Here is a 108,779-nt window from a genome sequence, read left to right as displayed (position 1 = left end):
GAATTGAACCCAGGTCTTCTGGAAGAGCAGCCAGTGCTCTTAACCACTGAGCCATCTCTCCAGCCCTGATAGAACCCATTTTTAGCATTATTGGAAGAATTTTTTTTAATTTGACAGCTGAATTGGAGTTGTGACTTTCACCCTTCTGGGTGACCTTTAACAAAATTCCTTTGAGGGCCTCATGTTTCTCACATCTGAAATATACCTGCCTCGAGAGCCCTGTAAGTTATCAAGAACAGCTGACACATTTGTTCATATGTGTGTTCCAGGAGTAATCTACTGTGGTTGGATTTAGGAACCAGGAACTGTTGGAGATTTGACTAGAGTGGTGTGGATGGAATCATGGGAACAAAGACTTTTGTAGTAGAGGTAGTGTTGTTGGTAGACAGCCCTGCTGACATTAGGGGTGGAGAGAGTCATTTAAAACAGAAAGACTGTAGATGCTGTGGGAAGGGTGGTGGGGAGCCCAGGAGAAAGGACAGCAGAAGGAGATTGGCCCTCAGGTGGAGGACTTCTCCTCAGATGGGATAGCAGCTGCAATGTGTGGCGGTGTGCTGAGGGAAGTCTCTGAGAAGGAGTGAGGTCTGTTCTGAGGCTTGAGCCAACTGGGTTACACAGACAGGTGAGTGGGCAAGTGTGAGAAACATCCATGGGGTCACACAAGCTGAGGACCAGGGGGCCCTGATTGGGGACTGTCAGACAACTGGACAGAGCATATCTTGAAGGAAGCAAACTAGTACATTAACTGTCCCCAGACAATGGTTCTCACCCTGACCAGTTGTAGTGGAGTACAGGATGTTAGCAACTGAACCTTGTCCTCCTGTCCTTGACTCCAGTCACGTGAATAGAGATGTAACTGAGGGGTTTAAGCACGTTGTCAAAACTTTGCATACTCTATAAATTAATAATCTTTTATAATTGCAACAATATTTATCTTGGAGATAAGAGGAAGTTTGAAAATGTTTCTTAGATCACTTAAGGCAAACATTTGAACTCTTAGTTGGCTCCTAACATGGAGTCTTCCTTTTAGACCTGCTGGGGTTAAGATATCAGTAGTTTGCCCTGTAATGATGCCTAGCTGAGACTTTTCAGCTGTCTTTTTACGCATTCTTTTTCGGCTTCAACAGCCTTTAACTTCAGTTCACTATTTCTGGCCCTTAGTTAAATCTCAGTGATTTGAAGTATTTGGCTGAATTTCATAGTTTGTTAAATTTGTTTCTAGATAGCCCAGAAAGCCCTTAAAAATCCAAGGTACATTTTTTTGTTGTCACTTTGGAATATAAGACGTGCAGATGGTGAAGGTATGTGAGTTCTCTCACAGTGCAGGGTCAGTCTCTACCCTTGAGCCACAGTGACAGTGTGCGTGTCCTTAACTGTACCCACTTCCAGAAGGCACAGTCCCCTACAGCTGGTGAAGGGTGATGTCATTTCTTTGAAAGAGCAAGAAACAAAGCAGTATAAATTTGCTTTGTGTTTCCTGTGCAGCCTGTTTGGGTAGAAGGAACTGTGACATCATCTGTGAGCCCCTTAGCCAAGACTGTTTTCAGGTATTTTCTCAAATAAAAGGGGCCGTCAGGATAAAATTAGAAACTTTTTATTACAGTTTTGTGGGGTGGGGTGGGGCTGGGGTGTATGTGTGTGAACGTCAGGGCGGCATGTGGGAGCTCTTTTTTTTTCATCATGTGGGTTCCAAGGATCAAACTCAAGGGTCAGGGTGACAGGAGTCACCTCTCCCTCCTGAGCCAGCTCACTGCTTTGTAAAATTCTAAATGAACAAGTTCATTTATGTTGTAAAACTTACACGAGGTGTTTAGTCTTTTGAAATTTTGAAAAAAAAAAAAGTCTTTATGAGGTTTGTTTTTCTCCTCAAAGCATTTCCACACCTCATAAACTTGCTGCCAAAGGAGTCTCGGATACATTTGTTCAGCTGTGTCTTCTGCTCGGGATGGTCCTTGGTAGTTGGCACCTGGCTTGGAAAAGTAGTAAGGCTGGTGAGTCAGCTCTTCACAGCACTGCTACTTAGGAAAGGAAGACTTCCCTCTTTCCAAGTTCGTCTGCCTCTTGTTCTCTTTGTTCTTGTTATTTGATCATTTTCTAAACTTTTGTTTTTGAAGATTTACTTTTATTCCTCTGTGTGCTAGGAACTGAGCTGGAGTCGCCTGGAAAAGTGCTCAGCACTCCTAACCAGGGAGGCAGCCTGTTGTGTTGTTTATGAAACAGGATCTTGCTAGATCCTCCTGTTCATCCCTCCACAGTGCTGGGGTCACAAGCCTGGGTCACCATACCCAGTCTCTTTCCTACCTTGGACATCAGATTTACTTGCTGAGATTTACCCTGCTGTCAATCTTCAGTGTGTGTGTGAAATACCAGGACCCATTAGGGGGATCTGGATGGCCCATAATGAAGAGATCAACCAGTCCTTCCTGCAGAAAGCAAACTGACTTGTCAAAAAGGCAACCACTTGAGGGCCCTGGGAATTGACAGTCTCAAAGTTTACAAGGGCAATCAAGAAGTTGAAAACAGTTTCTGAAAAGCTGCGTGCACTTGGGTAAGAACTCTTGGAATCTAGGACCTTTCTTCTTGTCTTGGGCTCCTCTCTCCCAAACTCTGAGCTGGTCATGAAAAGCAGCTGCTTTGCTGCAGAAATGGTATAGGCTCAGGGCTGGAAATGAAGGCAGGAGATGGGTGGTGGGCCAGCTGGAATCCACTACAGCCCTGCCAGAGAGAGTTGTAGCTAGTCTGGGGTGATGCGATCTTGGGTAGGGGTAAGCCACCAGGTGCAGGGGACAGACACAGCCTGACTGGGGGTGGGAGGCAGGAGATCTGGGCCAACGTGTGTGGACCTGATGGGTTGCTCCACTTGCACACAGAGCCCTCCACTACATGTGGAAACTGCAGGGACTGCAGGTTGAGCAAGAACAAACATGGCTGACTACTCAGCATAATTGACCCCGGGAAGTCAGACTAGAAATTCAAACAATGTAAAACTGAGCAGGAGGAGCAGCTATGCTTTCCTGTGACTGCCCAAGTTAAATTATTTAGTCAAGCTAGAAGAAATTACACACACACACACACACACACACACGAATCAGTAGTTGCTATAGTATAACCAAAATTGTCCAGTTTTCAACCAGAAATAATGAGAAATGTAAAGAAGAAAGTATGACCCACATTTAGCAAAAGGTCAGAAAAATTGTGGGTCAAAATGTTGGATTTGGCCCACGGAAACTTCAAAGTGTGATTGCAAGTACAGAAACCTCAGGAGTGTCCAAAGAATGCAGAGAGCAGTGCCGAGCTTTTGCTCATGGGTCTCGTCACATCGTAACAGTGCTGTTGGAAAAGGCTTGAAATGAGAGCTGTGCACACAGACGCAAATGGAGTGAACAGCAGCAAGTCCTATGCCCATCACCAGCTTTACCAACATCATCCCAAGCCCACCAGCTCTTGTTTCATCTCAGACTCCCATCTACTTTTTCTGTTTAAAGCATTTTTACAGCAGCACAACTTCAAACTACACCAAATAAGGAGGCAGTCTTGGAGTTCCTCTGTGTAGGATGACATGGACATCAAACAGTGGCTGCTTCTCCCAGTCCTGACCTCTCCAGGACTGTTCCCATTGAAACTCCAAATCTAGGGAGGCATGGGGCTTCCTGTGGTAGCACCTGTGGGTGTGGCCTGGGCCAGAAGCCTCTATACTCAGCATCTTCTTTGCTTTGATATGAGCTTCTAAAGCCAAGCGGTATCCATTGCTAACAGGAAGAAGCAGGGATGGGTGTACCTCTCAGCAAACTGGGATTGTGGAAACGGTCACACAGGCCACGTTTAAGTCTAGAAATGAGGAGACTCCACAGTCACTTATGTAACAATGTTGGATGCTGCAGAAGGTGACCAGGTGTTCTTTGGCTGGCCCTCAGCTTCTCTAGAGTTCCAGTCATGGTCCCAAATTCCCAACCCCTATCACTAGAATTTCATAATCTGATCCTATTTCCTGTTGCCCCACGTCTATTGTCCTAGGAGCAGAAGACTGGCTCAGGTATCAATATCTTGCTATGCCCTGAAAGATTTGTCCCGGCAAAGCTTGCCTCAAGACTACTGTCTCAAAACAGTCTAACTTGAAATTAAATGTCTCCTTTTGTGGTCGTAAATTTTTCATATTCAGCAAGCATCCAGTGCAGTTAGATGGACATTTTAGAATGGAGTGGCCAGGTAGAGTAATTGGGCATCAGATCCACCAATTACCATGTTGACCAGAGAAAGGGAGAGTAGATCCAGGGAGAAGAGAAAAAGGAAAGCCATACTTTGGTCTGGCAAGATGGCTCAATGATGCAGCCACACGGACTGGAGTTCACATCTCAGCATCCATGAAACAATCTGGTAGCCACTGCATGTTGTAATCCCAGCTTGAGTGGGTGGAAGTCAGAAGGATTGCTGGGACTGTTGGCGTCCATAACATAAGCCCTGGGTCTGGGAAACAACTCTGCTTCAAAGGAAAACATGAGGGGCGGTGGTGGCGCACGCCTGTAATCCCAAAGGAAAACATGAAGAGCCATAGAGGACGCCCAGCCTCCTCTGCTGGTCTCTGCCTGACAGGCTTTCTCAAACATACTTGCACATACACTAACAAGTGTGCACACACAGATGGATACTTAAAAGGGGGAGACAGTGGGGTGGCTCAGTGAGTGAAGGCACTTGTGCAAGCCTGGGTACCTAAGTTAAACTCCAGAACCCACGTAAAAGTGGGAGGAAAGAACTGACTTCACAGTACAGTCTGCCGACCTCCACGCATGTTCACACACAGTGAGAAATGACAAGGCCATATTTTGTCACAAATAAGTGAAAACTTAAAGTCTTTCTCTCACCTGGAACTCACTACTTAGCCCAGGCTAGCCTCAATCTTAGTGGCCAGACTCCTGTCTCAACCCCACCAAGCCTGGCTCACTAAAATACCATTCTGGATTAGAGAGATGGCTTAGCAGGTAAAGGTGCTTGCTGCCAAGCCTGGTGCCTGGGATTGATCTCTGTAACCCACACAGTGGAAGGAGAGAACTGTCTCCCACTAATTGTCCTCTGATGTCCACATGTGTGCTGTGTTGCATGCATGTGCCCACCCATACACATGCACATGCACACACAAACTGAATGTAAAACAAATTTTAATTAAAAAATACATGGCTCTTCGCAAACAGAACACTAAAGAAGACAGAACTTGCACAAACCTGTACTCAGGATTAAACATCGACTTCATTTATTCCCCACTGTGTTTTGGTGTGCCTTCTGAGTCACCCCTTATTGCCCTGCACTCATGGGGTTCAGGCTTCTGACAGCATCAAAGGTCTTCCTTTCCACACCAGATGCCACATTGCTTGGTTTCTGTGGCTGCCCCTTGGCCCCACGTTTAGATGTGTTCACTCTGTGTCCCACAGACATTCTTTCTCAGACTCCCTGGCTGACTGATTCTCACTCCAATCCCGGTTCCTGTGGGTGGTCTGGCTCCTGGGTTCTGTGGCATGGTCTCTAGTGGTCCTTCCAGCCTTCAGGCCGGGGCTGTCTGCTGTGGCATATGGCTGGTTGCTTCAGCATTCCATTTGCCTTTAGCTCTTTCAACACTTGTAAGTAGCTCCCTACAGTATCCCACCGCTGCTGGCTGTTCTTTTTCCCCTGGGTAGATTGAGATGGTTGCAGGCTCATGGGTTTTTGTTTTGTTGGAAGTAGTCTTACAAATTCAAGGTCTGATTGAATTACAGAGATTGTAAGTCAGGCTAGCTTTTAATTCAGTATGTAGCCCAGGCTGGCCTTGAATGTGCTGTCCTCTTCTCTAGCCTCTGGAGTGCTGGGAGGTGTGTGCCATTATACCTGACTTGAGGGTCCATTTTGTTTGTGATTTTTTTTTTTAAATGGATCTCATTATGTAGTTTGGCTAGCCTGGAACTTGCTATGTAGACCAGACTGGTCTTGAACTCAGATCAGCTTGCCTATGCCTCATCAGTGATGGACTAAGGTATGCACCATCATATCTCCATGGAGGCTTCATTTTTGATGAGAGAAATGTCAATTCTCTTTCTCCCTCCCCCCCTCTTGCTCTCGTGTGTGTGTGTGTGTGTGTGTGTGTGTGTGTGTGTGTGTGTGTGTGGTGGGGAGTTGCTAAGAATGAAGTTGGGGATCTTCTTCATTTACTCTCTGCCTTATTTTTTTGAGACAGGTTATCTCCCTGAACCTAGAGCTCATTGATTCAGCTAGGCTGGCTGACCAGGGATATCCCCATCCCCATCCCCACCAGTCAACACATGGGCTAAAGCCATGCTGAGAAATAGGAAAGCAACTAGCCACATATGGCTATTAGATGAAAACTTAAATTAGTTTGAGTGAGATCCAAATTTCAGAACTTAATAATTGATTAAAAAAAAAACACTCAGAGTTGCTGAGAAATAGGATGGCCTGGGGTGTTTGTTAAAATGCAGGTTCCTTGGTTATGCCCCTGCAATCACAAGATAAGAACCAGTTGGGGTAGGGCTTGGAGAGCATGAATGCAACAGGCATCTCAAAAGACTGCTGCTCCTGGGCAAGCAGAGACATGGGAAACACCTTTACATTTGTGCACAGCTGCCTGGACAGAGTCAGGGTGGGCAAGGCTGTGAGGTCCGCTTGAAACAGCTGGGGGTGCCTGTAACTCGTGGGGAGCTGATACACATTAGGACAGAACTCACTGTTTATGACTGAACACTTGCTGACTGGGACAACGTATGTCAATCTGGGCTGATCTTCAGCCCACCAAGAATGAGAAAAATAAGCACAGTGTGTTTCATAAGGTCAAAAATTCAAGCTAAGAGAGTCTGTCCTTCCTACAATTGGTGCTGAAAGCCTCCCTCATGAAATATGATGATGTCATATATAATAGTTGTTATATATGTTAATTTTTATTTGGCAAAAGAAAAAGCATAATATTGTTCATTACGTGAGTGGGGGGGTATTGCGTGTATGTATATGTACGTTAGTATTCTTGTGTGTGTGTGTGTGTGTGTGTGTGTGTGTGTGTGTATGCAGGTGAGTATTCAAGTATGTATATGTTTTTGTGTGTATGCCATGCAGGTGAGTGTGTAAGTGTGTGTGTGTGTGTGTGTGTGTGTTTGTATGTATGCAGGTGAGTATGTACATATGTGTATGTGTATGGTTTTGTGTATGCACATGCAAGTGAGTATGCACATGTGTGCATGTATGTATGGGGGTCAGAGGTTAACTTGGGGTGCTTTCTTCAGTTGCTCTCTACTTCTTGAGGCAGGGTCTCTTACTGAGCCTGGAGCTCACAAGGCTGGCTGGCAAACCCCAAGAATTCTCTGTTTCTGACTTGCCAGCGCTAGGTGTAACGGGTACATACTGTCATGCCCAGCTTTTTACCTGGGTCCTGGGGATCTGAGCTCCGGCACTCATACATGGTTTACTAACTGAACCATCTCCCCAGGGCCCCACACTCAGTTGCTGTTGTTGTTATCTGTTTGGGACAAGGTCTCTATGTAGGCCTGACTGTCCTTACAGAGCTCTACCTACCTCTGCCTCCCAAGTGCTGGGATCAAAGGTGTATCCCGGCCCAGTTTTTCTGCTTTCCTTTCTTTTTCTTTTTCTTTTTCTTTTCCTTTTTTTTTTTTTTTTTTTTTAAGAGGCTGCTCTTTCTGGGCTGGTAAATTCAAGAATCTAGGAGCCACTCCTACGGTTCATTCCATGTGGATTGTAGGTAGGTAAGGAAGTCATTTGAACATCACACCATTTAACAGTTAGATGTGTTACATGTCCAAACCTCAATCCATGCTGTGTCAGAGAACAGACAGAGGGGAATGAAACAGACATGATTACAAATGGAAGCCTGACCTTGGCTAATCCTAAACCTGCGTCTGGAGCACCATGGAAGCTCTTTGTTTACAGAACTATATGTTAAAACGCAGTTGGCAAAACAATCCGGGAAAGGCATTTCCATGGTTTGCCGAATTACTAGGAAATTCCAGGCATGCGCAGAACATCCCAACATCCTGCTCATGTTTGCGATGCTGGAGCCTCTGGCTTCAATCTCTAGCACCAGAAAAATAAACAGAATTAAAACAAACACACACACACAGGTGAAGCCCAAAAGTGTGGTGGGAGAAGGATCCTGGGGCGGGGGGTTGGAAGCCCCGGTTCTGACAGCTTTGGCGTCTTCCATTTGGGGTAAATCAGCCCCTCTGCACATTAGTTTTTTATTGGTTTTGGTGCCAGTCCCTTGTATATACCACCCTCTCTTAACACGCTGAGACCTGGACACCTCTACTTGAACTTTCAACCAACCAGTGCCTGCCTGTGCTTAAAAAGGAAAGCAGGGGCTGGAGAGATGGCTCAGCGGTTAAGAACACTTGCTGCTTTTACAGAGGACTAAGTTTGGGTCCCAGCACCCTATCAGGCTGCTCACTAGTGTCTGTAACTCCAGCCTCAGGGACCTGATACCTTCTTTTGGACTCCAGGGGTACCAGGCACACACAGGGGAAAGAAGGAAGAGAGAGAGGGAGGAGGGAGGAGGGAGGGAGGGAGGGAGGGAGGGAGGGAGAGAGAGAGAGAGAGAGAGAGAGAGAGAGAGAGAGAGAGAGAGAGAGGGAGAGGGAGAGAGAGAGAGACTTACTCCTTGCTGAGGGCCACATCTACTGGTACCTGCTATACCTTTGCGGAGGGCCCTATGTGCTGGTGCCTGCTGATAGGCACTATCTGTTAAACATTGATACATCTTTGTCCCACTTTACAGCAGAAAGCTGAAGCTCAATGAACTTAAAGAACTATCTTAGGGTCTCACAGAGAAGAAATAGTGGACAAGACAAAGCCAAGTTGGTCTGACTTGGAAAGCCTGTGAGTTCATAGGTCACTGTACTTAGTTAGGAAGCACTTGGGTGAGTGAATGGTCAAGTGAGTGGATGGGTAACTCCGGAAAAGAATCCATGAAGCTTCATATGGAGGGTGTTGAAAAAGTCTTAGTAAATGGATAACTACAGTATGTTCCTGTTTGGGAGATCTCTCTATGAATGAATTGACAATTCACCCCAAAAGACTAATTTAAAAATAATAATAATAGAATTCTAACATCCAATATAGTGTTTTTGGAAAATGGGAAGAATAAATACCTATAGACAATTCTCTGGATTCTTTTAAACAGATCAATACTCAGGAACAAAAAGTAGTCAGCAGCATACCATTTAAAAAGTTTTTAAAAAGATTTATTTTGTGTGTATGAGCATTTTGCCTGGTGTTCAAGTACTCCATGCATGCCTGGTACCTGTGGAGGCCAGAAGAGGGCGCTGGATCTCCTGGAGCTGGAGACCATTGTAAGCCACCTCCTGGGTGCTGGGAACTGAATTTGGGTCTTCTGCAATAGCAATGATAGCAGCTTGTTCTGCATGACAGTAAATAAAGTTGGCCTGTCACAGGAACAGGCAAACTAACAGCTGTTTCTTAGAGACGTAGCTGAGCCATCGTGGAGGAGGGAGAGCTCCAGATCCAACAGGCCTCTGGCTGCAGTCTGTGCTCAGTATTTGTGAGCCCTTATTGCTCAGGTGCACACCTTCTATCTTGCCTCCCTCCCTCCCTCCCTCCCTCCCTCCCTCCCTCCCTCCCTCCCTCCTTCCCTCCTTCCCTGTCTCCCTCCTTCTTCTGGGGTGGTACCCAGGACCTCGAGCAGCTAGGCCAGCATTCTACCATTGTTCTACATCCCTACCCAATGGTTTGTTTCTTCATCTCTAACATAAAGCTCCACTTTTAAGCAGTTAAGCAGTGGAGACCAGAGAAGAGGGAGCAGAGACTAACTAGACAGTGACAGACACTCAGTAAACCCCCTTTCCACACTTACTCCCAGAAGGGCATTTTGATGGAATTCATTTTCAATGGAGGGTGAGGTAATGGTTTACATTAATAGTGATCTGTACTATCAAATGTATAACTGAGTATCCCCAAACCTGCCATGCCACTTAAAAAAAAAAAAAAAAGTTACTCATCTGTCTTGTAGCCTCAGCATGGTGATCAAATTGGACTGAAACAGGGCACGAAGGACCCTTCCGCAGGTGCCGAGCTCTTCTGCTTAGGCCACAGTTTTATATCTAGGATGGCATTTGATTCTAATGGTGGGAGGTGGGAAGGTATGGGGGTCCCTACTTTGCAAGTGAAAAAGAAAAACACCAAGTTAAGGAAGTGATCTGAGAGGCCAGCAAGGGTCACCAAACTGTTCACATCAAAGGATCTCATTTCCTTGTCTCTGTCCCTGTCTATCTCTGCCCTGTCTGTCTGTCTGTATCTCTCTCTCTCTTTTTCCCTCTTTTCCTCCCTCTCTTCCCCTCCCTCCCTCTCTCCCTCCCCACCCTCTCTATCTCTCCCTGTCTCCTTCTGGAGGGCAGGAAGTTGTATTTGAAATTAGCGTTCACTCTGTAGTCCAAGATGGCCAGGAACTCCCGATGTGGCCCAGGCTTGGCTCCAACTTCCAGTGGTCCTCCTGCTCAGTCTTCTATTGCTGGGGTTGAGGGTGTGAGCTGCTACACCCACATCCTCTTTTGATTGTTAAAAATAGATTTGGGTGACCAGGAAGTGCCGGAGCTAATGTGCTTTGATGTTATCAGATGTTTGACAGGATCTCTCACAGTCTGTGGGCCAGATGACCAGTTTTTGGAAGTGCAATGCTTGTGAGGTAGAAGGAGTGGCCTGGCATGGACTGAAGAGGAGAGGCAGGATTGTGGAGACTGGCACACACAGGGAAGCTGAGATGGCACTTGAACAACCTGACATTGAGGTGAGGATGTGGTGGTCCTTGGAATTGCACCAGCAGCAGCAGCTCCAAGCCATGGAAAAAGAGAAGGGGCCAATGACAGAGAACTCCACTCCGGAAACTGCCCTTCCAACAGCTTCATGGGGAACTGTAGTTGTTTTCCCCTCCCCCTCTATCTCTCTTTAGGGGCTCACTACCCAGTTCCCAAACAAATACACAGAGACAGAGACTTCTTACTTATGGATGCTGAGCCTTAGCTTGGCTTATTTCTCACCAGCTTTTCTTAACTTAAATTATCCCATCTACCTTTTGTCTCTGGACTTTTACTTTTCTCTATTCTATATACTTTTCTTTCCTTCTTACTCCGTTGGCTGGGTGGCTGGCCCCTGGTGTCCTCCTCTCTTCTCCTATTTATTCTTTCTGTCTGGAAGCCCTGCCCATTTTTCTCTCCTGCCTAGTTATTGGCCGTTCAGCTCTTTATTAGCCCAATCAGGTATTTTAGACAGGTAGAGTAATACAGCTTCACAGAGTTAAACAAATGCAACATAAAGGAACGCAATGCGTCTTTGCATTGTTAAACAAGTATGCCACAACATAAACGAATGTAACACATCTTCAACTAATATTCCACAACAGGGAACTGACCATGTCAAAGGTGACTTACCTTGTGGAGATGTATGGCTGTCACACGTGGGGGTCACACTTAGTACTTTTGATAACAGAATTTGCAAAGAAAAAGAGTTTGAATAACAGATTAAAATGTAATAAGGACACATATGTAGCACACTTCAAAGTTAAGAATAGTGGATAGAGGATGCTGTCAGTGTGGCACAGCTGGTCTTCATTGGTGCAGCTTCAGCAGGGACCAGGTGGATGCAGCCTGGGGAGAAGATAGACAAGGTTGTCTCTGCATCATGTGATACTTGTTGACTAGTTGAAAGAACCCAGGATGTGGGCTGGGGATGTATCTCAGTGATAGAGCTCCTACCTAGCATGATCAAGCACCCATTTGTACACTGAGGAGAAAGTGGAGCACCATGCCTTTGTTAATACCCATGGGAGGCCTGCCCTTTTCTGAACGGAAACAGAGGAGGAGTGGATTCGGGAGTGGGGGGCTGGGGGCGGGGGAAGATAAGGGAAAGGGAATGGGAGGAGAGGAGTGCTGTGGGGTGGTCTGTATGTCAAATTACTCTGATTGGTCAATAAATAAAACACTGATTGGCCAGTGGCTAGGCAGGAAGTATAGGCAGGACTAACAGAGAGTAGAAAAGAAAGAACAGGAAGGCGGAAGGAGTCACTGCCACCGCCGCCATGACCAGCAGCATGTGAAGATGCCGGTAAGCCACGAGCCACGTGGCAAGGTATAGATTTATGGAAATGGATTAATTTAAGCTATAAGAACAGCTAGCAAGAAGCCTGCCACAGCCATACAGTTTATAAGCAATATAAGTCTCTGTGTTTACTTGGTTGGGTCTGAGCAGCTGTGGGACTGGCAGGTGACAAAGATTTGTCCTGACTGTGGGCAAGGCAGGAAAACTCTAGTTACAGAGGAGGGGAGGAAACTGTGGTCAGAATGTAAAATGAATTAAAAAACAAACAAATAATATTTATTAAATAATACAATTTATTGAAAAAAATGGAGGCTTAAAACCAAAGTCAGTCATGATCCCTTATGCACCTTGTGTTTTCCTGTCTTTATATACCTATGATATGGTTTAAAACTATGTGCAGTGAGAGATTAACTACACAAATGTGGCATGGTTCACACATAGTTCTACAACTTACTTTTTATAGTTTTGATCTCATTGACTTTTTCCTTCCACAATCATGCTTTTACAAAGTTTTAGACTACATTTATTTGTTTATTTTTATTTTTTAAAGTTTTATTGTATGTGTATGGGTGTTTTTGCTGTGTATGTCTGGGCACAACATGCACACAGTGCCCCTGGAGGTCAGAAGAGGGCATCAGATCCCCTGGAACTGAAGTTATTGGTGTTTTTGAGCCATCATGTGGTGTGGGTACTGGGAATCGAACCCAGGTCCTTTGGAAGACAGCCAGTGCTCTTAACTGCTGAGTCATCTTTTCATCCACTACAATCATACTTTTTATATTAATCAACTAGATTGATCTATGCGACTGTCAACATTCTACTATTTGAAATATAAAAGATATTGGAAATCTTTCAATATTAGTGTATAGGGAGCCTCTTAAGCATGTTAAAAAATGTTGCAGCACAATTTCATGAAGCCTGAGTCTGCATCTTGGTCAGAAGTTACCATCAGGAGCACCTGGCTTTGGATTTTCCGTAGATGGAGCTGGCCAGTATGCACACTTCGGCATCTGCCTATTTTTGTTAGATTGCTCTCATTTATTTTCCAATCCTGAAAGTCTCTTTATTTAGCTCCCCTGGTGCCGTATTGGTAGACCTTAAGGTTGTTTATAATCCTAGCTGTTAGAACAATGGGAAGGATGCACAGCCTTGTGAATGAGATGTACCTAAAAGTGGTTTATTCTTAGACGTTACACACACGGGGGTGGGCATGGGGGGGGGATAGGTCAGGCCAGTTGGATGCTGAGCTTCTACAGCCTTAATGTCCAGCTGCTCTTGTTTAGCCTAATGAGGTTTTAGAGTAGGATTCCATTTCCTTAAAACAGTGAGTGTCCTTCAAAAAGACTAAATAAAGATGTGGACTTCGGAGGTTCAGTGGTGTCTCTGATAGCTGTGTGACAATGGAGAGGTCACCCAACCTCTCTTATCCCCATCTCCAAGGAAACAGAGCTAGTTCCTACTGCACGGAACTGGAGTAAGGAGAAGGGACCTCTGGAGTAAGGAGAAGGGACCTCTGGAGTGAGGAGAAGGGACCTCTGGAGTGAGGAGAAGGGACCTCTGGAGTGAGCTTTCTGAACTGTAGGTCGGCGGCAGCCGAGGGGGCCCCAAAGAAGATGCAGACTAGGAAGGATTGCTGCGCAGCCAACTGGTCTCATCTTTTGGAGAGTAGTGTCTTGGGCACTTTTGCACTTGAAAGAGCGGGTTCTAGTGCTAGAAAACAAAAAGGAGGGAAGGTAGAAGAAAAAGAGTAGAGGCTGGGAGAAGAGTAGAGAAGAGGAAAGGGCTTCCAGGGCGCATGTATAGCTCACCATTCTTACTTTGAAGGCCAGAGACACTGATCAAAGCAAGAAAAAGCCAAGGAGAACAAGGTGAGGGCCGCCAAGGAGAGAAGTTCTGATCTCCTACGGCCTCCCTTCTTCTGCCCCATATGTCCCAGCCCTTGGTAGTGAGTTCAAGTCCGTGCTGCTACAGGGCCTGATGACACTCCCCCTCGCGCTCCTGCTCCGCCCAGGGGAGGCCGGGCGCCCCCCAGTACCGCGCTGCTCTGTCGTGCTCCCCTCCCAGCGCCGCCGAGCAAGCACTTGGCCCTGGCAGACGCCCCAAGATTGTTGTGAGGAGTCTAGCCAGTTGGTGAGCGCTGTAATCTGAACCAGCTGTGTCCAGACCGAGGCCCCATTTGCATTGTTTAACATACTTAGAAAATGAAGTGTTCATTTTTAACATTCCTCCTCCAATTGGTTTAATGCTGAATTACTGAAGGGGGTTAAGCGAAACCAGGTGCCGGCGGCGAGGGCTCTGCAGTGGCTCCCAGCACCCGGCACTGCCCCGGCCCTCCGCGCAGCCCGCTCGGCCCCTCCGGAACCAAGCCGCCCGGCTCCCGCCGCCGCAGAGCCTGCCTGCTCGCGTCGCCTCTCCACCCGCGCATCTTGGACATGCCAGCATTCAAAAGGTAGGTCCGGAGGCTGCAGGGACTGTCTTTCTCCAGGCTCGGGAAACCTAACTCCAGACCTGATGGGTGGAAAATGGCTATGGCTGAGATTCCGCCCGTGTCAGAGCACTGGAAAAGAGTTTAGCTAGTGATGCAATGACACTGTTAATTACAAAAAGCTGCGCCCGCTCAAGGTTCCATCTCGAAGCCTTCGTTTGGGAGTGGGGATTTTTCTAACAGTGTCAGGAGCCAGAATCTCGACAGAGGGCTGCAGACAACCTCTCTGTGTCATTCTTCTTTCTTTTTGGAAAGAGCAGCAACTTTTTGCGCACTTTACAAAACATCACACTGCATATTTTTTAAATTTGGGAAACCGCTGGCTACGGCACCAGCAATCGCTTTGCTGTGAAGGCTGCGAGAGAAGCAGAGGGAGTCTCAGAACACTCCTGGCTGCGTTTGCTCTATGTGTGCGATTCACAGAGGGCATGGGACCCAGAAGTTTGGAGCCAATGAACAGCGGACACTGCAGACAGAGACGAATGTAAGCAAATGTTTTGCTGTTCTTTGCGGAAATTGCAATTCCAGTCAAGTAATCCTTGAGCCTTGAGGAACTTTAAGGATGACATCTGTTCTGCCTTTCTCCAGCGTCTCTTGAAAACGTAGCTGCCCTGCACAGAACTACACACTTTTTCTGTGTGTGTTTGCATGTGGGAGGGGTGCATGCATGCTATTACAAACTGAGCTGTATTATGGTAAGCCATAGTAATATTGTCATTCTGCATCCCAGGTCAGCAATGTCTGTCAATGACAGACAGTTTGGAGAGTTGGAGGGTCTGTCTTCATTCACTTTCTTTTTTGGGAGGAGGGGCTCGCGGGGGAGGGGGATGGCAGACCCAGATTCAAAAGAAAAGCTTTGAGACACAGATTCCCCTCTCTGGTATTAATTATGCTTCATTTTTGGAGGTTTTTTTTTAGGGCTTTCATGACAAGGTACAGCTATTCTTGATGCGAGAGCAGCAGAGCTGGGTACTATTTCCTTCTGGAAAGCCTCTCCATTAGCCTGGAGCTTATTTGGCCCCCAGGACCCAACCATGGCTCTTCCAGGAGGCTGGACTTGGGGCTGGCTGGCCCTGGGCTGGCTCTAGCCAGAAGGAATGGGGAGTGGGGTAGGGGAGAAGCTGGTAGGATTAGCATGCCTTTTCCAGTCGCTCTTGAACTCCACTGCATACAGTCAAGCTGTTCCGTCTCCAACATAAACGAGACAGGATTTTATAACCACCTGAAAGGAAACTTGATGTGAAGAAACAGGAAAACATTGAAATTCATAATATACAGACTGGAAAATAAATTTGTTATTGTTCTCTCTCATTCCTTCCAGATATAAAGTCTGGCTCTTGCAAATATCAAAAAGCCCTGGATTTGGCTCTGTACTTTATAAGGTCAGAGCTGTCTCCAGTGTTGGAGAACCTGGCTCACATAGGCGATTAGAGGAAACGGAAAACTTGTCTCCCCAGGATTGGATCCGGGACTACATGAAGGAAGTGGGCTTGCATCTTCTAGTATATCAGGCTCAATTTTATCTGGGTGTCTCTTTAGTTCTCTACATACTTACTGCTGTTTCTCCTGAGCAATGTGACAGGGAGTCAATGAGCTGGTCATCTCCTAAGCACTCATTCTGAGAAGGCAGGGGGGCAATAGAGCCATGGTGTAGCATGGCAGTAACAAGCCTCAGACTCCAACCAGGTCAACCAGGTCCCCAAGTTCAAAGCCATGCTGAGAAACATTCAAGATCCTCTTCTCTAGGACACCTCCTCTGACTTTCCTCCTCTTCCCTCAGCCTGACTCTCAGCACCCATTGGGTTTTTCTGGCATTCTCATCAAAGCGAGACTTCAGCCAGCTCAGGTGGATGGCATCTGGGCCACAGCGCTGGAGCTCTTCTGCCCAGTATCTATGCTCAAGCAATAGTTGTCGGTAAATGCTAGCAAACTGAACAACACTAGTAACCGACTAGACCCCTGCATCTGCATACCTTTTGTATTGAGCTGCATACATTCACTTGGCTATGTGATGACTCCATGACTTTTTATCCTGCAAAACAGGTCTCATACCCTCCCCTGTGCCATGGTGCACATCTGTAACCCCAGCATCTGGGAGGTAGAGGCAGGAGAATCAGGAGTTCAGAGCCAGCTTTGGCTGCATAGCCAGTTGGAGGCTAGCCTGGGATACATATGAGACCCTGTCTTAGAAAGAAAAAAAAAAACACAGGGCTGCATAGCCAGCTGGAGGCTAGCCTGAGCTACATATGAGACCCTGTCTTAGAAAGAAAAAAAAATAGAGCCGGGCGGTGGTGGCATACACCTTTAATCCCAGCACTCAGGAGGCAGAGCCAGTCGGATCTCTGTGAGTTCAAGGCCAGCCTGGTCTACCAAGTGAGCTCCAGGAAAGGCGCAAAGCTACACAGAGAAACCCTGTCTCGAAAAACCGGAAAAAAAAAAAAAAAGAAAGAAAGAAAGAAAGAAACAGCTGGCTGTAGTGGCTTGTGGCTTGTAATCCCAGCATTCAAGAAGCTGAGAAACAACTGTCACAAATTGACAGCCTGGGCCATATTGTGAGTTGTGGGTCAGCCTGGGCTACAGAGCAAGACCTTGTTTCAAAAACAAAACAGCACCCCAAGCCACAAAACAAACAGAAGAAAGAAGGGGAGAAAATGAAAGAAACAATGCACCTATTCAACACTCATGGCCCTGGGAGCTACCATTTTGCTTTCTATTTCAGAGTCTAACAACTCTGGGTCCATGAAGCAAGTTGAATTCTACACTGTTTTGTGTGAGTCACTTATTCCACAGTGTGATGTCCTCATGGTTCATCCCTCTTGTTGCACCTTTTCTTCATTGTATTTTAATTATATTTATTTATTTATTTATTTATTTATTTATTGGGGCATATTGTTATGGTGCGTGTGTGGAGGTCAAAGGATAACTTTTAAGACTTGGTTCTCTCCTTCTGCTATTGTGGGTCCTGGTCATCAGGTCATCAGGTTTGACGACGAGATCCCTTGCCTGCTGAGCCACCATTTGGCTTTTTGCACTGTTTAATTTTTTTTTTTTTTAGATAGGATCTCATTATATTGCTCAGGCTAGCCTTGAACTCCTAGGCTTTAGTGACCTTCCCACTTTGGCCTTCTGGAGCAGCTAGGACTACAGGCACATAGTAATGTACCCAGCTTTCCATATTGTGTCATGTCCCACTTAGTTTAAGTCTGAATAATACTTGCTCATGCATGTGTGTGTGCGTGTGTGTGTGTGTGTGTGTGTGTGTGTGTGTGTGTGGTGTGTGTGTGCATGTGCTCATGCGCACATTTTGTTTAGTCATTCCTGTGTGGACATTTGCATTGTATCTACCTTTTGGTTATTGTACAAAATACTGCTGTGAACATGAGTGTACATGTGTCTGTCTGGTCCTGGACTCAATTTTCTGGGGAACACGCTCTGGGCCTGCTGGATCACCAGTTTTACATTCCCATCAGCAATGCACAAGAACTGTGATCTGTCCACATTCTCCTGGACTTGCTGTTTTCTGTTCTGTAATTTTTTTTAAGATTAAAAACATTGTTTTATGTGTATGAGTGCTTGATTGCTCTGGGTGCAAGTGAGAGACCCTGCTTCAGTATGTAAGGTAAAGAGTGCTTGAGGAGGGCACTGGTTGCCAGCCTCTGGCCTTCATCTGAACACACACACACGTGTGCATATGCACTTACACATATGCACCCACACATGTCAACATACATACACGCGCGCGTGCACATACACACACACACACAATATGAGCACAGTGCACAAATAGCCATCTTAATGGGTATGAGTGACATAGACTTTGAAGTTTTAAAGCATGCTGGTGACTACAGTTTTACCAGACAAAAGCTTGGCCACAGTAAAGAACCAAATTACCCACAGGCAAAGATGTTTACTGGCTTGTGGGTGGCCATGTTGGCTGTGCCAGGGTGTCATGGCATTTCCTGCTGTTTCCCACTGCCTTTCTTCTGGGGATTGCATGGGTTTCTCAGTCTTTTACTCCCTGGGGTGGCAGTTCTCATGAACTACATGCTAGGCTGGACTCTGGGTTCTTGGGCCCCTCAAACCTGGGTATTCACATGTGCGGACTGAGGGCTCCAAGTTCTAGTTCAGTGATTTCCTTTGAACACAAAGCACCTCACATTCTAGCTTTTGTGGTTTGAGGACACGGTGGCTCTTGGCTCTGTGGTCATGTCTACATAATGTTTAACCCAGGCAGATTCCATGCAGAATGATGAAAGGCCAAGACAACTGGTTGATGCCACAGCTGTGGGTCTCTGTTTTTTCTTCCTAAGTAGTGAACGCTTGTATTCAAGTACGTGACCTAACTCACTATCCTAACACATAAAGCAAGCATAAGAGGCTGGTTCTTGTGGTGTGATTAGGGGTCTGGAGGCCCCCTTGGGCTCTGCTGAGTGTGCCCTCTCCATTTGCAAGCACATGGTAAAGCCACCATCTAAATGCCTGGGTAGCAGGAGATCCAGGCTTCCTAGACATAAGCATCCCTTGGCACTCACTCTTAGTTTCTTGCCTCCCACAGGATACTCATGGTTGCCATCTTGGCACTCTGGCTTCCACACTCTGGGAATGCACAGGTAAGGTTTCAAGTTGTCCAGAAGCATGTCACCAAGCTAGGGTGAGGGAGTCCAGGCATGTGTTTTAGAATCCCAGGATTACAGGAATGAGAGGCACCTGCAGGTCACTCAATACCCTCCATAATATTCACAGATCATATCCCAGGCACTAGGAGGCTGAGGTTGGGTCAGGGTGATGTAGGCTCCAAGTGGCAAAGCCAGAATTGGATCTCAGTATCCTGGATCCAACACCAATAGTGTTTAAACGAGATCTTGTCACCTCATTTGTGCCCCTCAGGGAGACTCACTTGAACTTAAATGATAGTTCAATGTGGTGGGTTTTTTTTTAGGGTGCTCCTAGGATGCCCAAAAAGGGCCCCCAGGGGTAGGTCAGTGTGTGTCTCCACCCATACAACACCTAGTGAAAGAAATGGGGAGGAAGTGGAGTTTACCCAAACATCCCAATGTAAGTGTGCAGGATTGGGTAATTCAGCTGCCTGGAGTGAAGGGCATCCCTTCTGGAAGGAGTATGAAAGGGGCAATAAGGTTGGGTTCAAGGTGAGGGTCTGAGAGAAGTTGCAGCATCTCATTTGGAAAGCTACAGGGAAGGCTGGACCAGGCATGTTAGTCCTAAGCAATGTGGGAGGGTTCCTCTGGATCAGCAGTCGAAACCTGTGGGTCGAAACCTCTTTTGGAGGGGATGTTGAAAGATCTTTTCACAGGGGTCACCCAAGACCATGGGAAAACACAGATATTTACATTAAGATTCATAACAGTATCAAAATTACAGTTATGAAGGAGCAACAAAAATAATTTTTACGGTTGGGGGTCTCCACAACATGAGGAACTGTATGAAAGGGTCACAGCGTGAGGAAGGTTGAGAACCATTGGTCTAGATGGCTCAGAGTAGTCCTTCTGTGTGCCTTCTTGGAGAAGAAATAAAGACAGCCCCATCTCTGAGGAAGGCTGAGGGACTGCAGGCGGGGAAGGGCAGGGCACCTGCCCAGCATGAGCAAGGTTTGATCCTAACACTGAAAACTATGTTGGGGTGAGGCAAGGGGAAGAATTAAGACGTACATTCAAAGGCCATTAGGTACACTCAGGCCATTGGAGATAGGAAGGGCGTGAGAATAACACAGTGGCTAAACCAGTGGCTTGAGCCCCTTCTTCCCTGGCACTGAGTTGGAGAGCAGGGCTGGAACCTGGTCTCCTGGGTTCTGTGGTACAAACCCCAGGCTCTTCTGGGTCCTTTGCCCCAGGCTCTAAGATCTGGGACCTTCAGCTGTAGCACAGGCCAAGCTCAGCATCCCCACAAATCACCCTACAGCCCAGGGAAGCCTGACCTGGAGGCCGGAGGTGTGCCTAGAGACGGGAGTACCATAATCCTAGACCCTGACCTCATTCCTGCGTCAGCCTCCAGTCACCTGCAAGGGGTCCTCAAATTGTTCCCAGTTCAGCATTTTCAAAGTTCAAAGTCAGGGCTGGAAAGATGGCTCAACCCACAACCAAAAACACAAACGTTCACAACACTTGAGAAGCAGAGGCAGGAAGACCACAGGTTCAAGGCCAGCTTGGGCTACACAATGAAACTTTTGTCTTGAAAGTAAAACAAAAGTAAACAACAAAAAAAGTATGTATGGTTATAGCTCAAGTTACATATAAAATCACAACTCTCTGCGTTTGCCAAAATGCATCCTTTATGTCACTGTCCTGCTGAAATTGAAATAAAGAAATGCCCCAATCATCTTTGCTAAGAAAATGGGCCACATCTTTTTTGAATAGCTTTTGTTTTATGAATACAGCTGGATTCAGGGGGAGAATTTCATAGGGAACAAAGAGTTTATTTTGGGGGGGGTTCTATGAAGGAGAGGTGGACAGCACTGGAGAGTCTCCTTCCCTAGAAGTAGGGGCTGTTGCATGGTAGCTTCATACAAGGCCATTACTGCTCCTCATCACTTGGTCATGACAAAATCTACAAGTGCTAAAGTGGGGTTCACAAAGCACTGGTTTAGGGGGTTTGAAAAAACAACACTAAGCATGCAATGATTGTAAGAAAACATTTCCAAAGAGAGATCTACTCCACGTGTGGGTATTTCGTGTGCCTTGCCCCTTACTCCACTTCCCAAATGCTCTATGATGCCTTTGTAGTGACGAAGAATGCAAGTCAGTGACCTGGTCTGTGTCTTCTCTCCCTCTCTACAGCAACAGTGCACAAATGGCTTTGACCTGGACCGCCAGACAGGACAGTGTTTAGGTATGTGATACTGACAGTCTCTTGTTAAGTGGGGATATTTGGCGAGGGCCCAATTGCAATGATGTTTCTGTCACAGCTGTTTCAGTGTTGTCAATCTTTATTTGCCTTCTTCATGGAAGAACTCAGTGATGCAATGACTGAGCCAATGGCATCCTTGTTGCTCATGTGCTTTGTGCTAGACACTGTCCAGGGTCAAAGAACTGATCTCTATCTTCAACAAGCATTCCTGTCAGATCTGTTTCCCAGGGCTGCCTCCACATGGTTCCATAAGTGGCTTAAAAGGTGCACACTTCAGATCTCAGAGCCCTTTAGGTCAGAGGCCCAACATCTGTCTACCGTGTTAATATCAAAGTATTGGCAGGGCTGTGTTTCTCTGGAGCTCAAGGAGTGAGAGCATCTTTTTGCTTGTGAGAGAGATTGGTGGGATCCAGCCTCCTGAAGTTGTAGGTTTCAGGTCCTCCATCCTTGCTGGTTGTCTGTGAGACCCTTTCCAGACTCTGGAAACTGTGTTAATTCCTTGGTTGGCAGCCTGTTCCCCCACCCTCAGCAGTCAGGTGCCTTTCACACTTATGGATCCCTTCTTTGACTGTAGCATCTCTGACCAAGTCTCCTGACTTTTCTACTTTTATCCACTCACACAATCACACTGTGTATCCCATACATAATCTGGGATGAATGCTCCCATCTCAAAGTAACCTGAATTGAATCAGCCCTGTGATCTAATGGATTCCCAGGAAATACTTTGAAGAAGGGCATTCTCTCACATGCCACCTAGTGGGGAGAAACTTAGACACAGTGGATGTTGTGACAAGTCGGTGGGGTCGTGTCATCACTGAGCGGAGGTAACAGCAATGGACCCTGAAGAAGCAGAGACAGAGGGATGTCTTGTGCCCATATTCAGCAAGGAGCGGTAAAGGTCCAGTTTGAATTGGGCATTGAAGGATGAATAGAACCCCTGAGAAATCTCAATCCACAGTGGAAGGAACAGCACAGGCAAAGACCAGGCACGAAAAGGAGGTTCAGGCATGGCATGTTGTGGAAGGAGCATAGAGCATGTGGAGAGGATAAGGCGTGGCCCGCCACATTGGGGGAATAATTAGATTTTTAATTAGATTTGTTTTAGGTCAAATCATTTGTCTTTCCTGAGTCACATAAACTGAGAATAAGAGGGGAGATAGATGGCTTGTAAATCCAGACTTATGCTTGGATTTACACTATAAAGTACTTTGCTTCAAGGATGCCCCGCAGGACAAAGAGGGCAGTGGCCTTCTCATCTAGTTCATCACTTTAACTAGAGAATAGACCATTGCATTCTGAACCACAGCATTCTCAATTCCCAAGCTGGGAGTTGGCATAAATTTCTCAGATGACATGGTGGGCGAGCTGCCCGGATCCAGGCATCTCCCTGGACTCCAGTCCTGCACAGAGCAGGCTCCAAAGCTGGTGGCAGGGCCCAACACCCAAAGCCAGGTCTGCCGCCCACTGGAGCCAGAGTTGGGGCCTCCCTTTACTCCACCCTAACAAGCCTGGATTTTCTAGACAGACCACCACTCTCCTTCCAGCATGAGCTGATCTCCAGCAGGGCTAGACGAGGTCCTGTTTGCTGGCACTGTGTGAGCCGACTTGAAAGCAATGTTCTGCTTTCTCAGCAAGTACTAGGTCTGAGCCAAGCCTTGTCTTTTTGACTGCAAAAGTCTCTTTCTCTCTTGCCCAGCTATTACTTTGAATAAAAATAGGAATGGTTCTTGGGCCTGCTCTCATGTTTTCAGAGTATAGGAAATGCACGGAAGAGTACCTGGCATGTTTTTATATGCACGCTCTTGTCTATTTATTTTTACTGCTCCTTTCTTTATGTAAATCAAAGGCGTTTTTATTTACTATATTCCCATGTGTTAAAGAGCACAATTTCCTGTGCTTCAAATGTGTTCTTTAAAGAAAAATATGAATCAATAATAGTCCAGGTTTCTGTGGGTGGGGGAGGGCTTAAAGAGCTAATGCTTGGTAACACGAGTCACGAGTCACTTTGAGTCAGTTCAGCTGATCAGATTGTAATGAGTCAGGTGAAGTATTGGAGGGTCCCTCCCCTCAGTCTGCGCTGCTTCAGTATGCACATGCTCAGCATCGTGGAGGAGGCCACTGACACTTGTCCTTTCTGTGGCCTTTGCAGATATTGATGAATGCCGGACCATCCCTGAGGCTTGCCGTGGGGACATGATGTGTGTCAATCAGAATGGCGGGTATTTGTGCATCCCTCGAACCAACCCAGTGTATCGAGGGCCCTACTCGAATCCCTACTCTACATCCTACTCAGGCCCGTACCCAGCAGCTGCCCCACCAGTACCAGCTTCCAACTACCCCACAATTTCGAGGCCTCTTGTCTGTCGCTTTGGGTACCAGATGGATGAAGGCAACCAGTGTGTAGGTGAGTAGCCCAGTGCCTGTCCTCCCATACCACATACTTTCTCAAGAGTGCTGTCAGAATCTAATACGTCTTCCCAAATGGAGCTAGCTGTCATGAACTGTGCCCGTCAGACAATGGTCTGCTCTCTATAGATGGCATAATGTTCTCCAGATATATTTCTGGGTCCTCTTCTGACTCTGGAATTTAGTTTTGCCATTTACTTAACATTTCTCTAGAAAGCCAATTTGCTCTCTTTCTATCAGTTGACAATCCATCTATCCCTCCCTCCCTCCCTCCCTCCCTCCCTCCCTCCCTCCCTCCCTCCCTCCCTCCCTTTCTTTGACTGAGTACTGCTGCAGAGAAGCCCTGAGGGCCAACATAAGCTGATCTAGAAAAGAAAGTGGGTTTCTTAGATGAGAGCCAGTGTTCTTATGGCTAAAGCAGCCTTGCTGATGGGGACCCTGGGGAAAAGTAGACACCATATGTCATGAACCCCAAAGAAACTGGCAGCACCCTGGAGAGCTTCAGGTTCCATTGGCCAGTGTTGCCTTGGAGGACAGTTGCCTGGGGTCCTGCCCAGTCCTTTGGCAGTAGTTGGACTAAATCCTTGTAATTGTCTCCAGCTTTGGGAGGGTACAGTGAAGAGAGATTGGCAGTGAAGGCTGGAACTTTTTTGACTGTGTACCCCCTCTGCCAAATCCTTTTGGGCTTGGATCCCCATTACGGGCGTATTTATATATGACACATGCATCCTGTTATATTCATGTGGTTTGAGGAATATAAAGAACACATAAGAAATAGGAAATTTAAAAGACTGTAATAAAAATAAATATGAATTGAAATTCTAATATTTCCTTTCCATGGCCTTAAAAGTATGGGAGACCATCAGTCTATTTAATAAGATTTTGTGGGTTTCAGGGCTCTGGAGTATTGGTCTGTAACCAACAGCTAGAGAGACTGTGCTGATTATAATATATAAATACATTCATGTAAATGAGTGTGTATTTACATTTAAATATATGCAAACAGTATGTAAATATATGTCCTTCAGTGCTATGGGGAAAATTGGATACACCTGAGCTCACAGTTTGCATTGTTACTGCTCTCAAAGGACTTGGTGTGTACTTCAGGGCACATGTGTATGTGCTGATTGAGATTTACCTTAACTAGGAACACACTAGGGAAGAAAATGTGGAACCCAATCAAACCACATGCTTCACAGCTTTGGAGGAGGAGACAGCGTCACGCTTCCTTACGCCACATTGCAGAACAATAGGCCATTGTAACTGGAAAGGACTTTTTGGAAGTTCTTTAGCTACAACCTCTTAGTTTTGGAAAGGTGAATATGGACTCCAGCAAGTGAGGTCATTGCACAGTTAGGATGTGAGCCAAGAAATGGTCCAAAGAAGGGGTGTGTGTGTAAATACATATAAATATGGAGGGAGAGGGGGGCGATGCTCTCTCAGGAGACACCCGGAGGTCAGATGAGCTGAGTGACTAACCACATGTGCAGCGAGGAAGGGGGTGTGATAACAGTTTGAAGACATTGGAAAGGGGTCTCATCTGGTCCTGCTGAGGACGGGTCTTGGGCCATCTCACTAACCTCTTCTGTAGAACAGCTGGGAACTCACTACCTTAGGGCTCCTTGGGTACCCTCCTTCCTTCCACACACCTCCTTCCAGGGACTCAAGGTTCTTGGCACTGAGGACAAGGCTGGGAAGCCTATTCATCTTGTGATCCCTCTGACGTCATACTGCTTGTGGTTCTGAACCTGTTACATAGACATGTGGAGCCTTTAATAATGACCCTTTTGTAAGCGCAGTACAATCGGGAACCCTAGCAAGGACTGGCACCAGGCCCATCCATTTCCAAAATGTTAAGCATTATGCATTCATACGTCCTGAGTCCTGACTTCCCTTCCTTCCACCCCACCGTTTCCTGACTTACCAAGGCTGAGGCCCCTATGGGCATTGTGAGAGGTGGTGGCAGGGGCCAGAGCAGGGGAAGGGCTGGGAAGGGCAGCTCTCTAACTGATGCTCCAGGGAACTGGGACAGGAGGCAGGGGGCTGGGAGCAAGGTAGCAGGGAAGAGATGGGCAGGTGTGTGCAGGGAAGAAGGCCTTGGAAGGAGAGAACAGGCATTCCTGGAACAAAGGACTTCCTCTTGAGGAAGTGATGAGAATTCATTGAGAACTGGGGACATTTCTGAAGCTTTGGTGGAGCATAGAGAGAAGGATGCATTTCCTCCCCATCAAAACAAACCTAATGGCATCTCTAGCCATAACCACAGTTGTGACACCAAGCCCTGGTTCAGTGTTTGTGTCTCCGGGTCATGGGCCCTCAGCATGCTGCAAGTATAACTGGCATTTATGCTGTGCCTATAAGGAAGCCAAAGCACAGAGAAATTAAAAGACCTGTCTGTGGTCACACTGTGTGTCAGGTTGAGTCCTAGTCTGAACTGCTCAGGCTCTGGATTAGGAACCCGGTACTTGGGCTGCAAAGGTTTTTGAAGGGCTTTTAGACAACCAGTGTAGAAGTCAGTGTTGACAGCAAAGTTCTTGCTCACTGCCTTTGTACATGAATTTTTTTTTCTGCAAAATTTTGAACTGATCAAGAGTTGAGAGAGCACAGTGGATGATTTTCTACTTGTCACCTGAGGTTACTGGTCACCAGCACAGGCTCTTCTTAAGCTTCCACTTAGTTCTGTGATTTGAAGCAAATGCTGGATGCCAAATCAGTTTAATATTGCAGAATTATCTAAAAAAGGCAAAGATTCTTTATAAGAAGGCCACAAAACAACTCCAGATCCCCTCTTAAAAACTTAAAATGCATTATCAAACCTATGAATGTCAGCAAGAATTCATTTTTACCATGATATGTCTAGATGGCATTTAGCTTGATTGTCTCGTAAATGCCCCTTTTCCAGCACTGGAGGGATAGATTAGTGAGCGAAATGCTTGCCTCACAGGCATGAGAACCTGAGTTCAGATCCCCAGCACCTACGCAGAAGAGATAGGCACGACTGTACATGCCTCTAACCCCAGCAATGGGGAAGTGGAGTTGGGCAGATCCCTGGGGCTTGGTGGCCAGTGAGTCTAGCCTAATCAGCAAGTTCCAACTGTAATCAGAGACTCTCCAAACAAACAAACAAACAAACAAAAAATGTGAGGACCAACAAAATGCTTTAGCAGGTAAGGGTACTTGCTACTTGAATTGATTCCTGGGATCCACAATACCTCACCTACATGTCTGGTAAGGAGAGAACAGATGCCATCAAATTGTTTTCTGACCTCCACATAGGCATTGTGGCATAAACATGTGTGTGTACATGAACATGAAATAAAATATAATAAAATAAAATATAATAAAAAGGAAGGCTTACTTGATGTTGAACTTTACATGAACACACACACACACACACACACACACACACACACCTGCACACACATGCATCTCCCCACCCCCTGTAAATGCCTGTTCCCCGTTGCTTTCGTGGAGTCTGATCTGGACAGCTTTCCTAACTGCCTCAGTTGCTAGCTCTGTCCCTCTTCCTTGCCGCTTCCTTGTGGATGTAAAGGTGCTCGTCTGGAGTGGCTGTGCACAGCCCTTTCCTGCTTCCCCATCGGGGCTCTGGAAGCTGGAAATAGGTCTAGAGACTTGGCCCAGTTCTGGTGTGATATTTGGGATAAACCTCTTTTTAGGTGACACCTTTGGTCTTCTGCCCCTTCCATTCATTCTCTAGTTCCTTTCCTAAAGTGTGAGAGTCCTTTGAGCAAGATAATGGCTGTCTCTGTCCCCTGGAGCCCAACTTTGCAGCATGTCTGACTTACTGTCACAGAAACCATCTTCATTATATTCCACTTAGCCCGTGTCCTCTTTCTGTAGGCTGACAGAGCCCTGGGCCCCCAGTTCCCCCAGTATCTCTGAGCTTCCTTCTTGACCTCTCTGTTTTGGGTTCCACTTCAGTGATGACTAAACTCTGTTTATTCTGGAACAGTGTGGCCTCAGGTTTGAGTGTATGGTTAGAAGTCTAGATCACCTGGGGCACTTTTGTAGACAGGGGCATAGTGACCCAAGAATTATAGTCCCCAAGCCAAGAATGCTTTTGCACTGAGAAAAATTACAGCTTGGCTTGGGGTGACTAGCTCCACAAGGCTGCTGGGACTCATGGCTGGATGCAATGCAAACCCTTGGAAGACATGGTAATCTGATTCTCTAGATGGGTGCTGAGGGCAGTCAGACATAGCTAACTAGCAAGGAAGAAAGGTTGGTGGAGTTGAGGTCACTGACCTGGACCCAGACATAGTGCAGATCAAGCAATACACAAAGAGTTCTGAGCCAGCTAGGAGCCATCTGGGAAAAGTAGGGGCTGGCTATGTTGAATAAAAGCAAGGAGTGGGGCAGTTCAGTGAAGGGCTTCCTGGATTCAGACTGTCACTCTGGAGCCTTCTCCTCATGACATATTACCTCTGAGAACCAATCCCTTGGAATGCAGTTGCCACCAGTCTCTGAATGTTTATTCCTTATGGCCTTCAACATGTCATCTCTCTGGGTGACGTTCTACATAAGCCTGGCTTTGCTAACCAACTTGGCTCAGTAGCAAGCCAGGGACTCTACCAGTAACAGAGATTCATGATGTGTTCTGCAGTTGAGAAAGCTGTTTCTCCAGAGCTCTGCTGCTCCAGGGACTTCAGGGATCCTCCTGGCCATTCCTAAGACTACAACCAAGGCCTTTTATTCCTCAGTTGTCTGGCATCTCATTGTTATTAGTAATCAGGGTACCCACGTAAGTCAGAGAGCAACAAATAACAGATACTTCTGAAGATGCATGGAGTTGGCCTAAGACACTCTTGAGTTATTTTTCCTGACAGTTAGCCAGTATCTAGTCGACTGATTTAGTTCACAGAGTGCTTCATCCCTGCCAGACTCTCTGGTTTAGGCACAAAGGGGAACAGCCAGGGGTCTGTGGTCAAGGAAGGGAGGTCAGATACCATGCAAGCAGCTGAAAGACAAGGGAGCCTGGGAGTTGCTAATGTGGCACAAAAAGGCAGGGCCAGGAAGGCTGTGGAGTGGAGGGTCTGAATCTCTGAAGTCAGCCCAGGCCCTGGATTTCTTTCTGGTTGGTCCCTTCCTACTGCTGAAGCCTGGAGTTCTATGTCTTTGTCTATAAACTGTAAAATAGGTATGGCCAGGCCTGCTTGCCTGGGTCTTCTGCATGGAGTGTCACACACCAAATGTTAATTAGGAATGATTCATTGAGGAGGCTGCTGGGCTCCTGAAGGAGCAACTAGAGCAACGGTTCAGAGTCTGAAATGTACTGAAGGCCTAATTCTTTAGCAACCTTAAAAATGACCTAAAGCTGAGCTTGACCACGCCCTCTTTGCAGGCCTTCAAGGCTTCGAGGAGACTTTGCTCAGACTCTGCTTCAAGGTGCCAGAAATGCTTGGTTTGTTTAAGTTATGAGACAAAGCCACAGGAAGGCAGCCCAATGTGGCATTTGTTCCCAGCCCCAAGACAAGGCCAAGAGCACAGAGAAACCTCAGCCACAGGATGGCAGGTCTGTGGGCAGCACAGATGGAGGAGCGTCTGGAGGCCTTTTACTTTTCTTCTTTCCATTTTTTTTTCTCCAGGCCTCCTGCTTGGGCTGTCACTTGAAACCCAGGCCTCGAGCTCAGGAAATGTGAAGAGTGGAAGGTTCCCTAGCCGCTGAGGGGTTTAGGACCAACCAGGCTTGGGGAGGGAACAGCATCCCCCATAGAAGCAGGGGCTCTGCTGTTGGCTTTGGTCAGAAGTCCTTGAACTGCTCAGCAAGCTTGTGCACTGGCAGCCCTCCCCCAGGGTTCTACATCTGCTTCTGTCTTTTCCTCACATAGAGTATGGAGCTGGGTCACTCACTCACCCTCTCAAACCCTCCATTTTTCTAACTGTAAACAGGGACAACACTACCAACGTCCAAGGATTGTTTTGAGAAGTATATAGGATAACGCACAAGGATGGCCTAATCCGGAGGCTGGCTCTGGGCAGGGGCTTCACAAGTTAGTTACTGTCATGACTCCAAACCTCACCATTTCTGTTGCTATCTCCTACTCCTGTTATCGTGTCTCCATGATCCCTAGTTGTTTCTGCTCTGGTGAGTTCTTTCCTCTGGAATATAGCATGGATACTGCACGCTTTCGGAGGCTGAGGGCTGAGTTATCACTTCATTGGCAGCAGTTGGAGTTAGCTCTGTCTGTCATGGAGAGGAGCAATGTTGTTAATCTAGGACCACGTTTGAAGCCACAAAGCCCTTGCCCACCCATCTGTTCATGTAAGGAAAGACAGAAACATTCTTAAAATTGCAATAACTAAATTGCTTAACTTTATGAAAATGTATTACTTAAAAACACACCCCCCCCCAAATTATATTAAAGCCTAAATTGAGACAGCATGCTGCATTGTTAAAGGGACAGAAAAGATAGCTGTGTAAGAGCTGGGCTTTGGTCTAGATTTACTACTTACTGGCTGAGGATATTAAGAAAGTCAGTTGACCTCTGATCTAAGTGCTGCTAGCTGTAAAGAGGGTTAGTGTTATATTAAGCCTCTTAATCTGGGGCCAGTACATTTAAATCAAGGCCTCTAATTTTCTAGCCCCTGGCTAATGTGTAATTGAAAGCTAGCATTTCCGCCTAGTATGCCGGTAATTTGTCATGGGACTCTTAGTCGGACCCTTGACTGTGTAAAGCCAGGTGTTTACAGATCACAGCACAGCTGGAACAGTTACTTCGAGCTGCTTTTGAAATCTTATTCATGCTTGCCACTCCTCCAGAATTTACTGACGGACGTTAGATCTGTTGCTCAAGCTTGCTATTTAGTGCATTAATAAGAACGTGTGTATACACACAGCTGGGGAGATAGCTTGGTCAGTAAAACGCCTGCTACGCATGAGCATCAAGTTTGACCCCAGCATTCATGTGGAAAAGCTGGATGCGGCAACCTTTGGTTCTATCCCTAGCATGGGAGAGACAGATGGGGTCTCTGGAGCCTACTGAGCAGCCAGCCTAGATGCATTGGTGAGTGCCAGGCTCAGCATCTCCAAAGTAAGATGGAGAGTGAATGAGAAAGCCATAAGACATTGACCTTTGCTTCTAGATGCCTGTTCACATATATGCACACACAGACACACATACATGTACACACAGAGATACACACACTACCTAAATCAATAGTAAAAAGTATATAGAGAGCTCTATCACACATTTATCTTTAAAAATTTTTTGATATTGTCTTTTTAGTATAGAGGTTTCCTCTGTAATCCTATGGATTTTGTTTCATGTGGTTTAAAAGCATTGAGAAGGGGAATCCATCCATACAAGACAGGTCTGTGGTATGCATACACAGCTCCCTGAGTCATGTGATTTGTCAGGCCCCTTCTGGCTCCAGAATGTTCTATCATTCCAAATCTTCCCAACGGTGTGTGTGTGTGTGTGTGTGTGTGTGTGTGTGTGTGTGTGTGTGTGCGCGCGCACACATGGGTGCATGGGTGCATGCACTCTAGATTTTTCTGGTAACACTTTCTCACCTGGATTGTTTAGATAATGCAACTCTGGTCTACTTATGTGTTGCAAACAGTGACACCTTCTGCTGGATGGTACTAATCCAGAATTCATCAGAGAATGCGTCTCTTCCCTCTGTTGCCATAGCTCTAGCAGTCAGTACTGACCTATTGGGGGAGGCACAGTGCACTGACTAGCCTCCATGAGCTGGGTAAACTCCACTGCTGGGATGTGACCAGCCTCTGTTGTCTTTGTGCAGTAGGTCACTTCCTCTGTGCCCAGCATGGCAGTTTTCTTAATGACCTACATGCTTTTCTTGGCTCTTATCTTAGGTTCTTTGGTCTGGTCATGTTTCTTTTAATTGTGTTTCATTCTCAAATTATCCAGCTGTGTGTGAAAAGAAAGGGATTTTGCAAGAGGAGAGATGAAGGATGGACGCCAGAGCCGAACAGGCCCCCTTGGCTCTGCTGTAATGGTCCTGACCAGAGTGGCTGTGCTACCAGGTCTCCAGAGAGAACCTGCTGGACGACTGTGGGTCAAGATCACCTGCCATGGCCAGAGGAAGCACTAAGTATACAGTTTTGAAATTAGTAGGAGGGGCATGGTAGAGATGGCAGTCTCACTGTGTGGTCCTGGCTAGTATCAAGCTTCAGGATTCAAGCGGTTTTTCTAGCTCAGCCTCGGAGGTGGCCAGGGCTACAGTGCCCCCCAAGCACGTGCAAGTGGGATATGGTGACTGCACCTTCCTATTCATTGTCAAGGTTAGTCACAGATGTCTTTTCAAGCATTCTCTCCCTAAGAGTACATTGAGTCTATCACTGGTGAACTGTAGAACCGAATTATCCAAGTAGATTTGGAATGTAACAGCAGTTTCTGGGCATGCCCTGTGTGGCTCTCCTCTGCTCTGGGTGATATCTTCAGGGCATCTCTGTCTCTTGCTTGTACTCACTGTGCTGCAAGAAACTTCAATCTGGGAGCTGTTTGTGCCACAGAACAAATGAAATAAGAAGGGAAAACACCATATGAATGCAGGTCATTCATTTCATGTGTGAGGCCAGAAACATTAGGAAGCTTATCTCTATAGCCAACAACTGCCTCATGGAGGTGCCAGCCGAGAGCCCCCAATTATGATTTCTGCTTCTAGGAAAAGAAAAGACAGTCTTAATTTCTTGAAGGGCCTGGATCAAGTGGCTTGCTATGCCAGTAAACAATGGGAGACAGTGTGATGCCACAGAACAAGGCTGGATTTTAGATTCACCCAAACTAGGGTTTACATCCCGCCATTGCCCAATGGCCTGGCTCCTGATTTAAACACTTGCAGATAATATCTTGCCTGCAAGATAGGATAGGATACTAGTACTTATCTGTGGTCCGCTTGGTTGTTTAGCAGAGATGATGCTATGTGTCTGAGAGTCTGGTCTGTACCACCAAATGATACGCCCTCTCTGCTGCCTGCTTTGGAACCTATGGTTCTTTATACTGTAAGAGCAATACTTGCTTTGTGACTTAGCAGTGGATGGCCGGTCACACGTGCTTGGTCGCTTCTTAGCACAGGATCGGAGGTTCCGGGAGAGAGTAGCAAAGGGGAAGGGAAGGGAGGTGGGTTTCCCTTCAGTTTATGACTACATGCAGATACAGTAGTGAACTGCTTGAAATGGGGGTGTGTTCTGAGAAGTACTCTATTGGTGGTTTTGTCATTGCGTAAATGTCATAGCATCTACTTACTCAGCATCACCAGGCGATACAATCACATCGGATTTCAGATACATGCAGCCTGCCATTGACTCACTAAGCAAGCATGCTGATTCTTCTCTTCCATCTGTCTACTCAGTGTCCACCGAAGTAGTAGCTCTTGCACATTCTCTGGGACCCTCCTGACTAAGCTGCTGGTGCCAGAGCAACTTGAATACCCTTGTTCCCTTCTCTCTTGGAATGCCAGTCTATCTGGACACATGGGTTCCACAGTGTTCTGGCATGGAAGGCTATTTGTGAAGATTGTGGGCTGGGTACCATTTCTAACCAGCTTCCTTGGACCTCAAGCTGGAAGCAGGAAGGAAAGGGCTCCCTATAACAGGTATGTGCCTTGTTTACATCTTTCATATTGAGGGCATGATGTAGGGCTCAGGAAGTGGGTTGGATTCCTGGTGGGGGCATTCCTGGCATGCAGGTACTACACCAGCATCTGCTATGTGTCCACAGCCTATGGTAGAGTGATCTTTCAATAAGTTATAATCACAGGAATGAATGAATGAATGAATGAATGAATGAATGGAAGGAAAGTGTTGGTGCTGACAACCCAAGGAAGTGAGGCTTCCCTTCTCCTCTCTCTTGATCTCTCAGCCCTCACATAAATTCCACCCTCTGTGATTTCTCACACTGCACTGAGTGCCAAGAGAGACCATGCTAACCACAGGGCCACTGTGTACACCCTACACTCAGCATGGTATTGGCATATGGCTGCACTGGGAGCAGTGGACAGAATTAGGAAGCTGAGAGGATGATGGGAGCAGGTGCCAATGAAGAGCTGTGGGTTAGCTGGACTTGTGGAGTTCTACCTCTACTGGCCTTTTCTTAAGGACATTCTTGCAGGGGAGGTTCTAATGGGAGAGACCGGCTCCCACACATCCACCAGCACCTAGAGCCCCTCCTCATACAGTCCCCGAGAGCGTCTTTCAGTCGTATCTCATGTCAACACGCCCTGGGAACCTGCAGCTACTCTGAGGTTTCTGCTTTTCTTGGACACAGAGGAATATGTCTGGGAAAGGGTCTCGGGCCCATCTCCTCAGGGTCTGTCTAGGGAAGAACATTCACAGGATTCTTTCCCTCTGTGGCACTCCAGACAGAAGACAAGAAATCAAGGGCTGACCTTCCATTCCCTCCAGTTTGTTGGAGTGGGGCCAGAGGGGAGATGGGGACAGACTGAGCTGGTCCTGCCCCAGGCAGCCAGCATCTGGAGCAGGCTCTGGAGACGTCTGACGTGGTAGTGCTGGGGAGGCAATGGTGCCTGGGGGATTTTCAGGGCTGTCTGACTCTCCTTCAAATTAGAACATTTGCAGAAATGCAGCCAGACTTGATTTATGAGCTCTGCATATTTCACAGGTCTTTACACATCCCCCAGGAATCACTGAGGTCAGACAGAACAGACTTCACATCCGGAATCAGTATGAAATTGGCATCTTACATAGTTCCTGTGGGAGGGGGGATAATAATTTGAGAGAAGTTATATGAAACAATGCAAAGATGCAAAAAATTCCAGCCTCTGCTTCATTCCTATTGGGGACAAAGAGCAGCTATATGTTTTCCGTATCTGAGCCTAGTGAGGAGTGGCCATGTCCTCTGGGGCCGCCATTACCAGGATAAAGCATGATGGAACAGGGCTGCTAGGGTAACTGATGAGCTCAATGGGAACTCAGGAGTGACCATAGCATCTTCTACTTGTCCTCTGGCTCACACTCTGTACAGTGATAAATAGACAACCCTGGCTATTTAACATCTCGAGGCCCAGCAGGAACTTTCTGTCTTGCTCACCATTGTATTTTTAGTGCCTGATGAGAATTTGCTGAATGAGTGGATGAGCCACACACGATGAGAGGAGTGAGTAGGATTCAAATGAGAAAAAGGAACTGATAGCATCATAGGCAGAGATGCCTGCATGGGCCCAACTTGTTATTGCTGATGAATTCATTCATTCCTTGAGTTCTTGGCAGGAGTCAGGCAAGTTGGTGGGAACTGTGAGATCTGACATATAGTAATCACAGCTCAACACAATGGGCCTATAACAGAGGTACAGGACCCTGGGATGACCCTGGCTAGGGTAGTCACAGCTTTCTAGGGTCAGTGCTATACATCTACAGCTACTTCATTAGAGGGGTAACTACAGCCTTCCTCTCAGCATCAGACTCTACATCAGCCAGGTGCTAAAGGAGTGTCCTGTGTGAATTTCATGCTGAGACGGAATCCGCTGACCTTCAGGGGACCATTGGAGGTTTGAGCAGAAAGGTAATAAGCTGCGAATAGTATGAGCAAAAGTGTGGAGCAGAGGAAGTTCATGATATGTTCAGGACCACTAGTGGGAGCCAGCCTTGGCTGTGAGTTCACTGGCAACCTGCTTATTTATGTTACCCAGCATGCCACACGGGCACAGGCTGAGAGCAGTTTGACTTAGAATAAAAGACAAGGCTTTGGATCTTAGCTGGGACTAGACTGTCTGGTATTGAGAGCCATGCAGCTGACTTAGGCTTTATACATGGAAATTAAAAGTTACTTTTACATTGGTTTCAGATTTCTTTTTTGGAGACTTAGCCAATAAGGGTCTGGATCGAGTCATAGCAAGGCTACAAGCTTGCAAGATGGCATGCTCCAGTCTCCTCTCTTCTTGGTACTCTGCTTTCTCATACATGTGAGAGGAACTGGATAGTTGCTAAGGATTCCTCCAACTTCCCCAAAGCTAAGACTGGCTTTCGCTAGCGTTCTCCAACATCCCACAAACTCCTGTGCTATGTGTTATGTGCTGCGATGGCAGGTGAACAGTGGCTTGGAGTCTTAGTGACTAGTGACGGGCCACTTCATAACCTCACTGCTTCTATGTTCTCAGGCCCCTTATCGGAACTCTCCTTTAAGACAGAGCAGAGATGTGCCCTTTCAAGCCCCTCTAGGAAGGGGTGTCTGTGGGTGGCCATATACCCAGCCCTGGGGATGATGAACACATGCCATGGTTCTACATGAACTCTGGCACTGTCTGTGTAGAGTGTGAGGAGGGTCTGCAGCATCCAAGTAGAACACAGCCCCTTGGAAAAACCAGGGCCCCCAGAGATTGACCAGTACTTAAGAGTATAAGAGGTCCACAATGGTAGAGGTTTCTAGACTCCTGGACACCTTTCTTTGGATAGCTTAGTTTTTTGTTTGTTTGTTTTAGGATAGGGGCTCACTTATCAAGGCTGGCTTTGCATTTGCTATGTAGTCAAGGATGACCTTCAACGTGTACTTCTCCTGCCTCTACCTTCTGAATGGTAGAATTACATTGTGAGTGCCACCACAAGCAGTTATGTGTGCTAGGTGCTTATATATGCTAGGCAAACATTGTTATTATCTGAGCCACATCACCAGCCCAGGCTATCTCAATCATATTCAGCTTCTAAAACAGACAGAGTCCCATCCAGGCCTCAGAACATCTAGTCAAGTGCAGACGTTCAAGTCTGCCATGTCCTTGTGCACTGCTGTGTTTAAACCTTGAAGTCCCACTTTGCTCTCCAGCAGGGAGGAGGAGAGGAGCAGGTGCCTTCTCACCCTTCGGGACAAAGAGCAGGAGTTTCAGGAGAGCCATATGGGGACAGGAAGCTTGACTGTGGGTGAGGGCTTTCCTTTGATTCAAGCAGATTAGTACCAAGAGAAGTCTTAATTTGGGGTGTGTCAGCCCCATGCTCTAAGAGAAAACTGGAGCAATCCAGCCCAGATGTCACCACAGCAAGCTTCTTGGGAACTTTCTAGGCGAGCTAGCATTTTATGATTTGCTTGCAGAGAGTGCTTCTCATACTTCCTAAAGTGGCATCTTGAGAGCTCTTAGTGTGAGGCCCTCTAGTTTGATTTCTGAAGGACAAATGTAGCAGACTTTCTTGGACCATCAGCCCCCAAATCATTACATGGAGACTTGTTATTAGTTATGTATGGTTGGCCTTAGTTTAGGCTTGTTTCTAGCTAGTTCTTATAACTTATATTAATCTGTTTCTCTTCATCTACATTTTGCCTCAGGGCTTTTTACCTTTCTTTCATTCCATATGTCCTGCTTCTCCTGCTTCCTCTGTGTCTGACTGGCTGGCGGCTTCCTGGCTGGCCCTGGGCATCTCCCTCTTTTTCTCTCTTGAGCCTAGATTCTTCCTACTACTTATTCTCTCTGCCTGCCAGCCCCACCTATTTCTCCCCTGCCTAGCTATTGTCTGTTCAGCTTTTTATTAGACCAATCAGATACCTTAGGCAGACAAGGTGAAACAAATGCAACACATCTTTACATGGTTAAACAAATAGAGCATAAACAAATGTAACACATCTTTACATAGTTAAAAAATTATTCTGCAGCACAAACAAATGTAACACATTTTTACTTAGTTAAACAAATATTCTACTCCACAACAGAAAAAGTTGATTCTTCCAAGACTACAATTAGGTTTTAACCATAAAAATTATATCTTCATTGACAAAAGGGAGTTGAAAGCTGAGGCCATGGACAGGAAAATTGTTAAGGACAGGCTCAGCCAGCCCAGCCTTCCTTCTTCCTCCCCTTTGAGTTCCTTCAAGGGACCATGGGAAACGGATGTGATGAGGAGAGGGAGTCCAACTCCTGCAGAGACCACAGTGTGGCTGCACAGAGACTGAGTATCTGGCGAGAGCCGATTCTGTGGGTAGTCTTCATGAACTACTTCATGAACTTCATGAACACAGGAACTAGCATTGCTGTGTGATGCTATGTGTCCCCAGTTCACTTAAAAACCTTTGTGTTCTTCATTGTCAAGACAAATGCAATGTTGTGGAAAGAGATGGGGTCCAGAAACCATGATGTGTGGGCATGTCCTTGCTTGGCTATGGGCTGAGGATGTTCTGAGGTGAGTGTAGAGTCTCGTTTACTGGGAAGGAGGGAGAACCAGTGAGCAACGCAGACCCTCAGGTTGACGATACAGGGAGGTCTGCAATTGTTGTCTCTTGTCAACTTTCATATTCTAAGGAGTTTGGTCAGGATGTGGTAAGCCAAGGACAACCATCTCTTTAAGGTAGGTTCTTAAGATCAGTTCCTTCCCTGTGAGTCTAGATTCACAAAATTTTGAATTCTTTCCCAAACCACTATATGGACACATGAAGCACAACCCTCTTTGTAAGCCATAGAGCTCCATTTTACCCCTATATAAGCTCAGCAAATAGTTGTAAATTTAGTAAATTTGACTATTAATATTCTATCCCTCCAAAGATACAAAAACGTGGTGTAGGAAACCCTGGTTCCTCTGCAGATGAACAAGTCACCAACGAGTTAATAGGAAACAAAGTCATCAAGACCACAGGAGACAGTGTGGACTTGGTCTTGGCTCTCTTGAGCAGGGAAGGCTTGCCAGGGTCACATTCCAGGGCAGCCTTCTGACCGTGAAGCAGAGGATATGGGATTCCAAATCAAACTGCCTAGCCACACGCAAGCTAATAAGGTCTCATCAACAATGTTGTTGAGAGCAAATGAAGAGGGGAGGGTGAGGTAGACCGTCCTCCCTGAAGCCTGGGAGCAGCCTCTCTCTCTCTCTCTCTCTCTCTCTCTCTCTCTCTCTCTCTCTCTCTCTCTCTCTGTCTCTCTCTGTTTGTCTCTCTCTCTCTCTGTGTATAGCTTGTAGAATGTTTGTTTGCAAGTGTGTCCATAACAGAGTGCCACAGACTTGGTGTCTTAATGATCCAGGTGTATCACATCATGATTCTGGAGGGGAAGAGCAAGGCAAGGTGGCTGTGGGGCTGGACTTCTGAGGGCCACGGAGTGTAGTTCTGTGTGTGTCTCTCCTCCTGACTTGTAGTCAGCTATCTTCTCTCATGTCTGCTCTTCCTCTCCCTCTGTGCTTGTCTCTGTCCAGTTTTCTCTTCCTAGAAGAGCGCCAGTCGTAGTGGGTTGGGGCTTTGTTTACTTCAGTGTGTCTTCAAAGATCCCATCTCCAAACGCAGGCACTTTCTGAGGCACTGGAGGTCAGGACTTCAACACAGGAATTAGAGGAGGAGGATAACATGGCCTTTTCCTCTAGCAGGGACCCTTCTGAGGCCAGAGACCATTGAGAAGCCATTTTTTTCTTCTTGTCTTTAATAATCCCCTATGTGATCCCTTCTAGGAGGCCTTCTTTGGTCTTTACTACCCGTCTTCTGAGCCCCTCAGAACCTCCTCCTCTGAGTTCCCAAATACTTTGCTTGAACCTTTACTGGGACATCTCTCACCATTTCTTCTAGACCACAGTCACACCCACACTGGCCATGCTAAAGTCTCCATCTTGGTTGTCTTTGCATCTCTTGAGTCCCTCACCTCCTGTCTAGCACAGAAGGGGGTCATTTATATTTGTTGGCCTGTGGATGGGTCTGTGGTCCAAGAATGTTGAGTAATAAGTACTGAATAAACAGGAAGATGAGGATATTAGCAAAAGCCACAGCGACAAACCTTTGCTTCAATTCTTTGCCCTTGCTGACAAAACCGAGCTACTGAATTTGTCAAGAGCAGGAACTCTTGCCATTCTTCTCTCATGGCTTGACCATAGCAGGTCAACAAAAGAATCTGCAAACTGGGTGTTTAGCATTCTTGAAACCCCAGAGTTCTGGCTCTCTGGGCCAGTTTTGAAGAAAGTCATCAATCATTTCTTAAATAACGGCATTCTTCTGGCCCGACTCTGTGAAGACTCCTCCTTCCTCCCCCAACCCAGTGACCTTCTGGCCCCTTGGTTCTTGGCTGAATGTCTGGGTCTTCTGGAGAGAGCAAAAGCAGTTCCAGCAGCACTTGGGGTCCTTCCCACGGAGGCAGAGCCACACTCCCCAGAAAGCCTGATTCTGCACAAACAACTGGGTGTTCGCAGGAGGGCTTCAAAAAGTAGTATATGACTTAAAAGCACTTTGTTCCAGAATGGAGCATGGAGAAGGAAGAGTGTGGTGCTGTCTAAGGTAGGTCACCTGTGCCACTAAGAAAACATTCACCTGAGTTTGACTCGGAAGATCTTTTCTCACCCCCAGCCTTCCCTCAGACCCAAGCTTCTCTCCTGGCACACAGCAACACGGTGCCCAAGGTGTCTCTCCTTTTGGTTCCAGGGACTTCAGATACTGGAGTCCTTTGGCCATCCATACCTGCTAACTGTGTGCTGTTAGCACTCTTGGGATGTTCCCTGTGAGCCCTGAGTGACAGAAGGCAAGAGGAGAGCTTCCCACTGTTGTGTTCTTCAGGGATTTCTGGTAACTCAGCAGGTTTCTCAGGATTTACCTTTAAATGTTTACCCAGACACCACTGATGCTTTGGTTTGTTTGTTTGTTTGTTTGTTTTTGACTTTTGAGTCAGGGTCTCTCTAAGTAGCCCTAGCTGCCCTGGAACTCACTATGTAGACCAGGCTGGCCTTGAATTCACAGAGATCCACCTGCCTCTGCCTCCCAAGTGCTGGGACTGAAGGTGTGTGGCACCATGCCTGCCTGCTTTGGTTTGGACAAAGCAAACAGCACTAGACCTCATTGGTTCCTTGAGGCTGGAGTGAAATTGAATTAAACTCAGATTAGAACTTTAGAATAAATCATCTGGGGAACTCCAAAGGGGGGGCTTCAATGAGGACAGTAAAAACCTAACAAAGCCTTCTAGAGGATTACAGCCAGGCTGCTCTTTAAGGGGAAGATGAAAGGATAGGTCTCAGTGATTTCTGACCTCAGAAGGTCCCTGCTAGAGAAGGCTGTGTTCTATGCTGCCAGTGACAGAAACCTGACTCACCTGGCTTAAAAACCCAAACAACAAAAGAACACTTCATGTAAAACATGGCACGCCTAGTATAGTTTGTTTTATTTTATTTTCTGTCTTGACCACAGTTTCCCCTCCTCCAACCTCTCCTCTGCCTATCATGTGTTTTAATACTGAAAAAGCCTACGGATATGAATTCTAGACATGGCTGGATCTAAGGGCCTTGGCCTTTTCTTATCTCAGGTTCATATGCTTCTGCATTCTCAAAGAACGCTGCATCTGGCAGTCTGGAAACTTCCATGTTTATGAGTTAACCTGGAGAGATGGCCTCTGATACCCAGAGCATCAGCAAGAGGACATTGGCAGGCTCTGCTAGCTAGCTTGGTCTCTTGCTGTCCTGGAACTCATGCTGTGATCAGCTACTGTGGGGCTGTGACTAAGCAAGGCCTTGTCTAAGGCCATTGGGGACACATGTGTGTCTAAGATTATGCAAAGTGTCCTCAGAGTAAACTGGGGTGCCGTCACTACCTGGGAGCAGTTTGGATGTTAGATAGGCAGGAGCTGGGCCTGGGACCTGGGCCTCTATAGGATAAGAAGGGATACATTCACTGCCTGATTCAGTCATATGCACACATCCTTCTTCGACATTGAGACATGGTTACCAGTAAAGAGGGAGGGGGCCTGGAGTCACCTGTACTACTTACCTGTCTTAGGGAGAAAGACAGGGTACCCAAACTGCCCCTTAAAGGCAAGTGCCTCTCAGTTCATGGGAAATAATCAGAAATAAAAATCCTTGAATAAGAATCCTTCTTTATGTAAATTCCACGCTGTTACCATGTTTGGAGTCAATACACAGTGCCCTGCTCCATGTGGGTGTGGAGGCCAGAGATTGATGTTGGATATCTTGCTCAGTCAGTCTCCATCTTATTTACTAAGGCAGGGTCTCTCATGTGAACCCAGAGTTTGCCGATTTGGCTAGGCTAGCTAGCCAGTTTGCCCTGAAGGATCCTACATCTCTGCTTGGAGTGCTGGGATTATGGGGGCGGGCTGCCACACCCACCTGGCATTTGTATGGGCTCTGGGGATCTAGACTCCAGTCTTCATGCTTGGTCTTCTCCCACTGAACCATTTCTCCAGCCCCTGGCCTCATTTTAATGTGCTGGTAACCTCTGGCCATGAATTCTCATTCCATCCACTCATATACAAAGAGCCAAGTGCTCTTCCTTATCACCCGATCCTCTGTCTTAGTAAATCGTGGGAATGGCTTTGGTGTCTTGTTTATATGTCTTAGAATGGCCATATAACTCACCTTGTAGGTTTTTCTGTACTGACTAGAGGAGATGATGTGTGTGAATCATGCTGTACTGTATGGTGTTCATTAAGTGTGATGCTCGGCTTTCTCTAGCTGGACATATTCTATAGCAATGTCTATTAGGATAATTTCTATACTAGGAAAAAGAAAAATCTCTGGTCACTTACAAGTGAAATATGGCTTCTGAGGGCTTTTTGTCTGAAGAAGTATGTATCACTGACCTCTGAAAGAATGAATTCTTCAGCAATTGAATAATGTTTTGCTGAAAACGGCTCAGAATCAGGCCAGCTACTTGGGAACGAGGTATCAGAGAGAGTGGAATCTTCTCTGTAAATGGCTAAGTGGAGCAGCAACCACAGAGAGATGTCAGGCACAGCCTGTCCCGGTCTGACACTCAGCTCTGCTCCCCACTATCTGTGTGACCTTGGGCAAGTCTTGAGCTCCTGGGTCTCAGTTCTGTAAAGCAGGGGTAACCATTCCTGCCCCGCCAACCTCATAGGGTGGTTAGTTCCTCATAGGCAGAGGAATTCCTTGTTTAAAATCTGCAGAACTCAATGCTTGCAGAGCATCTGAACCAATTGCTCCTATAGAATGTTCATCAGAGTTTGTGATGGCTGATGTTTGCTCATCAATCTCCCAGGAAACTGAGCTGAGCTGTGGAAAAGATAGACCCTATTTGATTATTTGATATAGTCACAAATTATATGTAACTCACACAGAAGCTGGAAGGCTGTGTAGCATGCACACATGAGAAGTTAGCACTCAGGCTACTGTGTGCTTCCCACCACTGCACCCCCTGCCCCCTGCCGCCCATTCTGAGGTCTTCCAAGATTCTCCTCTGTGCTGCTGACTGTGGTTGTCAGTTTCCACTCCCACTGAGAGGCTAGACTGCACCACAGTCATTGACATTCCTGTGTCAAAAGTTCTTTGAGTCGCTTCTAGCTCTTTGTTATTGAAAGGAACGATGCTGTAGGCATTTTTCAGGGGAGGTGGTCAGCATACTATGAAGTTATAATGCACAGTACTTTGGACTTCACACAATAATGCTTTACTGTTTGCCAAAACAGCTATATCAGATCACACTCTAATCAGCAGTGCTAATCAGTATGTTTTGATCTAAAAGCTCACCAACACTTGACATTGGCAAAGTTCTTGATTTCTGCCAGTCTGGTAGTTTATTTTATAAATGGTGCTTAAAAATAACAATAGTCTCTTTGTTGCAAATGTATAGGAATACAACTTATTTCTGAGTGTTGATCTTATGTTCTTTTATCATGTCTAGTCCTTGGTAGGATCCTTTTGGTTATTCTGACAATCACATTATCCAAGGGTAATGGGAGGGTTTTTTTTTTTTTTAATCTTCTAATCCTTATGATTTTTCACTTATTTCTCATGGTTTATGTCCTGGTTGAGATTTTTAGCATAATGTAGAGTAGAAAGTGGCAGTGGGCATTGTGTGTCTCTGGGTAGTAAAAGGGTCACGTCAACTGCTTCGTTGTGAAGAGTAATACTTACTGAGCTGTCTTTCTCTTGTTTAAAAAGTTTATGATGAGGGGCTGGAGAGATGGCTCAGTAGTTAAGAGCACTGACTGCTCTTCCAGAGGACCCAGGTTCGACTCCCAGCACCCACATGGCAGCTCATACCTGTCTGTAACTCCAAGATCTGACACCCTCACACAGACAGACATGCATGAAAAACACCAATGCACATAAAATAAAAATAAATAAATAATTTTAAAAAATTCATGATGAGAGCCAGGGAGGTGGCTCCGGGGGACAGTACTTACCATACAGTCAGGAGGATGGGAGCTTGGGTCCCTAGCAGCACTATAAATGCAGGCATGATAGCCCATCTGTAATCAGGAGACTGAGACAGGCATCCCTAGGCAAGTTGCCTGGCTACACTAAGCTGAGTCAGCAAGCTCTGGGTTCAAGTGAGAGACTGCTTCAATATATAAGGGGAGAGTGTTTGAGGAAGACACCTGACACCAACCTCTGGCCTCCACACATACACACACCACACACACACACACACAAACACGCACACACACACACATGTGCCCCCATATACACGTAGGCATATATGCATATCACACACATACACTCATGCAAAAATCATAATGTATCTCAGTGATAGAGTACTTGCCTAGTAAAGGCAAGACCCCCTGGGTTCTATCCCCAGCATTGCAAATAACATTAATAATAATAATAATAATAATAATAATAATAATAAGATGATGATGATGATAATGAGTAGGTGTTGAACTTATCAAATGCTTTTAATGCAAATACTGTGATAATTATTTTAACATGAATTTTAATTGGTTTTTTAATAATAAAAAGCCTGGAACCAGATATTAGTGTAATTGCTGAAAGATCAGAGAGACAAAGGAAAAAGCTACAGCCACCTCTTACCTCTAGAACTCAGCCTGAAAGGCCTCTAATTTCTGTCTCCTCATGCCTTATAAACCTTTCTCTGCCCAGCCATCACTTCCTGGGATTAAAGGTGTGTGTGCTTCTCAAGCAAAGGTATGAGATCTCAAGTGTTGGGATTAAAGGTGTGTGCTACCACTGCCTGGCTCTGTTTCTCTCCTAGACTGAGTCAATCTCATGTAGTCCAGAGTGGCTTTGAACTCACAGAGATCCAGTACTAAGATTAAAGGTATGTGCCATCACTGCCTGGCCTCTATGTTTAATCTAGTGGCTTGTTTGGTTATCTGATCTTCAGGCAAAGTTTATTAGGGTACACAATATATCACACATTTCCCCTTTTTTGTTTAAAATAATAAAAGGTTATAACTAATATAAGAAAAATTATATACAATAAGTGTATACAATATATACAGTCAAGAATTACATTAACAATGTCTACTCCATTAACATTTGACAGATTTAGAGAAAATATTCCATTATTTATCCTATTTTGGCGAGTCCAAAATGTTGAACCTAATTCACTTTCTATCCTAACTTGTATTACTGACCTAAAACTATCTTTTGATGTCTTTCAAACTTATACACTTTACACATGTTTAGTTTCTTTTCTGAATTTGTTAACAAGAAAAACTATAACTATCTAATCTTCAACTCTATCAGAGAACCAAGAAGGAAATAATATTAACTGAGTAAGCAGGAAGTGTAAACAAGTGATTTCCAAAAAATGTGAGAAATGACAGAAACAGCTGGCTGCCTGGACAGTAACCTAAGGTTCCTTTGCAACACTGGGGCATCCGTTTTTCGGCCTACAGGCTTATCATGTCTGACAGACTTTTCTATGAAGCAGGATTTTCTGGAGGGCTGGCCTTACTTTGTCTTAGCAAGGTTTGGTAGTCCTTTCTTTTGTGTCCTGCTTGTCCATTTGGACAGCATACTGTCAGCAGTTGAGGCAAGGGTACTTTCTTGCCTAGTGGCTAATTTTTGCCACAAAGAAAGTAAACTTCATATAGAGTTTTTTTCAATGCCCATTATCTTCTCTGAAGTAGATTGGTTTTGCCAGGAGCAGACATATCTCATTGTCATAAAAATAAAAATAACTTACGTTATTAAAACATCTTAAATGACATATTCTGTAGATTTCTGAAGTGTTTGAAGATGACCTGTCTATCTAAAATATATCTGTTTGATCTTGTAAATATATCTAACCTGACTACAAGTTTGGCTGTAGTTTCCCAAGTTCTGGGATTAAAAAGGTGTGTGCCACCACTGCCTGTCCTCTACGTTTAATCTAGTGACTTGTTCTGTTCTCTGATCTTCAGGCAAAGTTTATTAGAGTACACAATATGTCACCACAATTATATGCTTTAAAATGTGTTTATGTGATTGCTTACATTGTAGCTTGTGTGTTGTATGCATAGTGTTATGTATGTTATATATATACATATGTTTTGATTTCCAGAGGTTGATGTCTGTTGTCTTCCACAGTCACTCTTCACAGCATTTTTTTTGAGACAGAGTCTTTCTCTGAATCTAGAGCTTTCCAGTCCATCTAGACTGGCAAGGTAGTGAGCTCTAATGATCTGGCTGTCTGCCACCCAGCACTGGGGTTGCAGGCATAAATGGCCACACCTGGCTCTCTTACATGGGTCTTCAAGTTTAGGCCTAAACATGAGGCACCAAAGACTTTACTGAGCGAGCTACCTCTCCAGTTCCTGGTAGGTTTTCTTCTCTCTCTCCCTTCTTCTTTCAAAGATTTATTTATTTTTATCTTATATACATTGGTGTTCTGCTTGCATGTATGTCTGTAGGAGGGTGTCAATCCCTCTGGAAATGGAGATACAGACAGTTGTGAGCTGCCATATTGGTGCTGGGAATTGAACCCGGGTCCTCTGGAAAAGCAGCCAGTGAGTGCTCTTAGCTGCTGAGCCACCTCTCCAGCCCCTGGTAGATTTTCTTATTATCCATTTTGCATATTCATTTATGAGATGACTGCTTTGGTCACAGCATAGCATAATTTGTTTAAAATATCTGTCTGATTTGTTTGGCTAGCATTTTGTTTAGGATTTTGGATAGCAATAGCTACAAATTAAAGTGGCCTCTCACATTCCTGTTTTGAATTATTCTGGCTGATTCTGGTATCATATCATCTTGATAGAGTGAGATGTTTTTTCTTTCTTATTCTCTGGAAAGTTAAACTGATCTATTCATGGACTGTTTCATGGAAACTTCATTAGAATTTGCATGTAAGATCATTGAGGTCTGGTATTTTTTTTGTGTGTGAATGGGAAGGTTTTCAGCTGCCAATATAAATTCTTTACAATTATGGGGCAATTTGACCATTTGGACTTTCTAGTCACTTTCTTTTTCCAGGCATGGTTTTACTATGTAATGTAGACTTGGCTCAGACTCACTATGTAATCCAGGCTGTTCGCGAATGGGCAGGACTCTGCCTCCAAATTGTGGGTGCCGGGATTCCAGACAGGCATCACTATATTTGACTCTTAATTCCTTCCTCAATACTTTTGCAAAGTTATGTTTTTCTAAAGATTACTCCATTTATATTTTTAGATTCATTTGAATGAACTTTCTCCTACATTCTCTGAATGATCTTTTTATTCTCTGCTGCATCCATAGTTTCTCTTTTATTTTCATTCCTAATCTATTTGTGCTAACTTAGTTTTCTCATAAAGGTTAATTTTTATTATTTTAAATTATGTGTATGAGCATGTGAGCCTGCTGAGGCCAGAGTCATCAGATGACCTGGAATTGGAGGTACAGGTGTTTGTGAGCTGCCGGTTGGTAGCATGAACCAAACTCCAGTCCTCCACAAGAGCAGCACATGCTCCTCACAGCTGAGCCACCTCTCCAGCCCTCTAACTTGTTTTTATGAGGTCAAATATTGACAAGTCATAGGGCAATTTTAAAGAACCAACCCTCAGCTTTGCTAATCTCATTTCTGTTCTTGTTCTCCTTCTTTTTTATTTTTTCTACTATTACCTTTCAAAAATATTGTTTTAAATTGTGTGTATGTGTGCGTCTATGTTTAGATAGGCACATACGTGACCAGTATGTGTGTGTCTGTGTTTGGATAGGTATGTACATGCCCCCACAGAAGAGATCATTGGTCTCCTGGAGCTGGAGTCACAGGCATCTGTTGGTGCTGGGAACTGAACCCAGGGCCTCCGCAAAAGCAGCACACATTCTCAACTGTTGACTCATCTGTCTGGCCCTTTGTTGTGATCTTTATCGTCCTCTTTTTAAATGTTGGATTTTTTCCCCTTTTATAATTCCTCAGACTTGATACATAACTCATTAATTTTAAATGTTAAAATTTTTCTTGATATCAGCACTCAAAACACACACACACACACACACACACACACACACACACACACACACACTCCCTGTCTGTTCCACAAGTTTGAATAAATAGTTATGTGTTATTTAACAATTATGTCTGAGAATGTGTTTAGGATTTTGTCTTTGTGTAGACATTTTAGAGTGTACATACACAAATCAAGATGGGATAATGTCTTAGTTACTTTTCTATTGCTGTGATAAGACATGACCAAGGCACGTTATAAAAAGAGTTTATTTGGGGCTTATAGTTTCAGAGGGCTAGAGACCATCATGGTGGGGAGCAAGCATGGCAGCAGGCAGGCAAGCAGGCATGGCACTGGAGCAACAAACAGCTTAAATCTTGGGACACAAGCATGAGGCAGAGAAAGCTAACTGGGGATGGTATGGGCTTTTGAAAGCTTAAAACCCATCTCCAGCGACACATCTCTGTAGCACAAATCTTAAAAGGTCTTATTAATAAAATCAAACCCAGAGCCAGGTATTGGGGTGAACGCTGAATGATCAGAGAGACAGAACAAGCCATAGCCACCTCACCTTGCCAATTCCTCAGCTGATCCTGTTTCCTCAGACTGGAAGTCTCTGAGTCCTCATCCAGAATGAATCTCAGCTGACTTGCTGCTAAAAAGCCTAAAAGCTTAACCAGGCTCTAGTTCCTGGTCCTCATGCCTTATATTCCTTTCTGCTTTCTGCCATCACTTCCTGGGATTAAAGGCATGAGTCACCAAGCCTGGCTGTTTCCAGTGTGGCTTTGAACTCACAGAGATCCAGACAGATCTCTGCCTTTGGAATGCTAGGATTAAAGGTGTGTATGCCACCATTTTCTGGCCTCTATGTCTATCTAGTGGCTGTTCTGTCCTCTGACCCCAGATAAGTTTATTAGGATGCACAATATATTGGGGGACACAACATATCACCACACACTTCTGCTGTGGGATATTCTGTATGTTAAATGTGTCGCTCTGATTGGTTAATAAATAAAACACTGATTGGCCAGTAGCCAGACAGGGAGTATAGGCAGGACAAGGAGAGAGGAGAATCCTGGGAGTTGGAAGGCTGAGGCAGAGAGATGCTGCCAGCCACCGCCATGACAAACAAGATGTAAGGTACCGGAAGGCCACGAGCCACGTGGCAACTTATAGACTAATAGACATGGGTTAATTTAAGATAAAATAATTAGATAGCAAGAAGCCTGCTATGGCCATACAGTTTGTAAGCAATATAAGTCTCTGTGTGTTTACTTGGTTGGGTCTGAACGGCTGCAGGACTGGCGGGTGAGAGAGATTTGTCCAGACCATGGCCCAGGCAGGAAAACTCTAGCTACACACATCCTTCAACAAGGCCACATCTTCTAATCCTTCCTAAACAGTTCCATAACTGGGGACACAAGTATTCAGATATATGAGCCTATGGGGGCCATTTCTCATCCAAGCCACCACAGATGGCCTCTTCCACATCTGGACTACATGGTATAGCCTTGTTCCCAGGCTACTGTAATGTATAAGCATTACTTTATATCCTCTCCATGAGAGGGGGTTGTGAGAAGCTGTAAGCATCTGTAGATCTAAAACTAGAAAGGTATTATAAAGACAGGGGGTGGTGAAGTGGAACCTGAGGAACTCTGGTCCTCACTGGATCCTGCAGAGTCTGGAGTGGGATGGTATTGAGTTGGTGTCATCACTACAGAGTGTGCTCTGTTCATAGTCTGAGGGAAAGCTGTGTTTAATTGCAAATAAATGATTAAAGAATTTAAAAAAAAGTGCAAGGTGATAGAATTTTTTTTTAAGCTCCGTTTCAATCTTTTGGGCCCACCATAGTATGGTGGTTTGTTGTTGACCGAAATGACATTTGTCATAGAGCACACAGCATTTTCATTCCATTAAAATTGAAGAATATTCTTGTTTTTATTGTGATTATATCTGAGAGTCTGTGATGTATGTAGTGGTGAGTTTGTCAAATGACACAGAGGTTGGGATTTATCTTTTCATGTCGACTTCCATTTAATTGCATTCTCATCAGGAAGCATGGTCTGCCTGATATTGGTTCTGTGAAGTTCATTTGGAATATGTTTGTTACTTTAGTGTTTATGGTGCCCAGTGCCATAGAACACAGAATTTGCTTGGTTGATATTGCAGAGATAGTGAATGATGAATGAATGGCTGTCTGTTGACCATTTATCCCAGGAGTTGTCTTCTCTTGAAGTCAGACCATCTAATTCTGTCAGCCAAATTGAATCATGGAATATCCTACACATTCCAACATGTGATGATTTGAAGAACTGTCCTCTGGCAGACACGGAGGGTTTTCTGCTTGCAAAATTGGAGACCTGAGACTCTACCACAGTCTTAAACTTCACAGATGTAGATAGTGATCTTCCCACATAAGTAATTAATGTATGACCTGCAGAGAGGCAATTTTTCCAGAATGGCAATAATTCTATTAATTCATTAAAGATGGCATGTCTTCCAGTGAATCTCTCTCTTTTCCTCTTTGTGTGTGTGTTATATGTATATCTTTACATGTATGTGTATATATATGTGTATATATATATATATATATATATATATATATATATATATATATGACTATGCATGATTGCATGTGATGAAGAAGCCAAAGTCAGACATCAGATGCCTCTCTCAGTTGCTCTCTACCTTATTTTTTGAGACAGGGTCTCTCATTAGACCTGGAGTTGATTGGGCCAGACTGCCTGGTCAGTAAGCCCTGGGGATCCTCTTGTCTCTGCCTGCCCTGTGTTGGGGTTACAGACACATATAACTATGATTACCTTTTACATGGATGCGTGGGATCTAAACTTGGGATCTCATGTTTACATAACAGGCATTTTATCAACTGAACCATCTACCCAGCCCATCAAGGGAATTTCTTACCTTATTGAATCCCCCAAACTTAAGCATGATGCTTTTATTAAAAAAAAAGAACATAGGAGATTGACATCAACCTAGTTAGTAGTGGACCAGTTAAATTCTTGAGTTATCTGCTAACCATCTCTGGCTTCTTTTATCATTTATAACAATGTGGTAATGTCAGAGACTTGCCTAAAAGGATGTAAGTGAATAAAAACCAGACTTAGTTCTGCTCATGAAGAGCAGTAGACAAAAGAATAAAAACTTGTGATCTGGTCAGCACTAGTCACTACAGTTGGCTGATGAAGTAAGGAAGAACGTGAAGCCTTGGCTCTGACCAGCACACTTCCCCTTTTGAGTCAATAACCACTCTGGCGTATTAAAGTGGGAAGAATAGCCGGGCGGTGGTGGCGCACGCCTTTAATCCCAGCACTAGGAGGCAGAGCCAGGCGGATCTCTGTGAGTTCGAGGCAGCTGGCTACAAGTGAGTTCAGGAAAGGCGCAAAGCTACACAGAGAAACCCTGTCTCAAAAAAAAAAAAAAAAAAAAAAAAAAAAAAAAAAAAAAAAAAAAAAAAAAAAAAAAAAAAGAAAATAAATCACCACTGCTCTGTCTTTTCAGCAGCCCCTTTTGATAAGCCTGTCAAACGGGTCCAGAGAGGGGTCCACAGGGAAATACCAGAACATTCTGATTTCAGAGCAAATCCTAGGAAACATGGCAGTGTTTATATGGTGTTCATACACCACATGTTTCTATATTGCAACAAACTTCCTATATTGTAATATGCTCACATAATTTAACCCTCTTTATGTACATTATATAACCATAATTGCAATGTTTGTAGAAGCAGTATTTGTGATGGAGGTATGCCAGGCCAACCAAAAAGCAGAGGACACCACACTATGATCTCTTTCTAAAGTGACATCAGGTGGATCTCCCCCATCAGGCTACCTCTTGTTTTAACTTTTGCCCTCTCTGGCAGGTGTGTAATACCTGCTTTGTGTGCTGAGGCAAGCCATGGACTTCTCCCTCAGTGTTGGTGTCCCTTCTTCTTGTGTCCTCCAGGGGGCCTCCTCTGCCTGTCTCAGCTTGGGTAGGCACCTGGCCCTCAGAAGATCCGATTTGTCTGCCGCTTAGGACACAAGAGTCAGGAGACCTGTTTTCTCAGAGGAGGTGGGTGTGTAGGAAGACTTCCCTGAAGGCCACTGTGGAGCCAGTTTGGGGGATTCGAGCCTGACTTTCAAGCCCTTTCTCTCTTCCATTTAGAAGATAGAGCCTCCTGCCGTTCCTCCTCCTCTCCCCCCTCCTCCGCTAGTGAAACTCCACAGTCTTCTTATCTAAAGACCAGTCCCTGACTGGGAAGACCAGTTCCCCGACTGGCACTGTGGTAAGGACTTGGATTATACTTACTTGGTCCTACCCAGTTACTATGGTCACTAATTCTTGTTATACTTGAGAAAATCTGTGTTTTAGGGGCTTATAAAAAGAATCTCTCAGAATCTGTTTTTACATCATGTCTCTAAAAAGTGGGGGCAGGGGATTTGAACCAGGTCCGGCCTAGCTCCCCTGTGACTACTGTTGCCCTTTGAACCTAGATATTAAGAGGCTGGGTTCACCCCAACACTCCATTATAATTCAGAGTTCTTTGCACCTACTTTCTTCCTGTTGCCCCTCTGCCTTCATGGTTTTCCTCTCCAGCCACTTCCCCCCTGGTTCTCAGGTCCCATGCAGTAACACTAAGTTGCAGAAAGATGGGGTCTGTTTGAGCACAGAGCTGGGATCCTCAGGGCACAGCATGGTCGCTGTGGTCTTCCTTCTGGGATTTAGCTGCAGATCACAGGTCACTTGTTTATCTCTCTGATTAGGAACAGTTTGTAAAATTTGGAATGAAGCCCAGTGAAGAAATAGGCTTTAATTATCAGCCATCAATGTTTGTATTTCAGTAAAACACATACAATACAAAATGTGCTGCCTTGTCCGTCTTCAGGGTTATAGCTCAGCCATGTTGTGAAACAGACCTCAGATCTCAGAACTTCATCTTTCAACTTGAAAACTCTGCACCTATTGAGCGACGGTCTCTTCCCCTGGAAACCATCATTCTACTCTCTGTCTCTATTTGACTCCTGGTGAGCATGTCACAGAAGAGTCAGCTAGTAGTTGTCCTTTGCAATTGGCCTATTTTTCTTAATAGAATGTCCTCAGGATTCCCCCAGGTCGTCACATGTAACTATGGTGTAGCTCTAGTAACCCCTGCCCCCCCCCCCAATGCCCTAAGACAAGGAGACTCAGCCTACTTATGTCCCATGAGGGTTTATCATCCTGAAGATGAGTGAGTGTGGGTGACAGTACCCAATCCTTGCTCCACTGATAATTTGCTCTGCTGGCTGGGGCATGTGCCTTTACTCATTTGTTACACTGAGCTAGCACAGCAGAACCTCAGAGAGCAGTTGAAAAGATGTGGTGACATGTTGTTGGTGAAGAACTCAGCATGTGCAAGTCCTTTACAAACGTGACTGTTCATTGTTATGGAGATGGTTATGTCCTGTCACGGGTTGTCAGCAACTGTATGTGTCAGGCACTGTACTGAGATGCAGAAAAGCCCTGGTCTTTGACTCAGGAACTCCTGTTCTGCAGGAGAGAACCCACCTATTTATTTATTTATTTATTTGTTTGTTTGTTTGTTTGTTTATTGTGGTAGCCATCTTAGTGGATATGAAGCAATTAGCTATGAAATGAACATTCTGTGCCCAGTCCTGTTCTTGGCATGGGGGCAGCCTCCAAAGGCAATGTTAAAACTGGTCTATTGGTGACACAAGATCCACATTTCTAAACACACGAACACTTTCATCAATATCACTTAGGGTGTCAGTTCAGAATACTGGCCACTGGAACTCTCTCCAGATGTCCTGAGATAGGAGCTCTATTCAGAAAAAGAACAAAACTGCAAGGAGACTCATACACATACCATTGGCAAGGTCAGCAGCTCTTCATGGGGCTACGTGTTGAATCTTGCTGGGGTTCCCACTTAATTGGCCAGGATAGGCCTCTGTCACGCGTTCTAATCCAGAGCCTCCCAGAGGTTCCCAACCTGCAGGTGAGGGGGAGAAGCTCGGGATTGGACACTGTTTCCTCCCAGCTGGGAGAATGGTTCCTAAGCGATGCCTGCAGCCTCTGTCATTGCAGCCTCCTGGTTTCCCTCACATGTCCACATACAAACCTGTCCCTGCTGGGGATGCCCTACACCCCCCCCACTCCCTTTGTTATCTAAATGGGGATTGTCTGACCCTGTGTGTTCTCAAAGATACGCCCATGTGTCCTTTGTCTTTGAATCCCTAGAACCTAGGACAGTGTTGACTCATGGCATATGCACGTGGCACAGATGCACAGTGGATGTTGGGCTCCGGGAACCATGCCCTTAGTGGCAGGGGGGAGGGCTGGTGAGGGGAGCTGGATGGCCAGCTGGTTGACTGCCCTGTGCAGCTCCTTCGATGTCCTGTGTCCTTACTAGAGAAACCCAGGCTGCTGCTGACCTCAGAGGGTGGGTATGAAGGGCGGCACCCATTCCATAGGCCAGGTAAATACTCAATCCTGAAAAGTGTTTACTCAGTTCCAGCATTTATTTTACTTTTCAGTGATATAATGCAGTTCGTATTAAACGCAAAGGGTGGTGAGAAGCAGGGCGAGGCTTCACCCCTGGGCTGAGTGGGTAGCTCTTGCTTCTAGGTTAGGGCTCATGGCCATTCCTCACCAAAAGCCAGTGTCTCCCAAGACTCTGGCTGTCTATGGCACCCTCAGTCTGCTTCTGTGATTCCTGCGCATCCTCACCTCTTCCTCCCATCCACTAAGGTTTTACCCCTCTTGGTGATAGGAAAGTTACTTTCTTTTTTAAAATTTTTATATTTATTTATTTGTTTTTTTTTTTTTTTTTTTGTGTGTGTGTGTGTGTGTGTGTGTGTGTGTGTGTGTGTGTGTGTGTGTTTGAGACAGGGTTTCTCAGTATAGCTTTGGAGCTTGTCCTGGATCTCACTTTGTAGACCAGGCTGGACTCGAACTCACAGAGATTTATCTGGCTCTGCCTCCCGAGTGCTGGGATTAAAGGTATGCACCACCACTGCCAGGCTGAAAGTTACTTTCTGATCCACTAGAAAGGGGAGCTCATTGGCTCCTTCCAGGGTAGAGCAGAAGCAGCAGGAGAGAACGTTAGAATGGGCAGGTCCCCGATGAAGTACTGAACTCTCCACTGACTGGCTTACTTCTTGAAGTGTGTTATATCAAAAGAGCTGTCTGTCACTTCCTCAACCCCGCCTTGCCCTAGGAAATGGGCTTACAGGAATGGATGTAGGTAAGATTCTCCTCCATCCCTCAGCATCCATATCTGTCCCCATCTCCCAGAGTTAAGACACTACACGTCACATGTTCTGCTCACACATTTCTTTTTAATTAAAACAATTGTGGATTTTGTATGTGCATTTCGATGTTTGTGCCACGCACATGTGAATGTATGTGTATGAAGGCTGGAGGATTATCTTGGGTGTCATTTTTAGTGCCATGTTCCTTTTCTTTGAGACAGGCTCTCTCATTGACTTGTAGCTGACCAATTAGGGATCCTCCAACCCGTCTGTCTCCCCAGCACTGGGATTCAAGCCTGTGCCCCATGACCAACACTTTTATGTAGGTTCTCGGGATCGAACTCAGGTCCTTGTGTTTCCAAGGCAAGCACTTTACCATTTGAGCCATGCCCCAGTCCCACTTACATACTTGTTTATGAGCTATGCCTGTCTTCTGTACTTGTACAAGCTCTAAGAGGGCAGGTGAGGTAACTCTGACCAGAGATAGGATGCTGAGATACAGAAGGTCAGCGATATGTACAGGCTTGTCCTGGTAAATTGGCAAGAGACTCAGAGTTTGATCCAGGGCCTTCTCACCTCAGGGATGGGAAGGGCACACCTGCAGATTTCCTTACCAGTGGAGCTCTGAGGGTGGCCCAGAAGGGAATGTTTGTTGCTGCTGCTGGACTGATTAATTCCTTGGGGTGGATTTGCACACCTGCGTATTCTCACACAAGTACCAGGCCTCATGAGGGTTTTGTTTTGGATGGAAAAATAGATTGGATTTCTACTTGTGTCCTAAATGGTCCTGCTGACATCTGCTTTCAGGGCAGGGTGGTTCATCATTTTCTTCCTCTGACACTTCTCAGAGTAAACTTTCTCTGGGATATCAAGCCTTCTGAGGAAGAAAGAGGAAGCTATATTCAGGCATTGCTATGAAAGTCCATGCCCTGCCTAATTAATATGTTGATGGAACAGGAAGTGAGATCTTGGGAAGTGATGTTGTTTGGATAAGGTCATGAGGGTGAAACTCTCTGTTGGGACTTACAAGGAGACAAAGAGCCTTGAGGGCTTCAACATGTGAGGACTTTCTCCAGACACTGAAAAATGGTTGTGCCATTAACTAAGAACAGCACTGGGAGGAGTGTGTGTGTGTGTGTGTGTGTGTGTGTGTGTGTGTGTGTGTGTGTAAAAGAAATTCACAGACTGTAACACTGAGAAAAAGAAGACAGGAGGACATTGGCCATAGTGGTGTATGATTTTAATCCCAGCACTCTGGAGGCAGAGGCAGGTGGATCTCTGTTCCAAGCCAGCCAGGGATACATACTGAGAACCTGTCTCAAAATGAAATGAAAAAAGAAAAATGAGGTGCAGGAATTGGCTCAGAGAGAATGAGGAAACAGTACATGTGGGGAGCCAGGAAAATTTCAGGATTCAAGATCCATGCATTTATGAGCTGTGATCTTGCAGATTTGGTGAAAAATAAGGCCATGTGTTGTAGGAAAGTCTTGACCTTTCTCCTACTTGGATCTCTGTGCTTTAGTTGTCACCTTGGGGGCAGTGTTTCTAAGAATTTAGTTAAGATTTGGGGAATTGATTTACTCATGGGAAACATAACACTACCAGTGAACTAATAGGAGGGAGGGCCTTTCAAGGCCGTTACCCTGTAGGTCAAAGCCTTGGTACACAGTACTACAGTAGGCATCCATCACTATAGGTCAAGATTGAATCATGGAGATGGATGTGTACTGGAGTAGTAATCTGTGTAGGTCAGGCTATACTAGGAATTTTATTTATTTATTTTTAAAGATTTATTTTATTTTTAATTATGTCTGTGTGTGTGTGTATGTTGTGTGGAAATGTACATGTGTGAGCATGTGAGTACTTGTGCCCATGATAGCCAGAAGATGTGAGTGAGTACGGTGCCCATGATAGCCAGAAGAAGACACTGGATCCCACAGAGCTGGGGTTACAGGTGATTGTGAGTTGCCAGATGTGGGTCCTGCATCCCATACTTAGGTCCTCTGCGAGAACACTATATTCACTTTTAACCTTTAAGCCATCTCTCCAGCCCTAAGGGGCTCTAAGAAGACTCCAAATCTTCAGTGCATCTATGGGGGAAAAGGTTGGTTACAAGAGCTCTTCGGATATCAGAATCCACAGATACTCATGTCTCTTGTTACAAAGTTGCCTAATATTTTCATATAATCTGCTCATCCACCAAAAACCCTAAACCATCTTTAGACTGCTTATGATACCCAATACAACAAATTGCTATTTGAGTAGAGACTATATTGTGTTGTTTGGGTGGAAAATGATGATAAGACAAAAAGCTGATTGGTGGCTGGATGTCACCCTAGCATGTGGAAAGAGCAGAAGAATTGAGCCTCTGAGGCCAGCCATGGCAATATAGTAAAACTCTGTTAAAGTGTGGGGTGGGGTAGGTGGGCAATAAAATTGGTGCACTTCCAATGTCCTTATGTCCTAAAGCAGCAGCTGGTAGAGTGTATGGCTGCAGAACCCAGGGGTACAGAGGACTGAGTGTGCTGTTGTAGCCAGCAGGCTTTATTGCCTGGGTACAGAACTCAGAATCACTCAGAGGAGTCTAGCACCTTCTTATGCAAAGTGAAGTCCCTGGGCCAGAAGCAGTGATGTCATCTGGGAGCTGTTATGTGTGCAGAATCTGAGATTCCATTCCCTTTTAAAAAGATCCACACTGATTTGTATAGACATGAAAGCTGAAAAGCATTGCTCCTGTACCGATTCCTCCACCCCACATTCACTTAGATCACTTCAGAATAATATAGCCCCAGACATTCTTATATAGTCAATGGTTTTTGCAGATAGTTAAGTTTGGAAAGTGCTGCCTGGTATACATCCCAAACTCTTCTCTGCTGATGGGCAAATGGGAAGAATTTAATAAATGAAAATCTAATTTGAGTGTTATGCTGTTTGCTTTGTAGTCACAATAGTGTCCTAAGCCTTAGAACCCCTAAAAACCATGTCCAGATTGCCAATCAAAGCCATGTCCAGATTGCCAATCAGCAGGCCTGCCCTCTTTGAGAACATCTTGACTCATGATGCTCACAAAGACCCGTGTGTTGTCTCTCCCCTGCTGCTGTGGCCACCCATACTCTGGCACGGGTTGAATGGACTTGGCCAATTCACTGCCCAGTTTGAAAGCAAGGCCAGACAGTTGCTGTTTCCCATGCATCCTGTGGATGAAAATAATTACCCACCAGCCAATATGATCCTCATTACTTACATACTTAGATCAGAGCTAAGGCCATCTGAGAATGCTCCTCTAAGCTCTCACTTTATGGAGAGATGAAAAGCAACCAGGGAGAGTCTGGGTCTCAGATTCCAGCTGGTTCCATGTGAGATGGAAGGAATCTTTTGTTGTTGTTTGGAAAATGGACTACATATTTGTTGCCTAATTAGTGGTACAATGCTTAATATCGAGCATTGAGAAAAGGGTCATAAACACAGAAGGATTTGACTCCTAATGATCGTGCAAGACCATCAGGCACATGGAGTGCAGATGTGCTAGGAATTTTGCAAGTGAGTTCTCAAATGCTGAGGTCTTTAATTAAGCAGGTGTTTGGGAAGTAGGTCCTGTGTGGCTTCCAGCCTTGGCTGGGTTGGGCTGCCTGAAAAATGGCAGTGACCCAGCCCAGCAGCAGGGTTGAAATAGCCTTCACACGGAGACGCAGGAATGTGGCAGTATTATTCTCTTTCTTATCAGACCCCATTAGCTTGGGCAAGGAAGGAACAAAAAATGGGCTGGAAAAACATGTTGTTTCACCGGCTAAAAATTCACTACCGCAGAAATGATTTCTGCCATGTCCACAAAGGAAGAGCGGAAGGAACCCTTGGAAAGGTGTGGACTTGAAGTACTCTTGGACAGCTTCTCCCACTGTTGCCCAGCAAGAATGTTTTACTTTGCCTGATGGTTTTTCTCACACTAGAACAGGCACGTTCAGCAGAGGCTCCCTACGTCAGCTTCACTTGGCCACAGAATTGGAGCTTGGGTGCAGAAAGGGAAAAGTCAGATCTTGCAGGGTTGAAGAATGGCTGTGGAATTCTGTAAGACTCGTCTCTTCATGTCTCAGTTGCCTGTCATCCTAGAAAGGTCCCCCAGATGCCGGAGTGTGGAGGTAGAAAGTGAGATGCTGTTGAAGGTCTCTGTCTGTCATTTCCCTCTCTTGCCATAATCTCCTACTGGGTAGTATGTGGGATGGGAGGGAGGGAGACCCTGGCCAGGTCCACACAGCTCACTGAGTCTCAGTGCTAAGGTCTTGGAGTCTCTGTTAAGTTCTGCAGGAGGCAGAAGCCGGACTTCCCCATCTTCCATGGTTGGTAGGGACAGCTTGTCACTGAGAAATGAACTGTAAAGTCAGAGCACCCACTCTGTGGCAGGCAGTGATGATGGGGTGGGTATGCTTGGTCATTTAATAATCTCCCAGCAGCCTTTGAGGCAGCTGCCTCAGCAGCTATTAGGTGTTGGTTATATCTGCACTCCTCAGTTATCAGTGCAGGAACCCTAATCCACCTTCATCAATGCTAGCTCCTCAAGTTCCTATTCTTTCCCATGCTAGCCTTTTCTGAAGGGGTCTATGGGTGGTTTTATTTCCCATCTTAAACTTTGGTGCCGAGAGAATGGCTCAGAAAATGTTCTCCCGGTGGCATGGGAGCCATGATTGTTCTGTTTTATAGTTTTAACTTTTAAGAGTTTCATGTATGTATATGTCCTTTCACCTCCACGTGTTATGGTGCCTATGTGGAGGTCCGAGAATATCTTATGTGAGTCCATACTCTCCTTCTACCACATGGGTCCTGGGACTCAAACCCAGGCTGTCAGGCTTGGGAGCACACGCCTTTACCTACTGAGTCATCTTGCCAGTCCTGTCATTTATAGTTTTAAATTTTAATTCAATGTTTCTTTTGATTTTCCTTTCCCACAGTGTTTTGCTATGTAGTGCTGGTTAGTGTAATACTCAGTTTGTAGCCCAGGCCGACTTTGAACTTTTGGCAATCCTCCTGCCTCGGCCTCCCAGGTACTGAGATTACAGATATGTGCCACTGTATTCAGCCTATGTAAAAGTTTTAAAAGTTTTATTTTTATTTATGCACATATGCCACATGTGTGGGGATGCCCACAGAGGCCAGAAGAGGGGATCAAATTCCTTAGAGCTAGAGTTCTGGGACCCAAACTCAGGTCTAGAAAGAGAGCAAGTACTCTTAACCACTGAGTCAGCTTTCCCGCCCTGAAAGCTGAAAACATTTTCTTTTAGTTAGAATTTATGACATGAAAATAGTCTAAATATTTCCCTGTTAACATTAAGGAGTAAATGTTGAAATGTAGATGTGTGTGTCTATAGGAACACTCCATACGGCAACAGCAGGCATACATTTGCATGCTATTTGTGCTGCAATGTGTCTATGACGGCACATTGTCTGTTGTGCTTATGTATAGGAATTATTAGCTAATTAACTGAGAATCAATACAAAGGTTGCTCTTGAAATCATTTTAGACAGGAAAAAAAGTGTTGTGTGGTGCTTTGTGAGAAGGGACATCAACTGGACACAGAACTGCAGTAGGATACCCACAAAGTCTTCAGAGAACTTGAAGAGTAGGGTGGCCTCCACTGCTCACCTTTGCTCCAGGGCCTAGTGCCTGTCGTAGTTTGTAGGAGGCAGCCCCTTCTCATAATGCCTCTTGAGAGAATATTTTGTTGTCTCCAGGAAGGTTGACAGTTGTGTAGTGATGGGAGAAGCCAGTACCTTCATTTGGTGCCTCTGTGAGACCTTGACTAGACTCAGAGAGTCTTCCTTCCTTCATTCTGCCGTGGCCCACCTGCCCATGTCAGCTCATCCTCTGGCTGAGAAGATGGGATGTAGCGAGTAGCATACCTCATGTAGACATTGTCCTGGGCCCAGGAACCCGCTCTGCCTGTGGGTTCCTCAAAAGGCATCAAAACACAGAATTGACTGGTTTGATGCCTTTTCTGAATGAACAGTTGTCTGCAACTAAAGACTACTCCCTGGGGGACTCATGAAGACGCAGTGACAGCCTAGCCAATGCCTCATGGGACAACAAAGCTGTGGAGCTCGATGCAGATGAGGATTTCTTTCTGGGCAGGAGCAACACTGGGCTTTTCCAGGTTCCAGAAAATGTCACAAGAGCTTTCCTCCAATTGCTAAGGGGCTGGTCACCTGGAAAGCAGTTAGACTTTGTCCCAGCTGGGGAGGAACCAGCCACAATTGCTGTGGTAGACTCCTCCAGGTGCTGGGCAGCTGACTGGCTGCAGCTTCTGGGAGGAAGCAGGGAGCCAGCAGATGATGCTTAGTCGTGTGACAGAGGGCTATGCTTGACGTCAGCTCCCCAAATGGCTCTCTCCCTCCCTTCCTCCTCCCCTCCCTCCTCCCCTTCCTCCTCCCCTCCTTCCCTCCTCTCTCTCTCTCTCTCTCTCTCTCTCTCTCTCTCTCTCTCTCTCTCTCTCTCTCTCTCTCTCACACACACACACACACACACACACACACACACACACAGGGCCCATAGAGCATAAAGAATGAATAAAGTGACTGTACTCACTCGGCATTTTTTTTTTTCTTTAAGGAGACCATTCCTAACTATCACACAGGAAAGGAAATAGACATGATTGCACACAAGGATAATGACACCTGCTCAGGTTGCCGTAACTTATGCTTTTCCACTGATGCAGAAAAGGACGCCCTGCCAAAGAATGTCCTTGGAGCCATTCTATGTATTTTTTCCTTCTGTTATTTAAGTCAGATGTATTTAATGTAAGCAATTCAGTTGTGAGCTGGAATCTGCAAGGCCTCATTCACCCCCTTGTGGAAACACAGAGCACACACTTCCAGTTTGGGCTCCTCTGGCAGGTGGGTAAGCTGACAGTGGTGTGCAGGGTGGTGGCTGCTTTTAAATCTCACATCCCCAAATCCCATCCGGTAGTTAACTGGCTGAGGAAGCCTGGCTGGGGCTTAAGGGCACTCTTAGTCTAGGGACCTACTAATTCACTAGGTTCTCAAAACAGACTTTATATTGACAATTCTGTATAAAAAATATAGCGAAAGCTAATTAAATTAAGTGAAAATGAAATTTAAAAATTCACTTTATCCGTTTATGTAGTGCATGTGTAGGTAGGTGGTCATGCCAGGGCATGCATGCAGAGCTCAGAGGACAAACTGTGTGAGTCAGTCTTGTCCATCCACCATTTGGGTTCCAGAAATTGAACTCAAGTTGTCAAGCTTGGTGGCAGGCACTTTTTTACTCACTGAACCATCTTGCTGGCCCTAAATTTCCAGTTATAGATACATACACAGAATCAGGGTATCACAGAGTAAAGTCTTTAGTTTGGTAAAGCAGCAGAACATTGAAAAGCATGTTCACATTTGTTTGGACATGGACAGTAGGCCCGTTTTGAGGTCCCCCACGTCCTTCTGCGATCAGTCTCCTGTGCTTGGGTTCTGTTGGATTGTTGTTTATGTTGCATGTCACACAAAGGCAGAGGCTTGGGGACTTGTCACCTCAGCTCCTTCCTTCCTTTCGATCACTCTCACTTCCCCATTCGCCTCACATCAGGACAAGAGCTGAGACTCCAAAGGCAGAGTTGTTCACAGGGTATAATCACCATTCATCATCAGTTCCTGCTGGGGAAATGTAAATATGTCCTGGCCAATGGTGGAATTATTTATTGTCATAAGCTTGGATGGGGATTGGGACAAGAGTGGACACTGGCCAAGCATTATTCCCTGACTCCCCTGGGAGACTGGGCTGTATGGGCAGAGCTTGGGTGGAAGGGAGGCAAAGGGCAGGGGCAGGAGTTTGCAGCAGAAAACTGGGCTGGAGCTTTGCATGTTGTCACAGTGTCAGGGTGGAATGGAGGTGCCACTACCTTAGACCCAGACTCTTGGAGGATATCCATGCTTAGAGCAGTGAAGGTTGGCTCCCCAGAGGAACCCAGACACCTTGTCACTTTGGAGTCTGGCAGGGATTCATCAATTTTCTTAGTGTTCAGTTGTTGTGGATAGTGGGTTGTGGAAGTATCATGGCTGTATCATTTAACCCAAAGATACCACTGCTTACGTGGCTGAATGTCACACTCAGCTGTGCTGGCTTCCTAAGCACAAAGCATGCCAAACCCAGTGCCATGCAAAGGCTTGTCTCAAAGAGCTGACACTTCTGGGTCCTGGAGCCCCTGACCTCCACTACACACATGCAAATATGTTTAGCTGTTATTGAACCCAGGACCTTAGGCATACCAGGCAGATACACTAACACAGAGCTGTGTCCTTGGCCCAAAGATGCCATTTGAGTGAATGGGGAGAAAGTCTACAGTCTGTAGCGTCAACAGGCAGATATGTGAAGTGGGACATGGAAAAGATACTGAACACTCAGTCTTCTTGGCCAGCCCCTCCTGCATCTACCTGGTTCCAGCTGCGTCCTCTGTCACCTCCTCACAGAGAAGACTTGAGTCAGGCAGGAGGGGGTGTGGCCTAAGCTTGTGACTTGGTGCTTACTGATCCCTCACCTCTGTTTGCCCAGCTGTAAATTGGGATCATGGAGTCCCATGAGGGTAAGTGTGGGGTCGGGCACACCACACAGTGAATTGCAACTTTTAACAATACTTCTGACTGCCTGATGGTTCATTCGGCAGATGTAGAGGGAATATGTCAATGAGCAAATCCTGCTGCAGTCATGACTACAGGAAGGGGTAGGCAGAAGAGGGCAGGATCGACACAGATGAGTCATTGTTGGCATAGCATACATTAAGAAAAGGTTGGCAATGACTGGTGAAGAGTACATATGGCCATGTTTCCTCCCCTTTGTGTATTTCTTTGAGCAAGGCCAGCTCTGCCCATTCTAATTCAAGGTCAGTGTGTCTCAAAAGTACCTATCAGGGAGGTGATTCTGTCTCTTGGTATAACCCAGTGATATTATCAACAATCTCCCAGCCCAGCAGCAGGTGGATACAGGGTTCTTAGATGTGTGTGACACTGTCTGGAATAATTTTTTGTGTTACAGATGTGGACGAGTGTGCAACAGACTCACACCAGTGCAACCCTACCCAGATCTGTATCAACACGGAAGGAGGGTACACCTGTTCCTGCACCGATGGTTACTGGCTTCTGGAAGGCCAGTGCCTAGGTAAGAGCTCCCTGTGGCTCCTAGGAACTCAGGGGGAGTTGATGGGTGTCAAGGATACAGTACAATGTGGGTGTACTAGGGAGGTCCAAGGAAGCTTTTCTTTGGGTATGTATAGAAAGCTATTAAATTATTTTACACGTGTTACCATCGATTAAAGTATGTTTTCACCATCACTAGCATTTAATATATTTTTTTTGAAATTACATTTTAAGGGCTTGGGCCTAAGTTTGATGAGATCTTCCTGCCTTTGGGAAGTTTACAGCTAAGCCAGGAAGTAGTAGAAATGAGAGTTATTCTACCCTGGTTAGAAATAGTACTAAGGCAAGGGAATACTTTTGCTTAGGTACAGAAATGTTCTAAATCTCAAAGGTAGATCAGGAATGTTCAGCATCATCTCAGCCTAGCACTGCTACCCTGCCACTCCACGGCCCACCCCACAGCTGTGTTCTTCCTTTTTACTCCAGAGGTGTCAATCATCATTGACTGGCAGTTTTATCCCTTGTAGTTGGCATTGGCTAGGACTATTTTTTCCTATTCTCTGGATTTACATTTAGACAAGTTGCCTCAAAGTTAGTTTCAAACAACATTATGGGGGGAAAAATGAAATGGAACAGAGCAAAAATCCAAATCCTTTCCTTCCAGGTCTCTTGATTGAGGCTGAATTTGGGTTTACTCTGTGCCCTGTATGAAGTGTCCTTGAGGCATGATAAACTGCCTGGTCTTGGCACTGCTCTCCTTTGCAGGGAGGCACAAAAGAGCTGATGTGTGAGGGCATCTGGGAATATGATAGTCCCTATGCATTTAAACCAACCTCTGCTCTAATGGAAAATGTGATGCTACTGGTCTGAATGTAAGCAGACCAGCAAGAGAGAGTTATTTGTACAGGAACTTCTTATGTAGGACTCCAGAGCTGGAAAGGATGTTAGATATTATGTCATCTAGCTTTTATAGAGTTGGAGACAAACTCAAAGAGGAGGAACATTTTGGATAAACTTAAAACAAATTGGGTCTAATATTGATGTCTCTGGCTCCCCCGGCCAGATATTTTCTTACCACAAAGGGCACTTAGAGAGATGTGAGGCATGGTACATGGGTCCATTATTGATACCTAGAGGGCAGATTTCTCCATCTGAGAAATGCCAAAAGATGTTGCTCCTCTGCTTGTGAAGGTTGTTCTCTTCCACAGAGCACCGTTGGAGGGATGCTCATTGGTGTAGAATGTGCTGATATGACATGGTCCAGTAGTAGTAACCTCTGACATAGGGGACCTTCCTTAATTTTGGCTGATCCCATTCCTTCTCTTGGCCAAATTCTTCTTTCAACATTCTACAGCCACCTACTGTCCCTTCTGTGCACTGTTGGAGACCTTGCCTTTTTTTTCAGAAAAACAAAGGATGGGGCTGCCTTTCTTCCTACATACTCCAAAGGAGAGGGTACCCTCTCTGCCTCTGATGCCTCTCCAGGCAGCATTGGTGATATTTCCAGCTGTGTCTTGGGAAGAGGTCAGGATTAGCAACTATACAAACCAAAAGGCTTTTCAAATAGGAGCTGCCCATCTCAGGGGAATGTTGTTGGGCCATGTTAGAAGCCAATGGGACTGAGATAAAACAAAATCACAAGGCAGGACACAGACTCCAGTGAGGGCTGAAAAATAGGCAATGGGTTGGGCTGGGGGATGGAAGAGTTCTTTCTAGCCATAGGTAGTAGAAACTGGGCACAAGGATCAAGGCACAAAGACTGCTACCTATACCTTTCTAAGAGCTGAGGTTCCATCGAGGGGACATTAGAATTTAGAGCACAGTCAGATCAGCTGGTCTCAGCTGAGCCTGTGTAAGGACACTGTCCTCCTGGAGAATGCAGGTTTCAATGGAGGAACCCTGCCTACTAGGAGTGAGTTGCTCAGCCCATCACTCTTTTAGCCTGGGATGTTATAAAGTGATTTCCCAATGACATCAAGCTCCTCATGGGCTGGCACATGTTACAGAGAGGTTATAAGGCACAGCTCTGCCAGAAGCATACACTCCCCACCACATCACTACTTTCCATGGCTCAGGAGTGTATTTTTCTGGACTTTTGTGTCCACTCCAGTGTAAGGCTAGGAACCAAGGTGAGCACAAGCATCCTTGCATTGTTGTGTTCATAGGTCTTACTGTAGCACTGCCCAGCTCATCCCGATGCCTGGGATCCTATTCCTGCCAGCTGGACATAGTCATTGTCAGTGGAGCTGGCAGATAGTTCACCAGAGCACTTCTTTTTACATGCTAACTTGTTCATATTCAGGGTACTGAAAAGATCATAGAGAATCATAGCATTGAACCTTAATATTGCATAAGTCTTCATTAAATCTGAGTTGGTTAAGTTCTGAGAAGACATCTAGTGCAATATCCCAATCAAAGCAGAAAAATTTTGTCACAAATTTCATGATAGGTTCAAATGGAAGGAAGGCTGTTTGGGGGAGGTAGAGAATTGTAGGGAAGCTGAGCACTGTGATCCAAAGGGCATCATAATTCCTGACTGCCCTTTCTAGTCCCATCCTAGAGGAGGAGGGCAATGGTACCATGCTGATGGTGGCCTCAGAGAGGAGCCCTGTCTTACCTTGCCTGCATCTGTTTCCAGACATTGATGAATGTCGCTATGGTTACTGCCAGCAGCTATGTGCAAATGTTCCTGGATCCTATTCCTGCACATGCAACCCTGGTTTCACCCTCAATGAAGATGGAAGATCTTGCCAAGGTATGTGACATGTGTGATAACTTGGACACAATATGAAACACTAGACACAGTCACTTTTGGAGCCTGACAGTTGATGTCTGCAGAACACTTGCCATTAATGTGTGTCCTCATTCCTAGTCACTTCTCACTCATCCCCATTGCTTATGGAAACCTGAAACTAGAGCTGGTGGTGTATATGAAACAGCTAAAAAAGTACTCCAAGGATTTCAGAGGGCAGAGCCATAGTCACCCATCAGAAGGACTCTCTGGGTTTGTGATCCTCCTATCATTCTGTGTCTGCTAGCAGGAGTGGCTTTCAGAGCTCTGACCCTGATGAATCACAAAACAAACACATAGGCACTCTGAGAATCTTTCCTGTGCCATTTCCCGATCTCTCTCAGGTATGTTTCCTCTGATCTATGTCAGGAACACCCATTGCTCAACACAGTCAAGGGTGAGTTACCTTCCCTGGCTCCTCAAAAGTCTCCACAAAAGCAGAATAAAAGCAAGGTGCTTTCTGGTTTTCACCTGATTGTTTCTGATAATGATCAGTAAGAAAAGCAAGCTATGTGTCCATTGTGGTTCCTATTGGAAGGCTTCTTCCGCTCAGGAAGTCAATGAAGGCCTTAAGACCCAAAGAATGAATGTAAGTCATGATCTGGCCTGGGATCCACCTCTGGCTCCAGCCTCCAGTCCCTAGCCGATCCGGATAGAGACACAGAATGAAGCCTTTGTTGGAGTCTACCACCAGGTTTTACAGGGCCCATTTCCTTGTCACACCATTTGAGTGAGTTCTGGCGTGCAGGCTCCTGGCCAGCTATTCAGAGGATATTGTGTCTCCATTAGTTTAACCATATCTAAATCACTGGATAAACAGGAAGGCATCAGCATTCAAGGGGTTGATCCTGGGTTCTTTGTGAGGCTCTCTCTCCTTTAAAGCTGGTCCTGCTAATTGTTCCAAGAAGCCCCTGACTGGGCTCCCTTTGCAAGAAGCAGTAATTTTGTATGGGTATGTGTTTGAGAGCAGAGCTGGGCCAAGAGGTTGAGGAAATAAATAAAACAGAGCCCTTCCTTCCCACTGGAACAGGGAGCAGGCGCCTGGCTCCCTTGCTGTTGAGATAAGCAGCTTAGGGCTGATGATGATTTCTTGGGGCCAAGGCTGGGGTTGGAGGTGCCAGCCCAGGTTTTCCCTCAGAGTCTGGCACAGTGTCTGTAGGCGGCACTTGAGCTTGGACATGGGCACTCTGCCACCAGGATATTGCATCAGCAGGGCCCATGGGTCACACAGGCTGTGACGGGTCCTGTCAAGCTTTTGCAATGGTAGTACCTCGTGTCTCCTCAAAGTGCCTGTGTCTGTTAACCTCACTGACCCCTGCAATAGTCTTATGAAGTAGACAGGAGAGTATTTGTGGCCATGATCCACAGATAAAGAAGTTGAACTTCACAGAGGTGAAGCCATTTAGTCAGAGTCAGATGGCTTGGTGGTGTCAGAGTTGAGAGAAAGGCCAAGGGCTCAGTGAGTCAGCTTGGGGCACCTTGTCCTCAGGATTCAGACTGCTGGCCACTAAGCCCCAGGGAGACTCCTATCTCTACCTCTCCAGCGCTGGGTTTATAGCTGTGCCAGCCTACCTTGGTGGGTATGCAACCATGCCTGACTTTTGATATGGGTGCTGGGGATCTGAACACAGATTGTCATGCATACACAACAAACCCTTTGCTGACTGAACTGTCTCCTCAGTCCTTGCCTTCAGGATTAAGTACTCGTTGGAAAAATCTAGCAGAGAGATGCTGCTAGGGCTCAAGGGATATAGCCCTTTCTGTCCTTTCAAAAGTAGCTTTGGGCTATGGAAACAGTATTGAACTCATTCATCACCACGTGGCAAGTGTCTGGCCAGAAACTAAGGATGCCAGCCCTAATGTGCAGCAACATTGGCCTATCTAAACTGGTATGTGGTTTAGTACACCAGGGACACTCTCCTGCCCAGCCCTGCCCCAGTCTGGATGGAGAGATGCCAGCCTCCCCTGAGTGCTGGGTGCATGGGCACCAGGGCAGACTGGTATCTCACCAGCTCCTTCCTATGGCTGTTAATTTGTTTGTTTTTCCTCTGAGGGCTCCAGAGTTGGCAGGAAGCAGGCACTTTGTGGGCATGGGATTAGCCTTCCCCTGTGCAAGGCCCCTCAGAAGCTGCTTACCACAAAGGCCTTTACTTCTGAGAACATTCAAAGCTCTTTTCAGAGCTTTAAAAAGGCTTAACTGGACTTTTGAGGTGGAGAAAATCTCTCTCAACTAGAAACATGGGCATATGAAGCTTGGGATGGTGTTCTTGCAAATGGTCAGCTGATGCCTGTGCCAGAGGATCTTCTCTGCCCCCTCCCCCCATGAGCTGTACAGAATGAATCCCATGGATTATGAAGGGAGTACTGACTTATATCGTAGTTCTAACCAGGCCCTTGCTGGAATGTGAATTGGGACATGTATCTCAATTTTTAGAAACATCAAAATAGCTCTGCCGATGTGTAATTGTGTGTAGGCACACAATTCTGTCAATACTGACATAAAACCATTACCACACTCAGGAGGAGGCATCCACTGTTACTCTTTGTGCCCTTTATAATGCCCCCCTTTACCTGTGTAACATGCAGAATGGAGGACAATGGTCTGAAAGCAGAATTGTTGCAAGAATAATCAGTGAGGCTATTCATTCATAATAAACATATTCTCAGCATTGCCATGATTATCTATCTAAAACTTCAAAGTCAGTGAGGGTGAGAGAGGAGAAAATTAGAGTTGGGAGAGTGGGTTCTGCATGGAAATTCTGTGGGTGAATCTGGGAGAGCAGCCTTCCTGGGAGGTGCAAGTATACACCCACATAGGTGCTGTGTGGGTTCCATTTATCTCCTTTGTGGCTTGCTACTCCAGAAGGGGCATGCATATGGAGCCTGTAGATCTTCAGGTTACATGTTGGAGACTGTCTTAGTTACTTTTCCTGTGGTTATGATAAAGCACCCTGATAGACTTAAGAGAGAAAGAGCTCATTTTGACTCACAGTTCAAGGTTACACTCTAGCATGCTGGGAAAGCTGTCACAGCAGCGACAGCTGGAGGCAGCTAGTCATGTGGCACCCACAGTTAAGAACAGAGTGATGAGAGCTAGTTCACACTCACTTTCTCCATTTATTCAGCCCAGGATCCAGTCCAGGGAATGGTGCTGCTCACTTCAGTTAATTTACTCAACATCATCCCTCATAGGCATGATCAGAGGTGACATAATCCCTCACAGATGTACCTGAAGGCTCAACTGGAGCCAGTAAATTGACAGTTAACACAGTCTCACAGAGTGTGAGGTCATGATCTGATAGGTCCTGGCTGGGGAATCCTTGGTACCTGGGAATCTGGGCTCTTGGTGATATTAGATTTTGCTGCTCATTCATGTTTCCTTGTTTGTGTTTTTTTTCTGTCATGATAATAGTGATGTGCTTTGGTTTTGTACAGATGTGAATGAATGTGAAACTGAGAACCCCTGTGTTCAAACCTGTGTCAACACCTATGGCTCTTTCATCTGTCGCTGTGACCCAGGATATGAACTTGAGGAAGATGGCATTCATTGCAGTGGTAATGAGCTTGGCATTGGAGCTGTCCACCTGTCCAGAGAGCCGGGGCTGGGGCAAGGGATTCATCCCAGGTGTTTCCTCTCATGTCCTGGTTGTGTATCTAGTTAGAGATATTTTCCAGTGTCATGGGAACATAACCACACAGAACAAAGATGAGTCACTTCCTGAGATGTGGAGTTCAGTCTTACCTTCCTGGTCATCTGATCTTTAATGCAAACTCAGGGCTTCTCTCTGGATCTGAGATAGAGTTGGGGAGAGGGAGAACTCACCCAGTTTTGCTTGTTGGTCTGAGAGTTATCTGTCCTTTCCCAGCACTGAACCAAAACCTGAAAATGGTATAGATAATATTTATAGAGGACAGTGATCTCGGAATAATCTCTTTTGCCACTAGATGAGGAGGACATTGAGTAAATAAATCATACCTATAAGTGCATATACTTTGTGTACTTTGGGAATGTCATCAAATAAGCACAGCCCAGCTCTAGGCCTGGCACACAGTGAGCACGCAGTAAACAGGTCTTGAATCAGTAAGTAGAAGCGTGACTATTGAGGGAGTGAGATCTTAGCCATGTGTTTCAAGAACATAGGTGTGGTTTAGTTGACTTTTTTTTTTAAACAAATTCCATCCAAGCCCCAATTGCTCTCATTCTCTGCTCAGTCTAGTTTCCTGAGTCTGTTGTAATTATCTTATTAACCTCCTCTTTTCCCCCCAAGAGTGTTAAATTCCTAGATAGTTAAAAAAAAAACAAAAAACTATTATGAAAGTAAGAACTTATTGAAACTAAGAAACACATTTTATTTATTTATATCTAGTCTGTGGCCTCTCATACAACATAGAGCTATGGGCTCACCTGTATGTCTCTGTCTCTCTGTCTCTGTCTCTTTGTTCTTTGTAAATGTTTTATTAAAGTAAAGCCATTCCACCAGTTTTAACCTCCTCTGCAGTTGTGAATTAGCTCTGTCCACATGAATGTTTGTTTCTTGTAATTTTCAAAATGAAAGGAGGTGGTACTTTAGGTGTAAAAATGACCCAGAAGAATGGAAAGATTCCCAGTCTTGGGTTTCACTGTAACAGGAACCTACCAAGGCTGTGAATGAGACTTGTTTACCAGCTTCCCTTGGGACTGGAATGTTCTAGGGACAGAGTTCTCAGAAACAAATGGCCACCTCTCTTCAGGGCCAGGGCCCTCGGAGCCACAGCAAACAGTTCCAGAGCCTCAGCCTGGTTAAATACCAGCCCCACTCAGAGGCATGAAAGGCCCCTTTCTTCCTAGATTTCAATTCCCCTCATGACATTCTTTAGGGATCTGGGCCAAAGAACTGAGAAGTGTGGAAAGCTTTGCATTGCGGGATGGGGTTAGTACTTTTCCCAGAATTACCTGCAATCCCATAGACATTTATTGATCATAGTCAGGGCACTGAGGTAGGGACTCTGGAGCCATGTGGGGCTGGGTTCAAAGCCTCAGTTAGTCCCTGCTTTCCTTGGCCAGGGTGCTGCCCCAAGTCTCAGCTTCCTCACTGATGGATAACTGTCTTCATGGCGTGGTCATAAGGACTAGACAAATTGGTGTTCCTCAATGGCGCGTGACCACATAATGAATCTTCTCTAAATTTTAAGGACTGGGCTTCATGAGGAGCTCAAATCCTTTCTAGTTTGGCAAGATTTTCTCACTTGACTCTAATTGACTTTCATTTCCCACGTGGTCACTGGATACCACCTTCTACTATTTTTACTGGGCGTCCTGGCTCCAGCAGGCCTTGTAGAAGGCTAGAAGTGGCCGGCCTAAGGAATGTGTTTTCTGCACTTTCCCTAGATACTGGGGCACTATCATCCTTATTTGGTTCTCAAAGATGGAGTAGCCCCTCTTTGCAGCACTAGACCCTCCCAAGTCTTGTCCTCACATCCTCTGGGGATTTACTAAGCCATGTTGATTCTAGAAGTGAGATGGAGTTTTTAACAAGAAAGAATGAAAATGGCCTAAGGCGTGCTCCCTGCCTAACACCTGGCTTCTATTTCAGTGAAGGGTGGAGCCACGGCCTTTTATGGGGAGGGGAGGACCACACAAAAACTTTCTGGGATTTTGGAATTGCAGATGCTAAGACAAACCAGAGTGTAGTGGGTTGGTGACCCTCCTTCACCCAGTAGAAGCAGGGCTGGGGTTTTCCTCCCATTCTTCACTGGAACTATGCTGATGTATTTCTCCCACACTGGCCCTCCCAGATCTGATGATATTAGGTCCTGAACAGGATGTTACCTCATCATGCTCACCGGAGTCATACTGAGAGGCCACATTCAGATCTATGATTTTATATGTAATCATTTGATCTATGAACTTGTCCAGTTTCCTAAGCCCTGTGAGCCCCATTTGTTTGTTTGTTTATTTATTCATTTATGTATTTATGTATTTAAACCCAGATGGTCACAGCACCTTCCAGGGTAGAGGCGGGGATTAAATACGATGAGACAGGTTGAGCCTTTAACATGGCTGTTGACACAAAGGAGTCCTTGGGAATTGATAGACATCACTACTAATACCAAGTAAAGGAATTAATGGAACTGCCAACTACACAGAAGCAAATGATGGCATTATGCTATGATAGACTGGGGCCAGAGTCCCTAGATTTCTCTGCAAAGCTGGTGGAGGGTTGGATAATACTGGAGTATGCTAACTCCAGTTAGGGGATCATATCATAAGTCCACTGACCCTTCACCCATGGCTGGGAGACAGCTCAGAAAGATGGGGAGAGGTTCCCTTCTTGGACACAGAAGGCATTGGCCATGTGACATGTGGATTCTCCAAAGACAAAGCAGCAGCCTCCTTCATGCCAACACTCTCTCTGGGTGATCTGAGCCACCAGTGGTCTGTGAGTTACAGAGTAATCCGAGGACATGTCACATGGGGAAACCAGTGAAAGCGATTTTCGGGAAACAACAACAAATGCAAGAAAAACATGTTTTCTTTGGCATGCCTGTCGAGTGAGGCGCAAATGGGGCCTGCATTGCCAAATTCTGTGTGTGAGGAAGAGTTGGCTTTTCTGGAACGCCTGGTCCTGTGTCAGTTGCCAAGGTCTATGCAGACTAATGGTAGCATCGCTGGGACAATGCTACTCCCAGTCATCTTCTGCAGGATGGTTCCAGGCTGGCTGAAGACTGCTGTATCTCTTGTCCCAGGGAACATCTGAGGCAGTCAGGCCACCAGAGACATTGTGCCTGCCTTGCTTCCTGCCACCCTAGTAGAGCTATCCATGTGTCAGTGGTTAACCTCACAGGGAGTAAGCTCACCATCAGCAAAGGTGATCAAGAAGTAAATTGGCAACCTCACAGCCTTGAAGTCATTGTCTCTCTTGGGAAAGAGTGGGTGTTGGAGATAGTCTGTGAAAATAAACACCAACTCTACCTTGTCGCTCTCAGATATGGATGAGTGCAGCTTCTCCGAGTTCCTCTGTCAACATGAGTGTGTGAACCAGCCAGGCTCATACTTCTGCTCGTGCCCTCTAGGCTACATCCTGTTGGATGACAACCGAAGCTGCCAGGGTAAGACTGTCCAGAGGGGCTGGATGAGGCTGCCTCTGATGGTCATCTACCTGTCTCCTTCTGTGGGTTCTTGTAACTTATGAAGATGTCAGGGTTGGGTGTGGTGGGGCCTGGCAGCTATGGGCAAGGCGTCTGAGTGGGTGGCTCCCTCCTCTCTCCTGTAACTAGTCCTTTGGTCAGGACCTGGTCTACTTACATGTCTACAGTGAACCCTGGAGTGGTAGATGGCGCTTTCTGAGAGCTGCTTTCTGTCCTTCCAGGCAGATAGAGCTCTACAACCCCAAGAATGATTATTTCAGGCCTAACCAAGGCTTCTTATAGCTAGGCCCCACTAATGCATCAGTGTTGGCTTTCTCATGTTTCCTTGAGACCAGCTTGCCCTGCTGGCCTTCTATGACTTCCTAGAGATTGAATTCTGGGGGACTGACTGCTAGGTCTCTCACAGGGTCCAGAGCCTGAATATGAAAAGGCCAAGTCTTCTCCAGATTGGTAGTCCTACACTATAACTACCAGGGTCTTGCAGAATGACTGCCTCATTATTGATTTTATCCCAACACCAAACTAGAATTATCCACAGTGGTACTGGGCATTAGAAATGTCATGTGAATTACTATAAACATGAGCCATCTAACTTAATTCATCTAGTAGCTACATTAAAAATAATAAAGACAAACAGATGAAGTTACTTTTAATGCTATATTTTATTTAAAGCAACTGATCCAAACATTTTGTAGTTTTAATATGTACTCAATAGAAAAGTCACTGATAAATACTATAAATTCTTTCTTTTTACTAAACCATAGAAATCAGGTGTCTATTTCCTGTTGCAAACATCTCAATTTTCACTCCCCACATTCTGAGTGCCCAATAACTGTGTGGAGCCAATGGCTGCTATATTGGATAGTAAGATGCAAGGGCCTCTCATCCTCAGTCTACTCCCAACCCCCCTTGGTCCAGGGCTAACACCATGCTTCTTCTCCACCTTGCATTTCAGATATCAATGAATGTGAGCATAGAAACCACACATGCACTCCACTGCAGACGTGCTACAATTTACAAGGGGGCTTCAAATGTATTGACCCCATCCGCTGTGAGGAGCCTTATCTGCTGATTGGTGATAAGTAAGTCAAGGCTAGTCCTTTGGAAGTGGAAGGGGTGGGGACCTGGCTTAGGAGACAGTATCTTGTAAAAGAGGTTACTCGAGCCAAGGAGTCAGGAGATCTGGCCTGCTTCTTACTTTATGCAGATGGGTCTATGCCTACGTACAGTGTTCTCTGTTGCTCCCCAATGCATGTCAGAACTATACAAAGATTATCTAGACAGCCAGTAGAGAGGCAGAATTCATGAATCTGATTCTGCTACCGATGAACATTCTAGATACCTAGGGTCTTTCAGAGATGAGCTTCTTAAATGCGGCACACAGGCCTCCCCTGAGGATCTTAGAGTGTGTGGGCTCAGATGCAAGAGTGTAACCTGGGAGAGGGCTGTGATTTTGCTCTTCTGGCAAGCCTCAGGAGAAATGAAGATTTCCAGTCCAGATTTCCAGTCCTGCTCTGTGAGTGGTAAGCTGCTGGAGAATTCTGGAGTTCTCAATACCCAAGGATAACTAGCTTGCCCTAGTCAAGTTTCTGAAGTCCTAAAGACAGATCAATTACTAAATCATCAAATGGCAAATAATATTGTTGAGAAGGTAGCCTCAACAAGATGGCGGCACCGTGATGTGTTTCCCAGCCCTGGGGTCCTGTGTCTCTTTTCTTTCCCTTTATCCTCACTCTAACCCCACCCTCTGCTGGCCCATCTCAGTTCCTCATCCTGCACGCAGAGCATACATGCACAGCATACAGCACACATAGCGTACACACATGCTTGTACATCTGCCATCCTCTCCTCAGTCTGCTATACTCCCAGTCCCCCAGCAACTGCAAACCCTCACAGTGGGGATGAATGACTGAGTCAGCCACACCCATTCCATTCTTCTCTCAAAGGGACTTCAGGGCTTACCAATGTGATTCCTGCTGTGATAAAAAAAATGGACAAAAGAAGATGACAAAGTCAGGATTGGGGGTTCCTTTGGAGCTCTTGTCATGTGTTGCTATGAGCTGTGCTTCCAAGTAATTCTTTAGAACAGGGATCTTCAGTTTCTGATTCCAAATCCCCAAGTAGCCCAACAGAGCATTAGGCTACTCTCCATGCGTGGGTCTCTATGGGTTTGTCTGGCTGGAAACTGATCCCATCCAACTGGCAGCCTTGAGCAGATGTTACCAGTGAAGTCTCTGCCCTGAAAAAAGCTTGGAGACTTCCTCCTTTAAAGCCCCAGGCCCATGTGATGGTCACCCCCTTCCAGCTCCTTGTCTGCTCAGGTGGCCTGTGCTCCTGCCAGCTGGAACCGGATTTGCTCTCACCTTGACCGACACTCAGAGGGCCCAGCCTCCCAGCGTTTGTGCACATACTTCCTGCCAGATGGAAGGCATTTCTTCCATCTCCTTGTGGCCGGACCCAGCCCATCTTTTAGATCTCTGCTCAGTTGGTGCCTCTCCCCCAGCTGTTCACGATCCTCTTCAGCTGGGAGCCATCACGTCTTCTTCCAAATTTCTTTTAGGAAACAATTATTTTCCCTCTGACATGTGACATTTTAATGCGATCAGTTTGGCACCAGGGCTGCTGGGACTTGGCTGTTTTGATGCAGCCTTAACAACATGATACTTTGATGATTCTTTGTAGTCTTTGACTTGTTAACTGTGAGTGGTGCCCCTGTTCTGGGCTAGGTGGTGTGACTTTGCTCTTGTGGAGCTTAAGCTTGTATGGGAGCGAGAATGATAAACTGCGGCCACAACTGCTCCATTAGGGGGACCTTTTTTTTAATTGTGAATAACAGAGAGAAAACATCCGGAGACATCTGGAAGGGTCCAGAGCAGAGAGAAAAGAGAAACAGGTTGGACATGGCCAGTTCTAGGGAAGCCAGATAGTGAGAGAGAATAATGGTGATAGCAAGGGCGAGTGAAAGAGCGGGAGAAAGTGTGAGAGAAAGCATGAGCGGCAGGGAGTGGGCAAATCACGAGGACAAGGAAGGACTCCTTTGGGGGAGGCAAAACCCGTTCCACAAGTTCCTGAGAAATGCTGGCTTGTTTTTAACCAGAAACCCTTCTCTGAGCTCCTTTCTGGATATGTGGACTACCTGAGACCTACCAAAAGTCTAGAAAGACATTAAACAAATTGGTGTAAGAGTGGATACATAATGATAGACTGAGTAAGGAGTTTGTAGAAGAAAGAGGAGACTGAACCTGTTCCAGGAATCTAAAGGCCACTGAGAAAATGACCTTTGGGTAGGGCTGGAAGTTGAGTTGACCTTAACTGAACAGAGACTGGAAGAGCAAAGGGAACAGCATGTACACGGGCAGCTAAGGCAAGGGTGGCCTTTAAGCCTACGAGGAATCCAAGAAGTTGAGCTCCTGCAGCGTAGGGAGGTGTGAAGAACAGCGGCCTGAAGAAGCCTTAGAGCAGTTGGTGGGGTAGGCAGACCCAGCAGGCTCACAGAGGCCCACAGAGGCTAAAACTTGTTTTCATTCAAGCACCACTGAAGGGCCACTGAAGAGTGTGCAGGGGACAGATGGAGTCTAACTCAGTTTGACAAAGGGCAGTCTGTTAGGAGGACGTCACCGAGGCCCCGGTGAGAGAAGGAGACACCTGACCCAGTGGCCAGCACTGAGGTGTCAACATTGTTGATTCTAGGTCATTGTTCCCTAACATCCCTTCTACTTGCAAAAACTGTTAGTTGCAATTCCAAACTAAATCCTGTGTCCAGAAGCCTCTTTACATGTGCCTCCTGCTGTGAACTCTGCTCAGTAAGCGGACTGGAGGAAGGATGGGAGGAGAGATGGGTAAGTCAGCAGGAGTCTCCAGCAGGCATTCTTTGGCAACAGATGCCGACGGTTCTGTTAGTTTATGTTATTCCTAGGGTTTGAAACTATCTGCTCCGCATTAGAAATACTTGTGTTTAAATATTTGTATTTTTCCTACTGGAAGGTAAATAGCTTGAGGTCATGATGTTACTTAATATTGAATTTCTGAAGTGTCCAGTGAGTTCTGAGCTCTTGTAGACTGGATAAAAAGATTCAATTATAGTCCACACATACTGGGCTGAGTGTAATAGAGAGTGTGAAGGACCCTTGAGAACCATCAGTCTAATATAATTTTCATTTTTACATATTCTTAAAAGTTTTTAAATGAGTATGGGTATTTTGCCTGAATGTGTGTCTATCCACCATATGTCTGCCTGGTGCCTGAAGAAGCCAGAAGCCAGCATCAGATCACCCTGGGAGTGAAGTTACAGACAGTTGTGAGCTGCCATGTCTGGGAATGGAGTACAGACAGTTGTGAGCTGCCATGAGGGTGTTGGGAATCGAACCCGGGTTCTCTGGAAGAGCAACCAGTGCTCTTAACTGCTGAGGCATCTCTCCAGCCTCCACTTTAAATATTCTCAGTGACCGTCCTTGATTGGGAAGCGAGGACTATATGGCCATCAGCACATGTCTAAATACACAACACATGTGAAGTGCACTGGAGAATGTCCCAGCGTTCTGATGACCAGAGGTCCAATGAAATCCTTTAGTAGCCAGAATATCTGATGCCAGGGAAGGCTACTGTCTAGGAGACAGATCTATCTCATCTACATTCTAGAGAGCTCTCAGATGAGAACCAGGAGTGGAGGTGTTCCCCAGTTGCTCCACTGGGTGGTAAGAATGACATGGCTTTGTTTCCAGGGGTTTAAGTGAGGGAGTAGGCACAGCTAGTGCCTGAAAAGGATTCCCTGAGCACTCACATGATTTCTCTCCTACCAGCCGCTGTATGTGTCCTGCTGAGAATACTGGCTGCAGAGACCAGCCCTTTACCATCTTGTTTCGGGACATGGATGTAGTGTCAGGACGCTCTGTTCCTGCTGACATCTTCCAGATGCAAGCAACAACCCGCTATCCTGGCGCCTATTATATTTTCCAGATCAAATCTGGCAATGAGGGTCGAGAGTTCTACATGCGGGTAAGAGGGAGTGTGAGCCATGCCTGCCATCTTTAACAATGGCCACCATCTTTAACAATGTCTGCCATCTTTAGCAAAGGCCACTCTCTTTTTGTTTGTGGGGTGTGTGTGTGTGTGTGTGTGTGTGTGTGTGTGTGTGTGTGTATGCATATCAAGGCCAGAGGTCAATGGTGTCTTCATTCTATTGCTCTCTTCCTTTTTCCTCGGTCACTCGATGCCTAGTGGTTTCTGTCTTTAATATCAGCCTTGTGTGGTGTAGTCTACAATCATGTTTCAGGGTTAAGGATATAGACCAGAGGGGCAAGTGTGGAAAGCAGAAAAGCGATAGGAGTTCAGGGTTCAAGGTCTCTCTTCTATCACTTTCTGCATGGTCTTGTGAAATGTGCTTTTCCTTCATGTGTCTCAGGAGCCTCCTCTGTGAAACGAGAAGTTAGGCCATGACACTGTCTTAGTGTAAACCTATGGAAGAGACTGCACACCTTTGCTTACACATTCATTCATTACTAACTTGACAAGTATATTATATACATACTATGCATGTTTAGAAGCTGAGAATACAGCATTTAAAAACCACCACCAAAAACAAAAACCACCCCAGCTAGGCATGATGGTGCACACCTTTAATCTCAGCACTCAAGAGACAGAAGCTGAGTTCGAGGATAGCCTGGTCTACAGAGCAAGTTCCAGAGAGCCAGGACTGTTATACAGGGAAACTCTGTCTCAAAAACAAAAAACAAAAAAAAAAAACCAAACCAAAACCAAACAGACAAACAAACAAACAAACAAACAAACAAACCACCTCAAACCCTCACTCTTGTAGTACTTACATGCTAGCTAAAAAGAAGAGTGACTTACCTCCTTATAGACCACTGATCTTTGTCATATTGTATCACGTATGTAGGCACTTGTCCAGGGGGAAGATTCTAGAGCTTCATCTGTAGATAACTTGTTTCAGTGGTGAACCAGAGCAATGTGTTCCTAAGATCCCAGTTCTGAGAGGTGGAGACAGGAGGATCCCTGGGACTTCCAGGCCAGCTAGCCTAGCTGAATTGGTGAACTTCTAGCGCAGTGAGAGACCCTATCTCAAAAAAGAACTAGAACGAGGCTTGGTGGCAAATATCTCTAATCCCAGAACTCATCATAGTAGAGACAGAGACAGGTGAATCTCTGTGAGTTCAGGCTAGCCTGGTCTATATAACAAGTTCCAGGCCAGCCAGGGTTATAGTGAGACCTTGTCTCAAAAGAAAAAAAAAAGCAACTGAAAAAGAGAAAGACACTTGATGTTGACCCCTGATTTTTACATGCATGTACACACATATGCACAACACCTACATGTACATGAATCCATACACACACACAAACATATGCACACACACGGCAACCAGAAGGGCCCAAGATATTCCGTTCTGTGGCTGTTGTAGCAAGTGACCACAAACCTGGTGGCTTAAGACAACAGAAATCTATTTCTTCATAGTCTTGAAAACCACAGTATCTTAAATTATTTGCATCCACACCAAAGCATTGTAGGGCTGTCCCATGTCTAGAGGAGAAGCATTTCCTGTGTCTTCTAGCTTCTGGTGGCTGCCTCATGTCCTGTGTTTCAGTTAGGGTTTCTATTGCTGAGATGAAACAACATGACCAAAGTGAGTTGGGGAGGAAAGGGTTTATTCAGCTTATACTTCCATATCATAGTCCATCACTGAAGGAAGTCATGGCAGGAACTCAAAACAGGGTAGGGGCCTAAAGGCAGGAGCTGATGCAGAGGCCACAAAGGGGTGCTGCTTACTGGCTTGCACCTAATGGCTCACTCATCTTGCTTTCTTATAGAACCCAGGACCACCAGCCCAGGGATGGCACCACCCATTATGGGGTTTGGTCCTTCCCCATAAATCATTAATTAAGAAAATGCTCTACAGACTTGCCTACAGCCCAATATTATGGAGGTATCTTTTCAGCTGAGGCTCCTTCCTCTCAAGTGATGCTTGCTTGTGTTGTGTTGATGTAAAACTGGCCAACATATCCTTACTATAGCCACATCACTCCAGCATCACTTATGCATTTCCTTCTTGCCTCCTCTTCTGCATATGGCGGAGTGCCCTCTGCCATGCTCATATGGAGACTCTTGTGATTTGACTTAGGAACACCCATTTCCCTGGGTTCAGACCTTAATCTCATCCTCACTTTGCCAGGATTGGGACCTAACTGTCTTTAGGGTCACAATTTGACCCACTGAACCCAGGAGTATATATGTCACCATAGGGAGTTATACTCAGAAGGATAGGCCAATGGGCATCTTACCCCCTTGACCTGAGACCTATGCAAGGGCCTGTGACAGAGCTGTATCTCTGTACTTCATGCCTTTCCCCAACCCCTTGACAGAATCTTTCAGTCCTTGCCTGAAAGGACTATTAATCCTGGGGCTATTAATCTCAGGACTAGTCTCACTAACATTATCCACTGTCAGTGATATCCTCACAGAATCAAGTCATGTGTGACTTGTGGAACTGGTTTAGAGCTGGCTTAGACCAAAGCAGAAGAATCAAAGGCTTGGAAAGAAGCTGACATGAGAAGTGAGAGGACCTTCCGAAAGATGAAAAAGATGGAGTGGTGTGTGTGTGTGTGTGTGTGTGTGTGTGTGTGTATCATTCTTGAGCTCATAAGCACTGGTGTCTGTCAGAAACTTGCCCTTACCAAGTCTTGGTGGGCTGACTGTCCTCTCAATTACTGCCAAGCCACCAGTGTCCTTCATCTGGAGACACAGGCATCCCAGTTACAGAGTAAAGAGATGGCTCTCCCCTTTAGGGATTTAAGACTCCATCACTGATTCTTCCTGCCTGAGTTTCCCTTCAGCCCTAAGCAGGACAGGAGTTCTGTAGAGGCCATCTTGTCTAGGCAACAGGTCAGTCCACTGAACACCACCCAGTCAAATCCCCCAGGCTCCAGAGTCACTCTGGTGATCAGCCTGAGAGGTACCCAGGGATATGGGAAAAGACTTTTGTCCTATTGATGGAGTGGACAGGAGGGAGACCCTATTCCTTAGAACTTCCTCTGGGCCCAGACTGTCACAGCAGCTAAGGAACACAAGACACTGAGCTCAAAATGGAATGTAGCTTGTGTCTCTCTGAGAAAGCTAAGGAAGACCTGCAAGCTTTATCATTTTTATTCAGAAGAGATATAGAAGGGACAAAGGGATATAGGCCTGTCATAAAAATGACCAAAGAAACTAAAGGATGGAGGAGATAGCCAAAGTCCCCAAGACTGCACCAGGGACCAGAACAGGGGACCCTCCCCAGGGGCCACTCACTGATATTTATTGTGGGCCAGGCTGAGTACTATACCTTGGTGAACTCCAGTTTCTCTCAGCCCTGTGATCTTGGGCATGTTGTCAGTCTCAATTCCCTGATCTCTAGAAAAGATCCTAACGTTGACTTTTGGATTAGCTGAAGTCATTCACTTAGTACAGCATCTGGAGCACAGAAGGACTTTTTGTCACATGTGCAGGGCTGAAGGGTGTGAAACTGTCAAGCACTGCGCCCATTCTCTTCCTTGTTGCCTCAAACCTGTGCACTCCTAGGTGACACCTCAGCCTGCTTCTGTAGGACTCTAGGGACATTCCCTGACTACTATCCTACTGTCCCTTTCTCTTTCACCAAAGCCCCTGATGACTTACATGGAAGCGACAACCTCCAGGCTCTTTCAGTGTCAAGTTTCTGCCTGCCCCTGGTGTTAGGATCTCAAAAGAGCATCATGTAGCAATAGAAAGCATTCAATCAGTGTATAACTATCGATATAGACACTGCTGTTGCCACTGCCATGACCTCCCAGACCTTGAAAAAGTTGGGAATGCTACCCAGGGGGGTGGAGCATCATGTGGCCATTCAGGTTCTTCTATACTGAGGTTCATTGGTTTTTGTAAGAAGCACTTGGGAGCAGCACAGACAGTTTCAGCCAATCATACATGCACATCCACATCCACATGCAAACATATATATATATATACTTGCTCACAGGTGCATGCAAACACACATTACTCATTTTACAAGTTACATACATATGTATGCATACCTATGCATCTGCACAGGCATAGTCCTACCACAAACCCTGGGAGCAGTCTTTCTAGAGTGGAGCCCTGCACAGAAGCCTGGATTGGCTTTTATTAGGGGGCTTGGAGGCACAGTTAGAGCTAGAAAAAAGAGAAGGATCATAGAGTTTAGACTGTGCCAAATTATGTTTAGTCCATGGTGAGAGGGATCAGGTGAGCTGTGTGTAGCTCATTTTCCTTTGGGTCAATTCTGCCAGCTTTCCTAAGTCATCCACCTGCATCCTTCATGCAGATTTGAGCTGGGCACTGAATTCAGACACCAACAGGATATGGCTTCTGTTCAAGCACACACTCTGAGGTAGACATGGGGAATCAACTAACAAAGCCAAATTCATGCCATGCAATGGTAGGAAATGGAGAGACAGAGAACTGAGTGATTGAAAACAAGCCTTTTAGAGTCAGATCTTCTAGTATTGTACTAGTCTTATGACCTTATGGGTCATAACGGTCATAACCCTTAACCTGTTTACAGAGATAAATAAGAAATGGGCTAAAGTTATAGTCAAATGCCTAGCCTCATGATCATCATTTTGGGGTATGTAAGATCTTAGGGATCAAACCCACAGCCTCATACATACTAGGCAAGTGTTCCATCTCTGAGATATGTCCACAGCATTATCACTGTTGTTTTGAATCAGTAGTTACCAAAACTACTAATGACTAGTATTCTTAGGGCAGGTATTTCAGTAATGCCTGAAAAGATGAATTTGGTGGGAGTGGTGGCTGTCTTCAGTCCTGGCTGGCACTTGAGTACTCCCAGGTGCTGTGAGCAAACCTTTATCAGGTTTCAAAGGCTCTGGTCCTACCAGAATCTGAACTCATGACTTCCAAAGTTGCTTCTAGATGAGAGGGTCTAGCACTACCTAAAACATTTAAGACATTGCTCAAAAGAATAGCCTAGCAGCTTCTCTTTGCTCCACTCCCCATTCAGATACGCATCTCTGCAAATTGCTCTCCTCACAGCCACCTACAAGTTAAGGTCCTTAATACCCTTAGCCTTTGTTTAAGCAAATGGATAAAAATGAATGAATATGTGGACGCTGTGGCCATTTCCCTGCATGGCTGTCCCTGCTGAAGTCCTGGCCCTGGGTGCTGATATTTTGAAAGGGTCAAGAAGGAAGTCTGAGAGATCCTCTGCACACAGAGATACTGATTACGTGGGTGCTGACTTGAATACAGAGAGACAGTGCCAGGAGGAAATTGCATGACTATAATTGCTGATAGCCTGATGGACAAGGCAGGTCTACTGCTTAGCCCATACCTGTCTGCCAGCCTCACTTCTGTCATACTAGTGGCCATTCTTAGGGGAGGTGCCAAACTTTATGGGGAGTCTTCCCTTTATGGAGGCAAAGTAAATGCCTTATATGACTTTATCCGGGCCAAGTTCCTTGATTTCATGGAGACTGTTCCTTTCATTTTTCTGGGTACTGCAGCTTCTGGGAAGTTATTTTCCAGCCTATCCATGTTCTCCCCTGTGCTATTTCCTCTGCAGACATCCTGTATCTGTGTGTTTCACTGGCCCTGGAATTCACAGATTTAGGACATCACTAAGGAGAACACTCAAAGCCCATAGTCTCTTCTGATAATTGTTGAATAATGAAAAGAGGAGCTGAGGTTTGCACCCAGGCAGAAAATTCAAATGAAAGTCCTTAGCTCTACCCCTGGATGACCCCAAGCGATTATTTAACCCAGTTGTCCCCAGTTTGCTTGTTTACAGAATGGAATAATGAGACATATCTTTAGGATAGTCTTTATGTAAGGGCAGCTGTCTCCCAACCCCCAGGATCCAGTGCTTCTATATCAGCACCTTTCAATTGTTTGTGTGTCCACCAATCACCTGGGACCCTGTTAAGCTACAGATTCTGGCTCAATAGAGCTTGGGTGGAGCCCAGGAGTCCACATTTCTGACTGTATCTATAGACACTGATGCTGCTAATCCAAGGCCCTTGAGGTGAACTGAATAAGTAGACATATATAAGAAAGAACGGGAGCATGCCCCCACTTGGTACCCAATTGATGCTAGCACCCTCTCTTGGATGCCACTTTGGAAGTTCTAGGAAGGTTCTGTGCTAGAGAAAAGTTCACATGACTTCAATAGGATCTCATTGATAGGGTCACAGAAGGGTGACTTTGGAGGAGACTATGGGTGCCCAGAGGTTGGCTTTTAACAGATTTCACTTTTCCTAAAAATGTTCTTGTCTTAGTTTTTCTTTTTAATTGCTGGGATAAGACATCATAACCAAGACAACTTATTAAAAAAGCATTTAATTTGTGGCTCACAGTTGCAGATAGAGTGCATGACCATCACAGTGGTAAGCATGACAGCAGGCAGGCAAGCACGATGCTGGAGCAGTAGCTGAGAGCTCACATCTTGATCCACAAATATGAGGAAGAGAGAGCTAACTGGGAACAGAGTGGCTTTTGAACTCTCCAAGCCCACTCCCAGTGACACACCTCCTCCAACGAGGCCACACCTGCTAATCCTTCCCAGACAGTTCCACCACCTGGGGACCAAGCATTAGTCTTATTTAAACTTCCACAATAACTAGAAAATCCTGAAATGGCTCTTGGAATTATTTATTATCATCATCATCAGCATCGTTTTAGGAGCTCAGGTGATTTTTGATGTCATTTGTTTGGAAATTACTAATGTTATTGCTATGCAAGTAGTTGTTAGACTGTTTCACTTAGGGAACACTGACAAGGAAAGTGTCTGTACATACTCAGTAAAGGTGCAGATTTTTTTTTCCTGAATATTTTAAATCTGTATTTGGTTGAATCTCAGGATGTAGAACCCACAGATATGGAAGGCATTTTCTAAACAATGGTACCATGCTATGTCAGGGATGTTTGCACTGTCTAGCAGGGAACTTGACAGCAGACGTGGACCAAGGCAGTAGCATATACAACTATATGTAGTAATAAATCCTTTCTCTCATGTGCAAAGTTAAGGGCCTGCAGGGGTGGGGGTGGGGTCAGCGGAGGCTTGCCTTAGGAAATGACCTTTCAGGTAAAGAATGGGCAAAGCTGGGAAAGAGCTCAGCACCACTGAGGAGCATGGATGACACCACGGTCATGGTGACACTGAAGTAGGCAAGACTGAGCATCCTGGCTCAGGCTGCTGTTCCCCTAGCCATCCCTTTTGTCAACACCATATCTTTTCTAACTAGTGTCCCCACCCCCGTTCTGTCCACAGCAAACAGGGCCTATCAGTGCCACCCTGGTGATGACACGCCCCATCAAAGGGCCTCGGGACATCCAGCTGGACTTGGAGATGATCACTGTCAACACTGTCATCAACTTCAGAGGCAGCTCCGTGATCCGACTGCGGATATATGTGTCACAGTACCCGTTCTGAGCCTCGGGCTAAGGCCTCTGACACTGCCTTTCACTAGCACCAAAGGATAGGAGGAGGAAACCAGCAAGAATGAGAGCAAGACGGACATTGCACCTTTCCTGCTGAACATCTCCCTGGGGCATCAGCCCAGTGTCCTGACCCCTACCTGTACTATTGCCAACTGTCACTCTGAAGGACACCCTGCCCCTAGTTCCCACGATGCAGTTATCCAAAAGTATTCTCCTTGGCCCCCCTGAGGTGAGGGTGCCAGTGACTCTTCAAGGCCTTCCATTTATTTCCATCTTTTTTCAAAGACAACAGATTAGGTTTGCTGGGGTTTGAGTCTGTGTTCAAAGACTGATCAGCCTGCTCTCGTCTCTTCTGCTCCTTCCTCCAGCTCTTGCTGCATTGCTGCTTTGCAAAAGCCCCCATGGGCTCATGGGAAAGGCTGGATATAGCTAGTTTGCTTCTTGCGTGTGCAGAGAAGGCTATGTGGAAACACACCACAGCAGGATCTAAGGTTTTTAAAGAGTCTATTTTAAAACCACATCTGGTATGTTCAGCATAAAAGAAGTTTTTAATTGTTCTTAAAATTTGTATGACTGTTTAACCTTTTCTTGTGCATTTTGAGTTTTTAAAGTGGTAGAGTTCCTTCGAAAAGGCCTCAGATACATGTTATGATCTGTCTTCCCAACCTTAGTCTTCCCTCCATCTTAGCCTGGTTTTTATGATGACCCCTTATTCATGCTTTCTTAAGAATTTTTACCCAACTGGGTTGGAAGACAGAGGTATCCAGACTGATTAAATATTTGAAGAAATCTTGTGTTTGGTTAATTTTGACATCATGGATAATTTAGTGCTTGGGGTTGGTTTTAATTCTGTGCAGTGGTTTGGAAAGGTCTCCAAGGGACTAAAACCTCCTCCACAACTGGGCCAAAGGTTGGGTAAAAGGTGGGGGAATGTAAAGTGGGGTTAGTGGAAGAGCGAGGGTCAGCATCAACCCCATGTTTTTTTTTATGGTTGCTCTCTCATATGGTCTGTTGTAGGTACTCTTCAAGAGTGGGGCAGAGGACAAAGGGCAGAGGGCAGAGGGCAGAGAGCAGAGGCAGACTGTATGCAAGTCCCTGTAAAACCAGTGAGTGGCCCTTGGCTCCGTGTAGAATAAAAACTAATTAGGTAGGACCCATCTCTAGAGATGGATGCTCTTGGTCCTGGGCAGGGCCTGGGCATCAGAATTAGTTAAAACAATAAATAGCAGAGTTGAAGATGCATTGTTAGAGAGAGGTGGGTTAGTGAGGCCCAAGTGCAGTTAGTGAGGCCACTTTGCCTTCAGCACCTGTGCGGTTTCTTTCAGAACGTTCATCTTGTCATCCCTTCCCTGATCAGGAGCTCTGGGTTTTCACCAGGCAGAGGTAAAGAACACAAGCTCCAGAAAAGAGACCGAGTAGACAGCTGCCCCCATGATCAGTTCCGGGAATGGATAGGAGGCTACAGAAGGAGAAAATGGACTCCCAAAGACACATCTGTAGGATCAGCCTATGGAGGCTCCTATCCCACCCCTTAGTGATGTACTTAAATGCCTCTAAGGTGCTCAGCTGTAGCCTGGACCCAGGTTAATGGGCAATTCATAGATTTTTGGGTATGTTTTGTTTGTTTATTTGTTTTTGAGACAGAATCTTGTTATGTAGCCCTGGTTGGCCTCAAACTCATTATGTAGACTAGGTTGGCCTCGGGCCTCCTAGTCCTGAGATTAAAGGCATACACCACCACCAAATTCATGGGTTTTCAGATTCTTCAGCAGAGGCAAAAGGCCTGACCACCCACATCTGAGCAGCCCTGGCCTATCTTCTTACCCACAGAATGTGTCTCACTCACACAACACAGCTCTGGTTCATTGTTTTCTCTAACTAAAACCAAGTTCATCCAAACCATATCCAATAGTGAGCCTTCTGGCAGGTTCAGGTAGCATTAATAACACCCACCCAAGTGGCACAGAGGCTTCAGTTTGGAAGCTTGGAGAAAAGGACAAATTCCTTCAGTGAGACTCTCTGCAGAGCAAAGGCCAGAAGGCACCATCTGGTGCAGGTACTCTGCTTGTGAGGAGGCTTAGGAGGGGGAGACAGGGCAGGGTTAGAGATGCATGCAGAGTGTGGGCACTGATGCAGCAGCCAGAACCATTGACCCAAGCTCAGCACAGCATGGGCTCAACTTTCCTCATGACGCAGAAGACTGAGACGATTTGGCCTGTGGTTTTTGAACCCACTGGTTTCCAAGGTGCCACATTTGGAACCAGACGCAAGTCCCTCGGGTTTACATTTTAGTTGTCATTGTCTAAATATAGTTTCCTGTTTCTAAGAAAAAAGGCACCTAGAGGCTTTACAAAAGCAGGTTCAGAGGGCCTTTGGCCTTTGGGTTACTCTTTCAAAACATCACTGATGAATTTAGTTTAAATGAATAAGAAGCATGTGGGATCAATTTATCTTAAAATACACCCGGGCCTCAAAGTTCAAGGGAAGAGCACCTGGGGCAGAGTGTGTGCTGTAGGACCAAACCCAAAACATTCGGGATGGTTCTAGAGGCTCCCAGAACTCAAAAGACTGCTTGCTTCACCCATTTGCTGGGAATAGGTGGGTATTTTTTTTTTCTCCCATGGCTGGGGGTGTTGGCCTGCTAGCAGGATTCCAGCATTTGGGAAGCCCAGTGGATAGGCTGTTTTGGAGACCCTAATATATCTGGGCTCTCCAGGCTTATCTCTTGTCAGGGTGGCCCAATCCTGGAGCTGGGGTTGAGTTTGTCAAGTGAACCCTGGTTCCATCATATCCTGCAACATGAAGGAGCCCGTGAAAAGAGGGCACCAGATTAAGGTTCAAGAGATCAGCCAAAATCCTCATGTTACCTACCACCTGACCATCTGAGTTCCTCTCAGACGAATACTTCCATTCAGTTGCTTCTAATTCTGAAGTTCTGAGAGACCTCACAATGTACTTTGAGGATGGCAGCCAGCATTTCCATTAAAGAGCAGTTTTAGAGTTTCCCAGAAGCATGCCAATCATAACACTTTCTAATTGGCACAAAATCCACCTATCTGTTGCCTTGAAGTCTCGAGTAACACACTCAAAAATTTTCTTAGGTAACAGTCTTGGCCCTGGGAGTGTTATTTGCCCAGATGGTGAAATGTTTAAGAGGGTCCGATTGCTTCATTTTCAATGATTTAAATGTATTTTTGTGGCCTGGGTGTTAACTGTAATGTGCACAAATTGTTCATCCCTAGCCAAAAAGGTCACCCAGAAAGAGACAGCATGACAAACACAACTAAACAAACAAACAAACAAACAAACAAACAAACAAAATGTTTCCTCTCATCTTGCCAGATGAAATCTGAATGGTAAAAGGTCTTTATTTAAGAGAATATCATACTTTATTTTATTGTTTAAAAATATTTTTCCTTATTCTTGAGAATTTAATATATGTATACAATGAACTAGAACCATATTCCCCCTATCTCCTCCTCTGCTCCCCCTTATTTCTCCAATACATCCTCCTCCCAGCTTTGTGTCTTTTTAAAATTTGTATTGTTTTGATAACCCACAAAATCCAATTAGTATTGCCCACATGTGCACAATGTGGGACCATCCACTGGAACATGGGAAACCTACCAGTAGCCACACCCTCCAAAAAAGAATGCCTCTCCTTCTCCCTCCCCAAGTGGCTATCAACTGCCAATAGCTCCTCAGTAAAGGTGGGTGCTGGGGAGCTCTGCTGGACTAAGGTTGCCGTCCACCATGTCAGGATAGCTCTCTCCAAGCCCTGTGCAAGATGGGAGGACTCCCTTCCTCCAGCACAGGCTTCCTACTCTCTGCCTGACAGTATTTGGACGCTGACCATGAGCATGGATGCCTGACTTATCTCAGGCATGACTCTTGACACAATTCCCTGCAGACACTCTCCTGCTGCTGCCACACATGGGAATTAGGCTTTGCGATTTGGTTGTTTTGATAGGAGCATGCTACTGTATGATAACTAGGCATTGTATCCCAGCCTTATGATAGGAGTTTGCTCTTTAACGCAAATGAGGTGATTCCCCAGCCACTGTCCCCATCCTCTATATCTCCCCTCACTCTGGGATAAAGTTGAACTGTAACACTGAAGCTGCCTCCCGGAAAGCTATTTCCACCATACTTACAGGCCATATAAAGCCCTGTATGATGCCTCTGCTCCCACAAGGAAGACAAACCTCATAGCCTGGTGGCCAATAAACCACAAGAAAGAGGGAGATGCCATGGGTGGGGGCTGGAGAGCACCTCCCCTATCCACACTGGAATTTTGATGGCTTGATCTCGTACAGTTCTTGTGTGGATAACATTAGCTACCCTGAGTTCATGAGCATGATAGCCATGCCGCTGGCATAAGACAGCGTTTCAGAGCAGCCCCCCTTCATCCTCTGCCTCTTATATTTTTTTCCACCTCTATTCCACAGGGAAAGAACTGTAGTTGAGCTTATTGCTGGCTTCAGAGAGATGAACGTGGTACATGGTTCACTGGTGACACACTTATATGAGGATCTATAAATTACCAGACAAACCTAGAACTAACCTATTTTAGTTTGATTTTAATAGTTACTAAGCTGAATTTTTTTTTTTTTTTTTGGTTTTTCGAGACAGGGTTTCTCTGTGTAGCTTTGCGTCTTTCCTGGAACTCGCTTTGTAGACCAGGCTGGCCTTGAACTCACAGAGATCTGTCTGCCTCTGCCTCATGAATGCTGGGATTAAAGGCGTGCACCACCACCACCTGGCGAAGCTGAATCTATTTTATACAACCAAAATTCTTATGAGCACTCATGGATATGTGTTCGAAATTTGGAATAACCACCCTCTGTTTGTAAATATTAAATGCATTTAATAGAAACACGAAATACATGTCAGGTAAAGAAATTTCTCTCAGGCCAGTGGGATGGCTCAGTGGGTAAAGGTGCTTGCCTCCAGCTCTGACCATTGGAGTCTAATCCTTGGAATCTATATGATGGAAGAAGAGAACTGACCCTGAGAGTTTCCTTCAGTCCTCCACAGGTATACCCATACATGCATGTTTATACAGGTGCCACACACATGCATTCACATAGACAAATAAAGGTTAAAAAACATTAAAAGGTAATTTATTTTTTATTTGGCCTGTATGTATGCATTTTGATATTTCTTTCCTGCTCTAAAGTGAACATTTAGCAAAACTCATTAGTTCCAAACCTGTTCATACTCATCAACCACAAGCAAATGCACACTTTGTTCTTTACATGGGGAGTTTTGTGCTGAAATTTCTTAGTCATTTTATTTACCAGATGGTTGGAGTCCCTGAAGATAACTAAAAGATGCTTGCAAAAAAAAAAAATAAAAAAAACAGCCAGAACAAATCGATGTACAGATATAACTAGAGTTTTCCTGCTTTGCCCACAGTCAGGACAAATCTTTGTTACCCGCCAGTCCCACAGCTGCTCAGACCCAACCAAGTAAACACAGAGACTTATATTGCTTACAAACTGTATGGCCGTGGCAGGCTTCTTGCTAACTGTTCTTATAGCTTAAATTAATTCATTTCTATAAATCTATACCTTGCCACATGACTTGTAGCTTACCAGCATCTTCACATGCTGCTTGTCATGGCAGCAGCTGGCAGTGTCTCCCTTCCTCTCAGCCTTCTACTTCCCAGAATTCTCCTCTCTCCTTGTCCTGCCTATACTTTCTGCCTGGCCACTTTATTAATACAGAACGATATCCACAGCACACAGAGGCAAGATTCATCATTCAAGTGGATTTTCTGGAGATGACTGCATCAGCATCTCTGATTTGCTAATGGGTCTTTATCGTGACTCTTAGCCAGCATCTAACAGAGAAATAAACTGTGACATGAGAAGTTAAGTGTCAACCCACAAATGAGCATTACTGGTGCCTTATAGTGGGGAACAGCATCTTAGCAGGCAGAGGCTAGCAGCACCCCCTAAAATATTTTTGTTTTGCCTGCATGTATGTCTGTGTGATGGCATTGGACTCCCTAGAACTGGAGTTACAGACAGCTGTGAGCTGCCATGTGGGTGCTGGGAATTGAACCTGGGTCCTCTGGAAGAGCAACCAACTGCAGCCAGTGCTCTTAACCACTTAGCCATCTCTCCGCCTCACCCCCATCTTGATGAATAATGTGAAAATGAAGGCAGGGATAAGCTGTACATGGATGCAAATACAAACACTACTCTGACAACCATTGACAAAGATTCTATAAGTTATTAACATTGATCTGGGCCAGCAAGCTATCAGATAGGTTGCCTGCACTTAAAAGTCATTTTGGTTTGGGAAGGAGTGTTTTGGTTTGAACCTAGACCTTTTTCTAATTCTTACTTTTCAAGTTTCTACTCAAAGCAAACTTTCGAATTTTTTCCCCTTTATTATTGTGTGTGCATAAAGTATGTGTGTGGGTGCATATATACCATGTCATGTGTTCAGAGGTCAGAGGACAACTTTATGGAGTTGGTACTCTCCTTCTGTATTTCTATTGGTTCAGGGGATAAAACTCAGGTGTCTAAACTTGCACAGCAAGTACCTTTACCCACTGAACCCCTTAATGCCTCTGCCCCGGAAGAAATATAATGTTATAAAACAAACATGTGTCCTAGAGAGCTGCTACACTTTTACATGGGTGCTTGGAGTTCTTCTGAATTTTAATATACAAACAATTCCAAACTTATCTTTTAAAGGAAGGTGTCTGGATTCCTGTTATATTTTCAAATGCTCTGCCTTCCTGCTCTTAAAACTTTTACCAAAAGCGACACGATTAAATACAAGCTATGGTACATGCAAAGACTTCAACTCTAATTCCAGGCTTCAAGCTGGTATTTCCACATAGCACTTTGCCAATCTTCCTAAGAAGCAATCCTATGGACCATAACAGGGCTGCATTTTTCTTGGGCAAAGGCACTATTGAAATCATGGCTGGATACAGTGGCATGAACCTTTAATCCCAGTGCTGAGGAGGCAGAGGCAGGTGGATCTCTTTGAGTTCAAGGCCAGTCTGATTTACACAGTGAGTTCCAGGATAGCCAAGGCTACTTAAAGAGACTTGTTTCCAAAAGCCAAACCAAACAAAACACAAACAAACAAACACCTCCAATCTTCTTGGGGCTGGAAATGTAGTTTAGTTGGTAGAATGCTTGCTTGGCCTGCACAAAGTCCTAGGTTTGATCCCTAGCACCGCAGAATCTGAGAGTGGTGGTCCAACCTTGTAATCCCAGTCCTCAGGTGGTGGAGGCAGCAGGATCAGACAGACATTCAGGACCATCTTCAGCTGCAAAGGAAGTGCTGGTGAGACAGGGACTCATGTACCTTACCTTAAACACACTTCCTTCCTTCTTTGTTGTTGTTAAGGTAAAATGTACACAGAGTAGAATACACGAAGTTTGACAATGCCGTTGGACAAGATAAATAAAGACATGCAGCATGAACCCCAGGTGGAGGTGTTAAAGATTCAGCAGTGTGCGCTGGGGACTGGAGGGCAGCTTGCTGGGGGACACAGGTGGCAGCAGCCTTTGAGAAGGGGACTGGGTGCAGATTAGCAGCTAAGGCCCATGATGTTTGGACATCTGGACCCTCTCTCAGGGCGGCCAGAATATTTCCTTCCACGTTTGGCTGGTTTGGACTTTTTACTGTTTAGAATGTGAATGGATTGGAGAGTACGTAGGTGGCAGGAGGGGAATGGAGATGGAGATGCTCAGAGTTCACCAGGACCATTCTTTGATCTACGAAAACCACAGACTCTTATGAAAGCAGGGTTTCTTCATTTTCTCACAGCTGGGCAGGCAATGGCTTCCAGAGTAAGCAGTGAGGCTCCTATCCCTAGGGACTTTAGTTACTACAGCCCCTACACAAAGAAATAATTCTGAAATTAGCAAAAATGATTAGCAACCAAATATGAAAACTAAAAGTTGTATTAACCCTGCTACCTCCTATCTTCCTGAAGCATCACTAGCTAGCAAGTTAGGGAAATAAATGTTCTTCAGCCATGTTCTCCTGAAAACATACTGCATTCATTTAAATACATGGGGAAACTATCTTGGCCAGAGGAGTTGTAGCATGATGGGAAGGAAGATGCCTAGTTGGAAAGTTTTAGAAAGCTTTAGATTTTAAGCCTTTTCATTACAGGCTACAGAAATGACTAAACAGTAAGGGTTTGTACTGCTCCTGCAGTACAAGCAGAAGACCCGAGCTTGATTCCCACATCCCCACTGGGTGGCAAATAAGCACCTGTAATACATAATTAAAAATAAATCTTTAAAATTTTTATCGTGTGTGTGTGTGTGTGTGTGTGTGTGTGTGTGTGTGTGTGTGTATGTATGCACATGTTCTATGCCATGCAGTTAGATGTTGGAGGACAGTTTTCTGGAGTTAGTTCTAGTCTTCTACCATATTGATTCTGGGGACTGAACTCAGGGTCATCAAATTTGGTGGTAAGTGCTTTTACCTGCTGAGCCAATGCATGCATTCTCTTTCTCTTTCTCTCTCCTTTTTGAAATAGATTTTTTTCTAGTTCTTTCCTATCTGTGACATAAAGCAAGTCCTTTGGCCTTTCTGAGCCTTAAATCAGAAATGCTGAACCTGAGCCATGTATTCACCTAACTTCTTAGCTTCCACTCTATGCCTGATACTAGCTTATTTAAAGATTCTTGCTATGGGGGCCAGAGAGAGAGCGCTCAGTGTTAAGAGTGTGTTCTATGTAAGCATGACCACTGGAGTCCAATCCCTGACATTCATGTAAAAGGCCAGGAACAGCCAGGTGTATAACCGCAACCCCAATACTGGGTAGCAGAAATAGGTGGCTATGCACACCTCATGAGCCAGACAATCTAGCCAAAATTGTGAATTTCCAGTTCAGTGAGAGACCCTGTTTCAAGGCAGTAAGTTGAATTATGATAGAAGAGGACACTCAATGTCTTGTGCTGGCCTCTGCATGCATACATCCATGCCTGCACACCCATATACTCATATGTATATACCATATACACAAAGGAAAAAAAACCACTGATCTAACACTTCTTTCCATCAGCCACCATTCTTGTTTTGACAGTATCACTTTGTAGCTTAGACTAGCCTGGAACAATTGCTTTAGCCTCCCAAGAGCTGGGATTGCATATGTGAATCACTATGCCCAGCAATCAGTCTTATTTCAAAAACATACCTGTGGTTTTTTTTTTTTTTTGTTTATTTGTTTTGTTTTTGTATGTTTCATACTATTATTATTCATTGCTGGACGCTCATCTTGGCAGGAATGAAAGGAGGTTACGTAGAAGAACTGAAGGAAGATCAGACAATAACAAGATTCACAAGATGCCCGCTCCCCAAAACTATAAAAGGAGGAAACAGTTACTGAGAAGAAATTTAACAGTGGTGATGCCAACAAGCTGGGCAGGGGAGCAGCTTCTGTGAATTGTCACCAATGCTGAGATGGGGTTTTTGGTGACACAGCCTTGAAGTCACCCACACTCCTGTAAGTAACATCAAGAAACGAATTAGTTCCCAGAGCTAGATGGGTAGCGCTGTTTCTCTCCTCTGTCATCAATGTCTCATCTGGGATGAATAGATGCTTTTTTCACGTCTCCCCAGCAATAGTCACACAACAGGGAGTGACACATTGGCAATGAACTTCTTGCTGTTGCTTTTGGTCTAGTATCCTTCCCCTAGCCCACAGCATGTCTCCAGTCTAAAGTCATTTGTTAGCTTGTATTTCAAGGGATAGAAGAGTCACTTGCTCAATCTGTAGGGCAGGGTAAGGAGAGGTGTAGTCATTCATTTAGACACATTAGAGACTTTTCATGAGTATTCAGTGAGTTAATGGACATTGTCAGAGACCGATGAACCCAGAGTGGCTAGAAATGAATGGCAATTCAACTCAGCTCAGACAGAATATGCATCATGGGCCAAGGACCAGAGGGTTCCAAAACCATTCGGTATGAAATAATGGCTGCTTCTTCAGCTACAGGTTAGTGATGCCCAGAGCACTTTAGGAGACACTCTGGGTGCTAAAGTTCATTAGGACTATGACCTCAGTATAAGTGTGGGTAGCTCTAGGGGCCATCAGAACAATTGTTGGTGGCACAACACACACATCCCCCACCCCCTTGACTTCTCTGCATTTCTTTCTTTCACAAACTTTAAATAAGCACCTGAACCAGTACTGTGCTAAGTGTTTAACTGTGACCCAAAGGGCTAGTGCTATTTTTGTCCTTGGTCTCCCTTTAAAAACTCACCAGGTCACTGCCTACCTTTCGTCCTGTCCTCTCCTTCACCTTCATGTCTCCATTTCTTTCTTTTTTCTTTTCTTTTCTTTTCTTTTTTTTTTTTTGGTTTTTCGAGACTGGGTTTCTCTGTGTAGCTTTGCACCTTTCCTGGAGCTCACTCTGTAGCCCAGGCCGGCCTCGAACTCACAGAGATCCACCTGCCTCTGCCTCCCAAGTGCTGGAATTAAAGGCGTGCGCCGCCACCACTGCCCGGCTATGTCTCCATTTCTTGTAACTCAGAAGTCAGCTGCAGACCCTGACTCCCGTGAAATCTAGAGAATGTTGCTGTGATATCTTTGTCACATGTAGAAGTAGAGACCTTTCATAGTTCCAAAGCCCTCATTGGGGATGCAGGGAGTCTATAATTTCCATAGTCATTTCTGACTCCCAATTCTCAACTTTTCTCCAATCTCTTTGTTTCACAAGCCCATCACCTACTAGAGACCCTTACCTGTGGACCCTGATATGACATGATACTTCTTGCTTGACTTCTACAAAGACAGCATGAATAGTGTCCACCCACAATTCATGTCTACTTGGAACATGGGGACGTGACCCTATTAGAAATGGGGTATTCACACACACATGGTTAGTCAAATGAAGATAAATTTTTAACGGGGTAGGATGAACCAACAACCCAGTCCTGAAGTTCTTACAAGAAAAGAAGATATTCAGAGGGATTCAGAGAGAAAGGGGGCAGCGTGAAGACTGGGCAGAGCTGGAGTGACAGCTATATGCCAAGAATAGCAAGGATTTCTGGGAGTCACCAGAAGCTAGGAAGAGGCAAGGAGGGATCATCAAGCCTTCAGAGGAGAGTTGCCCCACAAACATCTTGACTAGGGGACTTATAGCCCTCTGAGCTGTAAGAGATTAAATTTTTGTTGTTTTAAGCTGCCCAGTTTGTGACACTGTCATGACAACCTCAGGAAACAAACACACGCCATGCTCATCCGGGTGTGTGGCCAGCTTCCCTGAGGAGTTGGGAGTGGAGGGTGGGAGGGAAGGCAGGGACATTTCAGCTTTCCACTCCTGTTTTCTACTGGCTTCCTCTTCCACCACCCATCCTTCCTCCCCCTCATCCAATGTGCCTTTTAATTCCTCCTCCCCCTGAGGTCCCCAGGCTTCAAATTCACTTGACTCTACTCTGAAGGACTCAAGCTCTCAACCTGCTAGTAGGTCAAAGACTCCCAAGATGCTAGGCTGCACCAAGGTCTTTTGCAAAGAATTAAACCCCTTCTTGAAAGTGAGACAAGGGCTTTAAGAGCTGTTCATATCATCTCTCTCCTTGTGGAAAATATAACCATTCTCTACTTCCTGTTTTTCAGCTCTGCAGAGGCAATGGGGTAGCCTTAACCTACCTCATCGAGGGTTCAAGTTACACAGAGTAGAAGTCAAGAGAGAAGTGTCTGTCAGTCAAAGCTTGGGCTCTTCAGGAAGATATTAAAGCAGTGGTTCTCAACCTCTGGATCATGACCCCTTGGCAGGCGTCAAATAATTCTTTCACAGGGGTTTCATATCAGATATTTACATTATGATTCATAACAGTAGTAAAATTACAGCTGTGATGTAGCAACAAGATAATTTTATGGTTGGGGGTCACCACAGCAAGATGAACTGTATTAAAGGGTCATTGTACTAAAGGAATTTAAGAGGTGAGGTTGCCCTCCCTGGGAGGAACACTCTAGAAGACTATCCTTAGCTTTCTTCTTTAAACCTTTTCAGTTAGCTTGTTTTTCCCCACTGTTGAATGAGTCTTTTAAGTTCTACTTTCTCCTCTTTGTGTCCTCTGTATTTGATCTCATTTGTATTTACATGTATAGAGATTTCTTTTTAAATTTGACTGTATTTGTTATTCTATTTTCTCAATGCATGCTCATATCTAAGACCCGTGGAGCAGTATTTTTCTTCCAAAAAATTTTTTTTAAATAAGACTTAAGGAAAATGAAGCCCAGTGGTAAACTAAGTTGCCCAACATCATAACATGATCTGAATTTACATGGCTGAGTTGGCCTTAACCCTGGCATGTCTTCTCCATGCAAAATCCATGGTTTTCTCAGAGGAGAGCTGCTGGCTTTAGCCTGGAAGAGCTGTGTCCTTCAGGCTAGCCCTTTCCTAGCTTAAACTAGAGCTCTGAGTATGCAAGCTTGACTCGGTTTTGAAATCACATTGTGTTCAACTAGATTTCTAGCCCTATTTTAAAAAGCAACATTATTAATCAGTTTGGAGAACTCTGCATCACGACACTGGCTTCAGAAAAAATAGTCTTAGTAGGTTACATGAGTATTTTGAAACTCTGTCTTTATTTTTTTTAATTCAATAAAAGTTTGCACAAACAATGCATCCCACAGGAAAAACTTATGCCAGATTCCAGATGTCTAACACATTTGCTTGAGATATTAGAGTTCATGGCCTCTTGTGCTTATTAAACCAAAATATGTGAGTCCTTAGAGATGATTTTTAAGAAGCGGGAGTGCTGTAGGGTCAGGCTGAATTCTGGGCAACTACAGCACTTCAACAAACATTCTCATCCCAGATTTGTGTGTGTGTGTGTGTGTGTGTGTGTGTGTGTGTGTGTGTGTGTGTTTGTTTGTTTGTTTAATTTTTAAAACAGCTAAAGCAGAGAGTATAATAGGAGAAAATATAAGATTTCTAGTTTTGATCCAGTTCCACTTTAATTCAATATACAGAAGTGTTAAAAAAAATTCACGTTCTAGTCCAGTGTCTAGTGTTGGATTCAGAATGCTGTGATAGTAGTGACCATCTACTGGGAATTAACTGCAACCATTACAGTGTTTTGTCCATGGTACACCTTTATTCCTCATACCTGTCATTTTCATTGTTTCCACTGACATCCTGAACATCTTCCTCTCTCTCCCTGATGAAGGTCAGTCAGACACATGGTCTGTCTGCTTCTCTTTCTGCCCTCTGCCCCTTGCAGTCTCTTATCACCCAAGAGCTGGAATGATCTGCATACATGACAAATCACTTCATGTTATGCTTCCTCTCCAAACTCTCCAGTGACTTCTCAGCCTAATCACATAAAGGCAAATGTTTTTGAACTAGCTCATGCTGTGTCCTTTGCAACAAGCACCAGCTCATGATCCTTTGGCGTCAGTGTTTATCTTCCTTCCTGCCTTTCCCTTGTTATACTTCTTAGTACTTCTTAAACATGCCCGGCAGGTTCCTTTGGCATGGTTCACTGGTCAGGCAAAGGCTAAAGCACACCTGCTCTCTCTCTCCAGGTAAGAAAGGAGGATTCCTTTTGTTTCAAATAATTAGCAACAACACACCCCGAAAGTACATGATATTCTATTTTCCCCTAGTAATCTTTGCTGTAGCAAAATTGGCCCAAACCGACTTAGAAATTGAAAGTAGAAATGCCTGTTGTTATGAGGTTGTTTGTTTTTATCTACTGTGTGGTCATCTAATGACTGTGATCAACTTGTCCCACTGAGTGAGCAAATGATACCTGAAAACCAAGGCTGTCTTGCATGGTTGGAAAAGGACTCATTTAGGGAACTATGTTTCAGGTAATTCAGAAAAATTAATTTATATATCGAGACAGAGTCTTACTATGTAGTTCTCACTAGCCTGGAACTCATAGAGATCCCCCTGTCCCTGCTTCACAAGTGCTGGGATCAAAGGTGTGCACCACCACACCCAGCTTAGAAAGTATTTTTAAAATCATAAAATATTTAAAATAATTTTTTCAATTTAACAGGTATTGGAAATAAAACATAGAGTAGGGGGATACTTCCATCAGTAAAGCATTTGCCGCACAAACATGAAGACCTGAGTTTAATCTGCAGCACACACACACACACACACACACACACACACACACACACACACACACACGCCAGGCACAGTGGTGTATATTTGTAATCCCAGGTCTGTGGAAACAGAGACAGATGGCTATCTCGGGCTCATGGGCCAGCCCATTAAACTTAATTGTTGAATTCCAGGCCCCAGTGAGAACCTATTTCAAAAACCAAGGTGGATAGTGCCTGATGAATGACATCTAAGATTATCTCTGGCCTCACTCATGAGCACACACATCCACACATATGCATGCATGCACATGCATGGCCACATAGTATTGATAACTTTTTGTCTTAGTAGTCACAGTATACTATGTGTAAAATCAGGATTATCATTATGAATATCCATGGCTGTCCCTGTCATATCACAATGTTGAGTAGTAATAGGTGTATTTACTGCTACACTGCAGATTACCACACTTCGTGAGTCCTTTGCATAAATTTACATGGAAATCAGGAGCCACAAATAGGCATTTTGTATTTCTGGAGTTGTCTAGACTCCTTAGCATGGCAATACTTTAAAAGGAGAGGCCAGGGGACTGGAGAGATGGCTCATTAGTTGAGAGCACTGGCTGTTCTTCCAGAGGACCTGGGCTTGATTTCCAGCACCCACATAGTGGCTCACAACCATCTAACTCCTATTCCAGTGATCCAGTGCTCTCTTTTGGTCTCTATGGGTACCAGGCAGGCATGTGGTTCACAGACACACATGCAGGCAAAACACCCCTACACATAAAATAAAATATTTAAAAAGGAGAGATGTTTGTCAGTGAAAGGATCATAGATGAGTTTTAAAAGCCCTTTTTCCCAACTCTGATGCTTCCACAAGAGCATCTTCAGGTCTGGAGAATTGGCCACTTGAAGAACTTGGGGCCAGAGGCACTATATCACAGAGTTTGGACCAAACAGGGAGAGGACCAACAATAAGATAAAGAGCCATGGAACACAAATTGTTTTCTCTTATAGTTTGTTTCTAGAAAGTTCTGTTCATGACATTGACACTGTTATTCAGCCCAAGACAGACGAGTCTTGCCATCATAAACCTTTATACACACACTCATCTATCATAAAACAGTCTTCATAATAGAGCCACATTAAAATAGGGTTTCTGTGTTTCTTTCTGTTATGTTCATTCAATGTTTGTTCAATGTCTCCATGACTGTGCCATGCCTGATGGTAAACTTTAGAAATGCAGATGTGGACACAGCTCCATCTCTCCCGTTTTCTTATGTTGATCATTACAATGATCCCAAGTAGATGCTAGGACACCGCTTACTTATTTCCTACATTTCAGAGATAAGAACTGAGGTCCAGGAAGTCTGTTACACTGTCCGTACTGGGTGGTTTTGTGTGTTAACTTGACACAAGCTAGAGTTATCAGCGGAAGGAGCCTCAGCTAAGGAAATGCCTTCTTGAGATCCAGCTATAAGGTGTTTTCTCATTTAGTGAGTAGTTGATGGGAGAGGGCCCAGCCCATGGTGGGTGGTGCCATCCCTATGTTCTATAAGAATGTGGGCTGAGGAACCAGAGGACACAAGCCCTCCTACATGACCTCTGTATCAACTCTTGCTTCTGGGATCCTGCCCTGTTTTAAGTTCCTGTCCTGACTTCCTTCAGTGATGAACAGCAATGCTGAAATGTAAGCCTAATAAACACTTTCCTCTCCAACTTGCTCTTTGGTTATGGTGTTTCTTTGCAGTAATAGAAACCCTAACTAAGACACTGTCACATATAAAAAAAATTCAAGCAAGAGCTTAACCTCAGGATTTCTTTCTGCCTCTAAATCTCACTCCTTCCCATGCCACAAAACATGAAGTACCAGACATTTAAAGCAAATAAAAATGCATGCAAATTACAATAAAATGAAAACATTAAAATCCCAGTTCTGAAGCATCTCTTAGGGACACTATTCAAAACTCATGCCAATCTCTTACATTTAATTATCAGAAACTGTGTTCTAACTCAAGGAAAAGGAGAAATTTAGAATTGTAAGTGATTTGGCTTCTATGCTAATACCATGCAGCTAACTGTCCCAACAATTGAATGCAGTCATGAAACCGGATACCTTTAGAGTCTCTTATACTATTTTTAGCACTGCTTTTCTTAGAATATCAACTTCATTCATCCTAATGATAGATTGGCTTCTACCTAGGAAATTTGAACCCTAATGTGCCTTCTATCACTAAAGATGGGATTGGCTGATTTTTGCCTAGTCACAATTTGGAAAAAAAAAAAAACCAAAAACTCTAGGGAAAGATTTTGATTGACCTATCCTGAGTTGGATACATGTAGCATGAATCTTAAAGAGTCTTATTAATAAAAACAAACCTGAGGCCAGGTATTGGGGTGAATGCTGGAAGATCAGAAAAGCAGAATAAGCCACAGCTACCTCACCTCGCCAGTTCCTCAGCTGATCCTGTTTCCTCAGATTGGAAGCCTCTGAGTCCTTATCCAAATGAATCTCAGCTGAACTGCTTCTCGAAAGCCTGAATGCTTAACCAGGCTAAAAGCTTCTAGTTTCTGGTCTCTGCCATCACTCGCTGGGATTAAAGGCTTACTTTCCAGGATTAAAGGCGTGAGTGCCACCATTTTCTAGCCTCTGTATCTAGTGGCTGTTCTGTTCTCTGACCCCAGATAAGTTTATTAGGGTGCACAATATTTTGGGGAACACAATACTACCACAGATACACTTTTATGAACTAATAGCTTCTATCTCGGTTGCTGAGATGAAACACCGTGACCAAAGAGCAAGTTGGACAGGCATTTGATCCCCAGGACTATAAAAAACAAAACAAGACAAAATAAAAAATCACGAGTCAGCCCAGTGTTAAAAAGATGAAAACTAGGAAAAACCTTTTGGAGAAGGGATCCTCATTGCTTTTCATGGTGGCAAGCCCAAGAGGTAAAGAGGGAAGACAGAAGGTCTTCCAGAGCAGTGTGATCAACCTCCTGAGAGATGGGATCTTGAAACTGTGTGGAAATAGCTAAGCATGTAGCAGAGCTATAGCAGAACTGTAGATTTTCATGGTGGGCTGTGGTTCTCTATCAGAGAAGCTAGAAGGAACAGCGGAGAAACTTCTGGAGCTAGGAAGCTTATTAGCCCATTCTATTACTTTCATTTTTCCTGTGACTGGATATCCAGGGATGGAAAATAATCTACCTCAGACTATGACAGTTATTTCATTGGCGAAACTAAAGGAAATATTGGTATCTTTCCTTGCATATGTCATGAAGTTTTTCTTCAGTAGGTAGTACCCATCTGTACCAGAATGTGAATAGTGCATTTCCCCCACTAGGATAATCATTGCAAGAGAGCAAATATAAATAAATATTCAGGAGGCTCATGGAGGTGGAACTGATGATAAAAGGAAGATTTCAGAAAAGGGAAGAATTGAGGCAATGGGCTTTAAAAACGGACTTTAGAAGTCTTTGGCAGTAGATCACCTGCACGCAGCAGATTCATTGGCTTTTTCAGGGTGGCTCAAATCCTGTGAGTTTTCTCCCAGCTATTGTGCCTGTGGGATGGCCACTCCTGAGGGTCTTATTAGACTTCCTCTCTCTGGTGTCTTTGATTGATGAAGGGCTTGGCTGTCCTATGTTATCATTTCTGTTTTACTACCTGTTGGGCAGTTACTGTGATCAGCCTAGACAAAGTTAAGAGGCTCTAAAGTCCAACTTTCATTGATAGGCATTTCAAAAAAAAATGTGGACATGAACTGAGTAGCAACATTCCCTTACTCTCATGACCATTTGTCTTTGGCCTTCCATTATTTTTAACTGAAAGCATCGTTACTAATATAGTTATTGTCCTCCCAGTCATGGACAGCAGAATGTCCTAGATAAGTGCCTCTCAATTACAGAATCAATTTTCACAGTTACCAAAATTTAACAGTAAGGTTTTGGAATTATTTACTTTTTATTTTCCTTTAAATTACAGCAGAATTAAGCCTACCTCTTACAATATCTTATCATTCAATTCTGGTAAGAAATAAAAGAAAATAAAAACAATTTTATTGAGTAGAATTTACACAGCAGTAATCCACCCACTTAAACTATCCAATCTAGTGTGTTTACAGAATTCTCTAAGCATCATCACATTGACTTTTGGAATATTTAGTCACCCAAGAAAGGAGCTCTTTAAATATTAACAATAATTTCCATTTTTCTTCTCACATCTTTTCTCCTCACCCCAAGTCTTAGACAACCACTGATCTCTACATATTTGCCTGTCCTGGACCTTCCCCTTCTCCTATATAACTGTACTTTTATATCTGTTGACTAACCTGCCTGCCTCCACCAATCCCTCAAGCTCCTGATAACTGTGATTCTGCTCTTTCCTAAGACATAAGCTTTTAAAGATTCCATATATGATTGAGATCATGAAATTCTTGTCTTTTTGCATCTGGGATATTTTGCTTAATATAATTTTCTCTGGGTTCATATTTGCTGTTGCAAATGATTAGGTTTTTTAAATATAGCAGAATAGCATTATATTGTACACACACACACACACACACACACACACACACATATATATATCTCACATTTTCTTTAATTCTTTCACCCATTGAAGAAGACCTAGGTTGATTTTGTCTTCACAATTGTAGATAGTGATATAATAAACATGAGAGCACAGGTGTTTCTCTAACATTCTAATTTTTATATAACTCATAGTGAGATTTCTAGATCCTGTGATAGTTCTATTTTAAATATTTTGAGAAACTTTCATATTATTTTCCATATTGGCTGTACTAATTTACATTCCCAGAATATTTCTTATAGAATTCTCCTGAACAGAAAGAAAAAATATGGGCTCAAAACAAGGAGTCCAATATGGAGTCTAGGAGCTGGGCTGTTGGCTTCGATACCTTTTTTGGTAAGAGAATAAAAGGTTTTTTGGCTTGGGGCAAATTCTTTTCCTTCCCAACATGTATTCTATTTAAGTAACCAAGACTGTAGACTTTTCCTATTCTCTTTCTAGTTCTGATGATCTGCCCAGTTATGTACACAAGGGCAAGAATAAAGAATTTTGTCTTGATTTTCACATTGTCCTGCCCCTCAATAAACTCTGTCTAAAACAAGAAATTGTTTGGAATTGTCTGCTGTCTTCTTAGCACTCTGGTAGGCAGCACATATACATCAATAAGATGTGGGTCTGCAACAACCTTCAAAACAGAGGACAATTGGAGAGCAATAAGGAGTTCATTAAAATTTAAATGTGAAGCCACGTGTTGCAGCCTGTAAGAGGAAAGGGGAGCAAAGGAGAGCTAAGTGTATCTTAAAGTTCAGAAGGTACAGCAGTAGAATGCTTGATGATTGGACCAGAGTGAACATTTGACCCAGGGATATCTGACACTAGAGCATCTATAACCCACACTTTGGGTATTACCTGGATGGGAAACAGGAACAGAGACAGACAATCAGATTCCTTTCCTATGTATCTGATCATGGAGAAGCAGTCATGTTTTAAGTGGTGGGCTCTGAGCCTAAGGTCTGCTGGTTCCAATGGATTAGAGACTCAAAGATGTTTGCTGGAATGTTCAAGTACACAGATGGCCCACTTTTCACAAGATGAGGTGAGCATTTCTGAGTACCACTTGGTCAGGTTCCTGAATATGTCCTGTCATTCTTACCCAAGTTGGGGCTTAGGATTAGAAGCCCATTCTCTGTCTTTTATATGAGAGCTAATTTGAGGGAGTTTTTGCTTATTGTAGCATCAAAACTCTCTTTAGAACAGTCACAGATCAGAAGATGAACAAGATGATGGTTCTTGTGGGCTTTAAGTGATGAACTGGGTTTATGTAAAGACAGCTTTACGGTTTCTGAACCAAGTCTGTGATTTGGGAAAAGAATTTTTTTACTTGCTATGAAGGTAAGGCTGGCCTCAAACTCACAGACTTGTTTTGCTTCTTCCCACTGAGTGCTAGAATTATAGGTATATCCAACTACTCTCCAAGGGAAAGAGATCTTTAGCCTTTGTCACATACATACTTCCGGTTCAAATTTTGGCTCCTATCAATCTTTGTGACCTTGGAAAAGTTTCTTATCCATAAAGTCTAGACAGTAATACCCACTAGTTCTTCCAGTGTGGTTGCAAGACTCAGATGAGCTAGAAGCACACTGCTTGGCATGTTGCAGATATTATCATTCCAATGTATGCTTATGTTTACATTTGGATTGGAGAAGAGAAGTCATTTTCTACTTGGTTCCTAGTTTACAGAAGGTAGTTTTGGTAGAAGCACTTATACTTCCCACTGTTTCAAGAGTTGTGTATGGGTGTGTGTACATGCATGTTTATTTGGCAAGGGTGTTGTTTTGCTCCCCTTACCCCACTTGCTATGGGAGTTGTAGTCACTATATTCCCAGAAGAGCTATTGTTATTAATCAGGCATGTGCTATGAGATGGACGGGTGATGAGTTGCTTGTGCAACTAAGCAAGTTCATGTTTTGCAGGCAGCATCAAATTGTTTCCTGAGGACACGTTTTTCAGGAATGGAAGAATATGCCTCACTGGTCCTCAAAGATCTTGTCCCATCCCTTGAGCACTGTCACATAATAGGGCAATATGATAGCTCATTAGAAGTAACTTAATGGTCGGGTGGCAGTGTCGCACAACTTTAATCCCAGCACTCAGGAGGCAGAGCCAGGCAGATCTCAGTGAGTTCGAGGCCAGCCTGGTCTACAGAGTGAGATCCAGGACAGGCACCAAAACTACACGAAACCCAAAACCCTGTCTCAGAAAACCAAAAAAAAAAAAAAAAAAAAAAAAAAAAAAAAAAAAAGAAGAAGAAGAAGAAAAAAAAAAAAAAAAAAAAAGAAGAAGAAGCAACTTTATGGAGCTGCTATCCAGTTGTGCTAGAAATGTACTTCATGGTTTATTTTTTCTGGTAAATGAAATCTGCATCAGCTAGGAGACGGATTACAGACCTCCCACGCTTCCTCAAAAAGTACACCAATTCTTTTATAAGCTGGAAGAACGGAAGCCAGCGAAAAGCTGGGAATTCTAAAGGAAGAAGGAATGTCTGAAAAAGCAGGATTATAGAGTGTTTTGATGACCCTCTCCATGCTCCCAATTCATTCAGAAACCAATGTGTACTTTAAATGAACAAACTAAACACACAAGTGTCTGAAAAAAATGTCTGCGGATTGTTGGTTAATGTGTCAACCACATTTATTCATGAATTTTCCTTATGGCCTTGGAATAGATTTAAAGTAAGAGGAAGAAAGCCTTGGCATTCTAAACTGCCTAAGGATTTTGCTTGGCAGTCCTAACTGCTGAAAGTAAAAATTACAAACAATAGGTTTCAAATTGTATTTCAGATTGTAATTAAACATTTTTAAATAGTATTTTTATTAATTCTTTGAGAATTCCATTAATATATTTTGATGATGTTCACTTCTCCCCCAACTCCTCCCAGATCCAACCTTCTTATCTGCCCTACCTCATACTACATGTTCTCTCTCTCTCTCTCTCTCTCTCTCTCTCTCTCTCTCTCTCTCAAAACCCACTGAGTTCAATTTATGTTGCCTATACTTCTGGGTGTGGGGCCTTCCCTGGATTGTGGTCAGCCTACCAGGGGCCACACCCTTAAAGAAAACTGACTCTCCCTCTCCCAGCGCTATCAAATGCTAATAGTTCCTCAGCCAGGGGTGGGACTTTGTCTCATATCTCCACCCCTCCACCCTCCTCCCCACGTTGGGATTTTGTCTGGTTTGAGCCTTTGTCTGCTGTGAGTTCATGTTGTGTAACTGCCCTATTGTGCCTGGAGAACACTGCTTCCCTGTAGTCATCTGCCACTTCTGGTTCCTACAATCTCTCTTCCATGAAGATCCCTGAGCTTTGTGAGGAGGAGTGTTACATAGACTTCCCATTTAGGACTGAGGAACCTGCAGTCTCTTATCCTCTTACGTGTTGATCATATGGGTCTCCGTGTTAATTGCCATCTACTGAAAGAAGTGTTTCTGATGAAGACTGAAAGATACATTAATCCATGAGCATAGCAATAAGTTATTAGGACTCATTTTAATACTTTGTCCATTTAGTGGAATAATGGTAGTATATCCTT

General features: G+C 44.9%; 1 protein-coding gene across 2 annotated transcripts; it reads left to right on the top strand.

The window, feature by feature from the left end:
- The first annotated feature begins 14,139 nt into the window (after positions 1-14,139).
- Fbln5 (fibulin 5) lies at positions 14,140-87,190 on the top strand. Of its 2 annotated transcripts, none has more exons than XM_028888269.2 (11): positions 14,140-14,539; positions 19,131-19,185; positions 21,367-21,418; positions 23,586-23,840; positions 64,127-64,249; positions 66,866-66,982; positions 70,454-70,573; positions 73,985-74,107; positions 75,102-75,228; positions 78,946-79,141; positions 86,440-87,190. In XM_028888269.2, exons 1-11 carry the CDS (start codon positions 14,523-14,525, stop codon positions 86,599-86,601), a joined length of 1,347 nt encoding a protein of 448 aa, XP_028744102.1. In that variant the 5' UTR covers positions 14,140-14,522; the 3' UTR covers positions 86,602-87,190. The 2 variants fall into 2 exon arrangements, with proteins under 2 accessions (XP_028744102.1, XP_028744101.1); XM_028888268.2 differs by lacking the exon at positions 14,140-14,539 and adding an exon at positions 14,583-15,059.
- Positions 87,191-108,779: the final 21,589 nt, after the last annotated feature.

Source organism: Peromyscus leucopus, chromosome 14 (genome assembly GCF_004664715.2).
Source record: "Peromyscus leucopus breed LL Stock chromosome 14, UCI_PerLeu_2.1, whole genome shotgun sequence".
NCBI classification, from domain to species: Eukaryota; Metazoa; Chordata; class Mammalia; order Rodentia; family Cricetidae; genus Peromyscus; species Peromyscus leucopus.
Note: the sequence above shows the minus strand (reverse complement) of the source record. Positions and strands in the feature narration are given on the sequence as shown.

What these genes read in the sequence shown, in the direction of transcription:
- Fbln5 (XM_028888268.2), top strand. Translation starts at nt 15,004, where the DNA reads ATGGGACCCAGAAGTTTGGAGCCAATGAACAGCGGACACTGCAGACAG. An exon ending in AGATGGAAGATCTTGCCAAG is followed by an intron (nt 66,983 to 70,453) that starts GTATGTGACATG and finishes GGTTTTGTACAG; the next exon opens with ATGTGAATGAATGTGAAACT. An exon ending in TATCTGCTGATTGGTGATAA is followed by an intron (nt 75,229 to 78,945) that starts GTAAGTCAAGGC and finishes CTCTCCTACCAG; the next exon opens with CCGCTGTATGTGTCCTGCTG.